The 144179-nt window shown below is 38.6% G+C and overlaps 3 protein-coding genes across 5 annotated transcripts; all 3 read right to left on the bottom strand.

The window, feature by feature from the left end:
* Positions 1 to 40550: 40550 nt before the first annotated feature.
* FBXO5 (F-box protein 5) lies at positions 40551 to 46830 on the bottom strand. Its single transcript, XM_005518412.3, has 5 exons — positions 46788 to 46830; positions 44235 to 44971; positions 43839 to 43929; positions 42551 to 42712; positions 40551 to 41312 (listed from the first exon to the last, which is right to left on the bottom strand). The coding sequence occupies exons 2-5, from the start codon at positions 44954 to 44956 to the stop codon at positions 41061 to 41063; spliced, it is 1227 nt and encodes a 408-aa protein (XP_005518469.1). The 5' UTR covers positions 44957 to 44971; positions 46788 to 46830; the 3' UTR covers positions 40551 to 41060.
* Positions 46831 to 48179: 1349 nt separating this feature from the next.
* MTRF1L (mitochondrial translation release factor 1 like) lies at positions 48180 to 59716 on the bottom strand. Its single transcript, XM_088053851.1, has 7 exons — positions 59419 to 59716; positions 57971 to 58050; positions 56593 to 56776; positions 52941 to 53104; positions 51937 to 52054; positions 50043 to 50179; positions 48180 to 49454 (listed from the first exon to the last, which is right to left on the bottom strand). The coding sequence occupies exons 1-7, from the start codon at positions 59699 to 59701 to the stop codon at positions 49239 to 49241; spliced, it is 1182 nt and encodes a 393-aa protein (XP_087909977.1). The 5' UTR covers positions 59702 to 59716; the 3' UTR covers positions 48180 to 49238.
* A 4244-nt stretch (positions 59717 to 63960) lies between these two features.
* On the bottom strand, positions 63961 to 135757 carry RGS17 (regulator of G protein signaling 17). Of its 3 annotated transcripts, none has more exons than XM_005518413.3 (5): positions 135625 to 135757; positions 94306 to 94449; positions 72567 to 72656; positions 70484 to 70718; positions 63961 to 66447 (listed from the first exon to the last, which is right to left on the bottom strand). In XM_005518413.3, exons 2-5 carry the CDS (start codon positions 94422 to 94424, stop codon positions 66259 to 66261), a joined length of 633 nt encoding a protein of 210 aa, XP_005518470.1. In that variant the 5' UTR covers positions 94425 to 94449; positions 135625 to 135757; the 3' UTR covers positions 63961 to 66258. The 3 variants fall into 3 exon arrangements, with proteins under 3 accessions (XP_005518470.1, XP_087909118.1, XP_087909117.1); XM_088052992.1 differs by having other exon boundaries at positions 72567 to 72644; XM_088052991.1 differs by having other exon boundaries at positions 135629 to 135733.
* Positions 135758 to 144179: the final 8422 nt, after the last annotated feature.

Raw genomic sequence — 144179 nt, 5'->3', positions numbered from 1 at the left:
GTCAGCAAAATTCACTGTGATGGGGGTTGACTGGTTGTCATGTATGAGTTACTGTTTGGCTTTAGGGCTTCTCTTTCTTTGCAGATAGGAAGTCAGACAGAAGTGATAAAATTGAGTTACAGCCATCTACTTTCACAAAACTCAAAGGAATTAAATAGCTATGAGTTATCTAGGCATTGTCAAGTATAGCTGAAAATGCCCAAAGAATATATTTAGAAGTTACAAGGGAAAGAGGGGGGCTGATCGCCAGTGAAACGATGTTTTCACATATATGTGGTTTCCTTAAGAAGGCAGGCTGAAAACACTGAGAGAATGAGTATCTGGCCATCAGAAGTTAGTATGTTCCACCACTGACTGATTTCAGAGATGTGGAAAGAGTGTTGGAGTGTTACTGCTCCCAGAGGTACAGATTTGCTGCATTTAGCAGGGCAATTAGAACAACTACCAGGAAGAATAAAACCTGCATGCTCAGACATGAAACAGAGATTTGCTGGAAATTGATTAATGTCATATCCTTGTAGTATTAAAGATAGATGACAAGCTTCTGGCTGCACTGCTTAAAATCTTTCCAAAGAAAATGCTTGCTCTCTACAGAGCCACTATGCTGTGTGCAGAATAAAACAAAGAAAAAGCCACTTCACATCCAACCCACAAGCTAACAGGAGAGAGGCCTGCGAAATCATTCATATCACCTGTTCATGGCTATTAGAAAATGCACGTTGTTTTTTCTCTGTCTTGGGGTACAGCAGAGTTGTGATGCAGAGCTTCTTTTGCTCTTCTCACTTGGAGGCGGGAGCACCATTCCCTCAGAGACCTCTGCCCAGCATCTCAGTGCGCACCAAGGCGCTGACTGACGCAATTCACAGCGGAAAGAGACAAGTGTACAAGGGCTGCTATGTGAATGAGGTAGGAAAAAAAATAGGACAAAAGGGAAAATGACAAGTTGAGAAAAATCTGAGTTTATTAGTTCCTGTAACAACATTTAATCCAATGCGAAGTGTTGATATATCTCAGACCTCTTCGTTTCCACTGTGAGCAAAGAAAGCCTGACATGGAAATGTGGCTATTTAATGTTTATAAGATGGATTTTTTTCAGCGAAATAGCTAGTCCATATCTAAATGGCTACATCTTTATATTGAAAAATGTGCCCATGTTACAACTGAACTCAGATAAAGACATTTCTTAAAAAGTGTCAAGAAGGAGTGAGCAGCTCAGGGATGGAGGGTGGCAGCTCCTCAGTCCCAGCTCACAAAGGTGGGCAAGTTTGTCAGTGCATACCAGAATACACCACACATTGCTATGTAAAGTCAATGTACTGAGAAATCAGAACTAGAAGTTCAAATAAGCACTTGGTATGCTGAACTATCGCTTATGATAGCAGCCGATTTTATGTAATATCAGTGTAAAATTATTGCCAGCCAGTTGCCAACAGCCACGAGTCTCAAGGAAGGGGACCGATTTTAGGAAAAAAATTATAGCATGTTTTCTATAAACTAGGCTATGCTAGGACATAGGAAATATATAACAAAATATTAGCTTTCATTATGTCCCTTACAAATGATGCAAATATACATTGATATTTCTTTTTTCCAGTGTGAGCACAATATGTGTTTTCCTATTAAGACTGAAAGTATAAAAAAATCTCTCAACCTCCATATTGGCAATGTGAACACTGTAAATACAGTATGGTCATGCAGTCTAACAATATTATATATTTAGGGTCATTCTGGAAGCTCTGGTGATAAAAAAAAATAGGCTATTTCTTAATGTAATAATTTAACAATTAGATAAACAAAGATAAGAGGTCCATATCTTATCTGCAGCTTTTGACTTGGGAGGCAGGCTGTGAAGGCTTTGTCATATTTTATGAAGGACTCATGGAAGAACCCTTTCAGGTCTATAAGAAGCAGGGCAGTTTTACTCCATCAATTAAACACCCTTCATTAAGCTTTGGAATAAATATTTGTTCCTTTTTCAAAGAGCAATATTTTAGGACCCTTGAAAAAACATATTTTGATGTTGAGGATAGTTTTCCAAAAGTCTGGAGAGTGTGTTCAAGCGTCAGACACTTAAAATTTTCTCATCTTATTACGTATCCAAATTTCAACAGAAATGAGAGTTTTTTTATATCCTAATCAGCAAGATGCTGGCTCCCACAGAGAAACAGACCTAATTTTAACTTAGCCTTTGGTTTGCAAGTTCATATTCTTATTTAAATAAGGTTCTTTCCACAGAAAAGCTTGTTTCACATATATGCCTCTGTTTCTTGATAGGAAATGCACTGTGTATTCGTCTAACAAAATGAAGTATTATGCAAATTAACATCAAGGAAGTCCTCAAGTGAATTAGAGGGTGGACTGCATAATGAGGATCTGAGATCAAGGGCCTGAGCTGTAATGGTTCTCTTCTGAGGGCATATTTATGCTGCATCTGTGCAAAACAGTAGAGAATATTATGCTAGAATAAGTGGCTGTGATGCAGGAGAGGATCCTCACTGAGGAATCAAAGTACATTTTACTTATAATACTGAGACCTAAGGTTGCATGAAATAATGCTCCACAGAGAGATGGGGGAATAAGGCTGGAGATGCATGAGTATCCTGGTTTAGGGCAAATCTGGGGGGAACCTCCGAATGGGGTCCCTCTAGAAAGAAAATTCAATCAGCCCCTCCCCCCACCAGTTTGGGAGACATAAACCTCCTTCAAGGGAAGTGAAAAAGACTGTTTATTTAACAAGCAAAGTACTCACAAACATGGAAAAATGAACAATATTAAACAATGGAACCTCTCAATTGGGGATACAATCATCATAAAGTCACCCTAGGACAATGAGAAAATAAGGGTTGCACACAGAAATTGGGCAGTTAGACTTCACAGGATGGATGTCATTAGATAACAGCCAGATACAAAGGAAGTTTTTAAATATGTTTTTCACTGCAAAGAACAGCTACAAAAGAGCTCTACAGACACTGTTCTTCATACACAAATACAAATGCAAATACTTCCAAAGAGGAAAGTACATAGCAAAGAAGACTTGCTGATTTTATATCCTTTCAGCCTGTCAGGATATAACCTGGACAGATTAAGAGCTTGCTTATGTCCCATTCAGAGATTCTCCATAAGCATAAAAATTTCCACGGTCTAGACAGCTTTGCTCAGATAGCAATGCAGTAAATTACCATTTTGAGGCAGGAACAGTGAAGATTTATTCACCTCTATGGGTATTTCACATGTTCTTTTACTAGTGTTGTGCTTTCTTTAGTTTTTGTGACCTAAAGTTTGATTACCAAGTTAGCTGCCCAGGTGTTCATGGCAATCCAGTGTTTGGCATTGAACTCGTTATGTAAAATACTTCCCCTTTTCCTTCTGGAAAGCAGTTCTGATTTTTATTTGGGCTTGTGGGCATAAAAAGTCAAACTTAGAATAGAACAGCTGGATGCTATCAAAATGAAAATTTTTCTTTGAGATGAAAAGACATCTGTCAAGATGTATTCTACTGGCAGTTTATATATATATTTTCAAAGGAGCTTTATAATTTACAAAGATCATTTGCCAAAACTCTTGCAGCAATCCTTACTGAGGTCAGCAAAATCCGTGCTTCCACCACTTTATCATGCTCTCAAGCTCTAACAAACTATTTCCAAGAAACTGTGAAAGAGTGAGGGTTAAAAGGTGAAAATCCACTCTAGGGAAGAAAACAAGTCCATCAAGAAAAGTCTGAGCAGAAGGGCAATATCATTACTTAGCCGTGGGCTGACAGGGCATAACAAGCATGAGAACTGCAACTGGAGAGCGAAGAAAAGACATACAAAGTGACAGGGACCAGGTCCCAAAAGATGTTAGGACATGAGGAAGAGGAAGGACAAAAAGAAACCAGTGGCACAGTGGCAGGCCAAGACCTGCTTTGGCTATGACAGGGCACAAGCCTTTGTGGTTATTGCTGGTCACAACACATCTCTGAGATGTATATTTATTCTTATCTATGTCTATTGACTTATGGACAACCTTGTGCTGTCCAGTTCATAACAAAAGTGTGACAGAGCACTTATGAAATAGTGACTCGCGTTGTTTACAGACCTTGAGCACAGAGCTCCTTGCATGCATAAACCTATTTTTTCCTATCCCCTTCCTCAATAAGAAACAGGCACTGAATCATTCTCATCCAAATGTCACTGAACTTCTCCTGGTTTAGGCTCCTGGCTGTTCAGCTCTCAGAGCCAGTGTCCAGGGACACACAACTCTAATAAATTCGATGGAAATAACACTGTCACTTGATTGACGCAGACAGTGACAGCAGGTATCAGCCTTGACTTATATGGTCCATATGACTGCTTAGATCAAGCTCAAATCCTCACAAGGTAAATACTAACAGATTAAAGAAAGAAATCCTGTGATGTTTGCTGCTTTTACTGTTCATTTTGGTTAAGTCTGCATTTTCTTTTTTAAAAAAATTTATTGCTGGGACTAAATAGCATGTGCAATCTCCTGCTGACAGATTCTATCTGTCTAACTCCTCTGATACTGTGGAAAGAAACATGGGAGATGTGGGCATTTCAGTTGTAGCTTTAACACATTCCCAATTTTATTCTGGACGAAAGAGTGGAGACTAAAACTTTTGTGAGAAACAAACTGTCGCTGGGACTTCTGGGTACTACACAATACTGTGAGTCCTAGGACTCTATATAAAGATCTCTCTAAGTTCCAAAAAAATTCCTTTGAAATTATGTTAAAAATAAAATCTACCTGTTTGGAGCCAGAAGTGGCTGTCACATTTTTCCTACAAAGCTCTTTCACAGAAAAAGACAAGCATTTCCAGTCAACTGAAATCAGCCTGGTTACGTGTAATGGGTAGCTAGAGACTCTTAGTACTTTATCAGCTATTCCCAGGTTTTCTACTTCTAGGTCTGTCAGTTTACAAATCCATGATCCATAAACCAATGAAAGTGACCCCAAAATCTTGACACTAACCAGGAAGATCATCCGTATCTCTCAGTAAATTGTTGAACACCTGGTTAGTATTTGTGAATAATATGTACAAAGTCTCTAGCACACAGCTATCACTAGCTCATTATGATAACTCATTAGGTCTTGGGGGAGGGTAATTGAAATAATTCTGTGAATCAGAACAAGAACTGAACACATTTTGAATAAAATCTGGGCAGCAGCTCTTAAAGCAGCTGGGCTCTCGCTGCTTATTGACAGTATTTGGATAGGCTTTTCAAGAAATTTTGTGAAAGCCAGTAGCCAGGATGGACACTTGTATGACTCCAGGGACCTGAGTAACCACAGTGATTTCTAGCAGCCAGCCATAAGATCTAGATGGAGAAGTATGAAGTGCTTTGGTGTATTGGGCCATACTTCAGATGTGTGGCACCAACTTTGCATTGTTTGATTTGTTGCGCTGACTCATAACGTTTTGAACATCTGCACTTCAAATACTTTTTTCCTGAATACTGATATTTTGGTAGTATGATTTTGGCAAGGAGTAGGCAGAGAGGAGCTGGATAATGAATTGTAGGAGCCAGTGGTGCCCTCTCATTGTGTCTGGTAAACCTACATATAGGACTTCCTGTTCTTTAACTAACTTTGAATCCTTTACAGTTGCTTCAGATAAAGAGGGCTTTCTTTCATTTGGTTTAAGAGAAAATTACCTGTCTCTAACACTTAATATATTTTTGTCTTTCTATGGCATGGGCATCTACATCTGACCTTCTGATCTGGGCTTCTTTGATAATTGTTGGAGACATATACATTTCTAGGGAATCTCAAGCAGATTTTTAGAACAAATAAGGTTCCATGAAAAGGTATTTCTTCCCAATTTCTAAAGGGATAATAAAAAAATTACATCAGACATGGATATCTGGAACATTTTGGATATCTAATGTTAAGGAAAAAAATCAACTCAATCTGCCTCAGATTCTAATCTGCAAAATTACTGTTTCATGCATTATGACTTACCTTGAAATTTTTTATCATTTCAACTTAGTGTTCTGCACTTCTTGTTACTGAATTGCATCCAATTTATTTAAATTATTTTCCTAATTTGTCAAGATCTTTTAAAGTCTGTCCTCATATATGTTTACAGACCCTCACAGCTTGATGTCATTGGAAATTTAATAAGCACACTACACTATTTAATCATTGACTACCTACTCAATGACTCAAGTCACTAATGAGAACATTGATAAGAACCGGGCACAAGACTGATCTCTGCAGAACACTGCTCAATACGTAATGCTAGAAAACAAAGAACCATTACTGACTGCTAAACAGGGTTTCCTAAACATGTATCTGCCTCATAGCAATTTCATGAAGATCTTCATTTTATGAAAATGTCACACAAAGCAAAAAACAGTGGTGAGGTCAAGACATATACCGTAAACTATTCTGCATATTCAGAGCTTCCTATCAACAGAGAAGGAAATCCAGAGGCTATGATATGTTCATGACAAATTTATATTAATTGGTACTCATTCTCACTCTATTTTTGAGATGTTTTCAAAAATGTTTCCTTTCATATTGCTATTATTGCATAAACTGAAATTAGATTACTGGTCCATAATTTCCAATCTCTTCCCTGCCTCTCAAAAAGATAAACTTTATATTTGCCCTCTTTCTCTCAGGAACTTGCGCTATATTAAGCAGCACTGTCTGTCTGAGTAGCATTTATACACCCTTTTTTTTGTGGTAAAAGACACTGAGGAGAAAATATAAAGGAAAATTTTTGTCTCCAGATCTTGCCTTGATTTGTAGGTATAATTTGATTAGTAGTTCCAACCCTGTTCTTTTCTTCTACTTTCCAAGTTCTTCACCCTTTATGAAAGGTTTGTTTTGTTTTTCACAAAACCGTATATAGGTTATGCAGAGAAAGGTTTTCCATTTTATAATGCCTAACAGGGCATCCTGGTATTGATCATTTTACAGAGATATGTTTATGTATGCATTGGGAGTGATTTAAATTAATCCTGGGAAGGCTCACACCAAAGTAATTTTATATTAAGATATATAAGGTTCATGATGACTCTCAGCTAAAATATGTTTAGCTCAGTCTATTCTTTTCAAAAACAAATTTTGTCTTTAAGGATTTTTGTAACACAGGTATCTCTTTACTATTCATGGAATAGTGGTATCCTAAGATTGCAATGAAAAAGGTTTCTGATCTCTGAAAAATCCTCTATAGCATATAGAATATTGTTCACATTTATTCTGAGTGTAATAAATGTTTCTCAAATAATCTGAGATAACTGTTAATATAATGTTTTCAAAATGTTTTGATGAGGTCTCGAACACCATGAAGCTTTGGGCATGATCAAGCCCTGGAACAGGTTGCCCAGTGGGGCTGTGGATTCTCTGTCCTTGGATAAGCTCAGAACTGGCTTGAAGATATTCAGACCAGACTCAGCTGAATGGAGCCCTAAGCACCTTGCTTTCACTGGACCTGTTCTGAGATTATCAAAGTCAAAGCAGAAATAAAGAACGTATTTTAAACAGCGAGGCTTACTAGCCAAAATTACATTTTTTTTCATCTTTCGGTGTTTAAATACTATTTCAAAGATACAATTTTGTCAACAAATGACTGATCTCAACAAAAAAAATGGAATAATATTCTAGGGATTGTGTTGTACTTAACACCAATATAAGCTCCTGTTTTTTTCACAGCAAATTATTTTTCATTATTCTCAAATGTTCTGTTGAAGCAGTCATAGCACTATTTGGAAGTACTTTTGATTTCACATTTTGTCTAATCAACTGGAAGTATTTTCCATTTACATTCATGTTTACTTTTACAAGTGAAATGCTATCTACAGGAATTAATATTGAACACCATAATTTCTAGAAGTGTAGTTACTTCCATTTGCAAGAAACATTGCAGAAATGTTGAATCATATTTCCTGAACATAATGAAAAAACGAGCTATCATTTAACTAATATTACATTTGAAGGAAAGAGGAAATAATACATGAATAACAGGAAATTCTGCACTGCTGTTTTTAAACCACCAAATAATTTCCCGCACCACTTGGAATCTACCTTTTAATAAATTAAGTTACTTTTTATTGTTCATCACTAAAAATTCTAGAGGGCTATGTCTTCTGGTTTTTGGCGTTTTCTTTCTTTTCCTGTGTTATCACTATTTGTACTCTTGGGAAAAAATATTTTGACATACTTTTTTTCAAAATCTTAATATGAAAGGATTTGACAGATTTCTTTAGGAAGATCAGAGAACCTTCATTATATGAAGAAAACAGAGACAAGACAAAAAAGTGGAATTACTGAGTGAAGGGAAAGAAAATACAGGTGCTAATTACTCTGCAATTTCTTACACTACGTGTCATTTTGTTACTGAAAAGTAAAGCTATGTATTGATCTACGTAATTTGTTAAGTCAACTGTTTTTTGAGGTCTGATTGCTCTAATGAGCATATAATTTCAATCATAGCTCCATCTACCTAATAAAGGGCAAGAGGATGATTAATTATCTCCTATCTAGAGGAGGAATCATGTTAAGTGACAAAATTTCTGTGATTTCTCCTTTCATGTAGGAGACACGTGTGAAGGTTGATTTGCCTGTTCAGGTCAGCTCATAGGATTCTCCTTAGCTAATTGCCGTTTCAATCTTGTTGGCTGGCTAATTTCTGCCTTTTTTATGTGCCTGTACGCATCAAATTTTGAAAGCAGCTATTGCTTTTACCTTGTAGAGACGGTATCTTGATCACAGAATATTGTTTCAAAAAGTTTGGGAAAATCACTTATCTCAAGTTAATCACAAAGCTGTATGGGAAGCTGCATAGGGTTCTTCTAAATTTATTTACATAGTGGAGTTTATATTGGTTTATGACATCCCGTTCAGCCTAGGGGATAAAGCGAAGACACTAACCTTAAGACAAGATATCTGGAAACCATGATAAATAAGTGGCGCAAAAGGTGCTGTAAATATTTAGTAGCAGGAAAACCTGGCTGAATTGAGCTCTTCAAAAAGGCCACTTCTGTTCCTGGTTTTGAGAGGCAGGCAGATCCTATACAGGACAGTTTCCAAGAGAACAGCCTAGAGGTACATGCATAGCAGATGTGACTCAACGTGTCTGTTGCCAGGGAGGTGCCATTTAGCTGTAATTATGAAATCAATTCCTTCTGTCAGCAGCCTTACCAGAAAGCTGGCTGCCCTCTCTTGCAGATAAATGCTCTCATCAGCTCAAGCAGTCCCTGTAAGCAGCATGAAAAGACCATGTACACGGGGGGTTCAAAGAAAACATGAGCAACATTGTACTGTCCAGTTTCAATATGAGCAGTGCCAAATAAAAGCAAGAAAAGAGACAGCCAGATGTAAAAGAGTACCTGCCTGTCTTGACAGCGTTGGCTCCCAAAAGCAGGCAAATATTTATGTAACTTTTACCAGCCTTTTACAAAGCACTTTTAATCAAGATGGATCTCAGTAATGAGGAAAATACGGCTGTTCAATTTCTCCTCTTTCTCCCTCTCTAAGTTTTTGTAACCTCTTTAGCTTAGTGAAAATTAGATAGAAAATTAGAAAGGACGAAGGACCTTTACCATCAGGCCTAAATTTCATCAAATCTCACTCTAAAGACTTTCTGCATGTTTATGAAATAAATTAATAAAAATAAAGAATTCATAATTAAAAAGAAAACAAAATTAAACAAAAAACCAAACACAGAGAAAAAATACGTAAGGCGAATGACTTAACCACATACAGTTAAGAGCAGAAATATGTAACTAAAATAGACCCGTGTTATTCATCACAGCATAATAAAATCAGTCAATCTCAAATGAAACATTACTCATATGGTACAGTATATGATAAATTTTAATATACATAATTCCTTTACCTCATTATAACTAAATGTTCACTTTTAGCAACTAAAGGAATCAACAGATAACTTACTTTGCAACTATATATGTGAGCAAAACATACCCTCTAGACAAGTTTATTTGAAACAGGAGACCAAGTTAGGCTACTGAACATTTTCTGGAGAAACATTTTCAAGCTTCCGATTTCAAAAATCAGGTAAATTTAGGTTTTAAGAAATAAACTATTATTTGAGGTGTTACTGGTTTTCTTTAATGGCTAATACTAAAACTCAAAGTCTCGTCCTTCAGCTGCAGGTTTTATAAAAAATAGCAGAGAGATTAAGAAGATGGAGCCCTACAAAGCAGGGAAGAGGAAAAGAGTCCCAGAAATGAGAGATGGGAAGAATTAAAATAGTAAAAAAGTCAGGGATATAATCCAAAATCCCAGATGATGGACAGAATCTTAGAGTGGGCTTCTTTTTCCTAATTTTAGCCACATAGAAGTTAAGTACTGAGGTAAGCCATTGAGACTACTTCTATTGTCTATGAAGAGACACATGCTTATTGAAAAAAAGATGTATCCTACTTGAATTTGAATCCATTATGGTATGAATTTAGTCCTTAAGCAATCTAACATTCTTTTTTTTTAAAAAGGGTTAGCTAGATATATAGCTTAAGCTTCAACTAGAGGAATTGCTCAAATTAGCTCTCTAATTTTTAAATAAAGTCAAATGAAAGATGCTCTGCTTACAGGAGAAACAGAAGAAGATAAAGTGAGATGGTTTTCCTAAATAAATAATAGAAAAATCAAAATAAGCAAATAATCAAAAAACCACTGTGTTGACGTCACTTGATAATTAATCGATAATCACTTATCAATCTCTTGATAATTAATTGATCATTAATGTCTGTCTAATTCTGAGTTAACAAGCAAATATTCCCTTTAAAGTATAAAAAACAAAAAAGGAATGTGAATATCTTTGTCTGGTCTTTGTAAATTTAATACTGTCTTTCAAAATTGGTCATTAACAGACGTATTAACTGAATAATCAAGCTTACTAACATGCTAAGGTTGCTTTTTCATATCCTTCTCTTTATAGTAAAAAGATTAAAAATATAATGAAATTATTACAACTAAATTAAATTTTCCATTTTTCTCAAAGAATGAGTGCTGCAAAAATAGAACAGACATTTAGTACTTAGTTACTTCAGATAGACAATGTTTATATACAGAGAAAATATTTCTATCATACTACAGTGGATTTCACTGCTTGCTGAATATTCATTCTCCACTTAAGACTGACCCAGAGCAGACATTTGATACAGATGGCTGACTTCTGTAGTCAAATTAAGTGTTGCGGATTCATGACAGGGCCACTTGGGATCTGTGCATGGAAATAAAAATCAATTCAACAAATCTGCACAAGGGTGCAACTCTGTTTTATTTCCTTTTGCAGTAGAAACTGTTATAGAGTCCTGTGGACTTGAGCAATGGATATTTGATGCAGATTTATAGTCTGGACTTGGAATCATATAGTCATAAGATACACTGAATTGGAAGGGACCCATCAGGGTCATTGAGTCCAACTCCTGGATCAGCACAGGACACCACATGGATCACACCAAACTTCTTGAACTCTGTCAGGCTTGGTGCTGTGACCACTTTCCTGGGGAGGTTTGTAAAGACACACTAATAGATTACGGACAATGGAAAACAGAGCGGGAATGACTGTTGAGAAGTTTCCTCCTTTATGTCCTGTTTCCTCAATTTCATAGACTAGTGCTGAACAGAAATCTTAAATTCTTTCATGCTTAGTGTCTATCTTCATATTTGATTTCTTTAACATTGAAAAGCCTGAAAGAGTTTTTAAAAATTACAGAGACAATGTTCAAACATAAACCAGAAGTAGATCATGAAAACTGGGGTTCACCACCAACCTTAACCAGAGGGAATTACACTGAACATTCAGGACATACCAGTTCCAAACAGAACTCTGTAACAGCTTCTGGGGTTTGAATCTTCTCTCAATCTCAGTACTGAATCTGTAAAAAGAGGGAAGGTATAAGCATCAAATCTTGTCAATTAACTTTAAAAACCTCCAACAAACCATAACAAGGCATACAGAAACATTTCTGAGAAACACCCAGCTGAAGAAATAAAAATGAAGATTTAGATTTGCTCAGGAGCATGGGAAGCAGCATGCTAATCAGTCAGCAATCAGTACACAAGAGAAGAGCTCAAGAGGGATAACAGAAGGAAAGCTACACAGGTCGTTACAAAGATGTTCCTAATAGTGAGAAGAAATTATTTCTACATCATAGGTGTTCCATGCAGAGTCATCCTTATTTTTGTGTGAATACAACAGCTTTCAAAACAAAATCATTTGTAAAACATTTCTATGAAATGGAAAAATTTGGTTTTTTTCAGAGTTTGAAACTTTTCCATAATGAATGTAAGCATTTTGAGTGGGGTCAGGAACAACTGTTTGTGCATTTCTTGGTTTTTCCAGATTTCAACAGAACAAAATATGAGGGGTTTTTATTACTACATATCCATTCACACAAATATAAGAAATTACAATTATGCAAAGGAAAATAGCTGTAAGAACTAGTCATGGCTCATTTATTATAACCATTGCTTTGATAGGAGGAGGTGTATTTATTTTAATGGTTAATGGAATAAGTATTCACTTGATAGAAAAATTAGAATATAGAGAAGTGACTAAAAGCCTAGTAAAAATTAGAAAACAAGTAATTTTAGAGCCCGGGGCTTCTAATCTCCTATTCTAATTCCCAGTCACTCTTCCATTGAGAGCCACTGTTCTCATTTCAGAGAGATTTAGGTAAGTGTCTCTGTCCCCAGAATTGGAAAAAAACCCATAAGCTTCAAGAATCTCATAAACACAATGGAAATAAATTTGAAGTGGAAAAAGAAGGTAGTACAATTACAGGGTTAAGTGAAGAACCAAAATAAAACCAAACCCAAACCCAAACCAAAAAGCATGATCTACCAGAGTAAAGTCTGCTGTCCTTGAAAACATTGTGGAAAGAACTTAGAGGGAATTCAGAAGAAGTGATTAATTGGTCACGTGCACACACAGGGTGAACCCGAGTGTTTTCCTTTCACACCCAAGCCATAACCGCTGTCTACTGCAACTCATTTTTCCTCAGGTTACTATTGATTTAAACAAAAATTTACCAACCAGACCCATATCTATGGCTATGAAAAACATTATCATGTTTAGTTTCTAACCAACAAAGTTTTGTTACTCCAAACCGCCCTGAAGAATGCATTCTCTGTTACTTCAATGGACAACTTGTGAACTGAAGCTTTCCCAGTCCCCACGAGGGTCCATCACTTTGCAATTACTGGGAAATTCCTAGCAAGCAATCTGTGAAGCCCAGACTGCAATTGGGTTTTTAACTCCCTGGCAGATGTGATCACAGAATTATCTTGTTATTACTTTAGGACATCATGGTACTTTGAATAGGTGTATTAGGAAAAGAGTACATGAAAATACACATATGAATCAGATCACATAATTATTCAGAAGCAGACAAAATTCAGTCTCTGATTTATTCCACTGTTAAATATATCCATTATGTTGTTTTTTTTTTACTTAGTAATTAAGCTTCCCAAAAGTCTGAAAGAATTGGTACTATGGAAAGAACAAAATAAACCAGAACATTGGTAATTTCTGATTCTTTTTGTATTAGAGAACTTGCCTTTAATCTGTTTACATTGTATTTCTTCACCATTTGACTAGCTACAATAGTTGAAAAAATATTTAGTTTTTCAAGTAAATGGAAATCAAGCACTTTATTTGTCTGTGTCTCTGATAGACCTCAGGCACATTTCCTTATTTGTTTAAACTTTTCTGGGAAATCCTGTCCTAGTGCCAAATACAAGTGTTGCTTTTTCACTCTTTGTCCACAAAGGTACTAGGAGCACCTACTAAATATGCTTGAACAAGGACTTGGCAGAGGCTGCTGTTGGGGTTTTCCACATCTCTTTACAATTTTCTGCTTTTCAATGACACCAAGTTCACTAGAGAGCTGCTGTGTGTCCCAGGAGCGTTCTTCCCATGCTAGGGAAATAAACAGAGGGATGCACTGAGTACAGACCTGCTCCTCTTTTCTGAGCCACATCCCAGTACAACTACTGTTTTACTAGAATTCCCCTAATTCACACACTGCATCCACAGTCTGCTCCAGGACCTCCCAAAGCAGAAGGGATAGGCCTCACTTTTAAAAAGAGTAAAGGCAAAATGAGACTACTTCCACCCTTCCATGTGATGTCCAGAGAGGTTGTGGAGACTGTCACTGACGATATTTGAACCCTGGCTGTACACATCCTTGGGCAATCTGGTGTAGATGACCCTGCTTGAGCAGAGGCTTGTGCTGGAAAATCAACACAGGTCCCTTCCCATGTCAGCCATTCAGTCACAGAATTCTGTGATTCTTTGTGAAAGATATTTGATAAGCAATGGGCTCATTGGCCAGAAAATTATTATGGAGGGGTTTCATTCAACTCCCATTGCCTTTCCAGCAACCACACGAGCATCTGGCTCAGACCCAGGGGCAGCATGCTATCAATGGCACATTCTGCAGAATCTTAGAAGCTGCAAGAAGCCTGGGTTTAATGAGTTCTAGTACCATAAAGAAAAAAAATAATGCAGAGGATGGATAACAAACAAAGCTATATGTGGACTATGCAGTGCAGTGTGGTAATAAATATTGTTTCTATAGACAATTGCAGCTTCTCAGCTCTTTGGAGCTGGAGCCCTAGAGCCAAGAAGAAACAGAGAGAAATGGGACAAATACTAAATGTCTTTTATTTGCTTTAACATTTATGGAAGATTATTATGGACTTGATGATCCAGAAGTTCTCTTCCAACCTAGTGATTCTGTGATTAAAAGAGAAGAAATATAAAAAATGATAACCCTCCCACTTATTATAACTAATTCTTTCCATAAAACAGGAGCTAAAGTATGTATTCATAGAGAGGCACGTCCATTAGTTTATATTTATAAAAATACTAATGAATATGACTTTTACACATTTTAAATGTTTATTTAATGAAAATGAAGCATGTGATGCATTAAGGGATGATTATTTAAAAATAGCAGCACCTTATAATGCAGTAAAAAGGCGGAATCTTAATAGCTGTTTTCATTTATATTTTATGTACAGAAATCCAGCATAAAAACATTATGAGAATCTGACTGTAACTAAATCAAAGTTATTCAAAGTAATGATGCTTTCTCATCTTTTAAAAATTTACTCCCTTACACTAAGAAAATTATATCTGCAGGTGATATATTAGACTGCAAATTTAAACATGGCTGCTCTGTCACTTTATCACAGATTCACTCTTTGGCAGAGAGATTTTATGGCAACTTCACCTGTGCTTCTGTTCACTAATAGCAGAACTCTTTGAGCTGATGGCCTATAAAAACACAAACTCCTAAACTGGTATTTGTCTAAATGCAGAGCTTCTGCTCCCACTGTGACTCACAGATGGACACAGTCCCAAGGTTTACAGTCCAGCCTTTCCCAGTGCCTGACAGGGACTTACACAGAGAAGTCAGGTGGGTCAAAGCATGGCCATGACTGCACCTTGCCTTAGCAAGGGACTTCTTAAAAAAAAACCAAAAACATGAAAGAAGCTAGGCTGTAAACTATCAAATCTGGTAGCATTACTGAAACTCTCTCCACTCTTAGTGCTCTATCTCAGAGAAGGCTGCTCAGCCTCATGAAAAAGTTTCCACTCTGACCTTGAATTAAATGGCAATTATAACAGAAGGTCAGTAAATGAGCCCTCTCCCCTAGTTTTGCCCATCTTTAATGCCATTAATTCTTCTATACATATTTTTTTATATAATACATATATTGGTAATTAAGTGTCCATGAAACAGATATACAAGGAAAGGCCACTATACTCTGCCTGCTCAATATGCATTTAAACTGCAATGTCCTGCTGATGCAGGGATTATGTTGTTTGTATGGCACACTGTAACTTACTGTGGATGCTTACAGGGCTTAGAACAGAATAATGAACTGCATTACTTTCATTATAAGGTGATGATGTTTTTCTAAATTAAGTAATACTCACAAAAATATTTTCTCCCTATTTTGTGTGAAGCATGTTTAAATAGAAGAGATATAGCATGCAAGCACGATTAGATACCCTGCAAATAGAAAAGTGACACGTGTCTCTCTCCCCATACCATATGTAACACAGGAACACACACAAGCTTTTCTATTTGTTGGTGCTTACGACAAAGAAGCAGAGCTGAGCCTATCTCCTGTGTGTTCACTGGACTACATCAACTATGTAGAATAATTTTGATTGTCATAATGGTGTGCGTGTCAAATTCAGTGACGTGCACCCAAGGATGTGGTTTGCAGGAAACATCAAAAACACCACTAGCTCATTGTTCAAAAATAGCTGATCTTGGACCTTTGATGCCTAAAAAACCTGATGTCACTGAGTGAAATAGAAACAAGGTAAGAAAGCAGCTACTTTTAGAACTAACATTTATGCTTGACTAGAGGCAGTGGGGACATAATCTAACTGGTTAGCTGATAGGAGACCCTACAGGGGTTTTCTACGAAAACAAGAAAACCGCATTAAACTGACATTTACTCAGCAAGCCACCAACCAGAAGTGCTTGGGGGACCCTCTACACTGAAGCAAAATGCCAGAGCTGTATAATGATTAGACTTTGATGGATCCCACTGACGTCCCAAAGGCTGTTCTGTTTCTATTTTTTATTTCTTTCATCTGATCTTCATCCATAATTTGACAAACTATTTTTAAGTGTCTATTTTCCTTGTGATTTATATATTCCAGGCTCACCAAATTAATTCAATACTTTATCCGATCACTAACTACACTTTAGCTGTTAAAGTGATGCTGTATTCCCAAACCCATCATGTTTAGTCGTGACGAAATCTGCACTTTAACAGCAGTGACAGACATATCCCTGCAGCCAAGATCCCCCCAGTTTGTCCTACAGTGATATTCTAATATTCTTGTCTTCTACTCTCTACATTAATCTCCAGGGACTGAAAAAGCAAGAAAGAATGAAGGAAAAAAAGTAACTTTTAAAGGTTTGTGTAGACTTCTTCAAAATGGTTTCCTTGGGTTTGGGCACAGAACAGCAGGCAGTTGGTTGGTTTGAACAGTGCATGTCCCCCAGCCAAGGAAGCTCCATTCCGTTCCATTCCTGAGTGTCGGATCCAGACTCTGTCCAGATGGAACTATGGTACATTACCGAGACTCACCCATGCCAAAGTTCTTGTGCCTGCCACCAGGTAAACTCAGAGAAGAACTTTCTGCAGGATGTGATAAAATGCATTAGCATTTGAATTTCAAGTTCCCTTGCTGCTATGCATTTTTGTAGGTGGCACACTGGAAGTTCTTTATTTAACTGGAAAGGTATTTTTATTAAATTCCTAATTTATTTTTTGTTCAACAGCTGTATAGGCAACTCAACAAGAGTATAGGCAAGGTAACTTTTATGTATGCTGAAGAGAGTTGGGTTAAACCTAGCAAATTTCTTATGAGCTACTTAGCATTTAGAAAGGTCTTGTGCTCCAGTCTGCTGCTCCCTCACTGCTCAGAGCACCTTCACAGCCAACAGTTTCAAACAAAAACCTTCCAGTCCTTGTTAAATCACAGGCAAGGCATAAACCTGAAAACACACTACTGTGTCATTATTACCTGAAGGAAAAGATGGTCTCTCAGACAAGCCAGGCCCAGATCACTATAAATTATTGCTGTGAAAAGTTTGAAGGTCTCAGAATTTAATCTCAGTGAATGTTCCTCAAAAACGAAGACAGAGAAAGAGGTGTTCCTCAAATGTAGATGGTCTCTATTCAGTGCTCACCATCACCATCATAAAACGTCTTTTTTTAGTTGGATAGGGTAGCAGGGAAGAAAATATTTCATGCAGTGTACACTTTGCTTCATTAAAAGGTATGACCAGATGAAGAAAATAAAACATCTGGAAGATGCCATGTATTATGAATTATTTCAAATATTTAGACTACAGTTCCAAAGAAGAAAAGAAAAAATGTTCTGGGTTTTTTTGGTTGTTTTTTTAAAATTTGCTCTGAATAGCATAAGTAATGTTCTAAATTGTGGCAGGAGAGATTAAGTTTTTTAATAGAATAGATATCCTATGGCATTTCTATCATTTAAATTTTTAGAGTAAATGTCCATCAGGAGGAGTTTAGGTGCAGGTGTGTCTGCTTAGGGGACATGGAAATAAACCAGGTGAATTTCTGTTGCTGTTAATTTTTAATTCTATATTGCATAAAGTCATTGTCAAAAATCCTCTGAATTCTCAGAAACAAAATTAGTTTATGGCAATCCTAAGTTAAGACAGAGGTATAATCAATGAGAATACACAGTTTTCTCTCCATTAGAGAACAGTTTGAGTTAATGAATAGGTTTTATTTGTCTGCACGTGCAGTTGAGGCAGGATCCAGCTGTTCACATACGGTAATTTAGTGCCTTTTCAGCTACTCTACAATACTTCACTTGCTTCCTAACTGCTGCTACAGAATGACACATATTTCCAATGGATCTACCAGCTCCATGCACACCTGGTACATCAATGATGTCTTAGAGAGAAGACCCTGCAGGGAATAGACTGAGAGCCAGCACAGCCACATGCAGTTACCCCCAGAGAGGCAGGTAGTACCACTGAGCATGGCCTTGTACACCTTCACATCCTTCCAACTGCGGCAAGAGGAGGACATGGGTCTCCTCAAGGCCCTGGGTGAGATATCCCAGAATCTCATAAGTGGAACTAACACTTGTGTCTGTGCAAATGAATTGAGCCCCTAGTGTTTAATGTAAGCCTGGAGCTATAAAATGCTGCCTGATTCCTCTTGCCATATGTATAACATATGTTGAAATCATGCTATTGCAACCTGCTCTGAAGCCATGCAACATGTTATACTTCAAACAGTGACCAGCTCTGTTTTATAACAATTTAGATATGATTTTCCCAACTGCTATGGCACTGCCAGCATAGGTTTTAGTTCTTTTAATTTCCTTTCTGACATATTTTTTGGCAAAGTAGATCATTAGGAAATACTTGGTTGTTAAACAAGTTTTAAAATTATAAAATCAATGCTAAATTTTTAAAGCTTAATAGGAATATGCTAAAGAAACCATACAATACAAGAAGAAAAAAAATTGCAGGAAGTTTTTGTAGGAAAACATTTACCTTATGACCTGCTACATCTATCAGTATTCAGAATCCTATTCTGTCTCCTAATTGAGGGAGAGATGAGGAAAGATGAGAGGGGCATTCTCCAGGACAAATAATGAAAAAAGTTCTTTACTTTTGTTATAATAACATTTGAACTTATAGGTCACTCCCTACTAAGGTTAGTACAGATTTAACCCACTAACATTAAATATTAATGCTTTATATTTCTCTTGCATTTTAAATCAAAATTTAAAAATCTGTTTGTTACCAGAAACTAGCCACAGAGACTAGAATTTTGTTTTTGTTTTTGTTTTTTATTTTCATAAAGCCATTTTTATTAACAAAAAAAATCTTGTTCATAGTAGCTTTTGGATTTCTGTAACTTCCAGAATAAGAGCAGCAGTAGTTCTCACTTAGCTCCTTAGCTTTTGGAACTGTTAATAATAATACTGCTGATTAACAACAGGATAAACTATGGCAAGGTGTTGGGTTTTTTCCATAATCACCCGATCCTGGATTAAAAAAAAACCCACATGAAACAAATGAGAAGTTAAATATTCCCCAAACAAATTTGAAGGTTTGTATCCCTACATACTCATGTTTTTTTATCAGTCAGAAGAAATAACTTCTAAATCTGAAGGGATAATTTGAAAACATTAAGTCAAAAAAGAAATTGCAGCTCCTAGGATAATTTTTTGTATTTCCCATTTCAAATGTTTTCCAATATTTTTTGGAAGTCTTGAGAGACTCTTGAGGACTTCAGGAATTAAAAATTTAACAATGAGTTGATCTAGAGATTTCATAATCAAAATTATTCCTGTAATATAACAAAGATTTATTATTTCTCTTGAAGTTGAAAACACAATGATATCTCCTACAACAAGGATGTGCAGGCTAGCCACAGAATCATTTAGGTTAGAAGGGAATGCAAATTCTCCAATTTCTTACTCAGAGGAGGCCAGTGAAAGCACGTTCAATCCAACATGTCTGTGTAAAAGGCAGCTATTTGAAAATGGTCAAGCCTTGTGGCCATTCTATAAAAATATACCTCTTTAAAATAAGATGTTTATGAATAGAAAAGCAAGAACATATTTTAACTAGAAAGTAAAAAGTCATTTATCTTCCTCAAGAGATTAATTTCATACAGGATGATCCAATGTACTCTGAAGAAGAAACATGAAGGCAACAAGCACAGGAAGTAATAATTGAAGATTAAAGCTTTTGTTGCCTTGGGCAGGTTAGAATTCATTTGTGTGGGTTCCAGTAATATAATTATAATTACACTGCACAAAGGTGTGAGAGCTGAAGTACCATTATATAGTGCTCATTGTTTGAGATGATGGGCAACAGGCAGTTAGTTTGTTTTACCATCCTCTTTGAAGATTAAAGCTTGGATAATAAGAAATAACTTGTTTTCTCCCTATCATATGCTAGTGAAACAAAATAAAGCTTTGGTAATCAAGCATGTTCAAACCATGGTGATAAGCATGACAAAAATAGATTAACAAACTAGACAATTCAATATATTTCAACTTCCAAATATCAGCAAAATTGTAGACATGAACGGACAAAGAGGAATTTTCTGGGAGAAGTTCACATTATCATAACATACCTGCTAATCTGAGAACAGTTTCAACCTGCTAATAAGGAAACCATGCATCCATCACAGAATTGAATTTACACCTCAAAAAAGCATTTTAGGCTTTTTTAGGCATTTTTTAGCATTTTAGGCATAACAATTGGGAGTCATAGAATAGTCATAGAATCATGGAATCATAGAATGGTTGTGTGTGAAGGGATCATAAAGATCACCTAACTCCAACAGCCCTGCCATGGGCTGGGACACCTTTCACTAGACCAGGGTGCTTAAAAGTCCATCAAGCCTGGCCTTGACACATCCAGAGTTGGGACATCCACAACTTCTCTGAGAAATCTGTTCCAGTGCCTTCCAGTGTCTTACTACCTTCACAGTAAAGAATTTCTTCCTAACATCTAATCTAAACCTGCAGCTTTTCAGTTTTAAGCCATTTCCCCTTGTCCTATCACTACAGTTCCTGACGAAGTGTCCTCCTCCAGCTTCCTTGTAGGCCCCTTTCAGATACTGGAAGGCCACTGTGGGGTCTTCAGGCAACATTCTCTTCTAGAGAGTCAATGGTGACTCCTACAACAGAAGGAAAGATGGTCCTGTGGGTTTGTCCTGGGTTTTTTTGCAAGATCTGATTTCTTGAATGTGATTGCAGACAGTCCCTTGATTTGGAGTGTGCATAATCCAATGTAGTAGTCTGTTACGCAGGAAGTATTAGCATAATGTTTTAAAATAAATCATAGAACAAAAAAATTATCTCATTTGAGAACTGTACTGTGCAGGTACCTTTCAACTCAGCATATTATATACTTCTATGTTTCTAAGATTAATTTTTTTTTTCTTTGAATATATTGACTGGCCCATAGATTTTGTTCTGAGAAAGACGATAACTGAAAGAGAAAAATTTGGTCTGCTAATTGAAAGATACATGCCCAGCTCACTGAAAACGTTCTTCTCTTTCTCTAAACACTGTAATAGGCTTTTGTTCCTTATTGAATATTTCTACCCAGACTCTCCAGTTAGGGTGAGCATTTCTTTCTGAGTCATGCAGGTGTGTTTTATAAACACCCTGGAATTTAGCACAAACTAAAGACTTACCGAGGCAACAGGACAAGTGCAGGGTCCTTCACCCGGGAAGGAAGAGCTCCTTGCAATTATGCCAGCAGGGCTTGACAGAGGAGACCAGCACTGCTGGCAAGATGTGTGTTGGCAGACAGAGTGAGCAGGGGCCAGCAGTGTGCCTTGGCAGCAAAGAGGAACAACAAGATTCCCTAGAAGGGATGGAGCAAAGTAATCATCTCCCTTTACACAACATTCCTTCTACATTCTGCTTCTACAGTACTGCATCCAATTTTGTGCTTCCCAATACAGGAAAGACATAATAAACTAGGGTGGATTTGGTGGAAGGCCACCAGGATGGTCAGGGACTGGACCACTCACCCTGTGAGGACAAATTGAGAAAGCAAGGCTGGTTCAGCCTGCAGCAGAGGTGGTTTTTGGGGTTCCTTTCTGTAGCCCCTCTGCACTTTTCCCTCTGGGAAAATAAGTGAGAAGATGAAGTAAGGCTTGGTATCAGGAGGGTGAGATATAATGGGCAGAGATAAAACTGAACCTGGTGAGCATACAGCTGACCCTGCCTTGAGCAGAAGGTTGGACTAAACACCTACATCTCAACATCCCTTTATGATGAATTTATCTTGTGATTCTTTAAGAAGTGTTCTCAGAAAAGAAGCTGAAGAGTAGAAAAGATAACAGCTAACATGAGTTACCGATGTTTTGTTGTTACCAAAGCAGCAAAATCATCCTGGGATCGATAAAATGGAGCAGACTTGCAAGACCCTAGCAAAAGGTAGGGAATAATCTGCCCTTTGCTTCAATCATGAAAAGGAATAACCTTAAATTGTAGCAATAGATTCCATTGCCTTATGTTCTTCCTTTCAAACAATATTTCTTAGCCATTCACTCCCCTGAAGTATATATGAAGCCTCATTTATAGGTTTCTGTCTCTATTTGTATTATCTTTTTAGTATTTTCTGTCCTGGTTGCTCCTCTATGTACTTGAAATAAATAAAAATCATAATAACCATAATAATCATAACAATAAAAAAGCATCTGCTTTTTATTTGACTCTAAAACATTGGGGATGTAGGGTAGGTAAAGAAAAAAAGGGAATCTGAAAGACAGAATTCAAGCTTTGGTTTAAATTGGCAAGAAAAATTGTGGTGCTATTTTACCTTGGTAGTTAGAGAATATGCTTTAAATAATTTCAAAATTACCTATAAAATTAGTTACATCAAGATAGATATTTTGGTTATATTTAACATAATAACAAAAAAATGAGGAGGAAGAAAATTAGCTGTGGATCATCAGAAGAACTGTTCTTTCTTGCAAAATCAAGCATTGCAACTCCTAGGTTCAGGATTACAGTCACTGAATAAAGTCATCCTCTTCAAGAGGTTTAATCTCAGAAATGTGGATTTTATCATTTATGTCTGATATGAAGTCAATCTATACTGGATTCTACCAGACCAGAGACATTTAAGAGGAGTTATTACTATTCTAGGCAACTTTTAAGATCATTCTCAGGCCAGATTTGTATTTCTAGAAAACAGAGGAACTAGACATAACGCTGGTAGGGAAAAACTTACTCTCACTAAATGAGCATTTTATGGAAATGAGGAAGATTTGTACATAATCTTACTTATCCTTTATTTCACATAAAGACTTGATGAAAACCACTTTTAGACATACATGTTCTGACAAAGTTCTGAAAGGATTTATCAACTACTTTGCAACATTTAGTTAAATTAGAAGGTGCACAAATCTCAAAATTATAATTGGCCAATTTTTTTTTCAGTCATCTGAAAGAAAAAAAGTAGAATGTTCTTCCAGCAAAATAATTTTCTTGAAGACATACCAGGAAGTATCTCCATGGAGATCTCCACAAACCAAGGAGCAGTATTTATTATAACCTCCCTCAGCATCAATGGGGAGCAGCATAAATAATCTGAATTTCTGATTTTTTTAAGGTCAGAAAGGTTCAGGTATAAATTCAGCAAAAATAGACACAGAACCTTAGGCATCTAACACAGTGTGCAGAACTAATGCAACCTGGATTATGTACAGCCTTGCAGAAATAAAGAAACCAAAACTTAACAACAAACCAAAAAAAATCAAACCCAGCCCAACACCCTTCTCCCCCCACAAACAAACAAGAAAACAAAACCAAAACAAACAAAAAAACCCTCTGGAAATATTTATACAGTTGCTTATGAAACCACTCTTTAGAGATTTTTCTTTCTCCATTCCCACCACACTGCCTGCACCAGGAGGGGGATGTGACTGTTCAGGATTGAAGAAAGCTGGTCCCAGTCCCTTCCTGACTCCTTCGAATCTCCTGAGATATACCAGTCAATGCCACATCCCATCACAACCATTTTCCTGGCAGCCAGACCACCCACTCTCCTAAAGAAAATGTGAGGGCACATCTGGTGGGCAGAAGCAAAGCATCTCTGAGGTCCCAGGCAGATGTACTGTGGTTAAGTCAGAAATAGGTTCTCTCCAGGCTGTCTGTGGTGGAACAGAGGTTTCTTTTTCTTTCTCCTGCAGAGAGGCAGATGTCATGTTGCAGTGGAAGTTCTCCCTCCTCATTGTTTTTCTGTACTTTATACTAAATACTTAAACAACAGGCAATCATAATTTGGCAAATGCTCACACAGGCAGTCTAAACAGTTAATTTCTGTGCATTTCTGTCTTTTAGAACTTGCAATCACTTTTGCATGTAAATTGCCATTGTTTGTATATTGGTTGCTGGCAGCCTGAAGAAAGCAAAGATCATGGCCAGCTTTATGCATACTACTGTAGATCAGTCTAAAACTATAATAAAAACTGGATTTTGTTCCTTAAAAAGTGCCTTTTGTTGAGTTTCTGTCTAATATTCTACCAGACACATCACCTTATAAACCACAAACTGTTATTTTTAAAATATAAGTTACGATGAAGACAAACAAAAAACCCATGACCATGCGTTATGATACAAGTCCTAAATTCCCATTCAGTTCTTCATAAGGAATGAGAGAAAAACAGGATTTCTGATTTTTTTCCTAATTGCTCTAAGTTGCGGTATATAAAAATTGCACAACTGCATCTGAATGTTTTCTTTAATTGTAATTTGTAATGAAACCCTTTATGCTTCCTACATTGTCCTCTGTCTCAACAACATTAAATTCCAATTTGTTGACATCTGGTCCACTCCAAATCGAATCAAAGACATTTGACATTGCAGAGCTGTATTCAGCAAGCTTTCAGACAAACAGCAGAGGTTGTACAGAATTTTTTACACACAGATCTCCTTCATCCTCAGTATACACTGAAAAACAGTGTGAGAATCAAGTACAAGAAAAGAAAGAATCAAGAATTAAAAAAGGATGTCTTGTTCTTTCTAATTTTAGGTAATCATAAACTAGAATAACTCTACTGAAGTCTGAAGAATTCTACAGTGAAAAAAATAGAGAAATTACATTTTCTTACCTTGAACAAAAGCTGTTTGATTTTAAATAATTGGATGAGTATTCTGTATTCACAAATGCAGCATTCCAGTTCCCTTGTAATAAAGATACAAACAAGCTTTCTCTAACCTTCATCTCCCTCCACAAAAACTATCTACTTGAAATTTTGGCTTATGTAATGAATAAAACTTTTCTTAGGAAAACTGAAGCAGAGGTCAGTAAAGCAAATCAAAGAAAAGTAGTAAGAAAGATAATTGTACATGCAAGGCCTAGAAAGTGAAGGATCTCGGTGGTATAAATGATTTCATTCCTTCCAGTGCAGAGCTCACCAGGTAAAATGTCTGTTGTGATTTCAGTAATGTAACTGTGTCCTCTTGACTCTACAGCCCCTCATGTCCACATCAACCAGAGCACCATCTGGAACCATGCTGATCCCTTCTGGTCCCTTGGGTTAGGCCTTGGAAGGGAATCAAGCACCATAAGCTCTCCCAAGACAATTAGAGGAGTTTAATATGGAGCATCCAAGGGTTGAAGTGAAAGAGGTTTTCTCAGAATATCGCTATACAGTTCACACGTAGTTTGAGTTCATTTGTCATCATACTCTAGCTAGTGACTGCAGCACTTCCCTCTGAAAGATCCTCTTTGGTATATGAGGTTACATAAGTACACAATAGAAAAAAAAGTTTGCTTTGGGATTGTTTGGGATTTCACTGAAGATTTCTAAGTGAAATAATTGGCTTAGTAAATGTAAAGACTTCCCTGAGATAAGATGATGATAATGAAAACTTCAGCCTAGTGCTAAATACTGTCAACAGAAAAACTTGTGTCCTTCCAAAGGCCACTTATTAACATGTAACAAAATATGAGCACAACACCCTCAATCAGATGTGACTTGGTGATTGACCCCAACCATCTCTCCTTTAAACAATGCATCAGTTTTACCATCAAAAACAACTCACAGGAGGGTGTTAATGTTCTCCCCCAGCTCCTGCAGCAGCAACAGCAGCAAAGCTGCTGGTCAGGTTGGGGAGGGAGGATGAAGACAGTAATGAGCTAGTGGGAACCTACAACAGCCACTTAGGTTTAATGTTGTTTAAAATTATTTCTACAAAAATTATATATGAAGGATAGAAAATTTCCAAATCAAATGACCAAACCCAAAAGGTTTGGGGAGAAGAGTGGGGAAAAGCACTGCTCTAGAGACTCTGCAATACAGAGGTGCCACGTGCCAAAGCTATGAAACAGCCCTGTGTACCCCAGGCCTATTAAAGTGCAGCTGCTCTTCACTGGCCTCAATTCATAAACCTGAAATAAGTAAAGAAACATAACACAGACATACCTAGCAAGAAGTGCTTCATGAGAGGCTCCTAATGGCAGCAAGTCATGCAGGATGGTTTCATGGTCTCTGAACATCCCCAGGCACCCACTGGCTGAGGGCCTGTCAGGACCAGAGCCTCTCCTCAGTCTATTTTTCAATACAAAAGAGTGCAGATATGATTCAGTGTCATGCACCTCCCCACTCCCTCTCTCTCCCTCTCTCTTGTTGAAGAAAGAAACTCATCCTGTACTCCTCCACCTTCCTCTCCACCTCCAGCTGTTTTGAAAGAACTGCCTGTCATATTTAAAGCAGACCCCACCTTACAGTGAATAGCAGCATCTAATTAAATTCTGGGGCAACAAATTTTCTGCTTTCCCTGAACCCCTGAGGCCACTTACAGCTCCTCAGCTTGCCTGTGGTAGAAGAGTGAGTGACCCAGCCAAGCCACCAGCTGCCAAGTCACAAGTAAAGGAAGGGCAGCCACTTCTTACAGGTGCTCCAGGTGAGACCCAGTGCTGACCTCCTGTAGAAACGTCCCAGCTGCCTTTGCTCCTCCAGTTACTGGAGGGAGTTACGCCATGAGAGTAAAAGGGGAAGTCACGACCAGGAGAAAGTGGTCGTGACAGCCTGCCAGCTTTTCCTCCCCAGCCTCCAGGCTTCTATCTTGGGCAGAATGGGCAAAGCCACTGCTTCTCCCCTAGCACAGTTCTCCACAGCAGTGGGGAAGAGGATGGCTGGAAGCGCAGCAGCTGCTGCAGCCTTCTGGAGTCAGCTCTGAGTCACCACACAATCACAGCACATCATTATCAGCACTTAGCATGCATGATGACCAACACTTTCCACAAATGGCTAATAAATGTCTATCACTTCTATTTTAGCCTTCCCCTCTTATTTTATTGAGTCCAATTTCTCATGCCAGCACTTCACAAGCATCTTGGAAAGCAGCATTCAACATGTCTTCTTCCAGACTTTCAGTCATACATATTAGAGATAATTACATTTTAGAAAATAGCCTGAAATCCATCAGCATCAGCACTGGGGCCGTATTCCAGACGAGGGATGTGTCTCTGGGCTGGCTTGCTCCAGAAGCAAATCTAAATGTACTGGAGGTACTGGACAATACCTGCTTCTCTTTCCATCTGCTCTCCCACAGTGACAGAGATGTGCCCTCTTGCCTTGCTGCGCTGGGAGATTTTTGGATATATCTCTAGAACTACCCACGTTACTTGAATAACTACCCCTCTGGGGAGAGGCTGAAGAGTCAGGCAGAAGCATCCTGGAGTCTAAATCAATTTTACATGGATTTAGCTATAAATATTCAGCTGGACTTTGCCACTCTAGAAGATTTTTCTCTTTGTACAAACAGAAACAGTAGCTGTTGGCAGTACAATGGTTGCAAAAGATAATCCACAGGGGAAAACCGGTTCTTAACACTGTTATTAAGGAAATATTTCATAAAATCTTTTACAAATCTGACAAGTCCTTGCTGAATTGTTCAAAACTATAACCTCTTGGCACATTTTCAAGAGTATTACATAGTTTTCTTGCTTTGCATTTTGCTTGGAAAAAGCTTGTTTCTTTCAATACTCTTGATGTTTTAGCAGCATGAATTGAACTGAATAATCAGTATTTTTTCTCTGGAAAAGTACTAAAAAGAAAGAATTGAGTAAATTTATTGTGATTTAGCTGCAAATTTATAGTGTATTTAACATGATGATGTGCTCAATTTAACATGATTATCAATGGACTTAAATATATGCCTGCTGGAGTTTAAACTTGACAATGACAGCAAGCAACACACGATGTGTCATTTATATATTTGCAACACACATTTTGGAGCTAATTCACTTCTCATTCAATGAAGAAACACTTTTACATTCACTGCAGTTATTCCAAAATTATGCTTGCAGAATTTGCAAGAAAAACATGTCCCATAATCCTTACAGTATAACAGAAATTATCTATACACAATTTGGACTAGAGCCTCATATGCTATGAATCATGTAGGTGTTTTGATTTACAACAGCTGAAAGATCTGTCTCACCAAACATAAATTACAGGCTTCATCTGAGAGGTAAATCCCTGGGAATCTTAGACTGACATAGAATCTATGTGCTGTTTTCACATGCAGAGTCTGTGTATTTGTGTATCAGCCAAAATCTTAACTTGCTGAATATTGCAGGTTATACTCAGGCAGTTAAGCCATGCTTTCAGCTCTTAACCACCCCTTCTTCCTAACCTGCAGCAGGAATTTCAGAAGGAAGGCTTTCTTTCCATTTCCTTGACATTGCTCAGGACTGGAAGTCTTTCTTCCCTGCCCTCCTATCATTATACACAACCCTCTTTACCTCCCCGTTTTCTCCTTCCAGGACAGGACAAAACCCTTCCTTCCCATGTGCCCAGGGTGAAACAGAATAGAATCCCTTCAATTCAGCTCAGTTATCTGAGGCTGTGTATCATTCTTGCACTTTTCTTCCATGGCACTGTTAGAGGTCTGCATCTTTCCTAAGAGGGGATCAGATCTATATACGCATGGTAATTTATTCACTATAATTGGTTTTTAAGTTCCTACAGTTCATCTATTTCTATCTATCTATCTATCTATCTATCTATCTATCTATCTATCTATCTATCTGTCTGTCTGTCTGTCTATCTATCTATCTATCAGGTGTACTATCCTTTGGGAAACAACAGAAACTGCACACATTTCTTACAACATCAGTGTGTTTTTACTAGTCTCTTAAACAGGATTCAGTCACTGGAAACAGGAATAAGATGAGGCAGTTTGACACTGACTGCCGGGAGATGTCTTAACACCCCAACCTGGTATTTTCTCCATTGACCTTCTTAGGTTCCAGAGATTTCCCTAAACTTTATCCCTTTGGTTAAAGATCTGAATGTGAACCAATTGTTACCCAACAAATTAACTCACTGCCATAACTGTAATTATGAATGTGGGCTGAATTCCTATCACTTTTAAAATTACATGGTTTTATTAATGATCATTCTCTATTCTAAAACCTCTACTGATCATGTTACAGCAGTTTAGCTGGTCCACTATAGCTGCCTTTATGCAAACAAATGATAAGTTACCCAAGGAGTTAACTTGGATTAGGAGTACTCTTTTTTCTAGTGCTAGAACCGTTCTATTAGCATGTAACAACTAACTTTTTTCCCAAGTAATTCCTGGGTATTGTTCAACAGTTAACACTGAATGCACATTGTCACAAAGAGGTCACATGTACATAGTCAATCTCTTTTGGAGTCACTGGGGATTCATTAGCACAGGCATGGGCTCTTCTGTACTAGTTAGCCTCAGATACTGTAAACATTTCTGGACACTTGTATTTTATCAGTTTATAGCTGTGAGTATGCTCTAAACCCACTCATATTGCAAAGCAGAAAAAAAATTATTCTGAACACCATTGGATAGCCTTTAAAGTGCATCTTGAAAACCAGGACTATGATTGAATCCTGGAACTGTTACCATGCTGAGCAGATACCCAATATTTTCTTAAACATCTGTAACATACTCATCATATATATTTGATGCCTAAAATACAGCTATGTTATGAATGCCTTGTAGCATAGTATATATTGCTCTTACAGTGACTAGCATTCCACGACAAATTAAGAACATATTCCAGTTAGAAAGCCTAAACTGGGATAATTAGATGCCGAGCATGGCTCTGTTACATAAAAATCGAAAAGTATCTCTTCTTGAAGTAAGGAATGAGTATGCACATGTAGTCTGTGTCTGCAATTAATAATATAGCAGTGCTGTCATGGACAACAGGATCAATAGATTAAACTACCCCCAACCTCATTAGAATTCAACAATGTAGGAGGAGAAGGTCATGGCCGTATTCAGGGGTTAAAATTAAGAGGAAGATTCATTAACTTTGAATCTACCTCATCATGCCTGCAAGTCTGTATACAGAGAGATGGCCTTACATTCTTAATAAGATAAGAAGCACTGGGAACTGAAAGAATTAGAAATAACTTCACTGAAGCAGAATTTAAAACTAAACAGCATTGACTATAAAACAAGGTAGTAGCTTGAGAAATATGTGTGTTCTAAACAACACTCATGAATGCATCAATAAACAGATAAATTCAATTATATTATCTTATGTTGAACTCTGATATTTTTCTGACATTACTTTTGGAAATGAGCGATTATCAACAACGTAGGAACATTGCTTTAATTCATGGTAAAATAGGACTCAAAAACGTTATGCATGACAAATACTTAATGAAAGGAAAGAATCTTCAGTACGCATTTCATTTTGTGACCTTTTTTTTGACTTCATCCTCTTTTGTAGGGGACTCTTACTTTAGAGGAAGGTGTGGGTATTGGTATGATTGTTGGCACCACAGGAAGATAAACATGATAGCAAACTCGAAGTCATAGCCAAGTTTAGTACCAAGGATGTCGGGTGGCACTGATGGCATGAGCTCTTATGCTTTTTATAGCCAGCCTTGCAGCAGGAAAGATAAGTATCACTGTGTTAATGTAATGATTTCTGAAAGTTTGTACCAGTTAGAGTTTCTCCAAGGAAATCAGAGAGTACAAACTTCCCCGGCCAAAGATCAAGAATTGTATGTGCATGTGGTTTCATTTCATCTGCTTGTTTTAAATCCATTCAGAAATCAGGTAAGAAGGTGGTTCTGTCTTCTCTGTTCTGATGTTAAAGCACTGACTGTTCTCATTTTGTTTTGGTTTTTTTTTTGTTCTTAGACATGTTATCCATACTAATTAAAGTATCTTTTCAAATTAAAAATTGTAGTCTCCAGCTGCTTCAGGAGAAGCGGTGGACACCATGGCTCCAATGGTGTGAAGGTTGGTGGTTCCCACACTGCTAGGCAGGAGGTGGCCAGAGTAGTAAGCACTGCTGTGGAAATGTTTACAGTGTTGGAAAAGAAGCACCAGTCCCTGCCAGCCTGTTCCCACCTGCCTCTGGCTGACTGGAAACGGGGGAGTGCAAAAGTACTTAAAATTTTCTTTAAAAACTCAGCCTTTGTTTGCTCTGAACATGATTCTCTCCAAGAGAACCAAGATTCTACAACCTCGTGTTTGGTTAAAATAACAGTAAATGATTTTCAGTGTTCCTGGTGTGAGCTTTGCATGGTAGAGTGCTGTAAGCTGAGAGCAGGAGAATTGTGTATACAGTACCTGTCATACCTGCAGGACATGTCCTACCAGTGTAAAGAGCAAAGCTGAGGGGCCATCCTGGACTCACCAGCCTGTATTCATGATGGTGCTAACTCAGTTGCATGCCTGGTTTCGGATAGAACCTGTCACGCTGCCTGCTTGTTCAGAGCATAGGCAGACAAATCACAAGTCTGGAAAAATAAAAGGAGAAAGGCTCTGCAGGCACACCCTCATTACAGACTCATGCTGAAGGCAAAAGAGATAATCTGAAGACTAGTTTTATATGCAAAAAGAATCTCTTGGACAAGCACTTACTAATTAAGGAGGGACCAGGCTTCAACTCAGGCCCCCTTCAAGCCACACTGAGTTTTACGTCACAAGTGTTCACGATAAGGACGTTACACCGGAGACTCCAAGTAACAAATACCAAACTTCCAGATGGCAACTTCTGTTCCATTTCACATTTCTGAATTCTCTGGGATGCAGGTTTCCTAAAACTTTTCTCTACTTTTGGAAATAAGTGTTTTTCTTTTGGAGTATTTCCCCAGTGGTTGTTGTGTAACATGGCCTTCTAAAAGATTGAGTGTGCTGACTCAGAAAGTCTTAGCTTGAAAGACACTAAAATATTCTGAAAAGTATTGAAATTTGTCATAAACATTGCAAGAATAAGGTGATGAAAATCAAGAAATATTAAGCACACAACTATTCTAAAATTGCACAGGCTTTAAATCAACAAATTTAAAATTACACAGCGCACATAAAGAAGACAATGAAGTCTCATTATACACATGTCCTGTACTCTCTGGACTAAATTCTATGATCTTCCAGATCTCCTAAATTATTTATATTGTAGGTGTTTTTAATGGTGTTTATATTTTACCATAAATAAGAAACCTAAATGCTACTACTACTCTAAATTTAAAACTGTCACTCTGAAGTTTAATACAAAAATTACCATAACGCTTTTTCATCCTCCTCAGAGTTAACACTTATTAGCTACAAAACACATCTCATGTCATAGAATGACATTGAAAATACATACAGTAAGGGGTTTTGTGGCAATTTTTCAGCACCTTCTAACACAATATAGCAGCATCTCTAAAACAAGCTCATACGGAGGATATACCGTGCCTATGAGTGTTCTGAGTTCACCAGCAGATGAACTCCGTTTTTCAGTAACACAAATACTGGCTTAATTTACAAAGGTTCATGGATCAATACTTGCCCATAGGCTGTGTATCACAATCCTGTATTGAGCTAATTTCATGCCCTTAAGGGCATGTTAATCTTTAACACTTTTCTTGCCATGTTAATTTTTAAAATTATGTGCTTTCTTGCTGGCTTTGAACAAGTCATAGAGATGGCAGCCAAAATATTTGCTGACTTCTTTTGATTTCTAATCCTTCAAAATTTTTCTACCAGGTGTACAGCTCACTACCAGCAAACTGTGATACTTGTGGTGGCCTGAAAGGGAACACTCTCACACAGGACTTTAAAATCTGATTTTTTTAAAGCAAATACTTCTTGTCATACTGGTTTAAACTTTTCCACAACTATTTTAAGCTGTGTAGTAAAAAATAATTATGTATTTCCCCTATAACCCTAGGAAGCTGGATTACAAACTGAAAGCCAAATCACATTATTTCTAATTTGTATGTTTTTCCTTAGAAACAAAGACATGGCATACATATTTGATTTTTCATACTTTCATGATTTGCTGCTCACAAGTTTATACAACTGATGTCTTTTCAGCATAGTTCCTACATAAATTTCTGTTAAATTCTAATAAAAGTGAAAGACAGATTGAACAAAGGGCTGGCATAATGTTTCTCTCTCCATTTCTCTGAAAGGATCTGAGGTAATGAAGAAGCAAAAAAAGAGGCTAAAATCCCATTTAAAAATGCAACTTTTCAGATAAAAATATCTGCAGTTATCCTTCATGTTCTTTATATATTTTAATAAGCTTATAAATTTTAAAAAAAAGCTTTAATAAAACACAGTTTACATCTTGAAAAGGGTCAAAAATATAAGTTTAAAATTCTGCAAATTAAAACTAAACTCTATACTTAATTTATTGTATAATGTCCCTACTTGCAACTAAGTCCTAGCACAATAGTTAACAGAGACTTTCTAATTTCTATGCGTAGTGCATTTTTGTTTTTAAATTGAATAAATTTTCCATGAACAATTACTGGAATTAAGTATACAGATAACTCTGGAATAGGAGAACCTTATTCCCTGAATAAAAATTTAGTTGGTTAGTAAGAAAGAATTTCTATTCATATGGCAATGAAAACATTCAGAAATATTTTTGAACATTACAATTTTATTTAATGATTTCTCTGAAAAAGAATCTACTAATTTAAGATCAAAGGAACAGAAATAAATAGTAATATAGCTGATGGCTTTTCCTTTTTAGCTTATAGTCCTTGTGAGCCCATATTAAATCATATACTTAATGTATTCAGGAAAGATAGCAAAGGAAAAGCAATATTTACCCTCTACCATCCTCTCCATAATTAACATCTGTTAAACTCTGGAAGCTTAATCCACTGGTCAAGTCACAGGTATTTTCACTTGGAATGACAACTATTTCAGCTCACTTAGCAGTGATAGACGTTTATCCTGGTTCTATACAGGAGAGTAAATTTCTGATTTTATGAGCTGCATATCAGGTGTATGTGGAGGGCTGTACAAGTGTACATCACTTATCTGCAGTAAGAAGTTGCTTCAAAAGGTGAATTTCATATCAGAAAAAAATATAAAGATATTTGTTACCTCTGATCTTCACTTGGCCTTAAAGGTGTGTGAGGCATGAGCTGAGCCTGGTTTTATCATTTCATACAATCTCCTTTGTTTATCTATAGCTGTATCTATCTATATATTATTTCATCAATAAAGTAACCCAATTTCAAACAGTAATAAATTAAACTAGTAATCTTTCTTTTGTAGACAACCCCTCACATTCCCAGAAGTTTTACTGATTGTTTGAGCACCAGGTAACACTAAATACAGATATTACTACGATGTGCACAATTGTTACCTTTGATTGTGGTCACCAGAATTCATGAAATTGATATGTGATAAAATAAGTACAAAAAAGGCATTTAATTTGCTTCAGTGTCAATGTGTGTGGATAGGAAATCTGAAGGAATTTTAATTATATTTGAGACTGGCATGTGAGCATAATGAAATATATTGAACTATCATCTGCATGAGAAACTTTGTGAAAACCTAGCTATAAGTGAGGATAATGGGTTCTGTATGAAGAGTGAAAACCTTGCTCTTGATTGTATGTCCAATGAAGGAATATGTCTTCCGTTCTGATATGTAAAACAGTAAAAGAATTGTCTTGATCTTTTAAAGTCAGCCCTCAGGATATAAGCTATTTACAAAAGTGTTGAGAAAAGTGAAGATTATCAGTACTGAGAAGAGTATAACTCTATGAGTATTAGCATGCTGAGAATATAAATAAAAATACGAAAAAGTGTACTTGCTATCTAATACGTGGTTAATTCATGGCAGACTAGTGGGGCTGTGGTAGTGGTGTAAGGCATTGAGACATCTTATTTTATATATTTTACATTCCTATATATCAAGTACAAATACTGAGAATATAACTGCTAATATAACTGCTATTTAGCAGAGGTGAGGACATCAGAAAGAATGTGAATTGCTTATTTTGCCAAAACCATTGCCAAAGTGTATACAATGAGATTGGAAGTCCTGTGGTATTCCTACTGGTTTACTTATCTTAAACATATGACAGCTTACAAGTTTTTTACCCTGCTTCAGATGGCTCTCACTACTACAGTTTAGCGTCACAATTTTTTACGCAACCATGTGCCACAAAGAAAGAAAGGGACATGAAGCACTTCAGACTTTCTGGATTTCCTACTAGCACACAGATCTTTTATTGTTGAGTATATAGGTAAACATGTTGCAGAAAGTGACTGTTATGCTGCCTGTTGCAAGTATTTTTAAGGCAACACAGAGCTTTTTAATTTAAAGACATCATATGCATTTTTACAAGCAGCTGGTGTTTAAAGTATGTTTGTAAGCAAATTGATGTTTTCTCTGCTAATTTGGTACCGAGGGACAATCTTGAAAATTAGATCTACATATGACTAACAAAAATCTGTTGTACAATGTAATTAACTGAGCCAAGGTAGACCCTCAGAAAATGACACTAAACACAAGAGGTAGGTGTCAGAGCTCTTGTGTCATGGTGTTTGCATTATGATTCATGCAGCAGCCAGCTCAGTGGAGCCTCTGGAAGCAGCCTTCCTCCCTGCTGAGCAGGGGCACTGCGCTCTCTGCTGGGCACAGAGCTGGCATGGGCAGAAAGCAGAGGGGAGTTTTGGGAGGAGATGGCCACCACAGCTGTGCCCATCCCAAGTGCCAAGTGTGAAGCTGTAGCTGCCATTATCCCTGGAAGAGCCGTACCTCCTCCTGAAACAGGAGTGTCTCCTGAGCCCAGGCCTTCTGCACAGCAGCTGGGGGCTGCCTGACTTTTATATGCCCACAGTAAATACTTTGAGATACCTCCCCAACCCTCTCTGTGTGAGTCTGACCTGAGAGCCTGATGAAGCCAGAGAGGCTTTTTAACCCCAAACCAGCATGAACCATTACCGCCTTGGTCTGGCTACAAGGACACATCAAATGCCCAGAGGCCTTTGTTTTTCAGCCCTGGCCTGGCACAGCTATGGCAGCCAAGGGCAACAGTACTGCTGGCACATCCCAAAAGCTAGCCAGCACTTATGAGGTGGGAAATAGGGCAGTGGAGGAGCAGTGCTCCCTCCCTCTTCCCAGACATGCACTTGCACAGCCAGAAAACCTCAGCGTCTTTGGCCATGGCCTGGCCGTGACATTGCAGCTGGCTGAGGACTGCATTAGGCTTGTTTGAATGCTGGGCTGAGGTACTGTGAGGGCAGCTCTGAATGCAAAAAGCAGAACAATATAAAACCTTAAGGGACAAAACCTCAGCTGCTGCTGAGCCATCTCAGTGGCCACTACAACAATGTCTGTTCCATCATTTGAGTCTTGCAGCTATTTCTGCCTGTGCCAGCATAGAGTCTAGCTGCTTTTATTTTGTGTTGAGAATATCAGCACTATGTTTGACCTTTATCCTTAGGTTCCCATGGACTACTTCAGAGGAGAAACATTCTGACAAGGTTATACTTAAATTGGGTGGACCTGACAATTTGTACATCCTTAGGTAAAGACTCACAGTCCAGAGTTGTCCATCTCTGTAACTCCTCATCCTCTACTCCATATTTCAACTACCTTTTCATCATGGCAAGTGTCTTCAAAAATCAAGCATCTATCACTGGCCTGGTCCATCCTTGCATTCAGGTAATGGCATTTCAGCTCAAGGTGCCACCCCCTCCTAAGCACAGTGCAGGCACTCTACAAGAAGTGACATACGCATGCTGCGCCTGTTAGATATTTTTCAAGTTGCCACCATTAGCTCCTGCCAGAAGGCAAGTCAAGGTGGAACCACCGCTCTAGTGCTGTTGAGGTGTTCACCAAAACTCCATCAGTCAGGAACACCATGTCCAATCCCAAGCAAAGCTCTGTTTGCTGCTTCCTCCAGATCTGCACTGATGGCTTCATAGGACAGCTTGCAGCCGCTGCTTAAGAGTGGTGACTTTGCTGTCCAGTTGTCACAATGAGGGCACAAGGTGGGCAAAGTAAACATCATGTTTCAAGCTAATCACTCCTTGAAGAAGGCATACACATTTTGCAGAACAACAAAGCTTTTATGAAAGGCACCTGTATATTTTTAAGTTTAGCAAATGGGTACCTATCCTACACAAATGTGTTTGAAATTAATGTAAAAATCAGTAATCAAATTCAAGGTTTGGGTTTTGTTCTTTTAGTTGCAGATTTAATCTGATTCCCTGTGGCTGTAGTAAGGAGATCTACAGCTACAGTTACTAGAAGCGGAGGGAATACACTCTGAACACAGCCAAAGGAACTCAATGAATCTGGGTTCATGCAGTGAGTGAGTCAAGAGCACCATCTTGTGGTTTTTCCTTTCCAGAACAGATTTAATTTTAAAAAAGTCTCTAGACTAAGCATTATTTCCTCAAAAGGGCTGTCTTGTCCTTGGCTTTGGGAGGTAGGAAAAAAATTCTTATTTAGAATCTTAATCTAGATTTCTTCTTTTTAAAGTCTCTAAGTCAGGGCAGACTTTAAGGGCTAATATACATAATTTTTTGGGAGTGGTCACTGACACAACTATGCCTTTTATACTTTTTTAAAAAAGTGTTAAAAAAACATTTAAATACTAAAATTTTGCTTCTTTGCAGTGAAACCTTTGGTGAGAGAGAACATATGTCATCAAAGCACAAAGGTTTCTGCTGGAGAATATATTAAACTGGTAAGTCCATCCAAATTGTCCCTGTCTATACAAGTGATTCTGTCATCACTACCAGGCACTTCAGCTTCTCTCTTTGCTGTGGTTCGAGCTGAAATTGCCTTTAATAACTTGCAGAAAGGTGCAAGCACCTCAAGCAGCTCCTTGAGATTAGGTAAGTGCAAGAAAGAAGATCTGAAAAAATGCACATAACTCAGTATAGATTTCAGAAAGTCCTAAATTCCTGCCTTTGTCTATCTCCCAACTAGAGTTAGGCAGAAGGAATAATCTGTCTTCACAGCTGTTCGAGATGGGGGCAACAGCTGCTAGACAGAGCAATTTACATAGCAGAGAAACGTCCCACCCTTCCTTACCATGCAGAGCCATTGCTAGAGATAAAGTAACTGGAAGAAATCTGTCCTTGCACCAGGCGGGCAGGAGACTCTGGCAGCCTGCAGGTATTTATCACCCTCTGTAGATCTGAAAGGCGTATGCAGTGTGGGTAAGCAGCTTATCACATTCCTGCAAAGTCACTGGGGCTGCCAACTGCTGGGTTTGAAAGTGGTTTTTGACAACAGCTGCAGTACCTGAGGAGTACTGATCTCCATATGGCAAGGGCTGTGCTCTTGCCCTAGGTATGACTCATACCGCCTGCATATCAAAGGCAGGGCCAAGATAGCTAGGCAGACATTAACAACAAAAGCATCTACGACTTTCACACCTCTGGCACATCACTCCTCAGAACTGGTTGGGGCACCTACTAGTAGTAACACCCATCATTCTCACTCTCTGAGGACCTGCTTTCTCCCTCAGCAGTAGCTGCTAGCATACCTGGGTGGGGACTGATTGCCCACCCCTTTTTTTTCTGCAGTTCACTGTTCACGGAAACCTCGACTTTCAGTAAGATGCATGGTTTTATTCAGGCTCCTTGCTCAGAGTGTTATCGAGCAAGGTTTCATATGCTGGGCAGGATATAATGATAAAGAAATAGCTGTGCCATCCTAACAGATCCTGTGCATAAGATGGTAAGTGTTGATAACAGATCAAGGTCCTAAGAAGCTGTCACCTACCTGTTGAAGACTGCAATCTTGAATGTAATTCTAATTAAAACTAAAGCTGGTAGGCAAGGTTATGAGAATCATATAAATAAAAAATGGTTGGGAAAATGAAAACAGCCACAATGGTTTGCAGCAAATTCATTACAGCTTGACCAAAGTTTCATTGAGTCAAATAATTTGACCTTTCCAACAAGTTTTTAGGTAGAAGGTAGTTGTTTCTTTTCACTCAGAAGTTAGTGAAAAATGTCCATTTCTTCTCTCTTATCTAGAAGTCACAAGGAATTTTTCTCAAAATTTTTCATGAACAGATAAATTTCTACAGCTAAAAATGAAAAAAAAACAGGAAGAAGAGCAGCTGTTCTTTACTCAATGTACAAATTTTTAGGCCTACTAGAAAGTGCCTTGTTCCTTGAGTAAGCTCAAAAATATGTAAAGATAAACTTGATATACCACACTCAGCTTGAAAACACACAATTTTAATTCAAGATGTATCCTTAACAGTGCAACACCAGTATAAGAGCGAAGACCTGTGCCATCTTTCTTGAAACTACTATAGGAAACAGCAGTTCTGTTCAGATCACATTATCTGAATCTGATATCATATTATCTTCAGGACACAGGAATTTCAGTAGAAACAGACGAAAATTTTGCAACAAATTTTGCATGTAAGATTTCTTATCTCTGTGTACTCTGACTAATACTTGCTGTGATTTTATATGCACCAAGATGGTGTCTAAATACTGGAATAAAGCATAATAGGATCACAGATTCATAGAATGGTGTGAGTTGGAAGGGACCTTAAAGATCATCTAGTTCCAACTCCTGCGCTCCAAACAGGCACACCTTTCATTAGACCAGGCTGTTCAGAGCTCCATAAACACTTCTGGAGTTGGGCATCCAGTTTCTCTAGAAAACATGTTTCAGTGTTTCACCACCCTCACAGTAAAATGTTTTCCTATTATCCAATCTAAACCTACTTTCTCCTAACTTTGAAGCCATTCCCACTCTCCTGTATACTATAATTCATGTAATATATAATTAATGTATATATATATATACTATATAATAAATGTAACTATAGTTCATGAAACAGGACCTACAGTGTGATCCTCCCAGTCTGTTGTTCACTCACCAAAGGGGGGAAAAAACCCACCCCAGTTAATTCCACAAAATTATTAAATCTATTTCTTGAAAGCTTGCCTTTCTTTACTGTGGGATCAGGAATATTCTGCTGATAGTGAGCTAATTTGGCAACAGCATGAATCCAGGCAAAAGAAAAATTTCCATTGAAATGAAAAGGAAGTGTTGGCACTTTTGACACTATAGGCAATTACTGATAAGAGCCCTTAGGTAAGACACATAAATACAGCATGACAATAGATTCAGTACTTACAAAAACCCAGGAAGACTTGACTTGCCCTTTGTTAAATCAACAATTTAAAGAAACACATACTAAAAAACCTGCAAAAAGAGCATGAGAAGCAATGTTTTAGGATGATAAATAGGAAGGCCAGATTTGCCAACCAAGTTGTTGCAAATAATCATTTATTTTTACATTTACAAGACAAATATGAACAATATTTACAAATATATACAAATATTAAAATTAGTTTGTGAGTTCAAAAAAAAGTCAAAGTATTTTTTAGCAGTATAGCAAACATACAGTACTTTTTTTTTAGATTTGGAAAAGGTTCAAGGAATGAAAGAAATGAAGGAAGAACAATTTAAGACTCACATAAGAGAAGCCATCAGAGAAAATGGTATTATGAATGTCCACATTTTAAAATCAAAGCCAAAGCTTCAAGAAACCATAAAATCTAGTCTCCCTCATATTTTCACATTAAAAGGGGCTTCACTCACCTCACTCAATGGCACTAGAAATGCTTTTAAAACCTTTCTGAGCAGGATAATTAAATAGTAAAGAGGAATAATAGAATTAACCATTTTTATGAATATGGAATAGCAGAAAGCATTCTCCTCGTAGACGACTAAAAAGATTTTAATGGGACATTTGCCAATTTGTATTGGGGGGGATGGATCACAATCTCCTTAGATTCTGTTTGCTTTTCTTAGTCCCAGGAAGTGGCCCTGGTGCATAGTAGTGTTTCACTGGTTTGCTGCTCATACAGTCACTGAAGCTGTGGTAGCTGCACATGCACTTAGTGCAGAAGTCAAAGCCACAACTTTCACGATTGCACGTTGCTCTTTGGAGGTAGGAGTCATACTTGGCAGGTGAGCCACAGCGATGGCAGGCTTTAAGGCTTTCAGTGTTTTTCAAGTTCCTGGCAGCCTGTTGGAAAAAGTGCACACAGAAATTCATGAGTAGAGGGTAAATGCACTCTCTAAACACTTCCCGATATTACCTTAGCGCCACAAAATGTAACTTCTCCTAATGTAGAGAGGCAAACTAGAAATTTAGCCTAATTCTTGTTGCATCGAATTCTGATGGACACTGAACAGGAATAATCAATCTATAAGCACAGGTATTTTGTACTGGGATAGAGGTAGCCAATTTAAAATTCTTAAAATTTAAAAGTTAAAGGACAGGCTAAATCAAGAGCAGTAAGAATAACAGGCTTCCTGAATCTTCCAAATCTCATTCAAGGAAGATGATGTACTTGTGTATAGATGCATATATCAGGAATTAAATTTTAAGAGTGTTACTGAACAGTTGTACTTTGACATTCCTATTGCTACAAAGTCCCATAGATTAGTATGACAGCATCTTGATTATACTTTCCAGCAACATTTCATCTTCTCTTATTGCATCAATTTGCAGAATAAGACTTGAACATAAAACCTTTTTCCAGTTAGGAAAATCTTTTGCTTCTAACAAGCAATAACTTTCAATAAGCATTTTTGAAAGTCTTATAAGATATAGGTGCAGGTCTGCATTGCAAGTATGTGGAAAAGAAAAAGACAGTTTAAGAAAAATAAGGTGAAAGGGAAACAGGCTCTTGGCAGTTATTGACAACTCCAAATGTGTGACATACTATAAATATATAGTTAAAAAAGTAATTTTAATGCCAGGTAATTGGTTGGTAAAAACCCCATAGAATGATTAAAATTATTACATATTGATAATTATTTTAAAAATTGAAACTAAAAACTATTAAGCCTCTGGTCTTCTTTTGTTTTTCCTAATTGTCCATCAGTTTTGAGGCAAAGTTGAGAGTTTTTGTGATATTGCTGATCTGGAAAATGTGTGATTCATTACAAAACCATGGAATATAACAGGAAATTACTAAATTTCTTCATATCTGACAAGACAATTTAAGCAAAATAAAAACTCACTAAGTGAAATTCTTAAGAAGGAAAAAAAAGGATGCAGGATATCCCAGCATATTGATATTTTCCACTTTGCTTCTGACATTGTCTTAAACTGGTGCACTACACAAAATCTAGCATATTAATAATAATTACAAAGACCTGAAATTGGAAATGCTACTGTCAAAAATATGCTTTACAAGGTGATTGTTTGCCAGACAACATGAGAGAAATTAAAGATTATTGGAAATCCCCACTTACCTCAGAAAACTCCATGAGCCTGCTGTGATTCCTAGATGCTTTGGATCTGGTGCTTTTTTTGTTCAAGTTTTTTGGGGGAGTTGCTTTCTGAATGGAAGCTAAGGACACTCTGTAGAGAACATACTCTCTTGTTGCAGCATGCTCTGGTGCCTTAGTGACATTCTAACAAAAAGAAAACAAAGACTTAAATTTGGGAAGAGAACTTATCTGACACAGATTTTTTTGTTTAATAGAAGTCAATAAGTAATTTCAGATCCTTCCTCCTGGTTTCCAATAATAAAGCATCACACCAAGGAGTGCTACTGATTTTATCACAACTTTCAGTCACTTCTGTTATTAATGCATAGAATGGCTCCTTAGTTCCTGATTCAAAAACCAACCATCTTCTATTATGTAATCCTGCTTTCATATTAAGTTATTTAGGCAGAGCATGTAACCTATTCATCATAATTTTTAAAGGAAAAATCAGTATTTTCAATTTTTCATGGTGAACAAGAATGCTTGAAGCTTTCTTTGTGAAAAATAAACTCCACCCACCAAGTTTCCAGTTCAAGTTAAAGAGAAAAGCATACAATAGCATGGAAGACATCAAATTTATGGATGAATATACCCCAATAGCACTGTAAAATATTATATAAAACCCAAACTAGTCAGCAACCTTATCCTGTGGCAGATCTTAAGCCTATTTGTTCTGTCTCTCTATCTCTCAAGAAGGAAAAACACTGGTAATGTTTTAAGAGTCCTGACTTGATAAAACACTAGTCTAGTGTGGATGGATCTAGTATTTTTATTTCATAGGACAGAGGCATTAGGAATAGCTCACAGTGCACAAAGCTTTTAAGCTTTCCGCAGAAGCCATGGTGGATTTCAGAGACTACTGCTATAAACAGAGACCCTGATTCACAGAGCCAGCTGAGCAGTTTATCTCAGCCTTACTCCCTTCTGCATCAGTGGGGATGCAGAAGCAAGCAGGCCTCTGCTGGGAGATTCTAGGGCTTGCCCAGTGAGCTGTGCTAGCAATGACTTTCCTTCCTGCCTTTTTCTGGAACACAGGACTTGTGGAAGCTCTTAAAAACATTTGCATCTCTCCTTGGGTCACCTCAGTCAACCTTCTTTGGGGTCCCTGAAGTCACTGATGTAACCAGCAGTGCTTGAGACAAAGCATCCTAACAGGACAAAGATGCTCCAGTGACAATTTTCAATCTAAGAAACTTTTCTGTGATCTCTAAAGTGTAGGAAGAGACCTGAAATAGCAGAAAAATACTGATGGCTCAGTGCAGAAACTTACAGAAAGGTTTTTCACAGCTCTGCTATACATTTGGAAAATCCATTTATCTTCTTGTAGAATCTTCTGCCATGTTGTGCTGACTTTGGCAAAGCTGCAACAACAATACAAACATTAGTTGCCTCCTAGGAAAGGGATTTATTAAATAGCAAGAATAACTGTAATAATTTTCTTTTACGTAAAGACAATGTTCACAGTTGTTGCCTTTAATTTGCCTTTTTAGAGAAAAGACACATTCTCCATATGTATCATGGCTTACCTTGTCAGCTCATGTTTTAATATGTTAACACATAATACTAAACATTCAGTAAACGTCACAAAGCCCATATCTAAAACATTAAGGCATCCGATTAGTTTTTTTCCTTTCCCAGTGAAATGCAATGACATCGATATACTTACTTTACTAAATCCATCTCGCTGAGATGCCTTAAAATATTTGCTAATATATGCTTCAGGTTCTTTTGGAAGAGTTCAGCAAGAATGTCTATTCTATCCAGCCCCATTTTCCTTCCAATTAAGTTACAAAGTTCAAATTTTCCCCTAGAAACAATTCTGTCTACAGCAGCCCAAGACTTGAGATTTCTTTTACCACTTTTTTTCAAAGTTGAACAAATCACTTCTTCATAATGGATTACTGGCAACAGTGTCTTCTTTGAAAACTGTTCTTGTATTTGGTTCTTCATGAGACAATGCTTTGGTGTACCACAGAGATTCCCAGCCAAAGGTAAGCTATCCTCATGTTCTATTGCATCAGCATAGTGAGTACTTAACATAGAGGAATAACCGCTGTCCTCATTAAGTTTACTACTTTCCATTGTCTCCATTTCACAGATACCTTCATCAAGTCTCTGAATTACTTGGTTGTTTTCTTTGTTATGTATGGGTCTTTCTCCATCTTCAAGATTGAGATTTCTGGTGGCTGCATGGTATGAGTCACTAAGGAGTGATTTCTGATGTTCTTCTGCACAGCTTTTACAAAAGCCTTCCTCATAATTCAAGGGGCAGGATTTTTCCAGTCTTGTTTTCTCCACAGCACATTTCAATGATGCAAACCCAGCACGAAGAGACGTGCATTCATAATCACGTTTCATTTTGCAAGAGCGGTTAAGGTTTGATTTCATTTTGTTGTTTGTATTCTGCAAGAAATAACAAGGACAGTATGAAAACACAGCATAAACTAGATCACAAATTCTTTTTTCTTATAAAGACCACCATGCTTTCCCCTTCTGCATTATTAATTTTACGCTTTATCTGACTCACCCTCTAGTGTCTAAAATACAATTAGTGGAACATAGGATTTGAATAGCCAGTGTTTAAATCTATGTAAGATCTTCCCAAAAGCTAGTTTTATGCTGTGTATACCTAGGGCAAGAAAACTGCCTGGGTGATTTACTTGGTCATCATTTCACCAGCATAGATGGGACACATCAGTGCTTCCACTTCCTACCATAAAGGTAGCAACCTTTATAGTCAAGACACGGGAGATCCCTGCGAGGGACGCCAGTGGCACGGGGTCCGTGAGTGACCGCAGGCCTGTGCGGGCCAGAGAAGCCTGAGTTTGTGTCCAAGACCAGAGGCAATGCTGCTGCTGCAGCCAGATGTCTGGCATTTCTGAGAAGGGAGGAGGCTGGGTGCCGCAGCAAAGGCTTGAGTGTTCACATGTGTGAGTAAAATACAAAGGAAAGCGGCCATCCTCAAACAATAGAGTGAAATAAAGGTTCAAGCAAGATTTAAAGAGGGTGGGAGGTCGATAGATATCATAGGAGAATTGAGCTTTTCTCGCTCTGTTCCATCCCCCTCCCCCGCGAAATGTGTTGCTATCTATATTAACAATTGCGGGGGGATGGGCGAGGGCTGAAGGGGAGAAGGAGGTCATGTCTCCCCAGTTAAATCTAAAGGGAAAATAAGTTTCTACATGCTTTGCAATCCATAGGAGGTAGAAGACCCCCGATTTGAGTAAGCATTTTAAAGGATTTTAGCAGTTACAGCAGTTTTGGAAAAAAGCACTAGAAAAATGTGTTCCATGAACGGCTTAGAGAAAAAGTTCCTGCTTTGTAACTATGTTTGGTGGGAGAAAGGAGCAAATAAGCTTATGGCTTTGTATGGTGCAATCGTGTGTTGGGGGACGAGATGCAAGCCCATCCTAAGCCTCCTTCTCCCCTTCCCTGCGAAATGGCAGAGAAGCTTTTGGGCTGAAATCCCGATGATTTGGAAAATGTCCCCAAATCGCGTTTCGGTGCACCAGGGCCTGCTACGACCCCCGGAGGAGCGGGCTCAGCCGCGGGGCCCCGCGGCGCTGTCAGGCTGCTCCCGCCCAGCGCTCAAGATGGCCCGGGTCGGTGCAGGTACACCGGGCTCCTCTCCCGTGCCCCAGGGCCCCGTGAACTTCACCCCGCGCCTTCGGGGGCCTCCCGTTTCCCCCGCAATGAAGGATTCCCCCTAAATCGGTGGTGGCGGGGCGGGCGGGAGCGCGCCGCGGGGATGCCCATCCGACGGCGTGGCCGGCGGGCGGGAGGCAGCGCTGCGCTGCGCTCCCCGCCCGCCGCTGCCCGCCGGCGGGATCCGAGCTGCGATCCGCACCCCGGCCCGGCTCCGGCCCCGCCAGGGCGGCCAGCAGCCGCCGCCACCCCACACGCGGCTCGTTGGCGGGATCGTGGCGCTGCAATAAGCCGCCGTCCCGTTCCATCCCATCCAGTCCCGTCCCATCCCGCCGGCGGGATAGCTGCGGGGCTAGGCTAGAGCCTAGCCGGGATCGGGGGGGCGCCTGGGATCGCCGTCCCCAGGCCGTCCGGTCCCGCCGCAGCGCCGCCAGCACCCGCACGCTCCCGCCACCCCAGCCAAACAGCCTTAACCGAGGAACCCCGCTGTCCCCGAGCCGGCCCGGGAGCGGAGCCCCGGCCGTGAAGCCCCGGAGCGGCTCCCGGCGGAGCTCGCTGCCCGCCCCGCGCTCACCTGCAGGGCCGCGCCGGCGCCGCCGCGAGCAGTGAGTGCGTCCCGCTCGCGCCGGGCGGTTTTTAAAAACTTTAAATTTGGTATCCAAAACCGCGGCAGCCAATGGCGAGGCGCCGCAGCGCCGGCCGCGGCCAATGGGCGGCGGGCAGGCGGCGGGGGCCAATCCCGAGCGCGGCGGGCGGGGCCGCGCCCGTCCCTCGCTTTCCCTCCTCGGCAGCCAGGGAGGGACGCGAGTGGCGCGGCCGCGGCTCCCGCGCTGGCCGCTCCCGCCCGCCCCTTCCTCCCGCCCTCGCCTCCCGCACCGCTCTCGGCCCCGAAGGAACCGGCGGCCGCCGCCTCCCGGCACTGACACGCCTAAACGCAGCCTGGCGCCCAGCTGCATCTATGTCTGCTTCTTTAAATGGACGCGCCTGGGACCTTCCCATCACCCTCGCACGCTCCGATTGTGCGAAGCTCCTTTACCGGGGAAGGATTCTCTCCCGCACCGGAGATATCCAAAAGCAGCCCGGATGCAATCCTGTGCCACGTGCTCGAGGGTGACCAGGCTTAAGCAGGGATGGTGGACTGGATGACCCACTGTAGTCCCTTCCAGCCTGACCCATTCTGTGATTCAAGTCTGGCGGTGAATCTGGGCTCCTCTCCACAAAAGAACTATATTTATTTTACATGACCAATGGTAGCATATGACAATGACAATGTTGCAGAGTGAGCAGGAGCACTCCTGGGAGCTAGGCTGACTGGACACCAGATCCCTACCACGGCTGGAAAGGCAATCTGCTCATAGCTCAAGGAGGTTGCGTTTGCAGAGACAACATCCTTTGCACTAAAATTAATATAGAGAGAGCAGAGGACTTCAAGTCTTGACACAGTAAAGCTTGCCATGACAGGCCAAGGAGGACAGTGAAGTCCCCCTATGTACAGCACTGTCAGATGTCAGGTTTGGAATACCTCTGTCAGCCTCCTGCCAGACCTACAGGATGTCTAGTTTTTCTCACACTGATCAGAGCCTGGTCACTTGCAAGGCAACACCTCATTTCATGTTTGTTCAAGAGCCGGATGAGAATAGGGAGGCAGGATCTGGTCAGACAGACTGGAAAATCAGGGAAGGTCTAGAGTGACAAGGAGCTAAGCAATTACCTAAGTTTCATGCAGTAGTCCACTGCATAGACCTGGTCAATGACCCTTATTTGTTTGGAAAAATATGAAGCTGAACAGCAAATTCCATCTACCACTTGGCATAAGAAGGTCTTGCTTTAAGTCACATCAGTAGGACTGTCACAAGTGCTCTCTAGTGTTCCTTTTACAATACTGATCTGGCAAGAATGAATACTTCAGTCCTAGTTTCTGCTCCAATAGGTATCTAATTATTTTACACCAAAAAATGAGACAATGTTTCTTTTTACTTTTTTATGTGCCAGTTTGGTGCTGTAAAACTGCTAGTAAATACAGACCCAGGTTTCATGCTCACCAACAGGAAATATGTATGCCCCATCTTATGTACAGAGATATTCCTCCATCTGAAGTTAATGAATGCATCTTAAATTCAAAGACTTGGAACTTAATCATAGTTACCATGCAGTATTTACTAGGGAAAAAAAACCAAAACCAAAAACCCAAAACAAATAAAGATATTGAGTGTTTTAAAGTGCTTTTAAATAAACAGACAAAACCAGCCAAGTGCCAGTCACAGCACATAACTTTTAGAAGATCAATAACTTGGACAGTCAACTAAAACCATAAAGGAGAAACTGAAGTCAAGTGGATACTAAAATATCAGCTGAACAATATTGTAACAATTATTTCCATTTTTGACTCAAGAACAGAAACATTTGTTTGTCCACATGATTCAGAATCACTTGGCTTCCATGGCATTTTTTTTCTTGAAGAAGGGGTATTCTTAAGCTTGTTTAGTGTTTATAAATAAGGGCCAGAAGGCCTTGAAAACATGACAGAGACACACTTTGGCTCCCTTTCCCATGACACATATAAGTGATAAATAAATATGTGGATAGACAGAGTGGGGTCATTTATTTATCACATTTTCCAATCACTCAAATAAAATAATATTTTTTTTGTTCTCTCAAGCAAACTATTTCACACTGTTGTGTGATGGTTAAATCATAGTTTAAATGAAAACTGGAACTAGAAATAACTCCTTTTTAATACATGCATACCTTTTGAGAGTGGTGTATCAGTTCTCAGTAGAACTGCTGTTACTTCTGCTGCAGTCAAATTAACTTTTCAAAAGGACTACTGCAGCAATAATGTCTTATATAAGATAATAAAGTCTTTTACTCAGCAAGTAAGAAAACGTTTTCATATTCACGAGGAAACAAGTTGTGATGTTTTTCATGACCTGAAAAGACGTTCCATTCTCTGGGGGGTGCTCTGAGAAACTTCTTTGTAGACCAAGGTCTATATCGGTTGTAGTGGCCTGAGAAATAACAATGTTCAGGAGGAATGCTTTTTTTCATTTTCTGAAATAATTTCCATTAGAGATTCATAATCAGCATATTCTCTCAGAGTTTGTATCATTTCATCAAGCATTTCTTCCCCTAGCATGAAAGACTCAACATGATGCACTGATCTGCTTATTCTGTGGTCTGTAATCCGGTCCTGTGGAAAGTTGTATGTTCTGATCTTCTCTGATCTTCCTTTAGTCCCAATCTATGGAACAAGAAGAATCAATTTATCATCATCATCTTACAAAAATGATGAAATATCAATCAGGCATATAAACCAAAATGTTTCTCTTCCTCACATGACCATACAAAATTTGTTATAGTTCCATAGTACTCAGATCACTTCAAAAGCTGCAGTAATTGATCTCAAAAATGTAAAAGAACAATTTTACTGCAACTTTTTCTAATACTACTCTGGTTCTTCATGCTGCAATCCAGTTTGCTTCACTGGATCTCTAGGATTTACATACTACTGAAATTTTAAGTCTGGCTAATATATGACCTTTATTGCTGAAGTAAAATGTAGTAGTGTTGTTGTTTAGAGAGCTTGGGGACTCCACAGATTTTGTTCCCTAGAGTGGCCTAGTGGAAGGCATCCCTTCCCATGGTAGGAGGGTTGGAGATAGATTATTTTTAAGGCCCCTCCCAGCCCAAACCATTCTCTGACTTTTTTTTTGCCTCATGTAAGTCCTTCCTGGGCTTCTGTTGCTCTGTATTTCCATTTACTGCTTGCTGTTTAACAAAGATGTTACCCTAAAAATATATGCTTGTACAGAACTGTATCACAACTTACTTGAATCTTCCGAGCACTGTTTCTCTTTTTGTTTTCTTCTTCTAGTTTGGCATTGTATAGTTTAGCACACAGCATTTGCATAGCTTTCTCTTTGTTTCTAATTTGGGATCTTTCTTGCTGACATTCAGACACAATCCCTGTCAAAAATATCGTGACATTTAGCACTTAAGATTAACACATACTAAAAGAGCTCTGCAATTTCTGGAAGGTTTTTCATATGTTACATTAGGCTATTACATTTGGACTGGGAATGTGGAAGTCCAGGTTTATTTATGAGTAATGATACATTTTGGGAGGGAAGTGTAAGCTGAGTTGTACAGGTGTTTTAAGCCATAAGACAAAAAATTTAATTCAGTGGAAATTTATTTCACCTGGACAATAGATGAATAATGAAATAAAAGATAGGTGATGTAATCTGACTTATAAAAAACACCTTCATTACACATAAATTTTGGCCACAGTTACAGGAAACATAGGGTTTAAGGAACAGTAGAATCCTTAAGACAGTGACTGCTTTGAATATGATCAGGATATAAAACAGTGGGCACTATTTTATTTAAAAAAATAAAAAGGGTGTGCTTTCTCATCCCACAACAGACAATTAAAGCTAAGAAATGAAAAGCCAAAAATAGAAGCAGGGAGAAGAAACACAGTACGAGCTAAGTTGTTATTTGGATTTGTTAAGTAGCTCTGGTAATATTAGAGGATGATTTTATAAGATTACATAGTATTACTTTCTGAAATACTTATTTATAAACAACATTTTGGATCATGGTGAAGGTTTATAAAAAGATTTATGATGAGAGAAATAGAAGAAGTAACAGGACAATTTTAAGGATGAGACAAATGAAGAAGGGAAAGGTGAAACAAGAAAAAGTCAGAAGCTAATGTGAGGTATGAACTCCCCCGTGAAATGTGTGTAACTGCAAAAAATCTGCAATGCACTTTAAGATTTCTATTAGACACCCTAATAACTGCCATCAGCAAAAACTAAGATCAATTGCTGGTTTTAGTTTGTTGCTTTTTTATTCAAACATACAGGCAAGCCATACAGTGAACAGAATTTTAACCTCTCTACTGCTTGCCTTCTGCTTTACTAGGGTGATGAAACGAGTGCAGAATGGATTGATGTTTTAAACAGATACAAGGAATGGCTGGCAAAAATCAGGATACATGAAGATAAAGAGTGCTTAGGATTACCCTGAAACCCTGTAAAGCCTGACTAATGTTTGTGGTAGAGAAGAGGAAAAGTTAAAATGCAATGAAAGTCAAGAAGGCTGCTGTGAATTGCTCAAAGGGAAGTAAAAGGCTTAGGAATGGCAATAAAAAACCCCATACAACAGCTAAAATCAGGTAGTGTTTGAGGGTGTATTTATCCCTGCTGTGTTTCCTAACCTGAGCCAGAGGGATGGGCTTCTTAATTATGTGTGTCATCTATGGGAGAGGAGCCAGCAGACGAATGGGAGCTGGCATCCTAAGTAGACTCTGCAATTAAAAGTAATGTTTTAATATGGAAATAGCACAATCTCTCTTTTGGAGACTAGTCAAGAAAATTCAAATCATTAGATTTCAACCTACTCCATTTTTTGGTGTCATTTTCATTATTTGAAAGCTTACATGTGATTTTTTGATAGAAACTGATCTGAATGCTTTTAGAGTGCCATGTCTAATAGCAAAATAAATAACTTATCTACTGAAGCCAGTAGTCTCCACTGTTAAAAACTGGAGTGGGCACAAGATGATGCATTTAGAGTAGTATGAATAGACATGAAAACTACATAAAACCTCTGCTCTACTGTAGCCCAGGTTTGAAAATGAAACCATTGTTTCAAAAGAAATTCTGACAGCAGTTTTGGAACATAGACCTTGTACTAAGGAAAGAATGAAGCAGCACCTGTTGGAATGTGAACTATCCGTACAGCACTGTCTGTGGTATTGACATGCTGGCCTCCAGCTCCACTAGCTCGCTTTGTTTCTATGCGTAGATCTTTCGGACTAATTTGCAGCCTCATCTGTCATGGGAGACAGAAGAAGAGAAAAAGAAATATTTTGTGTTGTTTCTTTCTAGACAGATATCAAATACGCACAGTTAGTTTATGTTAGAAGACACATTCATGCAAATCAAACTTCTGAATTTATGGGTACTAGTTCAAATCCTCTTATAAACATATTAAGAAATCTTGGTACTCAGATTGGAATCCATCATGATGGAACCCCAGAAATCAGCCAAACAGTAACTTAATGCATAACCATTGCTTAGCATTTTCCTCTCTTCTGAGAGCTCTGCATCCTCTTCCAGCAGAGTTAACCAATATTTGAGCTTGATTAGATGGTTTTTAAATGACATGTCAGACATTGGCTTTGAAGTGAAGCAATAGTCTCCGTGAGGAAGGAGCAAGACAATTTTAAGAAAGTTCAGGAAGGAGTAAAATCTTTGACAATCTGCTAGGTAAACATGAAACTAAGATCAAAACAAAGCTTTCTTCGCTCATTGCTTTTAAGCAAGCAAATATAGCAAAACTGAATTATCATACACTTTAGAACAGGCAAGTGGAGACACTACAGAAATGGGAAAGAGGAAGTGCTAAAAGGAGTAATCCGTGAGCCTGGTAATATGATTCAGTCTTTTGTTAATTTGGAGAAAATGTAGTTTTCCACAAAACATGTGAGAGAATCACAGTGAATTTTCAAGTCATAATCAAGTAAATTGTCAGTGACTTTATATGATAAAATACAGAAATTCTTTATTTCATCCCTGTGATAAAAACAAAATAACAAATATGGCCTAGTTTAAAATTAAGATTAAAAAATTATGTGAGAATATCAAGAGAGGCAGAAAACACTTGGTATCAAACATTGCTTCTGGTAATGTCTGTTAGACTAAAAGATAAATATTACCTCAGTAGGTTGGGGCAATATGGCAACAGTCATTGTGCTGGTGTGAATGCGTCCTTGTTTTTCTGTCTTTGGTACCCGCTGAACACGATGCACTCCTCCTTCATACTTCATGTATTTGTAAGCCTCAACACCTGCTATACTGGCTACTGCATGTCTTAGGCCACCTTAAATAAAGAAAAAGAGTTGTAAACCTTTAAGAATTGCTGGTACTATGCTGTTATTCTTCAAACAGTGTATTTACACACCACTGGCATTTGTTTCTTAAAATGACAAATTTACCACTTCAACACTTGGGCAAAATTATGCCAAAAATGCAAGAAAAATCTTAAAGCCATACATATTTACTCACACACTACCTCAAAAAGGCAAGGACTATCAAATTCTCTTTTCTAGAGTCCAATTTAATTTTTATATACATTTTTAATAAATTTTATATACACTTATATACATTTTTTCCTGGAGCAACCAGAACACAGGTTCCTGCACCTCTTACCAATACCTCCAGCAAAACACTTGACAGCAACATCCTACAAGCATTGAATAGCTCGGAACTTGGAAGTCAAGCCCATAGCAATCATGGCTTTGGGGCAGAGTTCCTTGCTCTACTAGTTTATGACATTCTTGATTTTCCTTGTTTGATGGTATGCAGTACAGGTGAAGGATTAGAGAAGTGTTTGCATTATAAATGAATATAACTTTTCACCCATTTTTGTTTTTAATACAGCTCAATTCCCAAATCCTATTCCCAGCACAGTGGGTGGTGTGCCAAGGGAATGACTGAAGAGAAAGGCAGCCTTGAAAGAATATTGTTCTTCAGGCCTTGCAACAAGAAATCACAGCTGAAGAAAAGAAGAGGCACATACCTCTCAGAAATACTGATTTAGGCTATCTCTCAGACTAAGGAACTCAACCACAGGGACAAGACAACAGCTTTTTAAAAAAGGAAAATGAAAACAACATGGAATCTGAAAATGCCCTGCACAGCAGGAAAAAATCATCCACCAGAACACAGGCCAGGTTGTTCACCTCAATGGACATGTTCATTCACTCATAACTTTATTAAAATATATATTGTTTTACAGTCATGTTTGTGAAAAATAGGAGGAGGCAGTTTGGCTTTCTCTTTCACATAATTTTTATTCCTTCTGGTTTTAAAATTTGTAGTGATATGTGTGCTTACAGTGCTTAGAATAAGATGACCAAGAAACTAGTTCATATGAGAGGTATTTAGATCATACTGCTTCAAACTGACTATTACCAAAACAGGTTTATTATGAACTGGAGACAAATCTAATGAAATTTTGACAGCCCTCTTACCCTGGCAGACATGTTGTAGGCTTGTCAAACATAGTTAACTCTTGATAACTATGTGTTTCCTCCTTTCATATGAAATATCCCAATCTATCCTGATATCTGATTTACTCAGAACAAGGGTATGAGTTTGCACTCGCTTTTTATGTGGCATCTTAGATCAGGGAAAAGTCCCACATCTGTGTCTCTGCCTGCCCCTAGAGAGTGAGAAGAAGTGGGTAAATAAGGACATACGAGTTTGTGGTTCAACATGCTATTTCTGCACAGTGGCAGCCCATGAGCTAAGTCAATAAAGTCATTTAAGAGTGGACTGTAATCTGTATTTTATTGCAGCTTATTTAGCATTCACATTGCTCACACATGCTCACCTTCAGATTTCAAATTCAGGAGTTCTCTGAAATAAGGGAGCTTGACATTTTAACACAGAACCTTGCTTTTGCTCATGATCATGATCAATAAAAATGGAATATGGGTAGGATGTAACAGCCTAGTGTCACCAGCATCCTTAGCCCCACTCTTACTCAGCATAGCACAGATACTTTGAACCTGAGGGTTCAAACATCTCTTTCATTGGCCGTGCCATGTATAGCGCCTCTATTTATTTCCATTTTCAGAATGTTTTGATAAATATGTGGTTATGCAAAATAAAAAAAAAAAACAAAACTACAAAAGACTGACAAAAACTAGGGCTACCTTTATTTTTCCCAAGACTTACATCCTAAATGTTAATTTCACTGCACAGACAAACCTTCAGCAAAACAGACTTTAAAATAAACATATAGCCATTAAAAAAGCCTAGCCCTTTCAAAGAGAAAATATGGATAGATAGATACTAGGTTAACATATTAACCTAGTTAGTTAGTTCAATTTCCCATTTAAGGCATTAATGAGAATATCTCTGAGGGTCTGGGCTCCTTGTCCAAGGACAGGGCTTTCACCAAAAGGGTAGCCAAGTCAACTCCCTTTTTCTTCTAATCATAGGACTGTAAACTGAGTCAGACCTGACTTACAACTATTCCATTACAGGACTTTCAACCAAATCAGTGGACTGATCCAATTACCACAGTGGCCTCAAAACTGCTAGAGCTGAGAAAGAAAAAACATACAGCTGCCTAGAAGGTGAGACAGGCCTCACTTAAGCTGACTGAAACTGTGCTCTGAAGGTGAAGTGTATGAGTGCTGGGCTTTACCCAATCCAAGTCATGCACCAATGGAAAGGGCAACTCTCCTCCCCCTAGCAGGTGAAAAAAAGAAGACCCAGACTCTTTCTCTTTTTTGTTTACATCCATCTAGCCTGTACAATGTTTATTCCATTTACTTTTTTAAAAAAAATAAAGTTAACAGATTTCTGTTGGCTTTGAAGGCTAAACTGGTTCAGCTCCTGGCAAAGCGTTTGCCCGGTCATGAATGGGGATGAACATGACTTTGCTCTTTCAGCAACAAAATGCACTGCAATATGAAATTTCTCATCCCTATCTCCACTTAAACTGTAAAAACAGTTTACTTGGCACATGAGCTCTTAACCATACAAGAAGTTTATTAATATTAACAAATATAAATAATAGAAAATAAGAAATTCAAGTGTCACAAAATTTTTTAAAAAGTATATTAATTGAATCATTAGCAGCCACTCTAGAAGGGAGCCTGAGTTCATGTTCATCAACTTGAAATAAATACTTCCTAAGAACTCTAAAGAAAGTTATTCCAACAGTTTACAAATATAGCACTTTTTAAAGTCAAATTCTAATAAAGCTGTTAACAGCTGTTACAAATGAGCTATATCTAAATATCCCATTTCCTTATATTATAGATAAGATACTATTACACATTAATTTAAGATGTTTTAGATAAAACTTCAATAATTGTTTTAATAAAACTGATTTCTCCATGCCAATAGCTCCATAATAAAAACTAGATTTTTCAATCTTCCACCAACCTAATCTATAAACAATAAAACATTAGACAAGTAAGTAAAATAGTGTAGCAAAATAAACTTTACATAAACTTTATTAAAAAAAAAAAGGTTAAACCAACATATCTGTATCACTTTCTAAATTTCCATCTGCTAAGCACTTGTCTTTCAATAGCTTTAAAATGTAGACATTAAATAACTAAAAGATAAATTTCCTTTGTAGCACTTCAGTATTTTAATAGTTTTTCTGAAATGGAGTTTCATGCCCAAATAGAGAAGCTGAGGAGAACTGTACTCAGACATTCAAATAATATTCCACTTCCAAAATTAAAATAGTCCAAATTAGCTTCCTTTACTTAGGAAATTAAAATGTTGTATGAATGAGTGTTTCAACTTGAATTGACAAGTTACAGTATTTTCATTACTGACCTATTTCACTGGGAAAGTATTCTAATACTTCAAATTTCCACTTTTTATAAGCAGCATATCGTTGATACATATCAAATATTTCCGAGGTGAACAGCATGGCTTCCTGCCCTCCAACTCCAGCAGTTACTTCCATGACAAGATCACTCTCATCTGCTTCTTCTGAAGGAATCAAAAGCAACACTATCTGTGAATACAAAAGCACCCAGCTAAGACTCCCCTCTTACACTGCTATACACTCCTGAGAGAGTGTAAAATGCCAGATAAGTCTGTAACTGATCTAGGCTGTGTTCTCCTGCCCTGAGGACAGGCTTCAGCCAGGGAAAGGTGTGTAAGGATGATGCTGCATTGCAGGAAGGCTTCCTGTGTCTGTTCACAGTCACAGGAGCTACACAGGACTCTCTTGAGAGCCACAAAATTTCACCAAAGTTTTTAATCCATCAGGAGCACTGTGAGGATACGTGAGGATATATGCCTGTTCTTGCAAGACAACTGAGTATCTCCCTTCTAATCAGATTCTCCTTTAATTCCATCTCAAGTGCAGAGCTAAGATGGTATGTTCAGGAGCAAAGTCCTCCAACAACAACACAAATGTATTATTTGCTTATTTATTTTAAAAAGAAGAGCCTGATGTGCAGAAGAAAGATATACCAAAACCAAAAAAATATCAAAATTTTGCATGCTGGATCAAAATTCTGGATGATTTGTAATTGCTTTTAAATCCTTGTCCTTTACTAGCATTAAGTGATGCTTCTTTCCACAGATGATGACTTTTTTTGGCAGAAACATAAATATTTATAAAAATATTTAAAAGTGACTGTTGTATTGTTGTTGGAGGAACAACGAATGTAACCATAGCAGCTTCTACAGTGTTATTAAGTTAAAACATTTTGTTCATGTGAAGATTATTTATTGTTAAATAACATAGATACTCTGTAAAATTTATATAAAGTAGCAGCCTAAAGTAGTTACATAGTATTAATTTTTTTTCAAAACCACTGATGATGGGTAACTTTAAGGTTTCCAAGGGCTACAGAGTTGGGACATATGTAAAGGTACACCCAGACAAGACAAACTATAGCATCTACTTTAAAAGATACTGTGATTGAAACATTTTCAGGTACAAACAGTCGCTTACTTACAGGATATCTTTATAGCACCTGATTTTTTCATTTTCCTTAGGTAACAGACACTTTTGGGACTATAACTAGCACAAAGGGGAGGAGAAGAACTTATCACACACATCTTGACAAGAATCATAGAATGATTTATGTTGGAAGGGGCTTTAAATATCACCTAGTTCCAACATCCCCAAGAAGACAGTTTGGCTTTATTAATTTAAGAATGCCAAGGAAACAGGGGCTTTATAAGGGGATCTAACCTGTTGTTTCAGTTCAGCTATCTCTTCCTCACAGGAAGCAATTTCTGTTTCTGCAAGCTTCCGGAAATCTTCATTCTCATCTGAAATATTTGAGTATGGTTAATCCTCAGACTTATATCAGTGCCATTCTGAGAAAACCTTCTCAGGTTTGGAAAAAATAACCACATGAAGAACTTGCTCTACCAATAAAAACCAAAAAAAACCCAGACAAAAACCAAATTACCACGCAACCCCTCCCTCCCACAAAATACTAAACCTGTCAGAAAATCAAATTACTAATATGGTCTGTAAAGAAGATTCTAAGTACAAATTGAGTGTTTTTTAATCCTCTGCAGGTATAGGACATGAGAAAAAACTAAAATAAAAGAATTTCCACTGAAACATCAAAAATCAAAATCCAAGCCAACTATAAAAGCCAACAATTACTGTGCCAGTGGTCAAACAGAAGCACAGGTTGCACAGATTGGTAGTGAATTTCCATCCTTGGAGATACTCAAAACCCAGCAGGGAGAAACCCTGTACAACTTGTGGGTCACCCTGCTTGAGCAGGAGGATGGACTATGTGATGTCCAAAGGTCCTTCCCGCACCAGCCATTCTGTGGCTCTAAAAAAAACTGTTTTCTGTATTTCAGTGTGGTAAGAACATAAAGGATTTAAAGAGCACAGCATCTTCAAAACTGGCACTCCTTGTTAAAAGGCCTAATACCCCTATCACTGTATGCAAAAATCTGAGTACTGTAGTACAGTTCTAGGGAATACTTAATCATCTAACACATGTTTACTAATCCTAAAGTACTCCTTTTCTAGATTTTAGTTTTCTAACTGCTATCAAAACGAAGTTTGGGTCTGGGTTAAAAAAAAAATAAAAATCCATTATTTGGCAGCACTGAAAGTGTGCAGCTACTGACACACAACTAAGTCAAATCACAGTGTGGAGACAGCAGATTCAGGTGCTGACTTCTATGAATGCCAAATACGGAGGCAGGCAGGCGGACTGGGCTGTCTTGGCAGCAAGGGAAAGATGGGTTAAAAAAAAAAACTCCACCAAAACTTCAAAATATCCTCGATCAGTTATCTTTGTTTTATATGAAACCGGTTCCTGTATCAGCAGCACTTCCCACGCCGGCGGAAGTACTTTCCCCACTCACTCGTACCCCCGACGTCTGCTCGGGCTGTTTCTTTGCCTCCGGCAGGCCCGAGAAGGCCGCCCCGGGCTCCCGCAGGTGACACGAGTGTCACCGGCACCGCCCGCCCGCTGACACGCGCGCGCCGCTCTCCCGCCCCAGCAGGTGCGCGCCGCCACGCGCCGGCCCCCGCCCCGCCCCCCCGGGGCCGCTCGCCCAATCGCGTCAGCGTACGCAAACGAACCGCCCTCCGCGCGCCCCCTCGGGCCGCTCCCCGGTGACGTGCGCGCGCAGCACAACCGCGGCCCGCGGCCCGGCCCGCACCTTGCGCCAGCTCCCGCGTGTCGCGCAGCTCCCGCTCCTTGTCGCGCAGCCGCCGCACGCGCGCCGCCAGCTGCGGCGCCGCCCCGCCCTCGCCCCGCGCGCGCGCCTCTAGCAGCCGGCGAAGGGAGGGCGCGGCGAACAGCTCCTCCAGGCCGGGCCGCGCGCTCAGCCCGCGCCGCGCCGGCAGCGGCCGTCCCACCGGCGCTGCTCGGAGGCTCCGAGGGGGCAGCGCGGCGGCCCGGTAGCCTTGCGCCGCGCGGAGGGCCCGCGACAGCAGCCGCATGTCTGGCTGGGGCCGGAGCACGGCCGCCCTCCTGTCGCCTGGGTGTCACTGCCGTGCCGGAGACGCCCGAACGCGCTTGGCAGCCTCCCTCCCCAGTTTCCGGAAGTTACCGAAGAGGCTCGGCGTTTTCTTTGGGCGCAGTCGGAAATCATCGGGGCTCCGGTGGCGGAAATTGCCGAAGGGGTTCGTCTTCCCTCGGCTCGCGCTGTCCCGCTGTGGAGCGGGCGGGCTCGGATTGGCCAGCACTGACGGGGCGGGGCTCCGCCTCATGGCCCCGGCCGAGCGCCCCCAGCGCCCTCTGCAGGCCCAGGAGGCGGGGTGTAGTCATTGTGAACCGAAAAAAAAAAAAAAAAAAAAAAACAAAAAAAACCCTCAAACACCACCAAATCCTCCGTACCCCGAAGCTTATAGCAGTAATTCTGAGCAAGAGCCTCGGGAGTACTGAGGTTTCTACCGGGGCGGTTTAAAGTCTGCATAGGTAAAAGTGAGGTTAGGGGGAAGTGTGAGCTGGAGCTTGGATATCCAGGTTACTCTTACAGACTTTCTGCCTCCAAAAGAAATCTTCAGGATTAAAGTACTCTGAGAAGGAACATGCAAATGTTGTGGAAGGATGGTCCCACACTGAAAGCAGGTGCAAAATTAAGTATTTAGAGGAAAATAAATGAATTGTCAGAGGAACAAAAAAGGGCAAGTCAAAGTTCCTTCGCATCAGAGATCAGTGGTGAGACTAGAAGACATCCCATTTACAAAATACAGATCTGAGTACAAAGTTTTACAGGCAAGTTTCAAGTGGGAAGGCAATGAGGATGTGATGCAGCTATTTAGGAACTGTGTGTTGTGGGATGATCTGGGCAAATCCCTCCTGAAATGCAGACGGAGTGCGTATTACCTTGTTTTAGATAACATCATTAATGAGATCCTTGGCTAAAGCCAGAACAGTTTCAAGAATATATTTTATTATACAAATGTGCAACTATCCATAAAACTTTATTAGGCAGTATTTTATATTACAATCATTGGAGGAGTCAGAGTTGTGTCCTTGCCTTCCTTCTGTCCTTGTTCTTGTCTTACCAGTACTAGGCAATCATATCTAACAACTAAATTACACTGTTGGAATTGCAGTTATGTCCTTATGAAACATTAGTAAATTGCTATTTTCACAAATCTAATATCAAAAGCAAGAGTAATTCTTGAAAACCTAAGTAGTTTTGGTAGTCAGAAAAGAAAGCTTGGAAGTTTTTGTTCCACAATGGAAATCCAACGGCCAGTGTGCGAATTTGCTATTCAAAATATCAAACATTAGTAGTAATGGTTAGATAAAAATGTTTTCCTATGATTTTAAGTGCGCAGCTTTGGATAAGATGTATTGGCAAAATACAGTGTAGCAATAATTTATAAGTAAAAGTCACACTTGAATATCTTTGTGGAGAATGTAGTCTGTGTGAGTTGTCTGGCACTGATAAAAACCCCAGGCCATCACTCATGAAATCTCACCCACCAAAAGCTTCCTTTGTACCCACTACTGCCTGCCCATGAAGCTCCTTGAAGTTTTCTTCCAGAAGCATAAAGGAAAAATGATCCAATTTATGCTTTAACAGACAAAATATTTTGATGTTCTGTAACAATGAATGAGAGTCTAACTGCTGTGTGAGCCCAGCTTGTGAAGAGACCTATGGAAAACTCAGGAAACTTAGAGTAAGGGTAAATTAAAGCTTTTGAGAAAAGGAAAAAAAAAAAGTAATCTGAGTTAATGACTGATGGTCAGCCTTTGAATCACCTGAATCATATCCCTGTTTTAAATGAGAAGGGTAGATTTCCACAGGGTTAGTTCATGGATAAAGGAAGGGGCAAAGTCAGGCTTTTGGTAAAAAGTTAAAATAATATGCAGACACTGTTTCTGTCAAGTCTTTGTCCAACTGATTTTGGCACTATTATTGCTTTGTTCTTTCATGCCACCAACATCACTTGTACTGCTGGTAGAAGTTTTCAGGGCATATTTGAACAGGTCTAATGCTTTGTCATTGCAAATGTACTCAGCAAGTTGGTGAACAGGGACTTTTGTCGCTGTGTCCAAGTCCCAGGATGTGCTATGCTGCTACTCTTGGGTCTCTTAAAAAATAACAGCATTATAGGCTGAAAAAAACCCTATTTAGATGTTGGTAGTTGGACATGATTCAGATCAATTTGGAGGAGACGTTGCAGCTGTCTGCCTATGTGCAACTTTAATTTTTTCTTTGTTGGATTTGATAAGGGCTCAGGCTCTGTTGGCTGGGTCAACAATGCCAGGAGCAGGCTCACAGACATTGTGGAAATACAGACTTCTCGTGGTGTAGAGAGTTGCTGAACTTAGAGACTTCTTGTATAATCTTTGATTGCTTTAGAATTGGTGTTGTGGAATACTTCTGCTACATGGCTTTTGCAGCCACTTCCTGCCTATGCCAGTTGTGGGCTCCTGAGCGGGCTCACAGCATTGTCAGTCCAGCAAGCTGCTCTTACTGAAAAAGCCCCCTGCCTGATTTTAGGTATTGGCTCCACAGACATATGCTCCTTGTAATTGAGAGCTTACTGCCTAGGGAATCAAGTGTGGCATGAGATGACATCTTAAAACCTGGCTGTTGAAGCTAGAATGTAGGTCTCCTTTATTTGCTCAGTTTAGATCACTGCCCAGCAGCACTTCATTGTGCTAATGAAGTAATTTAAAAAATTGCTATTGCTAGCTGAAGTCTGGTTTATGTCCTGTTTTGTCTCTGGTTCTGTTGTCCTACAAATGGACTATATACTCCACAGGTATTCAAGTGAATTACAGACTGGCTGTGGACCTGGACATGCTATGACCACATTTCCATAGTACTATGCCATAGCTGTTTAACCTCCAGCCCAGCCACCTGTGCCACTAACCTGTCTTTTCTCCATCAAACCTCTAGTCTCCTTCATACCATACGTGCCTTCAGGCTAATCTGAATGCTCATAATACTGTCTGGGTGTTTTTGCTTCATCCTGGATATCCCAAACTAAGCTCAGTTATGCAAAAGCTGTCCGTAAACAGCTAAGTTGAACACATGTGTAACACAATGTAGTTTCAGTTTCTTTGCAGCCTGAAGGACAGGAGGATACAGAAGTGCTCTGCTTATTTTTGGCTCTTTGGCATTAGGTTCTACTTGACAGGAATTTAAAACACTGGGTAAAAGTGACAAAAACATAACTCTCTGTAGTGCACTTGCTATATACATTCTCATGAAAAACTAAAATACAGGTTAAATACATACTTATTTTATTCCAAGCTATAGAATAAGTGTATTTAGGCAGTTTTTCAAAGTGTATTGTACACTGCATGCACAATAAATCAGGTTAATAGCTTGACTTTTTTACAATCTGTGTTCAAAGAACTGTATGATAGGCAATGAGATCATGTTACTTATTGTCCATTTGGACCACATCCGTTTTTGTCATAAAAAAATTTGGGAAACCCAAACCGATAAACGAAATGTATATTAAATGTCTTAATATGAGCATTTGCTCCAAGAAAGAAACTTTACACGCTATGTTCAATTTTTAAATCCCTCCTAATAGAGGATTTTAGACAATAAATTTAGAACGTGATTTCATTGCAGTATTACACTGAAGATTGGTGTAATAGTTTTAAAAATGATGTCACAGTTTCCAAATACAGATTTTGGAATCTTATGCTAGAAATCAAGGTAATAGTTTAGGGCCTGCACATCTAGCTTTAAAACTGTCTTGAAAGGATGACTTGTCAGTGTTGACAAGAACTTCTACCTGTGTGAAATATCTTATAAAGATAGCTTATGACTAGCAGGTCACCATCAAATAGTAACATTAAGAATATTCAAGTCTACATTTGTCAAGACTTATGCATGCAGTTTTGTCTCTTACACATTGCTTAGATGTGTGCACTAAATGTGTTGTGCCTCAAACACCAACAACTTGAAATTACACTATGTAAATATATACATATATGATGCTGTATATGTTTAGTACCAAGTAGATATAACTAGTCAAATGATACTAGACATATGTAGGACCATAGTTAAATTCCAATTAAGAAAAAAGCAAGAAAAATTTTTTTTTTCCTAACAGCATTTCACAGTAGAAGGAGGCAGTCCTTTCTCACTGAATTTTCCCCCTTCAGGATTTGTAAACATCATAGCTCGTATTCTATCAGTATAATAATTGAATATTTTATTCATAATGGTAAGTAGCTAACCAACATGAATAAAGTTGTCATAACACGGTAGCACTTTCAGACAAAACAGGTATTTATTAAAAGAAACATTTATAAATATTTTGTCTTGCATTTTAAACTACATTTTCATAAATAACAATATTTAAAAGTGCTGAATATGGTAGGATAGTCAGCAATGCCACTGTAAACAGATTTTTTTTTCCACTTTGCAGATTTTTGTTTTAGATCCCATTTTGTCAAACACTACAACAGTTAAAATATTTGCATAGGGAATAGAGAATAGCCCTTTTAATCATCTCCTGAATTCTATATAAATTACAAAACCAAATGAGTTTAAGAAACAGTTTGTTAAATTGTTCATATATATATATATCCAAAAAAAGCACACAGGTTTCAAGTAAAAAGAATGACTAAAAAATTCCCCAAACCTGCTATCTGAAGCATGTTCAATAAATTAAGAAAATGAGAGGTAGTAAAAGAAAGGGAAAAAAATAAGCCCCAGAAGATAAACTAAGACCTGCATCCTCCCAGTTACGGTGTCACAGCAGACCTGCCTCGGCAGCAGCAGCTCCCACCAAAGCCGGCACCGGAGGCTGCCCGCAGGAAGTAACTGAGGGGTTGGAGCCAACTGTGTTCAGGCCAGATTCCACTCAAGGACGCAACTGCCAGACCTTCCAGGCCAATCGAAAGCAATGGGCTTGTGCCATGTTTAGTCCTACGGAAGTGAGAAGAACCTTGCCTCCTAAGTCTTAGTATGGTTGTCAGTATTAAATATATATATATACACACACACTCACATATATATATATATTTAACAAGTATTTAGAGCAATTTCTTGGTATATCTTTAGCAGTTTATGAGGGATGCTAACACTCATTTTGCTTGTATATGATCGGTATGAAGATGGGTTTTTTTTAAGTTCCAAGTCACTGTCTCTTTAAACATCAAAATGTGTCCTGAAACTGGACATTCTTTGATAAAAAGGCCAAGCAAACACCTATTAAAAACACTATGGCAGCCTAGTGATGGGAGTACTGTGCTGCCTTAGCTCAGATTAAGGGCTCAGTACAGGAATCTTTACCCAGGAAAGATACCCATTGTGTTTCTGTAGGCATTTTGCTTGGGTAAGATCTGCAGGTTTAGAAGCCCTTGAAGTTTGGTTTAATATTACTCTCCAAACCCCTTGTTTTCAAGGAGTTGTTCAAAGTCAATGAGGCTAGAAGCTAAGTCTTCTTTAACCCACCACCTCGTAAAACATTACTTCATTTAAAAACATTTTTTACCAGATTTAGCTTTCAAAAAAAAATATCTTACAGAACAGATGCAGTTCATCAAAATGTTCTAAAATGCTCTAAAATGCTACATGTAGGCAATCTTTTATTAAATTTCTTTATTCAAAAAACTAAATTATCAAGCCTTTTGTGTTGTTTCTTATTTTTTTTTCTTTTTTTCTCTGAAGTACATAACATTATACAACAGTGTTAGAACTGGATAGCCAGTCTTTAATAAATCAATTACAGTATCTGACATCTGAAATGTACATTGAAAATCTTTGTTTTTTTTAACAATTAAACAATATCAGCGCATAGATTGTGTCACCCAGAAATGGATCCCTTTAAGTGATTTGTGCTTTTTTTTTCTTCTTTTATTTTTCTTTTTCTTTGACATTGCAAACTCTGTAATGAAAATGCCACAGTTTTGGCAGTGAACAACCAGAGGAACCCTCCGCTCGATTTATTTTAAATAAACAGTGATAAATAGCTCCTTTTCTCTGTACAGAAATATTGGCTTCAAAAAGTCACTGTATTGTACTCAGTAGAGCATGTAGAGTAATGCTACACCTTAAAAATTGGCTTTTTAGTTAGTGATGTTAAAAAATGCAAGCCTCTTTCTGGTTTGCTGCAATTGTTTCTATGTACCATAGGACTGTATTGCACAAAAGAAAGTTTTTAAATACAGATATAATTTATGTTACTGGATTAAATATTGCAACAACTAAGTGATAAGTGAAGCAGTTTTACCTTGCACATGCAGTGTGAGGATACACAAGGAGACTGTTCATAAAACTACAAATACATCATTGCAATCTTGACTGCAATAGGGTGAAAGGAGTGTGAAACAAATGTATTTTGGCAAATCCATTTATCTCCTCCCATGCCATCTTGAGCAAGGAGGACCTTGGTAAAAATGTAGACAGAGATCATAATATGTATTTTTTTCTTCACAGTAGCCTGAGTAGTGCTAAACTGTAGTTCTCCAGGAACCCAGCTCCAGATGTTATTAAACTACTTTTCTTCCATCCCACCCACCCAAAGAAAAAACAAAACAAAAAACAAGTTATTTTATGTGAAAATTAAGTTTCAGAAGTAGAGCCTGTAATACTTTCAACAAGAGACTTATAAATCTGAGAGTTCAAAAACCTTGGAAAAGAGTCTCTGTGCATCAAGGTGTATATCTGGAGCTGGGCATCTTCATACATGTGAGGGCTGGGGTCCAACAAGTTTCTGTTGATCACTTCTCTCACACGGGAATCAAGACTAACCTGAAGAAGATGAGCACAGAATAATAAAACAACAACATTGGAAAAGCTGTAATATGTATCTATTTCTCAGGGCTGCATTGAACATATTGCGTTTATCAGTTATGCAAGTAATGCTCTGTGCTTCTTTCAGAACCATTACATAATTACTGTGTAATGCACTGAGTCCATCAACTCTATTTCAGTTTTGACTTGGTTGTTGTACCCATCTTAAGATCTGTACAGTGAAATGCAGTCATATAGCAGATTAAATGCAGTGCAACTGCACTTTTCCAAAATATATTGTTTTACCTTAAAAAATAATTTGCATATATTTAAAATTATTTCTCTGAAATGAATGGTGAATTGCCCCTATTCAGACAACTGTAGGTTTTTTTCCTGAGCATTTGTGGTTAAACTTTTTGAAGATTTTTATTCATCATTCTTATCTGGCTGCCCTAGAGATTTTTTTTCCTGTTTTTTTGTTTTCACGTACTATACTTGTTCTTTACAAATTACCCAGGGACTTTTTATAATTTTTATTGTGTTAATCTCCCCATTAATATTAACTATTTCAGATTTGTTCTTCTTGTCATGACTCTTTATTATCTGGTAATTCAGGAGATCATATATCCATATTGAAGTTGTTAGCAAGTTTCAGTTTTAGCTTCTCATTTACTCACCATTTGTGATGAACTCCTGTGCCTAGGCAGAAAAGGACAGAATTACAGAATTCACAGAATCACTAAGTTGGAAGAGACCTTCAAGATCATCAAGTCCAATCCAGCCCTAACAACTAAACCATGGCAGCGAGTGCCACATCCAATCTTTTTATAACACATCCAGGGATGGTGACCCCTCCACCTCGCCAGGCAGACAATCCCAGTACTTTACCACTATTTCTATAAAATACTGTTTCCTAATATCCAACCTGTATTTCCCTTGTCACAGCTTGAGGCTGTGTCCTCTCGTTCTGTCAGATGCTGCCTGGAGAAAGAGACCGACCCCACCTGCCTACAGTCACCTTTCAGGGAGTTGTAGAGAGTGATGAGGTCACTCTGAGTCTCCTTTTCTCCAGGCTAAACAACCCCAGCTCCCTCAGCTGTTCCTCACAGGGTTTGTGTTCCAGGCCCCTCACCAGCCTCGTTGCCTCCTCTGGACGCGCTCAAGGGTCTCAACGTCCTTCCCAAACTGAGGGGCCAGAACTGGACACAGCACTCCAGGTGTGGCCTCACCAGTGCTGAGTGCAGGGGGAGAATGACCTCCCTGCTCCTGCTGGCCACACCATTCCTGACACAGGCCAGGGGCCATTGGCCTTCTTGGCCCCCAGGGCACACTGCTGGCTCATGCTCAGCTGCTGTCACCAGCACCCCCAGGTCCTTTTCTGCCTGGGCACTGTCCAGCCACACCATCCCCAGCCTGTAGTGCTGCAGGGGGTTATTGTGGCCAAAATGCAGGACTTGGCACTTGGACCTATTAAACTTCATCCTATCAGACTTTCCCCATCCAACCATTCTGGGTCTCTCTGCAGAGCCCTCCCACCTTCCAACAGATCAACACACACTCCCAACTTAGTGTTGTCCATAAATTTACAAATGAAAGACTCATTACCTTCACCCATGCCATCAGTAAAAATATTGAACAGGACTGGCCCCAGCACAGATTCCTGAGGGACACCAGTGGTGACTGGTCAGACATATTATACTTGGGATAAATGCCCAGATGCTTTTAGAATATCCTTTAGAAATTTGAGTGAATGTACAGTTTATCCACAAAATGCTCTAAAACCTAATAAATTAATACGTTCTGTATTAAATGAAATGGCAGTAGCAGTGAAGCCCACTGAGACCAGCAAGGGTTTACTCAGCTAAGAAGAAAAGGGCTAAAATCCTGAGAAGATAAATGCCAAGAAGAGATCAGTTTAGATTTACACCAAGTTGCAATCTGACCCTACTGCTCTGCAACCATACAAAGATATTAATACTTTCTGAAGGATTGACTTCAACCCTCAAAAGCTCCATGTATTAAGATACCTTGATACATGAAGGATGCTAACCAGGATGAAAACTCAGAATATGTTGGGATGTGTGAGCCTGTGCTTTCATACATGGTGAAGAGAAGTCTTTGAAATATGCTGGTGTGATATGGTATAGTATGGTACAGTACTGAGAAGTAAATAGATACTTTCATTCTATCTTCAGTACCAGCTGCAGAATTTGGCATTGTTGGTTTGTTGGAATATTGGAGTATGCTACTGACAGAGCAGACAAGCGCTTTCTCATCCAGTATTTGCTGTCACTTGGTTATCAGCCACAAGGCACAACAATGAGAGACCAGTGGTGCTGCTCAGCCAATGAGTGTGGGCAGGAGTACAGTGCTATGGTAGTTTTGAGTGGCTGTGTTGCAGTCATGTGTCTTCAGAATGTGTTTGAATAGATTTCAAGCTCAGACCTTTGCATTTCTACAGCTCAGAAAGGACACAGTAAGATTGAAACAATTCTCCCCCTGACATGCGGGCACAGACATTTATATCAACAAAAACAGTTTGTGCAGCTAATTGGTTCTTCAATATCAAACATAATAGCCAGGATAAAAAACCCCTCAAATTTGGCAGGATAGTGGAGTTTTGAGCCACTGAGCATAATAAAAGTTAATTGCACTTAGAGAATGCAAAAAACAAAATTAATTATGGAACTGTTAATTTGCATTGTATTTTTTAAGTGACTCACTAAAGCCAGATGGCAAAACTAGTTGGAATTACTAAAGGTATTTTCTTGCTAAACAGATGAATACAAAGTATCTGTTTAGAACACTAAGACCTTCTGTTTCAAAAATTTCTTTACTGAACAAGTCATGCTAAATATTTCAGTTCTTATGCCAAAAGGTAACATCTGGAAAAGGGATGCCTGGATGAACAAGAATTTTTCAGTTCCCATGCTGTTCCAATGCATTGCAAAGAGTTCTTGTTTGCCTCCTAAGATTTCCAGTATGGGCAGGAGCAAATGGATTGTTGAGATCTGTATACATCCAGTGCACCAGGTTTGTGAATAGCTTTGTTAAACTCTAAGTCAAACAATGCTTAGTTAGTGTTTCAATTTTAAATGCTGATTGGTCTTAGCTTATAAAGGCAATTGAGCATTCATCACATACCTATCTGGTAAAAATACTGTATTAGAAGAAAAACTTATTATTAGCTTGCTGTATTGGCAATTTTATTTCACTCCAAAGAAAAAGTAGATACTATGGCACAAGAGAAGATAATGGAGCTATAAATCACTTTTGGCTTCATTCATATGAATGAAGTTGCAAATTATTTCTGTGAAGAAGCGAAAAGTAGGAAGCAAGGTCCATAGTGAGCATAAATTAGCATAACTCCATTGAGTAGAAATTCAAATGCAATGCACTAAGACAGGGCAGAGAAGATAAGGTACATCATGTGGCCTAAGAAAAGCTCTTCTATAGTGCTTATATCTCTTTGTATTATAAAATACGGTTTGATAGAGATGCTTTTTCTTTACTACAGGTGAAGATAATTTCAAAATTTGTCTATTTCAGTTAAAAGGTTGAATAAAATCTTATAAAATTCCCTAGATATTATACATTTCATTAGATAAAGTATGTCACTTCATTCTGGGACTCTCACATAGGAATAACCAGCGGAAATTCAGATTTGCTCCGTAACAATTGTCGTAGCAGATAAATCTATAAAGATTCTGATTTAAATTCCTTAATTTTGGTGCTTTTTCTCCAGAAATCCATTTACATTACTTACTTCCTCTCTCTGTCAGACTTTTAGCACTACTAAGGAAGCAAACCTATTTCTCACCTTCTCTTACTGGAGTTTCTTGAGTCTTATAGAGATCTTGAATGTGTTGTGGCTGGTAATGCTAAACATCCCAGTGTCTGTGTTTTCTACTGTTCCTGTCCCTTCCTTTCCTGATTTAATGTTCATACTAAGACTTATATCTGACAGACTTTCAGACTCTCACCTGGCAGTTCAGTGTATAATATTTCTGCTCTGAGATAACAGAAAATCCAAGTGTAACATTTACAGCTTTACCTCTTTCGGTGATAGTATAGAAATGTAATCTTCGTATATAAGTCTTGCTTTTTCTTCAATAGCTTTCTTGTTCTGTTCCTTCTTTAGATCTTCACATGCAAGCCAGAAGAGCAGGTTCTCCTCACTATACTCCGTTCTAAGAAACTCTCTGAAAAGGTTCCTCCCAGCTGGTGTTTTCATCATCTTGTCAAAATTCTGAGCCCAAGACAAAATTTCATCTGCAGTAGGGTTTTGGCTGCAAAAGCAAATATCATTACAAATATGCTTCTATTTTTGTAACAGTGTTTTCATACATTCATCCAAAAATTCTCCTTTCAACTGCACTTTAGTCCAAAGTAAAAACTGGAAGCAACAAGGCTTCTGCAGTAACAGGGGAATTTAGTTTGCTCTTCACTTGTGCATTAATTTTCCCAATAGCCCACTAAATGTGTTTAATTTTATGAGACATACACTTGACTTTTTACGAGTTTTCTGCTGTGTGTTCTTAGCCATGTGGCTCAAAGACAAAAATCTCACAACAGTGCTGAATTCCTGCCTCTGCAGTTAAAGGAGATTGCAGGAAGCTGGAAATAGACTCTTGTGAGGAGTTTAGATGACACCTGATGTCCCTGCCTGCCTCTGATGGTGACAGTACACAATTTGGTTTAGGAAGAACAAGAAAAACAAAAAGCTCTTGGCAGCCAAAAGCATACTAATGAAGCCAAACAAAGTAGTAATTCAGAGAGATTTCAAATTAGCATATTTCTCTGTGCTTGTACCTAAGGGATGCTAAGCTTCCCTTTGTTTCATGCTATTGACCTGAATTATGATCTTTTGGCATGAGATGTGATGGATTTTGCTGGCAAAACTGGAAAGAGAAGAAATGGGGAAAAATCCTTCTTTCCATTTCCTGAAGGAAACTATTTGTGGCTTTTACCAGTGGATGCACTGGGTAAGTGATCAGAAGACTTACTGGCGTCACTAATCCATTAATGTACCAATGAATAGCCTAAGAAAGTAATTTTCCAGATTACTTAACAACAATTAAATATAGTTTCAAACTTAATTTTGAGCACTCACTCTCTCCTTCTTGATCCAACACAAGGCCCTTACTAGCTGTTGTCATTAGCATCATTACCATGATGCACAATAAGTGACATTTGTCTATATAATTTCTGTTCAAGTCAATTTATCAACTCCTACTCTGCGTGCAAGGAAGACTGGATGATAGAAAGCTATTTGTGATAAATCACAAATTGTTTAACTGCAAAGTAATTGTAGACTGAATGAAAAAGTTTAAACACAGATTTTAGGGTGAACAGTCCTCTCAGGACTTTGCACTCTCTGTTGAGGAGAGGGAAAAGAGCCTGTTGAGGTGGATGGGGCTGACAAATAACCTGGGCTCCCTTACAGTCTGTTGGGAAGCTCTCTTCACTATCATATTTTGTAGAAATTTATGATAGTGTTCTCTCATAAAAGACAATGATTAGCAGTAAAGGCAATGAATTTTTTGGGGTTGTTTTTACCATCATATATGTCCTTTAAAGTTTTAATTTCCTTTTTATGGGATTAGAGAATGCAGGGTCCCTGACAGATTACCATTTTTTCCCCGCACACTAAACAGGGGCCCAAGATTTAGATAGAAGGAAAAGCTCAGACTTTCAGTGTGTTTAACCCAGTTCTCAAGATATGTGTTCTTTTGGTTAATTCCAGTGAAACCATACTTCAAGCTGTTTTATGAAAGGTTGCCATGTTAAAAATCTTGTCATGAAGTACACTTGTGACTATTATTTTTTCTTGTCTGGATAGACAGGAAAAATGCTCTCATGGGTAGCAGAGGCTTCTTATAGAGACCCACATATCAAACCATCCATGCACCTTCTATTTCTCCCCGTGGTTCTTCTCCACAAATAAGAAACTGCAAATAAGCCTAACATGTGAATTTCTTTGCTGTCATTTCATTGTCAGAAGAGATTTTACTTCCTCCTGTATATAATTTTTTGGAGGAAAAGCAATTAAAAGGACAATCCCAAAGAATTAAATCCAAGACAGTTCTCAATATTAAAGACAAAACACTTATTAGATAACAGTTTGACCAACTTACCATTCTTCTATGACCTGGATACTCTCCAGTTTGGTTGTATGCGTTGGCCTTCCTGCATTGTCTCCTCTATCTTCATTCCTAACAGTGAGGCTGCAATGTAGTACAACACTTTATTTTGTCTAGAGAAAGTTAATTTAAAACTATGACTATAGTTATCCAAACTTTTAAAGGATATAGACCTATATAGGGTATTATTTTTCACTCTTGTGTCTAAAATTTGGAGAAAAAATTTTATAATGACTTTTCCCCTGAACTATGATGAATATTAATTTACAGTTGCTATTAGCACATGCAGTTTTTTAGAAGCTCACAGTTTATCCACTGAAAGATGGGCAAATACTTAGAAGTCACTTTTGGAGTGATTTTACTTAGTTAACTGAGAATACTAGCAACAGTATGAGTAGGAGGGATATGAGTATCTGAAATGGATATTGACGGGGCTTTGATGCCCCACTGGTTCTGGATAATTTTTCAGTCTTTATGAATGTTCCCTTTTCTCTCTGCAAGATACAGTGGCAGTAGATGGCTCAGATACAGAAATTAGCATGTGGCAGCTCCTTATGATTTCCTCTTCTGACCTAAATTTGTTCTCCATTCCAAAAGCTAAAACATACTGGCATCTGAGTAGAAAGGCATCCATTGCTCTTATATTACCACAAGCAAGGAAATGAAAGATTTCCTTTATGCAAAGATGTTTTTAATGGGTTTTTTTGCTTATTTTTTTAACCACTAGTGAGAATAACTTATTTTTCTGCAAATATCTTTTTAATCAGATTTGCTGTAGTGGTAAAGACTTCCTCTGTGTGTGTTTTGTGTGAATCTTGTGGAACATGGGATTGCCAACAAACACACAATTCCCGATAACTACTGAAATAAAAAGTGTTTCGAGTGGCATAGATATTCATATGGAAAACCTGGTTCTGATAATTAAGCTTAAGAAGTGGAATGTAGTAAGGAGATGGAAATTTCCTTTCATCAGGTGTTCCTGATGTGTCTGGTTGAGAGAAAACAAGCAACCAAGCAAAAAATCCCCCCTCCAATCTCAAGAGCTCATATTTTGAATATTAAGTATTCGCCATATTGTGATGCTCTCAGTCACTCTAAGTGTTGCTACAAAAATATGTTTGTAGATTAAAGCTTCTTCCTCCCCCACTAATCTAAATAACTTCTGCTCAGCTCTAAGAAGAAATCCCATCTCTGAGACATCTTTAGCACAACTAATCTTTCTTTATAGTTTCTCTGCATTTATGACTTTCTCCAACATTTTTTTCAAGCATTTGGCAGAGCTAATAGGTATTCTCAAATACTCTTCTGAAAACTGGAAGTTTAAGCTCCCAGGTAAAACAGAGCACATACTAAGACTTAAACATTACAAAGACGTACACTTGCAAACGAAGCTCTTTGATACTGGTTGCTCCTCCACTTACCTGCCAAGACCTTAGTTCAGGCCCTTGGTCCTGCTTCCCCTGTTACAGCGTAGGAATGCAGCTCCAGTGCTGCTAAGGTTGTTAGGGTGTCATCAACTGCTGCAGGAGAAACAACACATCCTGAACTCTGGGATTGGCAGGTAAAAAGCCTTTCCATCTCCTCTGACCTGTTGTTTGTTAATTTACAGAGGGAGCACCCAGGAAAGACAGAAAGGAGTTCCATATACAGGAGGAGAAAAAAAAGGGACCATCCACTTTCCTTCTGTCTTGTAGTCTTTAAGTCCACACATGTAACTGCTTAGGGTCACCTTGCATCTGGCCAGAGCACAAAGTTGGAGTGAGGGAGAAGCAGGGAAGACACAAAGCTCTCTCTCCCTCCCTCCTTCTTTCCCTCCTTTGTAGTCCATAGGTAGAGCAGCATTTGTCTTCTCTGCTGGGTGCAGAGAACAGTGTCCTTTGGTTCCACAGAAGAGTAACACCATGGAAAGAGGAAACAGCTTGTGTAGGTTGCAAGTGCAATAGGGTGTGCATTTGAGTTTGTCTAAAAGAGAACAAAGCTGCCTGTTTTCCTTCCTTCATCACATGAACAGCAACTAAGCTCTACTGAGGTCATGTACTTGTCAGGTACTAGACATTGAAGGTTTGGATGCAGAGTCTTACTGGAAGTAGAAAGTGACTCATCCGAGAGCAGTCAGTATACACTGCTAATTTAATCTGTTGTCTGGGATCAAATAGTGTTTGCTTTGCTCATGCAATATATCTGCTAGACTAGTATGCTAAAAGACCCTGCTAGACTAATATGATGGGTTGATGAAGGGGAAAGAATGGAATGGTGAATAAGAGAAATAGGAACAGAAGCAAGAAGGCCACTAACTTCATTGTAATGTTATTTTATCAAGGGAATAACTAATAGACAGTATGCACTTTTATTTTCTTTAAAAAACCCCAAAACAGCAAAACAAACAACAAAAAGTTCAGACTGTGGGCCTGAAAAATAGTATGCAGTTTTCTGGTATCTATACCATAGTGACAATGCAAGGTACACTCTTGGCCCTGATTCCTTCATCTCACCATTCATAACTGGAGTTTAATGGCTGAAATTAGTCAGAGGACACTCCAAAGACAGAGGTGTCACACTGGGTTGGAACACATTTGGGTATTACATTTAAAACTGTGATACTTTTGTAATGCATCTTGGCCTAAATTCTGCATTATGTTTCCTGTGACCAAATACCACTACATTTCAACTTTTATTTATCTACATCTATCAAGGCTAGAGTTCCATCAGATATGTTACTTTTCATATATTTTTCCTGTGAATGAAACCATCATTTTTATACTGAAGTACATTCAATTCAGGCATGTTCTGTTTTCACTCAAGGAACTGGTTCATGATCTCTTAGAAAAATAATTAAATAATCAAGCATTTTTGACTGCAAAGCTAGTTTTAAAGCAGCCTTTAAGTAACTGATCACAATAACATATTGCTACCTTTTAATTTGAAATAACAACACTGCACTGCTCTTTCCTATGTTGCTATATTCAGCTGAAAACACCCTGGCTGTTCATGTTTCTCTGGGGAATTCAAGCAGTGTGCAGCAGCAAAGGTGTTCTGCATACCTGGAGCTGATGTCCTTGATACATTAATCCATCATTGAAGCTACCTGATTGTGTCAGAAGGATTATGCTGTACAGTCCAATACTTAACAGACTAAAACTAACAGGCTAAAGAGTAATAAAATTATCTTAGTTAGGGCTTTAAGAAAAGGAAATTGCTGATACACCTTATCAAAAAGTAGTTAAATGAAAGGGAGGTGCACTAGAGACATCTGATGCGAACTAACATCTTTGGTGCTATTATTATTTATTAGTTGGAATATACCCAGCAGATTACCCATGATAAAAGCACAACAGAACTCCTAGTGCCTTAAAAACGGAGAGTTTGGGATGTCTAAAGGCAGAGTTTAAATGGAAAGCACCAGTATGAGTTTCTTCTCTGTTCATATGGAAAGTTTGTTCTGCCCACTTCTATGCTGATTTTATTGCTCTGGAGAGTACAGTAAAAAATACTTCAGTGGCTTGAACTCAATGTACCTTTCAAATATATCTTAGGTTCCTGACTGCTACAAAACCAATACGTTTCTTGAACTACTGCAACAGTATAATTATGAGTAATTTCTTCTTGGAGTGAAGGTATTTCTCTTTTGCAACTTCCCACGCTTTATAAGTAAAAAATGTAATGATCAGGGACTACTTGAAGAGATGTAAATATTGAACAAATGACCACAAATAAAGGTGAGTGTGTCCAGGTTTCTAGCTGATGTGTTTTTGGAGGTACTGCTGGGATTTAAAGAACTTATCTTTATTTATTTAGCTGCTATTATTTGGCTGTTAATATTCAAGTTAAGCAATTAAGTAATTGTTCTGTTAAGTAATTACGTAGCTAAATCAGTAGTGAAGTACCCTGTTGCATGAGAAGATAAAAAATCCAAGCTAATTGTACAGAATCATCAAGGGTTGAACTAATTTAAGAGCAAGTATCTCACTGATTCTTCCTTCACGTGTTTCCAGCTGATGGTTTTAGCCTTTTTGTAAATAGCATCCCTACTGCTGCACTTACCTTCTACTGCCATGAAGAAATGGAAGGTAATTTAGAGTGTGCACCTGATCTTTCATTCTCTGTATATCCAGTAAACAAATGGTATTTAATTGGTTCCCAAGAGTCATGTTCTCATGTACCAGTCACCTAAATCTGGTGAATCAGTGAAATTACTCTTTTCACTATGGCAAGAAAACCATGCTATTGTGAGAGGTGCCAAGATTAATATTCTGCCCATATATGGCTGACACCAGGTACTATTCATTCAGGCATTTTCTCTGTTATGTGCCTCATATGCAGTATATCATCACAGTATTTTGTGATGATGTCTGGCACTGAAGATAATGTGACTATTAAAACCTCTTGCCTTAATGGTGTTTTTTGAACTGCCATGGAGATGAGTAGAAATCAAAGTGGGACACTGTGAACTAGTTTCATAGGATATTTGATTGGCCATTTAGGAGATCTGTGCTCAGTTTCTACTTTTTGGCTGAAATTTGTAGTCTTCTGGGCAGTGACTGCATTTTAGGCTGGACCTGTTTATGTCACACAGTTGGGCCATGAGCCCTCAAGCCACAAATGTAACAAAAAAAAAAATCTTTATTCTAGGCCAAAGGTCACATTAAGTCAATTGTTCATACATAATCTGAAGGTAGAATTTTTTTTTTTTTTCACATGAAAATCAATATTCAGATTCTCTGGATAACAGATGTTCTGACAGTTTTCCTTCACTTTGATTGACCCTTTGAAAGAATATATCTCACTGGCACTGCACTTCACCCTATCCTACTCCCAGAAATTTTTATTGTCATCAGATCAAGACACATAATATTTTTTAGCTTTCTTAAAAACCTACCGCAACTCTCTCCCCACAAAAGACCTCAAGAGATCAAGATTTATTAATTTAAAATTACAGTGGTAGATGATGTAAAATGACTATTCCCCGAAAGTCTTGAAAAACACAATTTACCAAATTTACAAAACAGATTCAGATTCAGATCAGGAAGTATCTTTTCTCTTCTGACTGGAAGACGAAAAGTCTTTAAGCCACTTACTAGACATGAAATAATGAACATATGTTTAGTGCATTTTCCTGAAATGAGGGGAAAGTGATTTTGAAAACTTAGTGCTGGTGCCCATCTTCGTCTCAGTCTTTTGCCAGCTGGGTAAATACCTTCACTCTGCAATTCAAAATGGGTGTGCTCTTGCTCATCTCCATGTTCTCTGATTTCTTTACTTAAAAGACAATTGGCTTAAAACGTGTTATATGAAAAAATATATTTTTCAGGTTTTATTTCAGATGCAAAAAACCTGCATGCTAGTATCTTTTTCATTTTTGATTGTAGTTCAATCTGATCAAACTGTCTTCAATACTGCGGTTCAACAGTCAGTCACTGAAAAATCAATTGTTTGCACAATTCTATTCAGAAGGTCACTCCCAAATGCTGAGACATGCTCTGTTATCTCAAAGATGTGGTCCCAATATCCCATATGCTGTATGATAATGGAAAAGACAACTATGCTGGGATTGTTTAATTTCTTTTATGAAAGCTGATTTAACTTATGACTCAAAATCATTTTGTAACCTCATTTTTTTCTGACAGCTGGAATATTTAAGCTTGATGTCACTGAATACTAGTCAGGACCATGTTTGTCTATGCACAGAGGAGAATGATGATTTTGCTACACTGTGCAAAGCAATTATAATGAAAAATAACTGCAATATTATTGTGATCCATTCATAAAGAACACTACAGCTATATTAATTTCAAATCACTGTCTTCTGTCTCCCTTTTAATGTCACAAAATAGGTATCAATGAGAATGAAATGTTAAATGAACAATATTATCCAAGGACATCTCTTTTTTGTAACCTGAGTAAAGGGTAAAAAACTTGCTTCTATTAAAGTTAAGAAAAGAATTCACTTTTTTTTGTTATATTAAGTGAATGATATCCAGAATGACTATTCTGAGAAAAACTAGACCTAGAATCATTCTTTTTATGAAGAGGTGATGCCTTGTATTAGACATTTTCACAGGCTCAGATAAACTTGCAGTATATCCTTAAAGTTCCTGGCTGTATCAGGGAGAAAGGGGTTATGTCCTTGTAAGAATAGCAAGACAGACTAAAGCTCTACAACTCTTCCAATAACACCAGTCTTTTCAAAACATCAGCCAAGTCTGTGGCAATAAATGAATTCTACAGTGGAGGCTTGCATGGATGCCTGGAGATCTGCAAGGCGAACATAAGTGATGTGTAGTGAACTTGTAATTCCCATATGTCTGCCTTGGAAGTCTCTGAGAGATTTTGAAGGGAAATGGTGGTCAAAAGCCTATGGAATAATTTGCTTATACTGATCAGAATATGGTCTTAACTCAGTCAGCAGAACATAATATTTTTTTTTGTACAAATAAGAAACAGATCAAAAGAATGTGAATTTTTTTTGTCATTAGTGTCAATCCTAGTTCTTTAGCAAGATAATGATTTACAGCTCTTCACTGAATTCAATAAAAAAATGTAGGATGTAAAATTTTATATTGAAAACAAGTTGAAATTTACTGAAAAATAGCTACATCCTACTCTGTGTAAAAAAAAATTATTTTTCTTGTGCTTAAAACTAAATGATGAGATTGTATTTAGCAGACTGACATAGGTAAGCCAACAATTACCATAAGGCTATAATCAGCCCACTTGGCAGTGTCCACTGAAACTATAAACTCCTTTCAAAAAGTCCAGCTACCTGTGGTGCTGTGTTTTCTGAGTGCCAGAGTTACATTTGCCTTAGGTGATAAGATGGTGCAAGAGGAATGTATGATCCAAACTATTTTTAAAATAAAAAAACAAACAAGCATAGACTCGAACATGGATAAAGCTGTTTTAGGGTGGAAAAAAATGTGTTTGCAAATTGAATTTATAAACTTGACATCAGATTCTGTGAGTCTTTCTTCATTTAACTAAAAGCCCCAATCAAGTTTTTCTATTTTTTAAAAATGCAAGTGTTTGCAAGTTAACCATCCTAGAGATTTTATATTACAGCTAAAATTTCTCCAGTATTTCAAAGCATCAGGTGAGGGATAGAACGCGGAGTCACAAACCTCGCAGCTCTTTGTTCAGCTTACAGTGTGGTCTCATTGTTTTAGCATACAAGAACTGCAGTAGTAACTGGCCTGTTTTTTCTTTTTTCTCATAGATCACAAAAAGTTAGATAAAACAAAATAAGTGGTTTGTCTCTTCCAATGGCTAGAAAACCTACAATTTTTTGCTTTCCAATTTTTCTTTGATGCACTTTCCCTCTTGATTCAATTTATGCTGTAGTGTGCATAGTGTTGCAGTTCATATTTTCCCCCCTTTTTCATCTCTGTTTAAAGAGCACACAGCTGAGAAATAGTCTGTGACAGACAGCTGGGCACTTCTATGTGCCGTGATTGTGATTTCAATGAAAAAGCTTAGGATCCTCTGCTCAGGATCCAGTAATATTAAATGTAGGCAGACTTCTGGCTCCTATATGCACCTTTCTGCATACCATAAATCCTGTGGGCCAAGTGGGAGTGCAAGGTGTAAGTTTTTTGGTCTAATTTTTCCTAGTCAGGATGGATGCAGAAGCTGTTTCACAGGCCCTTCTACCAGTGTTTTATGGAGAATGCAGCTGAACTGAGTTTGTCTTTTGCATAGATTTGACAGTTAAAATTAATTTACTTCTGAATTGGGTTTCTAACAAAATAGTGTTTGTGGAAAAGTTTAATGACATTTCATAACTGCTTTTGATAGTTCTAAAAATAATTATAATTACAATTTGAAATTAAATAATCAGTTGTCTTGGTTTTATTCATTGTTAGTTACCATTATTCTTTATACTCTTTTGTGAGTAATTCTAGTTAATATAATAAAAGAATAGATTTAAATGAAATATTGTGCTTAACTTTAAGAAGCTCTTTAGAAAAATTACGTTCTGTCATAGCAGATGATGGATTTCTTTTCCAGTAGGCTTGCTGATTACAAGAGAAGAGATTTTCTACTAAGAAAACAGCTCATCAGGAAATCCAGCAGCTGTAACTCTTAACTTCATGACACATGGAGAATTTATTAAGGCCTCATCTCTCAGAGTCCTGCAAACAGCATCTCCATTTTTCACTCAAAATCATGTTTATACAAAGAGCTGTGGAGAGAAGTGCGAAGAACAATGCCTTACAGCATTAAAATCCCAAAGCACAGCAAAAACTCCATTTTTATTTTGTATTTGAAGTATCCTTGCTTCCCTCAAACAGTCTTGAGATTTCTAGAAGAGTAGCATTGACAGTATGGTTGTGGAGTGTGTGGACACAGGAATAGAGATGTAGTCAAAACCCCTTGTGCCTACAGATGGGTATCTTGGCCCATTTACTGTCATTTCTGACACCAATACTGTAGCAGCAATCCAGGGTGACTGAAAGAATCACTGCCCATTCTCCCGTGTTTGTTCTTTACTGCTGCTCTTGCCAGTGGTATTTTCAACTTTTCTATGTGAAGGAATTACTTTTAGCTCTTTAAGATATTCAAGAGTTCAGAAGGAAATGATCTTTAAAATACTTCAGATGAATAGGGTCCTACCTTTCTTCCTTGTGCAAACCTGGACTAAGTTCTGTGAGTTCTTTTGTACAAAGGTTTATGATAAGGTCAGATTATCTATGTTGAGAGCTGTGAACTTTTCCATGAAAAAACAAAACTTCTTGGTTCATTTGAGATTGTATCTTTCTGCCATACTTTTCATGTGGGGGAGAATGGGTTTAATTTTATACTGTTTTTCAATTGCTCTGCTTTCTTAATAGTGTGCAGCATTCAGCCTAATTGGACAAAAGTTAATATAGATTCAACTGTAAACCATAAAAGAAAAAGAAGATTGGTGGAAATCACAGTTTAAGATATCTGGAGCACTTCTGGCTATTAAGCTCTGGTCAGTTAAGATGTTTAGCTCTGTCCTGATAATATTATGTTGTGCTATTCCCCAGCTTGTGTAGAAGCAGAATTGAATCCAAATGATCTACTGCTTAAGAGTATAATCATCCCTTCGTTAATGGGAAATCTTGGCCAAGCTTTTGGAGTTTGTGTAAGATCATTATATAAGGTTATTAAATTACATCCCACATGGCACCATGCAGGTAGATCATCCTTACTGAAATACGAGTGCTAAACTAAAGTAAATCATAGAGGGATGTGCTCAGTAAAGCAAGTACCTAAAAGGTTTTAGCAAGTCTGCGGTGTTTCACTCTCTTCCCTTTCCTATATATTTAATATTTTAGAATGGAACAGATATAAAAACTGGCAACATCTTCTCTTCTAAAGGGACAGCCAGGTTAACAGTCTATTTATAAAGCCACGAGTTTTCCTTATGTATTTTCCATCAAAGTTGAAAATAGTGTACGTTTGGCAGACAAACTCTCAAATTTGTCCAAACTACATTTTTCTTTTGGACCCCATGTAAAATTTGAAAGCAAAACCTTGTAGAAATAAAAACCCACATGTCAATACATCTTCCATCATAGATTGATATTTGCAATGTGTTCTTTGATGTAATTTTTATATTGATTCTTTTGTCTTTAGAAAATGTTCAGAAGTGTATTGGTAATGGAAAAACTAACCTGCTGGAAAACTCTTGATAAAAGGGATGTTCTCCTAAAATACTCACAGAAATATTTTGTAAACATTTAAGATCTGAGTTTCAGTGTTAAAACTGAGTTCAGTGCACTGAATTTAGCGTTTCCTGATGTTGAGAGGGAACCTCCTGTGTTACAGCTTGTTTTCCTTGTCTCTGATGTCATGTCACTGGGCACCATGGAAAGGACCATGGCTCCATCTTCTTTGTTCACTCACTTCAGGTTACTTATACATATTGATAAGATCTTTCAGAGCCTTCTCTTCTCCAAGTGGAACCATGTCAGGTCTCTCAGCTTTTCCTCACAGGGGAGGAGTTCCAGTCCTTTATTCATTTTAGAGGCCCTTTGTTGGAATCTGCAGTATACCCAGGGCTATCACAATGAAGAGCTGGATATAGTGCTCCAAGTGTGGTCAGTAGTGCCACAAACAACATTTAAAAAGAAACTGCAATTGAGGAATATTTTGGGGGGCTAGTTAAAAAAATGCAATTATATTTACATTTCAGGATAACTTCAGAGTGAAGGAGAGAACTGTTCTCAAGGTCAATGCAGGTTAAATGTTACCTGAAAGAAATGTTATGTTATGTTATGTTATGTTATGTTATGTTATGTTATGTTATGTTATGTTATGTTATGGCCCTTTTAATGGACAGCCTTGCTGAAGGTGTTGTTTTCTTCCTCTGCTCTTGTGTGACTTATTTTATCTTCCTACCTGCAGATATTGCAGCTCAGCAGGAGCTCAAAGGCAGATGGAAACTACCAGTGTGCACTGTACTTGAACTTCTTAAATAAAGGACAATATCTCCCTCAAACTTAGACTAGCACAGGGCAAAATTTATAACTATGCAAGAGAGGAAAGAACTAGTGATTTAAATCAATCTGACTTTCCTAAATTCTTTGTTCTTCTGAAAATCTATAAGAAAATATACTTTCTTCTGGATTTTACCTTAAAGAGGTTATATTAATTTTACATAATGATAGCCACAACACAAGTAATTACAACTTTTGTAAACTGTTAGTCCTTTCTAGGATTTTTTTTGAGATTTTTGTTCTCATATGTGGAATGTAATTTCTGTAAAGGTAAGAAACTCAAGGCTTGGCAAAGTTTATTTACCAATGATTTCTAGTGCAGTTACTCTAGCTTTTTCCCATTAGTTTAGAGATGGTTTCTGCTTTAGGCAATATTCAGCTCAAGGATGTATTTCTTTTGTCAGGTCACCCAACAGATCACTATTCTGGCTGTCAGCTTCATTCTTTCCTTCAGAATAGTATTACCATTCATATTCCGTCTTGTATGATAGATACATTTAATTACTAGACAATCTGCAGTGTCCTTACTCCTGGCTACAACTATTTTCCAAGCAATTCCTTCATATATTTGAGACAATTAAAGGTGACAGTTCTGTACTGTTCAAAGAAATGGAAATTGTATCCCTTCAAAGGGTAGCTACATGAATAAAAACCCTCCAAATCACTAGCAAGCAAGCCTAATGGTCTCAACTAATTCTAATAAATGAGCCTAGTCTCAGTTTCTGTAGTGGCTTTTTCTTTATTATTCTTGGTTTTCAGATATTAAAGTAGGAGCAACAGTAAAGAATTGAGCTTGAATAGGATCACTACTTCGGTAATGTTGATAGATTCCATGGATTTAGATGTAGTTTTTAAATGGGAAGGGATGCCTGGAAACATTCATACTAAATTCACATTTTTATTTTCATAAGGTGTTGCAGAGCAATCCAGTTAAAGAGAGCTTTAGAAAATTTCAAAGGATAGTTCCTGATATGATGATTTTGAACACCATATTTTGTGAAATTAGCCCAGACTAAACTAGTTTATGCTTATCTGCATCACAGTCAAGTAAGATGGGGGATCTCCCACTTTGCATTCTTCCACATAACAAACAGGATTGAGACCCTCTGTGTATATTACAGACATCTGTTTTGTTAGTACTGGTTTCCAGATTTAGTTAGACCCTAAACTGGGAAGCACTTTCAGCATGGATGTCAACAAGAACTGAAATTACCCATTCCTTCATAATGGATGCTCAGCATCTGCCATTATCCAGGCCTCAACCAGATATTTCAGAAGAACCAGAGCTGCCATCTAGGCAAATATATGTGCTATGGAATTTTTAAGGGTGACTAGACAAGACTCATATCTCCTTTGCCTTTCTCACTAGCATAATGAATGTCTGACCCACTTTTCTAGTGAGAGGATCTCCATCTAATAAGTGCTTCCTACTAGAGGTCCAGACTAATTTCCATGAAATATTCTCATTTTTTCCTCTTCAAAGCACTAGACATTTATTCCTGTTTCAATTGGCATTTTGAACTGATTTGGAATTATGCACGGTTAAAAAATAAACATATGCAAGATGGAAATTCTGCTGCTGACAGATTTTAGTAGCCTAATTCTTTTCCCTTTTGGTTTGGAACTACAGGCTGCATTTATTCTTGCAGATAAAATGGTCTGGGAGAGTCTTGAGGTTGACTGGCACCACATAGCCCCAGTCCACTAAAGCCCACACCCAAAACAGGGTTTCTGCACCTGCCACAGGCCATTGGCTGAGACTTTGGCACTGGCCAGATCTCTGCTAGGGAGTTAAAACTTGCTAATAATTTACTGTACAGGCTGACCCTAGCCCATTAGACCCTGGCCCTAAGTTTTGCTTAGTGGTATAGACACTGTCAGTGTGTTTAATTTGGAAAAGGGTGTTTTGTTATTGTTTTTGTATGTTGAATATTAAAGTTTTTATTATTTCACAATGAATAAAGTTAAAAGGTTTGCAAGGGGACTTTGGCACCTTTAAAATGTTACCATCTACCAACACTCCTTACTTCAGGTGATGTTTTGATCTCAGACCCATTGTGACCTTTCACGTACTTCTCTGTTTATGTGGTTTTCCACGGAGTTAAAGCATCTTTGTGTAAATATCTAATTGCAAATTTGTCATAAGAAAACCTAAAGCAGCCCAAACCCTGTCAAGGGAGATTTCAAAGGCTCCAAACTCCTAATACCTGTGAATCACAGCATAAGCTGGACTCAGGCAATCTCAGCACTCTTTTTTTTCTTTCCTCCAACGCAACAGTCAAGCTGTGCTCTGGTGACAGAAAATCTGTCATGACATTACAAGTCTTCCTCCAGCCAGTGTTCCACAGACACTAAGCTGAACAGCATTTTGGTGCAGGCAGGTGGGAAATGGGTATGAGGGGTGAGGGAGAGCCAAGATGCTGATGCTCTTAAGCAATCCATCTCTTAAACAGCCTCAGAGGAGGCATCAAGCTGCTTTTCACCAGTGGAAGTGATTCTGCTACTTCTTTCTCTCTCTCCAGTCTCCTCAAGAGCAGCTGTCCCCGAATACACTCTTGAGTGCTGTGCCAGGACAGAATCAAGATAATTTTATAAAGTTAACTGGATTTAGCCTGCTCTCTCCTTCTATGGAACTAGTGTTGGTGTCTTTTGCACCACTGAATTAGAATGAGCCTTGTGTAATCCCAAATCCCCTCTGAGTATGTATTTATTCTTCAATTTAGAAGAACTGCAGTTCTGATTTTTTTTACTGTAATTTTCTTTACAGAAATGTTTGCTTGAAGTAGGACTATTTTCTGCAGTTAGACTGATCACGGGTTTGTATCTTATTAGTACTACACACAAAGGAATCTGCATTTCATTTGTGAATCTTCCGAAACATTTATTTAAAATTTGCTAATCTATTATGTTTACAATCTGCTCATTCTCTAACCTGCTTGTGTTATCACAGATGGGGAAAAATATCAGTAAACACATGAGCCTCCATCTGTTCCTCAAAATGAAATGAACTTTCAAAGTTTAAATTATAAGAATAAAATCCTGATACTGGAAAAGCTTGGCACGAAGAGCCCAGGGCTGGTTTTGATGTTAGTGGGGGTTCTACCACAGGCTTGTAATGAAAGTTAACAGACCAGCTACAGAAGAAGCTGTTCCACTCTTTGCATTAGCCTTCTATTTTTATTATGTGGAGTAAAAAGTTTTCCTTATACCTTTGAAAATAGGAACATTAATCAGTTTGCATGGACTTAGTTGAAAAGTGTTAAAAGTGTTAAAAGTTTTTTCAAACCAGTATTCTTGGTTGGAAATGAATTTAGAATTATTTGTATATGCTGAACATCTGTGTAGCGTCTTGTGCATCTTTGTGCTTCCACCATGATTTCATGGTAGACTGGCAGCATCTTAGTGATTACCTCTTTCCACCACGTGCCAAAATAAATGCAGTGTAAGCTACCTTACAGCTTTCTCACAGAGAAGGACATGATTGTAATTTACTTTATATGTCCCAGAAAGCAACAGCCTGAATCTACTTCTTGGCAAATTTCCTGTGGAAACTCCTTGATGCTGTGGGAACTGGTGGCTCACTGTCCTTGCCTCTATTCCAAGGCTGTGCAAGAGCTTGTGCTCCCACAGGAATTTGGAGGTAGGTGGCAAGAGGCTGAGAAGAAGAAAGGAAGAAGACAAAAGGTGGTGCATTAGCTTCGATTAAGGGATTACTTAGCTGCTTTTTGATGAGGGGAGATATATTTGATTAATTCAGAAGAGGACTCCATAGTGACGAAAAATGGTTCTCATGAGATTCAATAGGTTAACTTTAAGCTTCCTTTTGCTATTTTTACACTAATTTTTTATTTTCTGTAAATGATATTTCTAAAGCCCCTTTGGTTTGCCAGTAACACCTTGTTTTCCTGCATTCACATCTTACTCTCTAGAAGCAGATGAAGGAAAAATTATAACTAGTAGTTAGAAGCCATTAGGATATTTGTGAGCCCACCTATCTTACACCTTGTGGGAAAGAGATGTGCCGCCCTCTTTTGAAAAGGCAGCATTTCACAACTGCTTCACAGGGAGGTGCAAGAAGTGGTCAAAGCTGCCTTTACTTGCCAGCTCTGGAGCATTGGGATAAGCTGTATGTTGAATCACATATGAGGTAAATTTGTAGTCTGGCTCAAGGAGAGAGCAGACTTCCAGGAATTGTTAGGCTAACACTGACAATCTGGCCAAGTGTCACAGCCCAGAGGTTGTCAAGTCAGGCTGTGTTGCCCTAGGAGAGTTGTGTAAACAAGCATGCACAGAGCCACCTGTCTCCAGCCTGCCCTGAGGATCTAAACTTCCATAAATTTCCAGCAAAATCACTTCCCCTGTCTTAATTGTAAAGGAGAAAGAGCTTATTAAATTTCATACTTATTAAGAAGACATGCTTCCCTGCTCTGATTTTTTTTTCCATTTAGAGATCTTTTGCTTTAAAGGGAAAAGAATTGCTTTACTTGGGTAAACATTTAATAAGCACAGTTAACTTACAGAAGTATGAAAAAAAAACAACTTGACAAGCTATTTATTTTTAGTGAGTATTCTGATTATTTTTCCAAATGCTGAGAATTTAATTATTTTATTTTAACTATCTCAGGGAACTTTGAGAGGCCCATTTCTGAGGACTAGATATTTAAATCCTCAGTCCACACTCACCCCATTGTGAGTGTCCATCGACAAAAGGAATGTTTGCCAGCTTTCTCTTATGGGCTCAGCACTATGATATGTGGATTTAAAGAAAAGGCAATTTAAGACTGGTTTTCATGAATATCATGTTTAGCAGCAGTGTGACAAGCCAGATAATGGATTTTATCCAGCTCTAAATATGACCTATCAAAGAACTGGTTCTACTTTCCTTACCAGTGGTGCCCATTGCACTCTGATAATCAGATGATACTGTCCCATATTTGCACAAAACACAAGTTCCTAAGCCTTCTCTTCCTCAGAATAAATTATTCTCCAGGAAATAGATGGAATGTTCTCATCTTTGACCTCTGCAATAGCAAGTGGTAAAAATATAAGGGTGTTCTATGATATTTTAAAGTATAAAAAGGTTCAGATTGGAACATCTTTTTCCGATTAAATATTTTTAAAAATATCACCTTCTATTTTAGTAAAATAGCGTACAGTAGCCTGCACTTCTGTATTCTGCACTAGAGTAAAAAAATTCCTGATGCACTTTTCCATATTCACTTTTTCACAGATGTGTTATTTTGAAAAAGTAAAACACAGAGAATTGAGTACATCTGTTTCAGACATATTGTCCTATGTGTTCAGGGAGGAAAAGAAGAATTAAAAACAAAATTAAAAGCCAAAATATGTTTTTCAAAATCAGTGTTTTTGTTTCAAAGATAAAGATTTTCTCTTCTTGCCAGAAGCTTTAACAAAATCCTGAGAGCCTGGGTTTTTCTTGTATCAGTCCACCTCTAGTCTGGCCTAGTCTAAATTTCTGCTGCAAACAGGAATGGGAAGAAGGATATGAGTTTTGTTTTTGACACACTTATGAATATGTGGCTATAATTTATTGCATTAAATTGTTTTTTGTTTCTGTCCTTTCTTTACTTCTCTGTCCTTCAAACTTTCTACCACAGTTAAATAAAATAAAGCAGCCATAACTTTAGCCCCCAGAAAATATCTTTTATAGATTCAAGTGAAGTCTTGACACAATGTTTTGATAGCAAACTAAGATTGAATATGCCAGAAAAATATTATTCTTCTCAAAGTACTAGAGAGGTGGGAAGTGGAAAAAAAAAAAAAAAAGTGTGGGTTTTTTTGTTGGTTTTTTTCTTCATTTAGAGCACACAGTTTGTAAGGAGGATAACACTGAACCCCATAGAGAACAAATATTAATGCAATTTAAAATTGCTCTTAAAACTGTGTCTACCATTTCATATTTATGGCACAGGAGACAGAAATATTTTCTTGTAGGCCCAAGTCAACTGTGCAACTCTTGCAAGGAAAATGTTCCCTTTAATAAAGAAAAATATTTGTGTAGCAATGTCATCAGGAAGAAGTTTCAGAGTAACTCACAGTGGTCATAGACAAGTTATAAGAACTGAGGAGAGAGATTTCTTGCCAAGAGCAACTCTTGTTTACTGCCAAGATGGCAAATACCCTATCTTCCCTGGAATCTCTTGTGTGTGGGAAACTCTCTTCCACAAGTCTTCAGCAGTTTTAATGGTTACATTTTTGGGTAAAGGCCTTTCAGTTCACTCACTTCAATCAAGCTACAAGTGAAGCTAAGTGATCATCTTCACTTATCCCCTGGAAACCTTTTCATGTACCCCAGACTGACATACTGCTAAAGGTCTCTTGCAGGGTAGATGTCAGATCCCTTCTGAGCCTTCTGTGTACAGTAAGAGGAGACAGATTATCGGGCATCAGTGTCCCACAGTTTTCAAATTCACTGAGCACCTTATGAAAGGAAAAGGGGATTAAAAGATATGACTCCTGCTCTGGGTAGGAGACAAAGGAGGAAGCAAAATAAAATTGGCATAAAAGCCAAACTCCCTGTGCTAGTGCCTGAAGAGTTTTTTTGAAGAATGTAATTTAAAAGTGTTTTCAAGAGAAAAATAAGTTTCATGTCTGCTCAGGAAGCTGGAGTAATGGATTGCTAAACAAGGTTGGGGAAGTGAAATAGCAGGCTTACTCCTCTAACCTTGCCAAACTGAGCTCAAAACTATATAAAGTCACAGCTCTAAGTACTAAATGGGCAACTCTCTGGAGAAAGCATAATTGAGGAAATTATGGACTGTCATGCTAAAGACTTACTGCAAATTTTGCAAGTCTCAGGCTACCCAAGTCATTGAAATTACGTCTCGTAAAGAAGCATGTTCTTCTGTCCTCTATTGAAATGGAGCTTTGCAGAAGTTTGACACATGAGATGATTCAGTCAAGAACCACAGGTACACAGTACTTTAATTGGGCAGTCTTCGTAAAATGAGTGCCTAAGGTCTATTTCTGGTCAGTGAAGAGAGGAAGGTCTATAGAAGGTCTTCACAGGGATGTATCATCTGCTTTTGCTGTGTTTCCTGTTGGGAACAGGAAACAAGCCAACAAGTTTTTCCTGTTGGGAACTTCAGAAGTACTTTATTTTTTTCCACAGAGGAGAACTAGTGTTTCCTTCACTACTTGTACTCAGAAACAAGTTCAGAGCTTAAACTAGTTGGCAACGTCATGAGCATACCTATTAGAATAAAATAGCCATTTTAATAGTCTTGTTAATCTCCCTTCATTTTCAATCTGAGCAAACCTTTGTAGTAAGTCTTGCTTTATCCCTGTAAAATGAGCAATTTACTGTCCTAATGATTGTCAGTGCCAAAAGATGTACTGAGCCTGGCTGCTATGGAGTTAATTCTCTTCACAAGAATCCTTATGACACTAGGTTTTGGATTTTTGACCACAACAGTGTTGATAACACATTAATGTGTTATAGCTGCTGTTGAGCAGCCACTGCACAGCATCAAGGATTTCTGTTTCTCACATTGCCTTGTCAGTGGGCTGGCTGGGAGTGCATAAGAAGCTGTGAGGGGACACAGCTGGGACAGCTGGCCACAACTGACCAAAGGGATATTCCATACTGTATGATGATTGTGATCAGCAATAAAAGCTGCATAAGAAAAAGGAAGGATGGAGGTTGAGAGTTGTAGCATCTGTTTTCCCAAGTCACTCTAACATGTGATGGACCATGGCTTTCCAGGACATGGCTGAACTGATGGGAAGCCATGAATGGATTTTTTGTTTTGCTTTAGTTGTGCACACAGCTTTGCTTTATCAATTAAACTCTTTATGTCAAAGAAAGAGTTTTGTTGCTTTCACTTTTCTGATTATTTTCTCCATCCTGCTGGTGAGGAGTGAGTAAGCATCTGCTTGGGGCTGAGCTACCTATAGGGATTATTCCACAACAATAAAGAAGTCCTCCAAATAGTTATTATTTTTAAGAAAAAAATATTAGAGAAAAACAAATAAAAGAGGTTTTTAATAAGATGTACTGAATAATTTCTCCAATTTTTTGCTGTTAACAAGTCTCTATTAGGCAAGATACTATTTCCCCAAAGGTCTGAATATTTTCCTGTGCTGTTGTGCAAACAGAAGACTTAATGCCTATTCTGATTTTAACATGGGGGAGAACAGAAGAAAACAAGAACCACATGATGCACAAAAGATATTTTCAGAATTCTAATGATTTATTTGGATATAGGAACTATTGAACTAACTCTTTTAACTGTAAAAAGGGAATTTTTTTACTAAAATCTGCACATAGTCCTCCCATTTCTGTGAATGGTGAAGAAGTTGAGTCAATAAGCAGTTAATGATGTAAGAGCTATCATCAGTCACACACAGGTGGAAGAACTGAAGAAAATTCTGATCTTGATAGAACATTGCCTTCCCCATTAATGAATCCAGCAGCATTTCCAGACAGGTATCTCTTGGGAAATTCATGTTACTCAGTTACAAAGATCTGTGGAACTAGGGAAAGCATGTAATTACTCTAAGTCCAGAGAACCTGTTACAATTATTGATTAGGATTTTCTATGACGGAGAACTACCCTAGAGAATTAATTAGCTAGAATCCTCTATATATGAGAGACTAATAAAGTTAATTACTTTTTAAAAATTATTATTATTTTTGTAATTTTTTAGTGTAGACAACTGAGGCAAGAACAGTAACCTGTATTCTTCCCCGACAGTTTTGATTACAAAGCAAATTTGTCATCACAATCAGTTACTTCATTTAAACTGAGATTCTGAAACATTTCATACTGCATTTTTCAAAGTTTTTTTCCATCTTTCCTCTAATAGAGCTTCCACTACAGAATCATAGAAGTTAAAGCTGGAAAATACTTATTAGATCATTTTCATATCTTTTGATTTTAGCATGAGTGATGTAAGTATTCCTTTGATCACTTATTTGACTTAATTTTGAAAACTAGCTAACAGGATTTCGCCATACCCTGTCTAATCTACTATTAAAAAAAAATCCCAACCTCAAGTCCTGAAAAACCCTGAAAGAAAGTAAAAACAATTACTAGAAGAGCTGAAGGTACATCCTTCAGTGTTTTAAATAATTAATTACTCTAATTTAGATTTAATATGCATAAGCTGTTTACATATATAATGGTATTGCCTTCAATGTGACTTCTGTGACTGCAAGGGTCACAAGAGCTTCAAAATAGAGTACCATTTTCAAATTTAAGATTTCATGAGTTGCATCATGCTTAAAAAATTAAATCAGTTGTCATTAAGTTTTAGGAATTAGACTGATATTTTATTGAATACTATTGCTATTATATGAATATTAATGATATTATATGAATATTAATCATATTCTTGTATGCAAGGCAAAAACCAACCCTAGCTGTACATGCACAATGATGGGCTTTATTTTCATTCAGGAAAGAGATGTTGTATTCAGAGTGGATAATTCCATGAAAACTTCATCTCTGGGGTTGTTAAAAAATAAGCAGAGTGCTAGGAATTAGTAACAAAACTCAAGAGCAAACACAAAACATGGTGCACCCATGTCTCAACCACAAAAACAGATCTAGTGACACATCTCAGACAGGAAATAGAATAGGAGAGGGACATAGACACAAGGTAGGTGAGTAAATAGGACAGATAAGGATAAATCATGGTCTGGGTCACTCTGTATCACAGAGATTAAAATAGAGAAGGCTGAGGAAGAAAAAATAGCTGAAGGGAGAGAGCTCTGTAAAATCTTGACCATCCTGGAAATGATTATTCACTGTTCTTCACATAAGAATAAGGAAATTTAAATTTCAAATTAAATTAGTTTCTAGTAGGTTAACACAAATTAAAGGGAGCAATACTTCATGGAATGCACAGGCCTACTGTAGAATTTATTGCTAGAGGGAACCCTGGATGCCAAAAGTTTAGTTTAGTTCAGGAAGTCGCTTCAGAAAATGGTTTGACAAATTAAGGAAAGAAAATTCCAGCAAGGTCTATAAACCACACAGAAAGGAGCCCTGGGACAGGAAATAACTAAGTTGCAGATTGAAAATAGTTGTGAGGTGTTTTGAGTAGGTAGTTTGAGGAGGTGCATATCTACTTGTTTAATCCTTATCTTGTGGTATTTGATAAAGGTGAAATATCTTCCTGAAACAGGATACCAAGGTAAATGAATCTCTTGCCTGCAACAGTACAGCTGATATTGTGCCCTTGTCCCCAGAGCAGAAAGAAAAGTGACAAAACACCATCACTTTTCTTCCTATTTAATACACTTCCACCTATTTCTCAACATGGATTGAACATATTGCAAAGTAAGTTGGTAAAACATGAGCTCTGGCTCCTTCTTGCTCCAGCAATACTCTGCCTTCAGGTGAAACTGGAAGTAACAGCCAAGGCAGGTCCACCCTGCTACTGCCTCCAGGATGTGGCAGTATCTTGAAAAAAACCTGTCCCATTTGGTACCTGATGCATATATGCTGGTATGTATTTTTAAATATACTGAAGAAAATAGCCTCAGATTTTAGACTGGGGCCAGATGGCTGATTGAAGTGAAAATAACACAGGTATACAGAGAAATGGACACTCCAAAGAAGCTGAACTGTCTGGTTAATATGATGCACAGGCTCTGAACAGTACTGCATGTCATTTACCTTATATTTCAATACTGTGTTCATAAAAATAAGAAATAAAGATCTGATGCATCTCAAGACACTGAGAATTTAAAGCTATTTCGGAAACTGACTTTAAATCTTTGACTTTAGAAGTGAACTCTTTATTGAGGAAGGGACAAGCAGCCACTAAAATCATGCTACTCCATTTGAGAGATAAAGTGGAATTTAAAGCTCATATTTTCAGATTTACAGAATTTATATTAGTAATGTAACAGGACACCACATATTTACATTTATGACCATCTCCCTCTTTTTCACCTGAATGCAGAGAACTGCTGTATCAAAAGTACGAGCATAAAAAAATGTTTTGTATGCAAACTATAAAATATTCATTATTGAGTCTCTCACTCACAAATACAAGTTTTACAGCTGAAATTTCCTCATTTAGTTACGGCTTAGTAAGATAAATATAGCTTGAATTTACTATTCTTTCTTCTTCCCCATCACAAGATGTCCAACCAAATCAGGTTGATACGATTTAAATCAAATTTTTAAATGCAAAGTTAAATTGTGTCTCCTCTCCCAGAAGTTAACATGTTCCCAGTGCTTTCCATTCTCATAGTTTACCTGTGGTGTATATGGAAGCAAATATACTACAGGACATACCATGAACAGCTGCAGCAACAGCACCAACAAAAGCAACATGTGTTGTTGGGCCTTTGGTTTCCAGGTGCTTGAGACACAGCTGATGTTCCTTCATTTTGTGACTGCTGCCTCTTTCTCATTTCAGCTACTTCAGTGCCCAAGTGGCTATAAGAACACAGACATAAGAGATGTACACAATTACTACAGACAGTCATAAATTACAATCACATTTCTACAGCAATGTTCTCACAGCTCATGGCAACAAAAGCACATGACCATCAACGGAGCCAGCCAAGAAATAGTTCCATTGTGTTAAAAGCGGTTTCCAGAAGACCACATCTCAGAGACACGTTCACGCTCCTGTGCCGCTGAATCACACCCGATCTTTGGCTGGACTCAAAGAGCGGTTTATTATCAGTTATTATCAGTTGATTAAAAGCCATACAGCTTTTGTAACACTTGGAAGAGACTGCCTTGTTCCTTACCATAGGACTATCACAGCTGTTTCTGTTATACAAAATATGCAGCTAAAAATACAGCAGGATGGTTATTCACCTTAAACATTAATTGGATACTGACTTTTTTTACTTTTTGACTTTAGTCTATGCTGGACCAATGAAATTGATGCAAGTGATATTATATCAAGGGCAGCTCTCTGGTAAGGGCCAAGATTCTTATGTGTCCTAACTGAGAGGCTTGCTATTTAAGAGTTATTCTTGGTAAATATAATGGATAATTTGTTAGTATTTATAAAATACTTCCCCACCTTTGAGACTAATTTTTGGTCACAGATCTTTGCTCATTACCAATTTTTTCTAGGTTTTATTAGGCCAAGATTTTTTTCCTCCCAGTGACTTAAAATATGCAGCTGGAAGTAGTATACCATGCATTATGTAGTCTTCAAAAAAAGTTAAACATTTACTGCTAAGTTATATTATTTAGGATGAGTTAGATGTCAGGGTCCTTCTAATGGCTCACATCTTTGTACAACAACTATAAGTTTCCCAGATTAATGGCTAATACAAACATATAAATTTGAGTGAAATTTAGTACTTTTGCCTTTGAAAAAGTACTAAGAGATTACTGTAGGGAGGAGCTTGGTTTAAAACAGAAGTGGATAAAGATGGCCTTTTGTGAGCAGCATACACGGTGCTCCACATTTCCAGGGCATTCTGCTACAACCAGGAGTGCTGGGGAAAGGCAAAGTCTGATTGATTTGCCACCTGGGTACACCATGCACAGACAAACAAGAGACATGTCACTTCTACATGCACTCAAGCAGCAGCTGTGAGAGTTTTCATTTACATGGTCGCTAAAACTCCTGAGCTTTCTATTCTGTAATAGTGTCCTAGACAGCTTACACACAACCACACACAGCAAGGATACTGAGCTTCAGAACTCAAACTCATGCTCCAAAACTCAAGGTTGATGGTTATTCTGGCTTCTTGCATAGCTACCTTTTCCATGTATGCTATCACTGAGTAGAATCAAGTAATTTTTGAAGTGTTTGGTAAAATAAAACAATGAAGAACAGTCTATCACTGGTAGGTGCACCTGCTTATGCTATTGATATTACTTTTATAGCTGCTCCTGAAAATTAAAATGACATGCAAACAAAACATACACCTTTTTTTTTTTATGTCAAATGCAAACCTCAGATGTTAACAAAGTGTAACTGGATAATATTTTTTCAATAGATAGGGAGGAAGGAAAATTTTTGAAGCATAATATGTAGCTCAGAGAGTAAGTGACAGTATAAAGTCTCTTTCTCCAAATTACAATGCAGAACTTCTGCTGACTGTGCATGATGCAGTTAAATTATTTCATAGATATCTGTGTCATGCTGTGAATTGGTATTTTTTTTCAGCAAGCGCAATGACTATGGTTAAATGAATTAAAGACAGATATTTTGAAAAGGAACGTTTGTTTCTTTTAAGTAAGATAGTGACTCTAGAAATATTTGTACAATAAAAAAAAACCCAACAAAATTTAAAAGTTTCAGAAACCAGTAAGTTACCATATTTAGGCATTTGTTGGGTTGTAATCCCATTCATTACACCTGTATACCAGAATTCAAGCATTTTTTTCACCATTTTAGCTATATAAAAAAAAATGTACAATGACTAGAATATGTGGCACTATAAATAAAGGGGATAGGATGAAGGTTATCCATTCAGACATGATGATGACAGTTGGTGACTTTGCCATAGTTTCAGAAAACCTTTACCACACCACAAGATGCTGCTGCCACTAAAATAAATATCCCTCTCCCTTGTCTCCTGCTCACAGTCACTCATTCCTTCACCTGAGCTGGACCCCTTCTCTGTGTTGGCAGCAGCATTTGTACAGGTACCTGGTGAATTTGAGAAAAGAATAGGCACAGTGGAAATTTAATCTGGAGGGAAAAGAAAAAAAAATAGGTTCAACTTGCTTCAAGTGACTTTCTCATTTACCTCAAGAAGATGTGAGCACTTGGATAGAGCAGGGGAGAAAACTGAACATCAGGCAGGCAAGGAGAATGGGGGAACCACTTTCTTCCATTCCTGCTCCCACTGTCAGTAAGTGACGGTGAAATGGGTGGGAATTACGCAGCTGCAGAAAGGTAAAATCTGCAGCTGCAGTTCCCATCACACAGAATACGGCAGAGAGGGACAGTCAGAAGTGGGGTTTCACAGGAATGGTTCACACTTTTAATCCTGCCCAGAAACCTCAACTACTGAAAAGTCTCCAGCATTCATCTTTTTGGTATGAACTACCATGGCCAGCTGTTTCAGAGGTTTGCAAGTCTGGCAGGGCACAGAACTGTGAGGGAAATATGATTCTCCATTGTAGAGCATTTCAGGAGAAATGGCTTCTTCCAAGGTTGCTCAGAGACAGTTTAGGCAGTCTTTAGGGCAGAGCTGTCTGTTTTGCTATGTTCTAACAGCTCTGGAATATGGGGAAGCACATAACTCATCCCTTTTCTGGCCATGCATTATTTGGTGAAGGAAGAAGGCAGTCCTTGATTGCAGGTAAAGTTATATTTATCTATTTATTCTGTATTTGAAAAAAAAATAAAAAAAAAAACCCAGATAAAAGAAAGAAAAGAATCAGAGTCAGAATCATAGAATGGCCTGGGTTGGAAGGGACCTGAAAGATCATCTGGTTCCAGTCCCCCTGCCACGAGCAGGAGCACCTTCTGCTATACCCAGGTGCCCCATCCAACATGGCCTTGAACACTGCCAGGGATGGGGCACCCACAACTTCCTTGGCAACCTTTTCCAGCACCTCACCACTCTCACAGTAAAGAATTTTTTTCCTAAGGAAGGAAGAAAGGAAGACAGAGCTAGCAACATCCCCAAATCCTATATGTACATCCAAGTATGTACATTCTGGCCCTAGCCCAATAAAGCATTAATTGCAATTCCAGCAAAGTGCCACAATGGGATATATTTTGAAATGGGTTGTGAACATGGATATTATACAGTGGGACTATCCTTAGCTTCCAAATATCATGGGGAAAGATTTTACTGGCACAGTGGGAAAAAGTTGTATTTAATCCATTTCAGATTCTCTCCTTTCCACAGCTGACATTGGTGTTCACTCTGAACCTTGCTGTGTCTCATGGTACAAAGAAAATGATTTTGCTTGGCAGGACTGGTGCTCCACTCAATAAAAACATGAGGCTGAAACTCCAAGCAATGGACAGTGTTCTCAGTGAATACTTGACATGTTCAGTGGCATAACCAGTGGCTGAAGTTAAAGTCATCAGCCCTGTTCTTCTGTTTGTGTTACTTTCTCTCAGAGAGCTTTAAACCAAAGTCTGTAAGAAATATGAAAAACCCACCCTGTGACGCAAAACTATTACATTTACTGAGGATGTAGTTGGATGGGTGGAAACTTTAGTTTCATGCTTATTTTTGTTGGATTTCATGTTTCATGTTTTATTTGCAAATACCAGATGTCATCTACGCAAAACAGTAATTGATTCCATTAGATTATTTAGGATGCAGAAGCAGGAATATCTTAATTCTTGGCTATATTTAGAGACTGAGTAGACAGAGGGTTTATATTTGGTGCCTTGGTCCAAGGCATAAAAAAGAAATTTAGAATCTTTGATTCAGCAAGTCGCTCTGATGAGATGAAGAATTTATCTGAAGTGAAAGTTAGTACATAATTGTGAAGGATTAGAATATTGTGAACTGATTCTGAGGAGACCTTCTAGTCTAATAGTACAAATAGTACACACTGTCTCCAAAACCTCAGTTTGCCTTTTAGCTTTTTCACCATTTTCATTCTTCCTGAGACCCTCTAGCTTGGCAAAAGTACCTGGTGGTGAAGGTGGGCCTTTTGTCCAACAGAGCTGTTTTTCTCCTTGGTACACTACATATGATCTCTCAGACCATCGTGTCACAGGTATCAATTCCTTCTGATACTTTTGCATCCGGTTCTTTGCCTCCATTTGGGGGCATGGTTTACTGTGCTATGATTTCCATTTGTCCTGGTAGGAAATAGGAATAGTATTCAAGCTTGCTTGACTGACTCATTCTCTCGGGGGTGGGTTGGTATTAAGGCCTTTGAGAAATCCATAATCATGAAGGACTTCATTTTGCAGAACATCTGTTGGCCCTGCTCTGTAGCTGAGGAAAGGAACCCAAGGGTACAGCAACTGTTTATTATACCAGTTATGAGACAGGTGGCTCTTATAAACTGCAGAACAAGAAAGTCTGTGCAACCCTGTGTGTATCTTCAATCTTGCAGTGCTGGAAGATTATGAATATTAAAAAACCCTTAGAAATTTGGAGTAAGGTTTCCTATTAGTTCTGGAACCAATGACACAAGGATCTATTTCTGTGTTTAGATAGTGTAATTACCACTTATTCCACTGGGTTCCCAGGAGTAATTATTACAGAAAACCCCCTGTGCACAGAGCACTGTCTTGGGAAGACTGCTCAAAAGAAATAACTGATGGAAGAATTATTTGGTTTATTACATTTACTGGGAAGTCCTATTGAATACAGACTACAGTCTCTTCAGATTCCACAGAGTACCTCTAGAAAATGAAAAGAAGGCAATTTCTGCACTTCCCTAACTCTTCACCTCCTGTAGGATTTGTGCTAAGTTTTAGATAGGTTTTAAAGTGTTTTCCCCAGAGATTCCCAAGGTATTGGACATGACAAAATTCACAGGCTGCATAATTTCAATAATTTAATTTGATGTCTCTCTTCTGATGAAGAGATTTTTTTTTCCTTTTTCTTTTTTCCCTCCTGGCCTCAAAAGACTGTCATTACAGTACTGCAATTTTCTGAACTTTTGGCAGTGTTCTATTTGTCCCTCTTTGCTTGTTTCGGAGCCTCCCCTTGCACATGACCCCCCCTGTAATAATTTCTGTCCCCCTCAGCATTGTGAAGGCATTCCCTGGAGAAGCTCCTGTGCTATGAAATTGGAGGAAAATATTGAAACTCCACAGGGGATTGAGAAGAGTTTCTTTCCTATCTTCTGGGATCATTATCTAATGGCTGTTTTGAAAGAGAGACATCATATAAGGGTGAGGATAAACATGCATCACTTTATAAAGCAAGGAAGTGGCATTTTGTCTTTTGTTGCAGGTAGGACACATAATGGCTAAGATTTTGGGGCAGAATTGGTGCAGAATCAGCTAGGGAAACTGTCCTTTTTCAAACTCTGAAATAGGCAAGAAAGATCATCTTGTGAAAGAAAGGTGCAGTCAATGACTTAAGGATATTGAGGGTGATTTACTCTGCAGGCAAGAAACTTAGCCCTTAAAATATCTCTTTTTTTGTGATCTATCACATCAGTTCTCCTGCACTGCTTTACTTCTTTTGACTTTGAGAATAAAGGGCCAAAACCTCAACAGTGTAGATTCTATAAATTCATACCAGTTTATTTCAGACCCAGGTGTGACTCCACCAATCTCTTAACCACACTTATTTTCACTGTCTTTACTGGTAATCACTTGATTCCTAACAAGGATTGTTTTTAAGTTTAGGGATTTAGAAAGCCTTTTAAACCTAAGTATTAAGGCAGACAATACCCACTTAAGAACCCATCCAGACTTCAGTGTAAGAACCAAAATGTACACTGAAGAAACTCTGTATCCTGTGGATTCAAGGCTTCATACTACCATTTTAGAATATATTCCATATATTTGGAAAATCTCAACATTTATTAGAACAGAGTTGCATTAACACTTCCTTGATTTTTTTTAGTGAGTTATTTGGAGATTGGATGGCCTTTACAAGATTTTAATTCATTGCTTGGGTTTTAGTTTTCTAATATAGTCATCAGGAGAGTGAGAAAGATAACCCTGAAATAGTGCTGCTTTTTTTTTTTCCAAATAGTCACTATTTTCAGTAGTCAGCCAATTTTTAATGTGGCCACTTTTTATCTTGAAACACTAAGCAAAAACCCTCAGAGAATGCTACAGTGTGACACATCTAATGATCTGCAATGTTCTATTTATTTTAAGTCCAGTGTGATATGTTATCTGTTTTAAATCCATAGGGTTTTTTAAGAATAGACATTTTAGAGTAACAGAACCATGCAACAGTCTGGATACAGCTGCCAGTTAAATAATATCACTGATGCATGCGCTGCACTTGCAATGCAAAGACAGCCCTAACACAACATTGATTTTTTATTTGTGCTGTCTTCATTCATCTGGAGGAGTGTTTTAAAGGTACCACAAGCTAAATGATGACATACCACAAGATTTTACCAGATGTCTGTGAGCTACAAAGATTTCCATACACCCCTTGCAATGCTGAGTGAGCAGCCAAATCAGGACAGCAGGACCACAGGCACAGTGCAGCTGACCACTCAACAGCCGTCATACAGCAATGGCATTCATACCACTCACTCTGCACAAGAGAAACCTCCACGTGGGTACATTCCCCTTTTGATACCAAGTCCTGAAAGTCAGTCAGCACTTCACAAATAAATTCATACAAAGTCATGGAGAAGAAGAAATCTCCCAGAAGAAGTGCAGTGGAGTTATCTTGAACCTTTGACATCATAGGTTTTGAATAACTGTTGGCTCACAGAACAGCTTATTGCACCTACTGGCTTTTGCTTTTGGAGAACTGAGGACTTGAGTGTCTACAGCAAAATATCTTTCTCTTCTATTAGTCACTGAAACTCAGAAAAAAAAAAAAATTGAAGACACATGATCTACTACTGCCATACAGACATCTTTCTCCTGTCAGGTCTTTTGACCTGGAGATGTAGGACTCTTTCTAAAGTCTTTCACAGCAAGGCCTGAGAAGGTCATAAAGTGGACATTCTATCCATTATAGGATAGGATAAAAAGAAAATAAAATCTAATGGAAAACTGGCAGAAAGTGTTCAGACATTAAATGTTTTATTTAGGGTAGAACACTGCTATGCAAATATTCACTTAAATTGAAACTGTGCAATTTGGCAGAACACTATGAAATCCTTGTCTTTTGTACAGTAATATTCTTTTTATGACTTTACCAGACACCTTCTGTACTCATAAAGGATGTCTGAGATATCTTTTTATTATGTTATGGTGATCTCGGTATCCTGAGGAAGCCTTGCTTAAATCTTCACATCATCAAGTAGATATACATTTGTGCTTCCAAATCAGACATTACTGTTCAGTAACAAAACATTAAACCTGACGGTAATGCATTATTGAAAAGTTTGAGATGTCTGCATGTGGTTTTTAAGAAGCTGCGCTAAAATTATGATTAAGAGCACTTTACAGTCTTCAAGAACATTTTATAAGAAGCAAAATGTAAAACTCATCAGGAAACCTTTTATTTATTTTTAAGTGTATTGTTTTTATTCGCATGTGTTTGAAAAACATCTAAGAATCCTGTTTACATGACCTATTCATTATAGCAAGCATGGCTTCCACTGACTTACACATATGAGGCTGGTACACTTTAGAAAGCTGAGAAGATAATTTCCTTACAGTGGGGAAATACAGACCTTGACATGTTGCTGAAAAGAAGTGTTTTATTAAAGTCTCTGACATTCCTCATAAAGAGGACACCAAGAAGACACTTGAGAACCCAGAGAGCTTTATTTTATGCATTAGCATTGCAATTTCTAAATAAGTTTTCCTGTGCCTTTTCTCTGTATAAAAAGCCAGCTGTCATTTGGGGCTTATGTGAACTGCAAAGATTCTGTACAAATTTCAGCAGGAATTTAAGAAAAAAGTCATAGGCATAACACAAGAATTTGTGGCCAACATAGGCCAAACAGATTTGCAGGTGCAATCCAAGTATCAAACCATCTTTATTATTGGTAAACCACATTTTCTGCAGGTAATGCCATTCTGGAAATTTCTGCAGAAATGGCAGCTTTTAATAAAATACGTGCACGTAACTTTTGTTCATGATGCATGTGCTACTGAGGGCTGAAAGATAAAGGAAAGGATTAGGAAAATTGTTTTACTGTGAGAAGAGCTTTTCTGAAAACATACTGGACACGGTTCTAGTCTCTGAGATGACAAAATCCACATTTTCACTGTAAGATGTAGACTTGCATCCTCTACTTCAAAGGCCCTTTATTTTTTCAATTTCCTTTTCAAAGTGAAAGTCTCAAATTTGAACAGAAGGAGCTTCAAGAAGGCTTCCTGACTATAAGCTTTTTGAAATAACTCGGTATTTGGTAGTCATGCTGACTTTAGTCACACTAACTAACTTCTGAGATATCTTCTGACATGATCTCTGTGTGTTCCAGCCCTCCTTTCCTCAGCCACCCTCAGAAGTAAAAAAAAAAAAACCCAAAAAACCACAATAGTAAGTACAAAAAAAAATTAAGAGATCAGTATGGTGTAGAGAAGGTATTTGGTTAAACCTAAACCTCTACATATGGTATGACAGAGGGAGGGGAGCAGAAGATGGCATGAAGTAGAAACAGCCTTAAACTCTTTCTGATGGCTTGGAACAGCGGGAGAAGGTGAATTCAAGCACTACATACAGATAGGCTGCTTCCAGCACGAAAGGCAGGGGCAGGGCTTGTCTGGGTGCCACGTTCTGCTCATGTTACAGTTTGTATGAACTTCATGACCACAGAACTAAAAAAATATTTGCCCTTGGCAGAGGGTGGCCTGGCTGGTGCATACCTACCTGTAATGAATCCCCACTTCTCTCCCACAAGCTGTGTTACTTCTGTGAAACTCGTAGCAAGCTCCTGGGACTTTGTACTTTTATAGACAGTGCTGATGCTTGCTGGCCTGAGGAAGTGAGAGGAGACCAGTTCTACTCTGTGCAAGGGATGTGCTCTTTTTCACCATGCTGGCACATGCTGTTAGAACCAACTATTGTTACCATGCTTGGAGAAGGTTTTTTTGGTCTGAAATCCTGTATTTCTATTGTCTGAATCTTTCACTGTACTTGCTTGTTCTGTGTTTAATGCTGTTTTGTTTACTTGCATGTTGCATGTAGCAACACTCATTTTTCCATCTGCTGATAGTAAGCATCACGTCCTTCATGGTCTATCACATGTGAGAGTTTCCCACTTACAAAAAGGATGTGGCCCTTTTCTTTAGTAGCAGAAAGGTTCATGGATGTGTGGATGTGCTGGAGTGAGTGCTATGGATACATTTCCTCGAGGATTTGCTCCATATTCTAATTGGTGTTCTCCCTTCCCCAGGCTCTGTGTCCCCTGCAGCAGGTTTGGAGACATGGCTGGGGCTTCACCAGTGCAGCTGGGAGACTGACCACAGTCACCAGCACAGGATAGTCACTGGGAACAGCTATCAAGGGCTCTTTTATCTCTTTCTGCTGTTCTGCAAGTTACCAGGAAAGACTAACATGAAATGAAAAGGGAAGAAGTGGGAAAACAGGAAGACAAAAAAATAAGGATTATTTTTTTCAAAAAACATGATTTTACCTGAATAAATATTGGGTTAGAGCCATTTTGAAGCCAGAAATTAGAGTGGATGTCTGCAACAACACAAACTATACGGTTTGAAAAGCCAAACTTTCAATGGGAGGGTTTTTTAATATATAGAACAGGCACACAGCTTTTGTGTGTCTTGAACTATATTTCTATGTTAACAAAGTAAACATTTCAGCAACAACATTTATGTGATCAAATATATAAAAATTCTACCTAGATCTCATGGAAAAGACAAGCCATGCCCCAAGCCTAATACATCTCTGTGGTGGAAGTCACTGGTCTAGGCCCTGAAGCTGTTTGCATCTAAGGTTCTCTGACAGCAGAAACAAACCACAGAGTTTTTAAAAAATTATGACACTGTGCTCTTCAAGTTTTGATTTGTACTCACCTGCAGCAACCCCGGGCAGTGGTACAGGATGCACTCAGCCAGTAGCAGAGTGACAGGTTCTCATGGGACCATCTGCCTCCTCCTGATTTGTACCAGTGTCCTAGCTCAGTTCCTTTCCCATGGCCTCTTTCCCTCTGCTGAGGTCATGTTCTTTACCTGGCTAAGGTGTCTGCCAGCTCTGCTGTGAAACTGATAACCCGCAGAGCATTGTAGCGGGCAGATGTGTGTCTAATGCTGCTGCAGCAAGACTCACTGCAACTCACTAGGCAGCACAGAAAATAAAAACAGATTTGTGGAGAAAAAAAAACAAAACCAGACTTCCAGGTTAAATCCCCTTGAAGAGCATTCAAGAATTTACTGTTTTTTCAGTGAGAGAAAGCAAGTTTCCTTTCTCTTGTCCTCATTTTATCCCTTCTCTTGCTGGAAGGATTCCTGTGCAGAAAGGTGCAGCCTCCTTTGTGTACCTCACCACTTGAGCATCTGCCCCAGCTGCCTGAATCCTCACCATTGTCTTGTTTATTAGCTTGCCTGGAAGAATGGCTTTCTTCAGAGCTACTCACTAATGAACATTTGTAGCACAGTCTCCCTCCCCTAAACACAGAGATGTGATGCAAGTGTGAAGTAAAAAGACATAAAGTCTAAATTATACACACAATACATAACAGTCTAAGTGGTATCTCTCAGTTCACAGACATTTCCAAAGCACCACACTGAGGCAGAGAGCTTAAGATGTTCTGAAGCTACTGTGGAAAACCATTTAGCATGTTGTGTGTTGGAGGGGATGTATGGAGATTCAGAGAAAGAAAACAAAACCAATTATTTCTTCTCTTTTCTCTTCCCATGGTCATTTTTTAATGTGTCAGTTTGAAAACACAAAACACCAACCATCCCAGTAAACTAATTTTTTATAGCAAGCTGTGCATGTATTTTCATATTCACCAACAGTAAAGAAAAATTATATCTGCCTGCAGAATCTGACAGTTCTTGCTGTATGGAAAACTTAATATTAAAAAAACAATATAGGAGGTTTTATTCCCCTTTTTTACCCTACCAAGCATGTGAGTTATTTTTTCTATAATTTCTACGAATGCTAAATAAAAATTTTTGATAAAAAGAATCCATCATTTTTTTCTTCTATCACAGAGGATATTTTGCTTTGGAGGACAAGCAACAATAGTAAGAGATATTCCAGTATTTAATTTGTTCCCCCTTTTCTTTCTGTGATGTTTACTTGAAGCAACATGTGCCTAGGGAAGGCTACGGTGCTACTGTATTTTTTCAAAGATTAAGAAGAGAAAAGTAATAGTAAATTATTTAATGACCAGAAAAGAGCAAAATACAACCAAACACAGAAAACTTTTTGAATACTACTAAGAAGTGAATTACAAAAGTCTTACATAAAAGGTCTACTTTTAACACTTTGTTTTTATAAATTTTAAAGGATGGACCTTAAAACTACTCTCCCATAATATGTAGTTCATAATTTTTCATAATTTTTTTAATACACCAATGTAAAAAAAAAAAAAATCTGCTAAACTGCAAGGGACTGAAAACATGCTGTGAAAACTTAAAACTTTTGAAATCTCTGGAAGCATGTAAATTTTGTATGAAAGTTTCACTTCTGTATTCATATCCATACATTTGCAGGCTCCCTGCTCTTATGCTGAGCATTGGCACAGAGTGCAATCATTACCTGTACTATTGCATGGCAAGGCATTAGAGTAGCTCTCCCACCAGAGTACGCAATGGGATAAAGTGAATTGACTTTTAAAAAAAAATAGATTTTTTTGAAGATCAGCAGAAGAGACCTCTTGAAACACTGCTGTCACGTGACTGAGTGGAGCTCGATGTGAATGTCTGGTCTAGCACCCCTCCTCCCATAAAAGCTCTGCTCACTGGCAGTACAGCCTGATATCCTTGTTTACTGCTACACAGATCACAGATTACACAAGGGAAGTTCAGAGGCATCCTTTTATCCAGTATTTCATAATGCAAAGAACAACAGAAAAAGAAAAATACAGAGCTTTGCAGAAAGAGAAATAGATCATCAATACACTTAGGTGGGGGGATTTTGCTGAATTTTAGAAAAATTATGTCTACAATGATAAGAGGCTTCATTACATCACAATGTTTTAATTTAAAAGAACTGTGCAAGAGGAGCTCTGGGAAGCCTGCTGACTGTATGTTTAAGCACAACATTAAGTGGATTATAAAGAACTATGGGCATGGCAGATCTGGCCCGTCCAGCTATCTGCAACTCCACCTTCCTTACAATTTGCCCTCTCCCAGATACCCAGCTGTGATCCTCTCCACAAAAGCTTTAGTAGGATCTCTCTCCTTTACTTGATTGTTTGATTTTTTTTCCAGGCACTTGGCTTAATCTTCTGCCTTTGAGAGTGTCTTTGAAAGCGTGACCTGTCATTTGGTTAAAGTTGAATGATACACAAGAAATTAGCGGAGAAAGAAAGACACAGCAAGGATCATCTGTTGGGAAACCAACATGAATGATGAATGGTGAAGAGCTTTAAGCTCTGGATAGCCCACCACTGAATAATATATTTCTGTTTTTTCCAGCCAGAGCCATGTTTCAGGAGCTACCTTCAGTCACCGAGCAAAAGAAGGAAGGCTGTTGAAGGAAAAGGGTGTGGAAGAAGAATAGTGCTCACTTTCTAGCCCAGCTGCATTGAGTTTAGCAGAGCTAGACCCCTCTGTGGTTTTATCTCCCTATGTATTTAGTATTTAGAGTATTTAGGCTAGATTCAGCCCTGTCAATTGTGCAGTTTTGTCATGTGCTTTGGGGAGGAGAAACAAACTATGCAATAAAACTAGAAAATATGGTTGAAGCTACCAAGCTTTGCAGCAGGCTAAAGAGGAAGCTTAATATTAGAAACTAGCTAAGTCTCTTTTTAAAAAAGGCAAATATTAGAAAAAATGTTTCTTTATACTTTTTTTTTTTAATCTCATAAGACATAAATATTTAAAGTTTTCCATCTAACGGCCTTATCTAGCTCTCATTTCAGATCAAAATTCTTATGTACTGTTTTAATTTGCCTCAGCTGATTCTTTTGAGTCAAAAGGTAAAGTATGTTCTATATTTATATGCAGTATTGAATCAGTTGCTTTAAAATTTCTACCATAGAAATTTCTAGTATATTTTCCTCTGAACCCCTTTACAATAAAAGAATAATGAATCTTTTGTTGAATGAGCAAACTAGAAATTAGGGCACTGTAGCAAGCAGAGCTTGTTATGGACCAAGACATATCTTTCCTCTTATGAAAAATACGACATGTTCTTTATGATAGGACTTTTGAAAACATCCATATTGTTGTAGTACTTTCTGTCCTGAATCAGCTCTTAAAAAAATTCTCTAATTTGAAGCAAAGTGAAGATAAGGCTTTCACTCTGAAGAAGGTGACATCTCTGAAGATACTCTAAATACCTTAGGTATAAAAGATTTTTTAAAAAAACCTAAAAAATACATAAATCACACAAAACTGCATGAAATTTATTTTATTTACTACAAAACTATCTATGTTTTAAGTATTAGACATAAGGTTGCTTCATAGTAGTGGTTTCTAAGGTTTCATGATGTGGAGCAGAGATTCCTCTGACACTGTAGTTTTTCACGAAGCAAAAAATATTACATTTGCTACAGCTAAATAAATCCTTATCCTTTGAGACAAAAGATGAATATTTAACACAACTGTGCAGCCTTGGAGATCTACTTTATGTCTTTCCTTGTTGATATCTGAATGGTGTGCAACTAAGTGCAACGTCAAGTAAGAACAGATGCTTCAGAGAGGGACATTAAACACAGTATTTCTCAATAAAGAGACCACTGCGTTGTTTCAGGAGCTCTCAAACGAAACTGTTCTTCCCTGTTACGTTTTATATTTGACTCCTGCCTCTTGCAAAGTTTTAGTACATTCAGTGAATGCACAACTGAAACAGCAAGACTCAGCATTTCTCCCCAGCACACTTGACACAGGTCAGAATGCCTAATGCCACTCTGCCAGTCCTTGCTAGTTCTAACACACATCTCTTGGAGTGGCCATTCCACACCACAAACAAAGAGAACAGAAAAATCCCAGTGGAACAACTCAGTTATGCATGGAGACGGCTGATGGAGGGGAATTGCCCTGTGCTGTAGAGGGGAGCTCACAGGTGTGGAACAAATGAGGCTGATATGGCAGGCACATGCAACACCCACAGATCATGTGGGGGCAGAGGTCTCTGGATAACCATTCCACTGGCAACTACCTGAAGCCTCTTCTGAAGGGAGAACAGCTCACAGACAAAAAGAAATATATAACAGATAGAAGCCCTAACAGGAACACTACCCCAGCAGTACTGCAGGTTTTAGTTACCTCTTCTGCTTGTTATCTAGCTGTCCTCTCATGGGGAAAAGTCACCTGCAGAACTCTGTTTCTGGTTACTTGTTACTATTACTGCTTTTCTCTCTGAAATAGCCAGTACTAACCGTGCATCAGCATTTAACGCTGGATAACTGAGCACTCCATATATCTGCAGTTAATAATCCATTCATCTTTTATTTCAGGGTAGTCTTGGACTGTAATGAAGCATTCTTCTGATCCTCGCATTTCCTAAAATTTGCAGAGTCATCCTAAGGGCAAAATCCAACATGATTCCTTCAGTTTTTCCACACTGGCTAGGTGTACTTATGTTTGTTTGCGTGGTACTGCCCACAGTGGACTTGGACATTGTGGAAAATGAGGACATAAATAAAATGCATTTAGAAATAGACCGGGAGTAGAATGGCATTCAGAAGTCAAAGTCCTGTTTACCGTTCAAAACTTCAGACAGAGGCCCTTCCTTTGCCCATTAAACATATTGATAAGAGTCAATTATGGATCTTTCAGTAAGCTAAGGGATTTGTCTTAAATTGCAGTCCTAGTGGGGTTTTGTATCTAAATTCACCTTCCCCAAATTACCTTTGAAATCTAGACCAGTCCTTAACTCCATTTTTATTTGCATGTAATATCTTGTAAAATTTGTTTTTTCTGGGGCTCATTTTTGTGCATTGCTCCTAGATTGAGCATACCATAGGTCATTAGCCACCTCTATTTGAGCTGTTAAAAATAACAAAACCCAACAGATTCTTTGCTACCATCTACTTTTGGAAATATAATACTCCTGCCCACCTTCCTTTTCAAATAGCACTGACTTCTGTCAAAATAAAAGAATATCTAAAACTTCTCTATTAGCCTTTCCTATTTCCAGACTTCCAGCTCTCAGTGGAAGATGACCTGCTCCTTCCTTTCTTCCCCTAAGGCTGAGGTGACAGTTTCCATTACTGCTTTGTCATCTCTGGACTGGTGCCTGGCTGAGGTCAACATCCCTTGTGAGGTCCCTCCTCCAAACCCAACATGCAGCTCCATCCCTGCTTCCAGCCCACAGGAAGATGCTGCTCCATAGAGGGAACTGTAGGAATAAGGTCCCACAGAATGGGCTGAGACAACTCCACAAGCAATTCTTACTGCAGGAGGCAGGAACCTGACAACACCAGGGAGACTTTCTTCCTGTGTTTATGTAAATACATCTGCCACCTTCCCTCCCATGTCAAGACAGTGCTTTCAATCACAAGCAGAAAGTGGTTAAAGGCATGTTGCAGGCAGTTCTTTTCAACTTGATTAATCATTACAGATAATCTGAATCTAGTTCATGAAAATGGTGAGAACCTGGAAGCTGTATACACCATTAGTAATGTGTTCTGACAGGAAAGCTAATTCAGGTGAACAAAAAAAATGGCTTATGAAAAATTATTCAGATTACGTTTCTGGACACTCTTGCTCAGGTTCTTGTGAACTCACCAGGTATCTTGTTATCTATTTACCCATAAACAAAACTTTGAAATAACCTGCTCTATCCTGAAACACCTGTGAATTACTCAATAATAATCACAGCTATGACTGCACAATTTTTCCAGAAACAAAATACTCAAATTAAGTGTTGCTGCTCATAGCAGATATTAGGCAAACTTTTTGAGAGACATTTGAGTTATATAGTTCAAAAAATACAAAAGATTCTGCAGAAACCAATTGTTGTGTCTTGCTGCAAATTACTGAACATATAATGTTGTTCTACCAAGGACAAATCAAAGTTTCCTTGTGACTGCTGGAAAACAGGATTTTTGCAACACTAAAAGTTTCCAGCAGTGTGGTAGTGGTGGAAAGATTTTGCTAGTTATGGGAAATTCTCCCCTCTCCCTGCCTCCTCCCAGATTTGTTCAGTTCAGCATTAGTCTGCTTCTGCCACTGATGCCATGATTCATCAATTTCCCGAATTCTGGGAGCATTTGCTAGATTTATCTGCTCTGATTGTACTGCTTTTCCTTCACAGCCTAAACCCCACAATGTATCACTGAAGTCCCATTACTGGAAGTGCCTCATAGGAAACAGCAGGTAGAGAAGATCTTGGTGCAATGGAAAGGTGCTATTTTGCAAGTAATGCCTGAAATACTTTGACTGGAATTGTTATAATTAAAGGTCAGAAGTTTTGCAGTTATTTCAATCATTTGAAATGAACACAAATATTTAAGTAAGGCAGATTACCACTGAATTGAAATTCTAATTTTTGTGCAAGTTAATTTATGTTATAGAGCCAGAAAAAGATGCTCAAAAAGTCCATTGTCAGTTCTATCAGCTTTGTGTTCTTTTCAAATTCAAATTAATCCAAAAGAATAATTTTACTGGAGTGTGTCCTTTCCTATTTTCATCACTCATTATTTTAATTGCCTGTATTGAAACTATTATTTGTGTTAATGAATCTTACTGACAAAATTCATATATTTTTGTTTAGTGGTAAATGCAACGACTCTGTTGAGCCTACTGTAGGTGTTCTTCCTTTGCAGAGGTGTGGTGAGCCTGGGTGTTCCTGCACTAATTAGGAATGCCAGCCACTTTGGCACTTCTAATGATTCCATCTCTGTCTCCACCTGCTTCTCACCCAGCAGTTCAAGACTGCAGGCTTTGCTTCATTACCTATTGAGGCTGAGAGAATGATCTGTTATACTCTTGGTACGTCCAGCGCTTTAATGTCAGCAGGGCCCATGAAAATGAGACTACTTTTGCTGTTATGGTTGAAAGAGCAACCTCTGCCATTACACTAAAACCCTGAGTATCTTCTATCTTGTTTTATTGTGACCTAAAATTCACATTGTGAATGCAGTGAACAAGGTACCTCTGTCATTTTTTTCAGTTCTCCTCTGGAATTACACATGATGCACACCTTCTCATTTTCTTTTAGATGAAGAATTATTCACCAGAGATTCCCAGCATAATTTATTCAAACCCTTTCGAAATATATCGATTAGAATGTTCAAATTTAGAGATTTGTGGCAGTGAATAAATTCCCCCTGGGGAACAAAGATGTCTGCTGAAGATGAGACTTGGAGAATATCCCAAGGAATTCTCAAGTACACAAGAAAAAGATTAATTATATCTGCCCCCCAAATGTCTGTGGCTAGAAAGATGGAATTGCACAGGGAGACTGTAATCATTATTTTCCTGCTGTACTCAAGAAGAGAAAAGAAGAAAAAGAGGATTTGATTTGGAGGAATAAAAAGGTTTGAAATGTCTCTAGCATTTCATTTCCTCTTCCTAGGAATGCAGGAATTCCAACTCATCCTACATGTACCCAACCCTTTTGGTGCTGTTCTTACGATTGCACTTTTCCCACCTCCACAGGTACAGCTCCTGCTGCAAGTACCACTGCTGTCTGTGGCCGTGCATCTTACCCCCGCCTCTGCTCAGGCAGCAGTAATAAATCTGGTGGGAGGTGCAACAGCAGCAAAGAACAACCCCAGCTTTTTCCTTGAAAATTCGGCCTGAAAATGGGGGGATGCTTTATAAGCAGGGCTAATTTGTAATTGGTAAGGTAATTATTCTGTTAAGGTATTTCAAGAGGAACAGGAAGCTCTGAAACTCTGTTCATGTACAGTTTTCTGTACCCCTGCAATTAGCAGAACATGAAATTTTTGTTGGGCATCACTGTCACAAAGGCTATACATGGAGTAAAGGAAAATCCAGATTTTAATATTTTTTTCATCAAAAACAGACACTTATTACACCAGTCTCCTGTAAAATTTCAACTTTTAACTACTGGCACTTTTCATGTTGATATACTATGTCCTGCAGAGGTGTGCAGATGCTCCCCAGGGCAGGGAAATAGCCTGGGCATTAAGCAATCCCCGTTTGTCCATGCTACTTCCCCCTGCAGTCACAGCAAACAAAATCAGTAATGCCTTCTGCTCACTGTGAGATTTTTATGGGAAAGAAGTTGCCTGAGATAATCACCTTCATTTTTATGCCCTCAGTCTCCAGCTTTCTATTCTTCCTTGGGTTACACAAATATTGTATTTCTTTTGCACGATCCCAACTTCTAGCCAACTCACATTTTAATCTAGTACAGGTCAGGAATTTTTCAATTAAATATTTATCATAAAAAACTACAATTGTCAAAATTAAAACTGACTGTTGAAACAATTGTTTTTTACAGATGTTGTCTTAAAAAAAATCTTTTGTAGCAAGTTTGGAAGTTGCTAAAATATCTCACTGAAATGGTTTAGTTAGTTTTGTTTTATATCAAAATCAAAATTGTATAAAAATCTCAATGAAGAGCAGTTTTTAATTTAAATAAATATTTGGTTCAAAACAGATCAATTTATATTGTGAATTCAAAAAAAAGAATAACAAAACCTTGTTTTAATAAGTTCAACAAAATACCCACATTTTTCCATGTATGAAGGGTGTTTATGTTTAAGACATTTTTCACTATTCAGGGCAGAAGCAGTTTTGAAAATATTAATATGCTCATGGGACAGGCCCAATCTTTCTGGCTCTAGACTGGAGCCGTTCAGGGCTCTGTGTCAACACATTCCTGCAAATGCCAGCAACTGAAAAGCAGAATACAAAATGTTTATGATAATATCCATTTCCTACTTGCCTATAAACCACTAATTTTCTAGATTTAAAAGTTTCATTCTCCTCTGGAATCCAATTTATTGTGTTTTCAAGCAGTTGTGCTGAAAACACCCTGAGTGCTTCCACATGAATAGTGAAAACGGCTGCAGTGTGGCTAAAAATGGGTGAACAAGTCAGAGGAGAAAGCAGAGATCAAGCTACAGAATTCATAAATTCTTGGTTAAGAAAAGAAAGCCAAACCAATACTTAGTGAGTACATTGAGAATTCTTCTTGTACCCAAACCATATTTGCTTGCTTTTTATGATGTAAAAAAATACCTTAATTTTGTCTCTTATTAACTGATTGCTACTGATTCAGCTGGGTGTACCTGGTTATTTTACAGGAGAAAAGTGTTCCCCCGTTAAAAGCTCAGTATTTAGCTTAGAATGAATACTAATGAAAGGTTTTTAGGTTACCAAAGCTTTTCCACTTAATAAAACAATTATACATGAACAAAAGTAGTATGTACAAAGGCAAACAATGGCAGCTAGAAGTAAAATGTTTATTCTAAGTATCTCACAATAAGAAAAAAAAAAGACAATATTTAGAACTTTTTGACAGTGTAATCTCTTCTGTCACAGACATCTAGGCTGCCTCTGCTAATTAGCTCAATTCCTTTTGAGTGCACCAGCAGACAAGTAGATGATTGAACTGAAGGAATGGGACACTTTGGGCATAATGGGGAGGAAAATCTGGAGCTTCCCACACTCAGGTAGTGTCAGCTAGTCAAGAAGTATGCAGAGAAATATAATCTTATACAAGTATAATACCCGATGTAATTATAATATCTGATGTTTATGGTAAACCTGTGCAAAAAGAAAAAGGTGATAACAAAAATTACTCTATGCATAAAACAACAGAATGACTACAATCACATTTACTGCATGTTATGACAAGATATTTTGTCCTGATTGCACCTCAGCACTTGAACTGGGTGAAAGGTTTCTTCTCTGGACACCTGAATGGATCAGGGGTGCAAAACTGAGTGATACAAAATGACTGGTGTCTGAAAAGTTCTAGTCCAAAGATTATGAAATTACCCTGGTATTTCTTTCACAAAGCAGGTATCTCTTATTTCCTTAGCAGTGTTTTAGTGTTTCTGAATCACAAATACATCTAGAAATTATTAGGCAGCAATTACCATCCCTTTACCTATAAACTGGGAAAGCTATATAAATTGGTATTTTAAAATGAGAAAGTCAACAGTGAGCAAAAGCTTTACATGGGCTGTTGGAGAAGAAGCATAATTTAAACAGCAGCTGTAGTGTAGATCAAAGAATAATAATTTCAACCAGTGACCCAATAAAGCTGCCCAGATACATTTCTGGTTTAACTCCGTCTTAGCCATTGCAAAGACATATTTTGCTCAGAAAACAGCTTTATGCATTTGCATAGTATTTCCATTAGATTCCAAACACATGAGATACACATCAGGTTCCCAAATAACCCTAGAAGGAAGTGGAGTTTTTGTTTCCTGTAACTGTCCATCTAAAGATAAAAAAAAGTGCATAAGGTTTTGGTCGGATATTTTGCAGAGGTATACAGGAAATCAGCAAGTCAGTATTCAGAACAGAAGCTTTTCTTGAATGTCCCAAAGGTCCCCAGATAGAATTGAATATCTTTCATATTGGTTACAATTAAAATTTTGGTGTTTTTTCCCCTCTTTTCTTCTCTTTTTATGGTCAGGGGAATGAGAAACAAAGTTTTTAAAACATAATGGATTTTTTACTTGCATTTTTTACTCCCACAAAGACTGAGGGAATGGTATAGGACTCTAATTTTTATTTTCTTGACAGTCAAGAAGGTTGATAATGAGAAATCAAATTGCTACATAGAACAAGCAGAAGCAACTTGATTACTTCCACCAAAAGCCAAGTAATAGCTTGGATACACTGTGTCTGCTGAGTGAGTCAGGATTACTCCTGGGCAAGAGCAAAGGAGAGTTTACTCCCCACTCTTGCTCAAGAGAATGACATATGCCATGACACAGGGGTTTGCAGGTGCTCCCCTTGTCTTCCTTTAAAAAACAGCTCTGTCTCAGCTTTTTCAGGTCCCTTTCTCTGTTCTCTGTCACCCCTTGTTATCCAGTGAGTGCTTATGTTTCAATCACAGAAATATCTACTGCGAGGCTCTAGAGAGCAGCTCACAGCCATTTGGCAAAAAGAAAGATGGTTTGTGCTTTACCATGTCAGGAAACTGATTCGAGTCAGTGAGGTTCAGCAGCCATGTAGTTACAGCAGACTGAGCTCAGATTTCAGGAATAATCTCAGTTTGGTGTCCTGCTGGAGCTTTCTGGTAGTTTAGCTATCAAAGTCCAGTAGTTCAAGTGAGTTTATGAAGGATGAGCTGCAGAGAACAATACTCAATTCAAGAGAATAATACTTTGTTCTTTGGCACCATGTCATATTTGGTCCCCAAAATATGACATATGATATATGATATATGAATATGAATATGATATGAGATTCATAGTTTTCCATCCCATGCTAAATGGTCTACATCACTGCACACTTGAACATTTTCTTCAGTGACAGCTGACATTAGTTACCCTGTGGGCACCCTCACAGTTTACATGGGTTACCTCAGTGTGCTTCCTTTGGGAAAGGTTGAAGGATGATGTTTAAAATAAATCCTAACACCAAAACCCCAACCCCAAGTCCAGCAACATACTTCACATACCACGGTTTCTTGAAAAGATGAATTTCTTTAAACTGGAGTTGCTAAACCATAATCTCCCAACTATCTTACACTAACCTAGATACAAGCTGAACGCTGGTTTCCTTCAGATACAGAGGGTATTTCTTATCAAATGGGGGCAACAAATTACTTTTCAGATGTGATATTCAAGACATAAATGAAAGGAAATCAGAAACTGCAACAGATGGAGAAATTGAAGTAATATATAAACAGTTAATCATTCCTTAGACATGCTTGGCAGATTTTCCTGGTAAGAATGCTATCACTTTGGAAGATAATTTAATCGGTAGAGAAGACAGGAAAACCAGTTTGCTTCTAATGGCATTGCTATGGTGTAATGGGGCTGAGATGGCTATATCCAAGACAGATGCTATTATTTCTTCTAGTTTTACCATAAGTGACACTACAATAATTCCAAAATCAAGCCTGAAAGCCCATTAAAAACATTTTGCTGGCTTGACTCATAACAAAATGTAGGAACTGCTTTTTTGAGTCCTGATGAATGGAGAAGCTTTCAGAACACTCAGACTGATGATCCCAAGCTTTTACAACAAAGTGCAAGGCAAACTTAGTGGTCTAGTGATAAGCTTTTATCACTCTTTCTCTTTTAATGGTGTGTCCTTTTCCATCTAAGTTATTATAGCAATGGATAGAAATATTACTTCCCCATTTATTCATTTATTCCCATTTCTGTCGCTTGCATGAGAACCTTTAAAAATTGGTCAGTCTGTTTCTTAGACTCACACAAAGATGCTTGCATGCTTTTTAACTGAAGAAATAAGTTCTGAGCTCCTGGAGCAACTCTTATAAATAAAGTTTAATTTAGCATAAAAAAACCCTCTCACTTTTTGCACTTTGGTTTTAGCAGTGTTCTCTGCTGTTGTATTCCCCTAAGAGACCACACAGTTCTTTATTTGATTTGTCTGTCAGTGTTCGTCTTCACTGCTCTCTCATATCCTAAAATTTGTTAGTGTGTAAGCAAGACATTGCTTCAAGGAGAAAAAATATCCAACAGCATAGAGTTAATGTTTATATTAACTAAATAGAAAATCTGGTTATGGAGAGATGAACAGTTTCTCAGTTTTCTTCACATCTGTCGGTGTCTCAGTAGATAAGCCAGAAGTATTTTAAGGGCGAGTGTTCATATTCCACTCAAAAACAGAAGCATCAAACTTTCAAGAACAGCTGGCCATTCACAACTTAAATAGTTAATAAAGCAAATTCCACTTTGTGCCCATGGCACATTGATCAGAGATGGTCAACAAACTAGAGAGGAAAGATGATCAAATAGCTGAGGACTATCCTAGAATTTAAGAAATCTGGCTAAATTGTTGCTTATTGTCTTTTAGGAAGCTACTTCTTTAAATAGGAGTTGAACACTGGAGGTTGTGAAATTATGTATTTCAGGTATTCTCATAAAACTTAATTTTTCCATTTCATGAAACATATATATGACTGAAAACTGATCTTTCCAGGTTTAAAGTGAGTGGCTCCAGACTTCTCCCTTGTGTGTAGGTTGCATCAAAGGGGATGTTAGCAGATACAAAGCTAACAGGGGATGCAAGAGATGCAAGTGTAAGTAGCTCTTTTGCTCATCATGCACCTTGATTTCTAAAACCAGGTGGAAAAATCAGTAACTGATGGAGGAGAAGGGAGATTTTCTTTTTGATTAGATAGTCAAAAAGTTGAGCTTGGACTGGAGTGGATCTTCAAGATTCTGAGGCACTTGGACAAAATAATAATGACAGACACAAAAGAAATGTAAATGGCAAGAGAAAAACTTTAACTTGTAAAAATTTACTGCTAGCATTTCTCTAAGCTGCTGTGTGGGAGGTACCTGTCCGTATTAAGGAAGCCCTGTCTGGCGTTACCAAAACTGATGTACATTATTTTTTTTTCAGTCCTACAGTCACTTTTAAACAACAGCTTTTATCTCCCACATATGACACCTGTCATACTGATAATTTCATGGACTAGGGGAACATTCTCTTTTCTCTTCCACAGGTCTCTAGAACCAGGGACTGAGAGATAATTCAGAAATCTTAAGTGGAATTTTCTAAATCCATCCATAGTCTGCTTCCAACAGCATGGGTCCTGACCCCAGCAAGTGATTTCCTTACAGTTTTGTTTGATGTTCTCATGGCACTTGAAAGATTAAAAAAAAAAGGTTGTTTTTTTTTTTTTTTACCGAGAGACAATTTCAAAATTGTCTGACACAACTCCCAGAAGAGTTCATCTTTTCCCTGACCAAAAGCTGTGTCAGGTGAAATGCTTAGAAAAGGTCTGCCTTCAGTTCACCTATCATCCAGGTTTGGTGAGTATCTTCCCTCCAGGTGAAGTTTAAGAAGACTCAATTATAGTATAACTAGTAAAGAGAAAAGAGAAAGAAGTGATGGAATAACAGGTTTAGGATAACCACAGAGCTGCCAAACCCCTATGCAAGGATAAACACCTTTTAGGATGTCCAGCTCTTTGAAGAAAACTTGCCAGTCTGTCTGTTCTAAGCAACATTTACTGTAGGTTTAGTCCTTGCCCCATGTAGGCACCTAGAGTGTGCTGGTTTTAATGTGCACCCTAATTACATTTTTCTATTTATTTGAACAACATTTGGTAAGTTGAGCACTTTTTTTAGCTTTTGATTCAGTTATTTATTAAAAGTTAGTCCTATTGCATATGATCATATTTTTTGCAAGATAAAAAATATTAAACACAAGCATAACCATGAAAGTTGTCACGGGAGCCAAATAAATAGAACACCAGAAGAAAAAAAAAATCAGTTTACATGTGCACTTTTACCAATATGAGGAAAGAAAGTCAGTGTGATCCTCCTTCTGCTTGTAGTGTGCACTGTGCAGAGTTTTGGGTTCCCCAAAGCTGTTCCCACACAGACCAGGGAGCTCTGGGTGCAGAGAGGCTATGAGACATTTGCTTTTAGAGTGGTTTTTGTGGGGTTTGGAGGTGTGTGTGCATGTGTGTGTATATTTTTGTAGGTTTTTTGTTGGACTTGTATTTTTTTCCCTCTCTTGGAAGAGAACAGCCTCGTGTAAAGTACCTCGGCATCCCTGACAACATGAGGCACCTCAGAACGTATTCTGAAATGCAGCATCCCAAGCATGAGGCTCCTTGGCAACTTTGGTCAAATTAAGTTCAAGCCATCAGTCCTCCAACTCCTGCTTTCTGGTTGATGTGTTTCTACCATGTGGTGACAAATCAAGCAGGTTTTGTGGCAGAAAACTAATTCTGTAGCAGCAATGATTAGCTGTCAGGAGGATTAACTCTCCAAACTGATTCACTGAAGTCACTTATATGTGGCAGGGAGAGAGGGGCAGCTCTTCTGGCTTAGATTGGCATAAAATGCTGCAAAACTAGGAATGAAGGAGTCACTTGGTGACCAAGAGAGAGAGTGCTTTGCCCTTGTCCCTTCCCAGGATGGAGAAACCCAGCCTAGACTGCAGAATGACTGAGGTTTGTAGCCATGTCCCTCACCCAGATTTAGGACCCTGAGTCATTCCTTTAAAAAAATCCATTATGGACTAGAACATGCTTTGTAAAATGAGATGGTGGATATGCTTTCTTGCTTTTAATCAATATTGCAAATATTAAATAATGTGGCTCCCACACTCTTTAGTGCTCAGAAAAAGGCAGAAAACAAGGTGTTCCTGCTCCTCAGTGAAGGTTGTAATGGTGGATGCTCAGCTGTCTCCCTGGCTAATTTCTCTTTAATTGTTTGATCAGATTTTGGGTAGGTTTTTTTTTTTTTTTTAAATAGCATAGTGTCAATGGTAACAGTGGAGACTGTTTCTGCCTTTGAATATCTTCAAAACTGATGATTAGGGCAGACTTTTTGTGGTGGGAAGGGGAAGGTCTGAATTCCCTCAGCTACACATTGGATGAACCCAGGTGTATCACATCCTGATCTTCCTCCTCTATTTTATGAAAGAAAAATTGAGAAAATGGCAAGAGTTTTGGTGAGGGCAGGGGGGATGAAATAACCCCAAACCTTACGTCTGACCTCTCTGGCGGTGTTTTGGAACAACAGTTCATTTGTGTCTCGTGTTTTGTGATGAGTTCAGCTCTTTTAGAAAATGAGAAACACACTCTCAGTGTGTCTTCTGGACCAAGCTCCTCTGAGATCTCTGGCAGACAACACATCCTGCTGAGAGCTGGTTGTGACCTAGTTAGCAGGATGTCATTTCAAGCACAAGTAATAGGCACTCAGTGCACTTGACTGGGGAAATCTGGGTTCCTAAGGGTGAGAGGGGAATGGCATGCTGTGTGTTCTTAAAAACCCAGAGTCCTCTTAGGGGACTGAAAGCCAACTAAGTCCTAGTTTGGATGCCTGGTATATGTAGAAGTTACAGCAGCTACTGTCACCCCAGTAAAGAAGTTAAATTCCTCTTTGTCCATCTCTATGCTAGGCCAGTTCCACCTGTGCACAAATACCTCACCCTGGAAGGCTACATGGAAGAAGCAGCTACAGAAAATGTTTAAATTAAGAGAAATATTTTAATTGCATTTTTTAATTTTCATCTAAGCCCAGTGCTTTCCTCAAGAAGATGGCTATTAGAAGTGCTTGCATCCTCTGGAGTGCTTTGATGTGATCCTTGAATGTATATTTATGGCATTACTGAAATGGCCATTTTCTGTCTACCAGAGGACACCAGTGGTGCCAGTAAGTATGCTACTCTAATATTTATACATCTTCCATAATCATAATTGCTCAAAATAATTTTAGGGAAATTTTGGATAATAGAAAATTGCCTCTTTTTAAAAAAAAGTAAAAAAAAAAAAAATATTGAACAAAATTCAGTTTTAAATGCCATCAGGATACAATTCAATTTCAAATTATCTGTAACAGCACTAAAATCTTCTGGAGACTTGCAGTTGACTCAACAGTACCTTGTCATTAGGACCACAATCATGCATCAGAAAGTGCACTGCAGGTAAGAAAGGCTTCCAGTAAATTTGCCACATGCAGCCAAGAGTGTCACCTTTTGTGACCTTTCACTGCCATCAAAAGTTGTCTGTCTTCTTTCCTCTTCACGTGCAGATCTCCAGATACAATCAATGCACAGCACTGGGACAGCTCGTCTCCTTTCTTTTCAAGAAAATGTGCTCTTGCTTAGCCAGAGGTGTTTGACTTATTTTGATCATGGTGTAGGATCAGAAAGGAGGAGCAGGAATAGAAGCATCATCTAATTGTTGGCTCTTATCTCCTGTTGTCTCTAGATCAAGGAAATTTATTTAAACAGCAGATAGTTCGGAGTGTTTCAGGAGCAAATTCTACTTGCAGACAGGAAAAGAAAACAATCTGGGTTTAGTGTGGGTTTTTTGTTGTTGTTGCCCATATGCCATTATTTATTGCACATAAAGGAATTATTTTAATTTTTAACATTTTTTTAAGGCAGGACTTCTGTAATATCTTTCTTAATAATCAGGCTGAACGAACTTCTCCTTATAAGACTGAATTCCTCAAATGTTACAAACATCTAATAATCAAAAGCTATTAGAAATCAGCATATATTTTAAAAAGTGACTCTAATACATTTATTTTTCAGCATCCATCTCTGCTATTCCATACTTCCAGACTTTATCACTGTAGCCTTTAATTCACCTGTTCTTTACTAATTTCCTAGCATCCAGATCCATGTACTCAGTACCCTTCGCTGCTATCTACAGAGATTTCAGTCTCACTGTCTATTATACCTGTTTTCTGGCCCTTCAGACTTTAAAGGTCCTTTTCAACTTCTCTGTGTTCTCTCAGTCTGTGCTGGTTATTACTTCTGCTCTTGAGATTTGTCCCTTCACCTAGAACATCTGGATAGCCAATTCTGAGGTGTACACACTCTAAAATTGTCTGTCCCTGTCAACAATTCAGACTTCCTGCTCACCAAGTTCAGCAGTTCTTGCCTCAGGATGTAAGCAACGAAACAGCTGGAGAGCCAGGGGCAAAAATCTCACAATGAATACAAATGTGGCATAAAAAGTTCTTTAGATCTTATGGAAAAGCTGCATGGAAAGCAATGAAACACCACTTAGCATCTCAATAGAAGATTCATCCCAGTTAGTGAATAGGATAAACTTCTGTTCTCTGTGGAGCTGACTCAAGCACTTCTTCCTTCCAAATTCCAGGGAATTTTTCTAGCTTTGTGGAAAGAACTAGTGAGAATTAAATTGAACCACCTGCATGTCTGGTCACAAAGTAAGATTTTGCAGATTATTCTGCTAGGGTGAATGCCTGTGTTCATGTTTATTGTTTCATTGTGGGGAAATGCAGGAAGGAGTATTGCCTTACAATTACTGGTTTGGACTAACGTGTGTCCTCACTGGGGCAGAGCTGGGGGCAAGTATTGTGATATTTTCATGGAGAATATTTTTAAATGCTTCTCAACGACAATCTGAATGTCTCAAAACCCCTGGAAGTTTTTTTGGCTTCACTTTAACTTACAGCTTTATTGTTACAATTGTGCTATGACCCATGACTTCTGGAGAAAGACTTGCCAGCATTATTCTGTATAAATACACACCTGAAATTTTCTTTTGGGGAAGATGCAGATTAGAGTCCTAGCAAGAATAAGCATGTGCTGAGGAACCCTTCGCTCTCTGGGGAACAAGATGACAAGACTGCTTGTGCCTGTGTGAAGATTAGTTGTGCCTGTGTGTGTGGCATCACAACAGCAGCAGGGCCAGGGAGGCTCAGGCACTCGTGGGATGTGCAGTTCCAGATGGATCCACTGGACACTGAAAAGATAAGTGCTAATCTTGGGCAGCCAGGCCATCTCAGTGCTGTCCCTACATGCTCGTTGGGAGTCTCTGAGCTCCATACTGCCTTTAATAAAAGTTTGTGCATTCCTACAACCTCGGAGTGGCTGCTCCTACTGACCAGGGAACAGCTTTCTGACACACCTAGATAACACACGTGGTACATGTTGCCTGCTGGTATTTCATCCATGCAACATCTTAGGAAGGAGATGTGGATGGAAATGTTTTCAATGTGCTAATAGCACTGACCTTTCTATTTCCATTATACATCACTCAGAAGCAGTGACCAGGCATTCAAAATCTGAGTCTGAAAGCCAAATTTAGACATTTTCTGAATGGTTTTATTTTTGTTTGAACTATACAGTTATTTTTAAATAGAAAAAGTAAACTGAATGTTGTAATTGCAGGAGAGCGTGGGAGGCAAAGCTGCCTGCTGATCACATTAAATGTTTGATCCTTATTCAGCCACCAAAGGCTTGGGTGCAGCCAAATTTGTTTTTCTAGTGAAGTGCCTGTCCTGAGATAGTGCTGTTTTTCACAGTGCACAGTACCAGCTAGAACGTTAACAAGTGGAATAAAGTATACAGTGTGGTTATTGTCAGTTCAAACCTCTCCTTGGCTCTAAAATCAAATTTTTAGATGTGACTCTGAAACCCTCATAAAGAAGAATGATCAGTTTCCATTCAAGTCTGTAAGTGGGTCAACATGACAGAACCGAAGTCTGAGAACAATCATTAACAATCACCAATTCATCTTAGTGGCCTGGATTCTTCATTTCCTTGACAAATGTTTAATTTTCTCTTGTGATCTGACTTTTCTTTAGAAGGTGAGTCATGCACAACAAATCAAAATCATGACATTTTTGTTTGTCCTGTGCAATCTCATGTAGGTGAAACAATGCATTTGCAACACAGTTGCTATTGCTGGAACCCTCATTTTCTAGACTAGTACATGTCTACACTAAAATTTTACATCTTTATCCAGTTCCACAGGATACTAGCACTGAGAAACACTTTTAAGTAACATACAGAAGAGTTTCCTGAAAGAGCTGTTTTGTCTGAAAAGAGAAATTATACTAATACTGGAATACTGGAGCTATTTTGTATCCAAATCAACATGGAAATTAATTTTGATGATGGACCAAAAAAAAAAAAAAAAGACCCTTTAGGTTGTCCCAAAGTTTATGTAGGTATGTAGGTGAATCTTTTCTTATACACATGACCTTATGTGCTTTGCTGCCATTATTCACAGTGAGGACTGTACTGGGTCACACAACAGTGAAATTCAAGCAGCACACTTCTAAGATTTCTTCAGGTGTAAGCTGCACTTTGAATATTCATCATCAAGGGATCCCCTCTACATAAACAGGAGAGAATGCTCATGGAGCAGTCACACAGGATTATTGTCTTCCTACTCTGGGGAGCTTCACAGATGAGTTATAAAGGGAAAAGGCTGGAGGAGAGGTTTTGTGATTGGGAAGAGAGCTGTTGCTGGGATATTTGAGCCCCCTTGTTTCACAAGATATGGATTCTGTGTTCTGAGTGTTCTCTTAATTTTTTCATGTCCTAATGATCTAAAGAAAGTTTCTGGGACAAATGTTTAAAGGGGAGGGATATGAATGTGTCAGGTGAACAAATGGAAGGGAGGAAGAACAATTTAAATATGGATCATTGCACAAGAGCAAATGGAGAATAAGCAGTCTTTGAGTGAATGTGGCTGGAAATGAGAAAAAGATTTTCAACAGGAGATCTGGAACAGCCTCTGGGTAAGAACAGATGTAAAAACAAACAAAACAAAAACAAAAACAAAAACAAACAAACAAAAAAAACCCCACCAAACCAAATAAAGTAAGAAAACCTAAACAACTTCCTCCCCTCTCTTCCCCCACAAAAAAACCCCCAAACCCAAACCAACTACAAAACAAAACAAAAAAGACTTCCTGCTCTTAATATCAACTTGATCAAGAGAAGGAAAGAAAAAGTAAGGACTGGTTGATGGAAGCAGATAGAGTTTAGGATTAAATTAGCCAGGGTTTTTCCCTCATCATATGCTCTTATTTTCCAATGTTCCTAAAGTTGCTACTGTGGTACCTGCTGGAATCAGCCTAAACCCAGAGTGCTGCTGGACACACACTGCCTGCCTGGTTCAAAAGCAGCTGATTTCCTTGGCACCCTGCTGGATACACTCTCAACATCAGAGGACAGGACTGTAGCATTTAAATTTAAAACAGTATCTCACCTAAATAGCTCAGGGTTTCATGTAGAAACAAACCAACTAAAAACGTCAGTCTGCTGTGTGAATAGTGCGCAGTTTTAAAACATAAAACACTCTCTTTGGATAGTTCCAGACAGTACCTCACCAAATATTAGGCAGTCAAAATCAAGGTGTCTCTGGCATTCAGTCCCCTTGTTGTGTATGATCTCACTGTCCATCAGAGCAATTTCTGCTTAACAGAGCCTAAACAGGGCCTTACAGTCCTCTGTTTGAAAAGTGAATGATGACCAGCATTGCGTGTAAGAATAGTTTCTGCCATAGAACTCCATTCAATTTAATGAAAAAATGCCTTGAACATTAATAGCAATTCAATTATTTGGAGTCTTAAAAGCCCTATGAACTGTCTCCCATCTGTAGCTGGATCTGCAATAAATTATGCCTTCCAATAAATTTAGTCTTCTTACATTAAACCTCTTATATAAAGACCATATTTTCTTAAATTCAAGGAGACCTCTCCCCCATCTTTCAAGGGTCATACAGTAACTTACTTATTTTCTTCACAAAACAAACTAAATTGTATTTACTTGGGCCATCAGCATACTTCATGGGAAATTTACTGGAGAAGCTGATTGGTGGTAACTCATGCCACATCCCATGGGTGTGTCCCCTCACAGCAATAACCAGGAGACAATTAATTCAAAGTATCTGAGGCTAACTTACAAAGAAATAGATATATAAACATATATAAAATATATGCTGACATGGACATAGTGAAGCATCTCCCCTAGTTCTGATTGCATCCAAGACTGAAGTGTTGTTAAAATCCAGAGTAATTTGGAGTTAGAAACTGTATGCTACCTTCATTATTAGAATTAGGTATGCATTGACTAGTTAGTCCACTCCCTTTTGTTACCTGTAAAAATATTTTATTGTATTATAACTGTGACATTACAGCGACTTATGTCACGAAAACAATCAAGCTAAAATTAATGTGCATAGATTTTTTTTTAATGTGTGATTTGGTAAAGCTAGGGCAGGTGTTATTCTGTTATGAACAGGACTGAGTTGACTACACTGAAGGCATTTTATGAGGAGGACAGATCTAGAGTAGAGTAGAGTAGAGTAGTAGCAGTTTAATGGATCCCCAAAATCCCATATCTTTCTAAAGAACTGATGATCAGAAAGTTATGGGATACATATATGCAGAAGGTACCCCATGCTATTTGCAATATTCTTCCATTTTCTCTTTTTCATTTTTTAAATGCAGGTCTACATTGCTCAACCAACCAAAGACTTCATGTTTTAGCAGGTTTTGCTTACTGAGCTTTTTTTTTTTAACATGCCCCTAATTAATATTTTTCATATTGATATTCAGATTACACATTCAAAGGAGCATATTGGAGAGGTTTTACCCTGGTCATCTTCAAATGAGTAGGAATACTTGATCAGAAAGACTAATTTCTCATTCAGCTGCAAATTCACAATTTTGTCCTGGAAATTGTGTGGATTTAGAAATTTTCTGGATCTTAAGGTCTCTCTGATGCTTATATATAAGCATTACTTTGGTAATAGGGAAGCTGGAGTGGAAGACAAGATTCTTCATGTTAGATTTTAACCCTTGAAATCAGCAAGAATTTTGCCCTGTATGTTTAATTTCTGCATCTGCCACTATTCTACTGTGTGATTCTCTAATTGCTTAATCTGCATTTCTGTTCTGTGAAAAGCAGTACTGTTGTCTTAGCATGCAAAGGTCGCTTGAAAAGTGAGCTTGTAGAAAAGAAAGCATGATGGAATGATTAAGAAGCGCTTATTAGGTCTAAACCCCAAAAATCTGGAAGGACCAGAATAGTTTTTTCATAATGTGTTCTTTGTTTATTCTTAGTTCTTGCTAAATTGCTTGATTCTCAGAATGATAATAATATGATGAGTAGTCACCTCCTCTTTCACTATTTTCATCTTTCTGGATTCTCTATTTTCTTAAAAGTTCCTGAAATATCACATTGTATGAAACCAGGACACTGTATTTGCCACAGCTTTATATGCCTGACCAAGAAAAATGCTCAGCAGAAGTAAGGTCATACAAGACATATAATTTTCCTATTACCTCATGCAAGTACAGATATGAGCCACTCACCTTTACTAAACTTTACACTTTCTTTAAAAACATGTCCAAATAATTCTCTCTCCTGCTATGTATGAAAAAAAAATAATACTGAATATAAACCATAGACTGTGTGTCCCACACGCTTGATAGACTATTAATAGCAATAAACACATGAAGGACTTGAGTGAACTCAGTATAGTTAAAGCCATTCTATTAATATTTTATATCAGATTGCCAAATTGCTGGTATTGTCAATATAAATATGTTGACTTCTGTTAGTGAACACAACATTGTGATTCTAGAATAAACATGGTAAAAGTCAACATGCTAAACATTAAATGTATTAAAAGCTGATAAATCTTGGTCTGAAATTAAACATGGGGAATAACTATTAAGCAGGTGTGTTACTAACTGGATCCTTCAAGCAAATGTTCATTTATACAACCTGACAACCTATCCCTCTGTTGTTAACAAAATAGAAAGAACCATAAAAACCTGCAGTGCTCTTGTTTGTGGTAGGTGAATATCAAGGGAACAACATAAGCTAACAAAAAACAAGTCACTGACTTGAGATGATCTGGATCCACCATTAAGTAAATCTCAGCAAACACAGTTTCCTTTGGTTAATATCATTAACCATAATATTTCTGAGAAGAAAGAATGCAGGCCAAAAGCAGAGGCCCTCCTGAAGAGATGTGATGTGTCTGTACTGGAAAGAAACAGTTCCTGGGCTTGTTCTCTAACTCTAAGGCTTAATGGCCAATTTAGTTTCACTCATACGATTAGTGACCTGCTCTGCAAACCAGGAGAATCTCATATTAGCATTTATTGGGAATGATCCCTGGAATGTGGTAACCTCCCAGTCAGGTCTGGGACCATTCTAAGAACTCATTACATAGACAATCAAGTTCTGGTGCAAAAGCTCAGGTTTATGTCAGTTTGCAGAGAAAAGACCCAGTACTCTTAACAAAAACCGAAAGTCTTGGCAACTAAAAGAAGCACTCAGTGCAATCCTGCACCCACAGGAGTTGTACTACCTTGGCTACATAAAGCCAAAATCTTGGACAGCCACATGAATGCCAGGTTACTTCTGTATTTCAGCACTGAGTGCTACTGAAACAACAGCTGTGATTTCTTTAGATGGTTACTGATCAATTGAAGCAGGTTAAGAAGAGCCAAGACAATGGCTGAAGAAGTACGGAACATATTTGGTAGTAACTGTCTTCAGGAGCCATTTAGGTTAAAACCAGAAAAATTTCAGGAGTGTATTTCTCAGGATACAAGACAACACGCACAGAGTAGAGGTAAAATAAGGTAACTTTCTTGCTAGTGCTGCTTTAACTAGATTTTTCAAATGTCTGAACTTTGTCAGCTACTTCCATCCTAGACTGCAATTAGCAGTGTAGGCATAGGCTTTGAGACAGATGCTGGATATGGGATGGTCCTTCTGCAGAGAAAGCTGAAGACAAATCCAATAAACAGTCAGATTCCTGTATTCTGAATCACTGACCAATGTCCAGTCCTACATGAGCTATCGACTCAAAGCTGCTGCCTTCATAACTTTATAGTTTATGAAGTAGCTGCATTCACTCTGTCCTTTCAAGATTCTCACCACATGAGTACTTATTTCTTTTGTGGTTGCTCTGTGACTTAATTTTACATATCAAATAATTAAAAATTTGAAAACAGCCTTGTCTATTCTGGTCAGCACAACGCTTACCATAAAGCTGAGATTCCGTTTATTATCATCTGGGGTTTTTACATTGTGAGGCTCAGCAAATGTTTATAAAAATACCTGGAAAATATAATACATGTAATAGGGGAAAAAATTCTACACATTAGATTCCAGTTACCAGGTTATCAGATATATCAAACTGTATCGGTTAGATTATCAGACCATTATAAGACAACTGCATTACAACACAGTAGATATATTTTTAAACCATTCTACATGAATTAAAAAACAACTTTACATCTCACTCTTCCCAAACCCATCTTGAAAGCTATCTGATTAATATTTTAGGACTTTGTAATTTCTGAAGATAATAAGACTTGGAAATAAAAGTACCTTTTGGACACTGAGTAATTAGGATGACACTTCCCACCTACATTCATTAAATCAAGGCTACTTGTGAAGCTCTTGTACAGGAAGTTATTATTCACTGTTCTCAATTTTCATATGATGCAAATCATTGAGAGAGCAGAATCTACACTACCCAAAGGTCTGGTGCAGTGTGAATATCACAGAGCATGTGCTGTCTGCAGTACTGTCAAAATAAGGCAGATTGGAAAAGAAATTCCTTACTTCAGAAGGTTGTTCCCATTAAGCAAGCCATAAACAGTAACAATGGTATTAAAAATTTACCATACATTTCTTCACTATGTGGCTAGTGAGGCACTGGAACAGGTTGCCCCGAGAAGATGGGGATGCCCCATCCTTGGAAGTGTTCAAGGTCAGGTTGGATGGGCCTTTTGAGCAACTCAGTCTAGTGGAAGTTGACCCAGACCACGGCAAGAGGAATTGCAACTAAAACATATGTAAGGGTCCTTCCAGCCCAGACACTCTACGACTTCCCTCTAATTTAAGCTTCTAGGAGACCAGCATATATGTGGTGATACTAATCAGACAGTGGTACTGTGAGAAATGCCAGGACTTCCTGCAGCTCCTTGTCACAGCTGTGACGTGCCTAGGACACGCTGCCTCTAAGGGTGCTCATTGTTCTGAGGTCACTCTCTTGAAAGCTGCCTGAGCTACAGTATCAGACAAACACAGAATCACGGAGTGGTTTGGGTTGGAACAGACCTTAAATATCATCTAGTTCCATCCCCCCTGCCAGGTTGCTCAAAGCCATGTCCAACCTGGTCTTGGAAGTAGGTATAAAAGTGCTGTGCTAAGGACAGCCTTCATCCATGCTTCCTGGGGCTTAATTGCTTTCTCTCACAGGATTATTTTACTTTAACTGACATGAGTTGCTGACAAATAAAGACATTGTTACAGCATACCACAGCACAGTAAAACATAGTACAGCAAAACTGCCCAAACTATAGTCAGCCTTCCTAAAAAAAAAATAAGACCTTAAGTCTTGCTTGGACTTGAACTTAGCGAGGTGGCATAATGAATTATATCAGGGATCTGAGACAGAGTGGCTGTGTCCTTTAAAGGCAGCACTACAGTGACATTCTCTCTGTTAGTCTGTATGTACAGAGATAGACTATATACAGTGGTTCAGCTTGTGATCTCTCATATTTCAGCAAGCACAGAGCTGGCATCACTGGAGAGAGCAGCCAAACTGCTTTAAATGAAGCTGCTTTGGTAGCAGAGGCTGCATAGCTGTGTTAATGCATCACTGTCTAATTTACCCCTTCCTTCCTGAAGAAACTAGGCTAGATATATACTGGTTTTGTATGGAGAAAGATTATGCAGCACAGATGCAGTGTTTAAGATGTGTGCATGTTTTTAATGCTTGGCTGTTGGATTTAAGATTTTATTAAATTTTCTTTCTGTTCTGTCTCCCTACCTGTAATTTTCCACATACATTCTATTTAGGTATTTACTGATTTCTAAGAACTTGCTGCCATTTGCTTACAAAGTAAATAATGTATGAAAATTTCTATGGAAGTTCAGATGCATTTCATTTGTATTTTATAAGCAAAGAACCTAAAGACAAAGCTATGATTCAAAATTTCTATGATGATATGATAGAATGAACCTTAAATTGAATAGAATACTTTTATTTAAGTCCAGATTCATTAATATACCAGAACAACATATTTAAATTGAGTTTAAATCTATCTTGCATCACTGGAGCAGTGCAAATCGGAGAAAGCACACTAGGGAATCAAGGCCTTATGTCAGTTTGGTCGAGGCACAGGTTACATGGTGGCTGGGCAGGAGGAGCAGAGCAGACCCCGAGTTCATCTGCTTGTGTGCTTTAAGTATTCCCCAAGGTCCCTGCCACAGTCACACCGCTTGGCTGCTTCCTCTGTGCGCGCTAGGGACAGCAGCGATGCCAAGGAAAACCTTTTGAGAGCAAATACCTGACTTCAAGCAGAGACACAAAATCTCCGTAGAAAACCTCTCTGAAATGGTTAACTTTCCAGAGAATCAGAGTGAGGCACGCAGGCAGCTCACTTCCTCAGACCCTCTGTAGCCAAGACCTGCAGAGGTGCCAAACTGAAGGGCTGAGCTGCTTTGGAGGGTTCAGCGGACCACCAGGAGCCAGAGCAAAGCTACTCACACAACTCTACTCACAGCCTGTATAGCCACAGCCATTAGCTATGACCACCAATAGATAAACTTAATTACAACTTAATCTATTCATTTGTTTTTATGCCCTATGCACAAGCTTTTAATTAATTAATGGTATGGAAAGTTTGATTGCATTATTACATTATAAAAACTACGTAGAACAAAGGGTATGTCTACAGGAATGCTAAATTTTGTGAAGGATTTAGTCTGTAATGAATTCTAGCTCAAGCCAATTAACACATGAATTTTATGTTCTTAGAAAACTCATCCTGTATTCACAGAATACGCACTACTAGTATGATAGGGATTTATTTTTCACTAAAAATGCTGAAATCTCGGTACGAGTTCAAAATAAATCCCTGACATGATGAAGATATGATCAGGAGGGCGCTAATGGAACTGTAATGAACATCTCTGTAAGAGCTAATGCTGTTTCACTTAGTACACTTCTGGTGTATTCATAAGGACCTCCATATGTTCATACTTAAAGGCATGCTTGTGAAGCATACAAGTAAGAAAGTGCTATTTAAAAGTACTAGGACTGTAAAATTTATTTAAGATAATGTGTTTTTAGTGAACAGAAATGTATATACCTGATAGATATAACTACATATTTATACGTTTTGCTACATGTACAGGCACAGACACATATATGCTGCTTGTAAGTGGAAAATCTGACTGGTTAAGTCTGCGACTGCCTGAAATTCCACCTATCCTGTCTCCATAACAATACCATTCAGCCTCTCTTTTTTTAGTCTTTTGGGAGGTTTCATCCCAGGTTTCCAGCATTTCATTTTATGTGAAGAATTTCACAACTCAGATGTTTCTACCCTTCTCTACTTCATCACATTCTGCTGTGGATTTTGTTGCTCCAAGTTGTGTCTGCTGCCAAATTAAAACTGTGAGAACTTCTGTGTCTTTGGGTCCAGGTTGTGCTTTTGTAGCTCTCTGATCTCTTACTCCTTTAATATTCTTATGACAAAATCAAAAGAGGGTCTACCACTGAGATCAGGGAAGTATTCTGCAATGTTGGTCTGATCAATACCTCCTCAAGCAGGACTAAACTCAGGAGTATCCTTCTGAAGAAGAATTTGTGTTATAGCTCCTTAAAAATCAGCTACATTTTATGGGACATTTAAACTTTCCCTTTGAAACTGTGCATGTTGTTCAACATGCACATCCTTATAATGAACATTACACAGAACAATTAGAAAATGATGCTACTTCAAATGGAAAGAGTATATATATATATATATATACACATATATATATGTATGTATATGTCTCCTGACATATAGCTTGCATTTTGTATTTAATATAGTTGTTAAAAAATAAGAATTGCAGTTAAGAATAAAATATTTCATCTTCTTTTCAGGGTAGGTAGAAAACTGCATTGGGATAGGGAATTTTTCACCAAGATGTCAGTCAGATTTCAGTTGAAATCAATAATGCAGGGAGTATTTTTCAACAGACAGCTTCTCAGTAGCCTTCTTGAAGGGAGTTCATGGGTTCAGAGCAATTCTTTGTGCATAAATGTCCATGTTGCATAACAAGAAGTAGAATAACTATTCTTATCTGTAGATTTCAAGATAAAGACCGAGGGCTGAGTACAGCTTTACACTCCTAGGCAGGCCTCTCGGCTGTAGGTAAAATGAAATGAAGGGACCTGACCTGCCAGCACTGTATCTGCTCTGGTTTGACAGGACAGTCCTGGCACCTTACATAGACACAGTATGTGCCTCGTGTCACATACAAAAGCTAAAGGAGCACTGAGTGAAATTACCAGGCAGCAGGTTCATAGAAAAAAAAAAAGGAAGTACTTTTTCACACAAATCGTAATTAAATTGTGGTGCTCATTGCCACAGAACGGGGTTGAGACCAAAGCATAAACAGATTTTTAAAAAGGGAGTAGGGAAACTCAAAGTTTATTAAAAATGATGGTCTGAGAGCAAACTCCAGTTCAAGAAATACATGTTCTATGTGTTGCTGAAACTTGAAAGGATACGCCAGGAAAAGATCCCTGTATGCCAGTCCTGTTTCTTACGTTTTTCTCCCTTCAGCGTCTGCTAATGACTGTAGTCAGAGCCAGGATATTGGACTAGATGTGCAACTCACTATAGCAATTTATTTGATCGTATTCTTTTAATTAAATTATGTTCTTATTTTGGCTACTTAAAAGGAACTAAGGCCTTGATGGAGAAAGGCATTTAAATGCCTTAATGCTCACGTTATTTCAGGGAGGCAAGTGCTTGTGTGCATCATAGCATTTGCGTCTTGGGCCATAAACTTACTGGGGTGGGGCTCACTCACCTTTTATTAGGACTTTTCTTTTTCTGGGTATGAGCTAGTATAAAAATATGTATTTGACAACAGTGATAACAGTGTGCAACACTGTTTCTCTATAAAGGTTAAATAGTTTGTTTGCCTAAATGGATTGTGCTACAGGTAAATTTCCCAGTTATTTATGTAAGGATGATGACACTAGCATCCACTGATGTGGAAAAGAATCAACTTCCTTTTTAGAACTCCCCACATTTGCAATGCATGAATATTACATTTGTAGGAAGCTGTTATATTTTTTTACCTGTTATCCATAATAGTATTACCAGCCAATACGTATACGTAACTTACTTATACTAACCTAGAAGGGTATTTCAGATTTCATCCATTTTGCAAAAGCATCTGGCCGCAAACCTATGACACACGTTGGTGAAAATCCAGATACAGAGATGAAGAAACCGAATACCGAAAACCATAAATTTCACCCCTGCTGTTTCTGAGCCTGACAGCACCAGTAAGGTTTCCTTCTAAATCAACAAGAAGGGATAGACATGAACGTTAGGCTGGCAGCCGAGCAAGCGAGGCAACCTCGCCATTCTCAATTGCGGGCGGTTTCATCCCGAGCAGAGGCGCAGCCCCGCAGGAGCAGCACACGGCGGCTCTCTGGGCAGCGGCACGCATCCCCGCCGCAGCGAGCGCGGCTGTTTCCCCGGCGGCGCAGGGAACCCCGCTCCGCTCGGGGCCGCGCCGCTGTCCCGCGCTGCTCGGAGCCGGGCACGGCGCACCGGGAGCATCCCTGCCCCGCCCTGCCACCTGCTCCTCCCGCGGCCCCCGCCCGCCTCCCGCCGGCATCGCCAGGGGAGGGGCGGGAAGGAGGCCGGGGCACGGGGATGGCGGTGCCGCAGGGTACGGCGGGGGGGGGAGGCTGGGTGCCGCCCGGGGCTCCCCGGCCGCGGTCCGGCCCGGCCCGGTGGGGCAGCCGAGAAAGGGGGCAGAGGGAGGGAAGGATGGGAAAGCAACTCCTCATCTTAGAGCAACGACTCGCTGTTTCACCCTCACCTTCCGCCGGCTCCTCAGATTGAAATAACAACAACAATAACAATAATATTAACAAAAATTACACCGCCTCCCCTCGCGCGAAGCAGACCCACGTTACAGGCAGGGGAAGGTCAAGAGGCAAGACAGGAGGACCGCTGCTTCCCTCCGATCTGGCGGCTGTCACACCGCCAGCCCGTGCCCCCGGCTTCCCCGGGGCCGGCCCAATCCCTCCCCTGTCCGGGCTGGGCAGCATCGCCCGGCGCGGAGGATGCCCCGCGGCATCCCCAACACAACCGGGGGGCGGCGGAGGTGGGGGGCGCGGGTAGATCCCGGCTACACCTCTCCCCACCCCTTTGTGCATCGTGGGCGCGCACACACACACACACACACACACACACACACGCATACACACTCTCCACCTTGCAACCTCGGCGCCGAAGCCGCCCGTTGTTACACACGCACACAGGCACCCTTACACACAGCCTGTCCCCCCGGTGAATACATTTTCTGTTGCACTCTACTGCCTGCCTGCCTGCCATCCATCCATCCGTCCGTCCGTCCGTCCATCCATCCATCCATCTATCCATCCTCTGGTCTCCCTCCTTCCTTTTCCTTTTCCCCCCCCACATCCCTCCTTTTGGTCGGTGTGGTTTTCCCCCCCCACACACACACCCTTCGCATCACTATCAAGCAGACATTTTGGTGCCGTTTATCACGGTGCAGGCTGAAATAAGCGCGGAGCTCCTTACCCACCCCCGCCCGGCTGCGTGCAGTTGGCGCTGAGCGATCCCGGCAAGGGCTGCTACGGCTCGTCCCCTAGCGCAGCTGCTTCGCTGCCATCCGCCCAACTTCAGCACCCAGCCGGCGGGGAGAGGGAGGGAAGGAGGGAGGCGGCGGCAGGCAGGGAGGGAGGCAGGGAGGGAGGGGGGCAGAGAGAGAGAGAGGGAGAGGGAGAGAGGGAGAGGGAGAGAGGGAGGGAGGGAGAGAGAGAGAGAGAGAGAGAGAGAGAGAGAGAGAGAGAGAGAGAGAGAGAGAGAGAGAGGGAGGGAGGGAGGGAGGGAGAGAGGGCGGCGGAGAGGAAGGAAGGAAGAGCGGGAGAGTGCGAGGAGCGGCGCGGAGCGGGGAGCCCCCGCACATGCGCTCTGCCAGCGGCGGCAGCGGGAGTTCCCCCGGCCCGGCCCGGCCCGGCCCCGGCGGGTGAGGCCCGGCCCGGCCCGGCAGCGCCGCTCGCTCGCCCCGGAATGCTCGGCCGGGCGGCAGTGCAGGTGGCAGGGACGCTCCCCCGGCTGGCAGGGGCGGGGGGCTCCGGTATCCCCGCTCCGGGGCTGGCAGCGTGTGGCGGCGGCAGCGACACGCCGCCGTGCTGAGGAGTGAAGCGCTGCAGGTGCTGGGCTGAGGGTTCGCTTTTGCTTTGGTCCCCACATCGGTATGTCCGAATAGATTTTAAAAAAATAAAAAGGCGCATAAACTACTGTCTTCGTTCTCCTCTGAAGCCAACGGAGAGGCGGGGATTCAGTGGCCAAGTAACTTTTTGATGTTGGGCGCCTGAAGCACAATTTCTGAATAAAGAACCAGAGTGGATCTGCACGGATCTGTTGGTGTCAACCATAAGAATCAATACCGGGATGCTCTGAAAATCTGACTGTGAATCCTGAATCTTGCCAGGTCTTGCCGGTTAGTTTGACCCATCTTTCCAAACTCCAGTTTCCAAATTTTGGCTCAATAAAGAATGTTGTTTAACTTTCCTTCTGCACCTTAGAAATCTGGAGTCTGATAAGCCTCCAGGTAATACTACTGGAAAAAATACATATTTGGCATCCGGATCCTGTCAAATCATGCCATGAATCCAGAAATACTAGTATCTCAGGAGAGGATGCACTACATTTACCACTTCACTAAAACAGTCTGGCAAGATGGTACAAAAAGGCACAAGGCTGCACTAAGGCGCTTCTGTGGCTTGGCATTTGTATATATCAATTCTCTTTGCAAAAGTGGTCAGCGCTCCTTTGTATCCCATCTAGAGCCCAAAGTGTAGTGCTAAAAAACTGAAGCCAAAATTACAGGTGTGTTAGTAGGGCTGAAATGAAAAGGATGGAAAGCAGTCCAGAAGGGCTAGCTTGCATGAGAGCTGTAAAAGCATAGGCACGTCAAAACCAGCTAAGCTCTTGGAATCTGTATTCAAAACACAACTAATTTAAAACGTGACAGTAGCAGCCATGGTTTTGTTGCTTACTTTTTGTCTTCTGAAATAGAAGCTTCAAATTCTGAATCTCACAGTGACTAAAGTCAGTGTAAATCTCCCTGAAAGTCTCTTCCCATAAAACCATGACTTCTCTTTTCTTCTGATCTTGATCCTTGTGGAGAAAAAGTCCTTGAATTGGGAGCCGTAGCTCTGCCTGATTACCAAAGGTTAGTGGCATGGCAATTTGGTAGTCTTTATGGAAATCTAAGTTATATTCCCTAACTCTAGGAACAGTGCTCAAAAGAGTATTTTAAAGGATAAAACATATCTCCGAAGCATTAACAGTGCAATTAAGTGCAATGCTTAAAATATTTCTTGAGTATCTTTCCACAGCTTTAAAGAGAACCAGTGCTGTTCTAAGGCCTCAATTAGGAAAAAACTCCATATTTAGGAAATAATCTAGAGACTTTTTTAACTTTAAACTCATATGTTGAAGCTTAATGACTTCACAGTAAAGACTGTGAGCCTTCATATCTGCTTAATATTAGCAAGACAGCTCCACTCTGACAAAAACTATGAAACCAATCAAAGCAAGCATCTTCTCTTACAGATTTAGTAGCTACATAGAGATGTTCAACTTAAAAGGGATACAGTAATGGGAGACTGAGTAATGGGTAGGATTGAAGGAAAATTATTTTATCCAAATATCAGAAAAATACCAAATCCTACAAGTTTGAAAATGCTGTGCTTAAAATTTGAAATGAATAAATGACTTCTGCATTTTATTACTGTCTTAATGTTTCCCACAGCTCTGAACAAGCCCAGCCATTCCTATTTACCATAGTTTCCTGCACTGAAGCCATTCCTTGTTGTTGCTTGAACTCCTGTTTATAAACCCACTTCCTTTCAATAGCTGTTCAGCTGCTCTGTTCTGGCCACTGCCTAATCCTTGTGCCTATTTTAGAGCCCTGCAATTGCTCTCAATGACTTTTTCTTCCAAGCCTTTCTATCTTCTCTCCCTGTTTTATGGGTTTTGTTCTATGCTTCTTTGCATTTCTTAATCCAAATGGTTTCCTTATTACCATTTTTTTTTTTTTGACAACCTGTTTGCATTGTTTTTCCAAAGAATTGTCACTGTCTTTTTAAAAAAAGAGGGAAATTGATAGAGAAATGTATTATAAAATAATGTGTGAAAATCTATAACATGTACTTGAGAAGGTCTTCTGGAACAAGGAGTCCAAATAAATCTAATAAAATCATTTTACTTCAACATTGTAAGGTTAAATGACTGTAGAATTCCTATTGAATTTAGTGGCCCTGAAGCTAGATTCTTTATTTTCCAGTACTAAGTCTACACTACTGTTAGGTGACTATATAATTTCAGTCAACTTCATATTATACCTATAGAAATCCAGGCATTTAAAACTTGTCGTGGTCATGAACACTTCAAGATTACAGTCTTGTAATACAGAGTCTTGAAAATACAAAATAGTATTCCCTGCATATCTTCAACATAAAAGAAATCAAAGGCTAACATTAAAACAACTCAATAGTTGAAGACCTAATACTGATCATAAAGTCGTGATCTTTTGTGGCCCCTGCATGACTTAAATGTGATACAAAATGAAATATGTAAAATGTGTTTGAAACACAGATCATATACATATTTTTTCTCTGTAAGCAGCAGGACTGTAACAGCTTAAAGACACTTAGATTTGTAGTATCAGATGTGAAATGGGTCAGAAAAATGTCCTGCAGTTACAGAGAAGTATTTATGTGTATTTATGGTCTACTTCATGCAGAAAAAAAAAATGAATCTTGAATCCTTCTTAGCCATTTCTGTGAAATACTATGGTTCTTTTTCAGACATGGGTTTTTTCTATAACTATCAGGCTGTCTAAAGCTGCTTAACACTATTAAGATGAATTTAAAGAATTAAATAGACCTTTCTGTGCTGCTATGTATAAAACCAGGAGAATGAAAAAAAAAAAGAAAAAGAACAACCACCAACCCCCACAACTAACTCTTCTTTGTCCCAAAGCAAAGGAGTTGAAGAAATAATCATCTTCAGTTGGCTCTTTGGATGGAAAGCTCACTTGTAAATCTGATTAGAGCTACAGCATCTCAGTGGTAGGGAGATTTTTTTTTTCCAGTACCAGCAAATTGAGCAAACACAGAGTCTGCCTCTGAGAATCCACTTTCATATTTCCCCAAGCGACATTTATAATTTGGCTTGTTTGTATGCAGAAACAAAGGCTTTAGAAGTCCCCTTATTAAAGAACTGCTCTTTACAGATGGCAGTGCCCTTGTAGCTTACTCAGAGCAAGACACAGATATAATGGCATCTTGTATTGCAGCTGTTTCTGTTAACTTTGGCTGTGCAATCAGTGTTTCAAAGGCTGGTATTATGTGCCAAAAGCTACCAAAACCCAAAAGCCTGTTAAGTCAGAAGAAAAATGTCACTGCTACTAAACCAAACTGAACTATAGCTTTAATGCTTGAGATGGGTTCATATGGGCTTGAGCTGGTGATTTCTTGATTACAGCTAAGTGGTAAAGTGGTATCATTTTACCATTTCACCAAATATATTCTTCCATTGCAAGTGAGGCAAGGATTCATAGCACCATTCCTAGAGCTAAATGTATTTCAGTCCTCTCCTTTAGCAGCTAGAGTGAATAGATTTTAAAATGTTTCATTGTACAGAAGCAGGAGATGGAGATTTGCTTCAGTAACCAGGTGATCTCTGCAGCAAAACGTTTCTGGTCTTTAAGCAGCACTGAACAAAAAGGACCAATAGTAAGATTTTAAGGCTAGGAATCATAAACCCCACTTTTATCTCTCAACAAATGACATTTCACATGAAGTATTTGGAACATGTCTATAGTGATTGATAATCCCAAGGTTATGAATCTCGACAAATTCACAATAAATTATCAAGATAAAGGTTAAAAAATGACATGCTAGTTTTTACTTAGCTTGCTGACCCACAATCTCTTTAATGTTTCTTTTTAATGTTGAGATCCACGGTATCATCCCTACCCTTAATAGTCATGGGATTATCATAATGTTATGTCCCCAGAACTTTGTCTTTCATCAGTAAATAATTACTTTTAAAAACTGATCCTAAATGAAGAAAGCCTTTAAGCACATGCTTGTTCTCAGTAAATGAAACATATAGAGATTTAGTGGTAATTCCATACTTAAGAATTTTTGTAAAAATAACACATTGATTGCTTTCTCAAGTAAAAGTTTATAATTTTTATTGTGTTTTACTTAGTTTATAATGCCATCTATTTTTTATGAAGATGAAATTGCAAACACTTGTTCTTTATATATTGTTTTTACTTAATTGGTCTACTTCATATTTCCATAAAAATCTTAGTCAAGCTGAAGCTAAGGGTCAGAGTGTAAATAACAGTAGTTAAAAAGTCCTAAATCCCATCCACCTCATAGCACAAGAGTTCCTATGGGAGCTTATACTCCTGAAATTCAATATGGTATGGTTTGACTTAAAACCTCTGAGCATCTGAAACCACAGAATATGGGTGAATACAAACCTACCTCTTAAAAGAAGCAAATGTTTCAGGTGAAGAATTGTAACTAAATATAGAACAAGGTAGATGTGTTGCAATAAAATTGGTTTTCTTATTTATGAGTTTGGATGGTATCTGTTCTCTATTATGAGTACAGGCAATGTGTTCAGTATAATGTGAATAAATGAATTTTTTGTCTAGTAATTAAGTGAGCCCATTTATTTTAATTTTTAATTTTGAAATTAATTTAATTCCTCTTCCAAAGTTGGTAGCAGAAGCAAGACTTAGGATTGGGAGCACATATAGGTGACCACCTGGGGGTCTCTGAGAGAATTAAGAACTTTTTTTCAAGGAGAAAAGCCATGATATATCATAGCAATGATTTATGTTATGGAAATAAAGGGTCATGGTATATCTTTAAAAGTTGTTTAACATGAAACTTTTGAAATTCATGTGGTTTTAATCCTGTATATTTCTGCCTGTGCAGCTGGTAGCAAGGCAGTGAGAGTCTGATCTGTGGCTGGGACTTTCCTCAGCACCCTGTAAGACAGGTTTTACAGTTCTCAGCCTCAGAAGTTTTATTATACACTCGAAGGAGCAGGGTGAGCAGCTTCCTGTGTTATGGATGGTGTATCACCTTGCCAGTCATCCCCACTAGATTTGACAGGAGTTTTTAAACTCAGCCTAGAGCCAACCAGCATCTGAAAGAGAGGCACCTGGCTCAGGTGCCAGTCACAGGCTGGTGCCAGGGTTTTGTGTGTTCCCACCATCTCCAGACACATGGCATAGCCTTGGTTCCAGGCATCTGGGAAGTCTCCTGTGCTTATCATATGCAGCTGCACCCCTTAGTGCCGCAACCAGCATTCAGCTTTGGTCCTTCTGCTGCCGACCTTATTGGCTTCTGCAGTTAATGCCATATCCCATTGCAGAGGCATTTCTCTGTTCTTGATTCCCTCTTTGTCACTGCATATTGAAGAATCCTGCCAAATTCATATGGGTTTTAGTGGCTGGGAATCAGAATCTGATAGTAACTTGAAAAGATTCCTTACTGCAGTCTCGATACCTTCTTCCCCTCTTGGAGTAGCACCACAACCTCTGACTGCAGTTACAGTGGGTCCCACAGCAGTGGTGGGAATACCCTAGGGGACAAGCTTACATGAATGGATCCCTATTTGTGCTTCCCTGTGTGTCACAGCACAGCTGTCCTCTCCCTTCAAGCATCTGTTCATCTGGCTTTGGGGTCAATGAAGAATTCAGATGAGAAAGTCTCCCCTGGCTGCCCTTCCTCTCGATCACCAAGAGATGGAGGCAGAGCTCTCCCTCTCCATGGCCTGGCCACCCTGCTCTACCTGTGCACTTAGAGCCCTTCATGTGGGGCAAATAATTTAATTATATGATTCAACACAGTAGATTGCTTCCAATACTTCTCCTTAGAGGATGTCAGATCTTTCTAATGGTGTTTTTATTTGCATGTAAACAACCATGTGGACACCGTTCTCTGGTTAGTGCTTGCTCTTTCCTCTTTGTATAAGGTGAAATGATTTTGAAGTAACATGGTATGCAAACACAGAGAGTCCACAGAGGGTGACTTAGGTGAGTAATCTTAGCAGATGTAGCCAAGAGAATAGGCAAATATGATTAAATTATCCTTGTGGAGGATGCCTCATGCATTCTGTAGCATATCCTTTTGGGGTATCCCCTCTTCAATCCAATAATAAATGGAAATAAGAACTTAATCCTCTGTCTTGTAAACACTAATAGAAATACTTTCAGATAATGTAGGGTGTTTTAAGAACTTGTCTATAAAGACTGACAAAAGTGATTGGAGCATTTTTATGAAACCAGAACAAATGGCCTCAAAAGGTACTGCAAGGGCTTATTTAGTCTGACCACTACAAGAAAATTTGAAGCTCTTCTTGTGTAATTTTCTTAACTAATTGCTTCTGGCTATCTCTGATCACTGAATATTTGAAAAACAGTGGGGTGTCAAAATTTGTATATGATGCAAGAACAATGAACTGGCTACTGCCCTAGCCAGACAACTTTGAATTTGCATAACAAAAACCCAATTCTTTCTATTTGAAAATAACCTTCTAATAAATGTTATGAAAGCAAACTCCATTAGTCCTTAAAAACAAATTAATTTACCTTAAGATACAACCCATAGGTTAGCTAGCCAATTGCAGACTTTGTAGATGGGCATGGATTTGACCTGGTGAGAGGTCACAGGTAGAACATAAATATGTTTTTCCACCTACTTGAGCTAGAGTAGTTTCAATAAGTTCAATCCCCCTCACAGATGGGAAATGCCATGTGTAAGCACTGTGGCTTTCATTACATTTATCAGCCAAAAAATTTGGACCTGTATTTTTTTGGGTTTTGTTCCTCCTCACTTTTTTCTTCTTTTTCCTTTGACTGAGAATAGCTAGTAGTAAAGCCAATACAAAGCAGCTTTTGTCAAATCTCCACTAAAATAATGATTGTTTTTCTTCCAGTTTAAGTCTTCTGCAGGATACTGGAAACTTAGTGGCAATTTCCTGACTTCTGAAATGCTCTGCTGAAAATCAAGAGACAGTGTCCCTGATGGATTTTCTTGCATGATACATTTACTGTTTAGTCTGCAAAGAAATGGCTTTATCCAAAGGCTGAGAGATCAGGACAATTTTTACCTCAACACTCAGTGTTCTTCTCACAGAACAATAGAATAGTGTTGACCTGCAAGTGACATATGCAGCTGATCAGAGAATGGTACTTCTCAAACTTTCCTATTAAAGACCATTTAAAATTTTCTGAAAGATCCCAGTGCCTATGCAGTTTTGCTGCACTATGCCCAAAATTAGCATAAATTCTGAATGCTTTTATACAGCTTGCTTTTCCCAATTTAGTTTCTTCTCTCAATTGCAGGTCTTAGCATATATAGGATGCGTTCCATTTCTCCTTTTCCCAGAGTCACTTTGTATGGCAATCCCAAGCTGATAAATAGTGACTTATACCAAGCTTTCCTTGCCCAGCATCACTGTTGCAAACTGCATCAGGTTTGTACTGATAGCATCCCTAATGCTTTTGGAAATTTGTTGAAAAATAGGGAATGGGTGTAAATCCAGTGATTTGTAAAGAATTAATTTGAAAATATGCTGGTTTGTGCAAAATGGCATTTTTATGGCTCCATTTGGGCTTGTTTAGCTTTTTGGCTTTGTTATTACTCTTCCAATCTTATGGAACTCTGGCTTTATGACTGGAAGAGTGGAAACTGCACTCTCACTAACAAGAAAAGGAAGTGGTCCTTTATTTCAGCTATGTATAATTTTTAATGATACAAAGTCCTGAAGACTTAATTCTTAATTTTTAAAATAATATTTTATATCCTAAACTTATGGTTCATTTAGAGGGTAAAGGAGAAAGGTGTTTACTTGCAGAACCGAAAGCATTTATATTTGAGTATATCATAATTACAACATCAATCCAAATTAGAAGAAGACTCATAAATTTGTCACCCAAATTTGTTACTGTGTTTCAATGAGCTGAGCCAACAGGCTTCATGAGGTTACTCTCATCCATGCTTATTTCTCATATATGGTTATTATCTGTC

The sequence above is a fragment of the Pseudopodoces humilis genome, chromosome 3 (genome assembly GCF_049639895.1).
Source record: "Pseudopodoces humilis isolate 2021_Gansu_Grassland_sample_001 chromosome 3, ASM4963989v1, whole genome shotgun sequence".
Lineage (NCBI taxonomy): Eukaryota > Metazoa > Chordata > Aves > Passeriformes > Paridae > Pseudopodoces > Pseudopodoces humilis.
Note: the sequence above shows the minus strand (reverse complement) of the source record. Positions and strands in the feature narration are given on the sequence as shown.

What these genes read in the sequence shown, in the direction of transcription:
- FBXO5 (XM_005518412.3), bottom strand. Translation starts at nt 44,956, where the DNA reads ATGAAATCAAACCTTAACCGCTCTTGCAAAATGAAACGTGATTATGAA. An exon ending in AGCGAGATGGATTTAGTAAA is followed by an intron (nt 43,930 to 44,234) that starts GTAAGTATATCG and finishes TTGTTGTTGCAG; the next exon opens with CTTTGCCAAAGTCAGCACAA. An exon ending in GGCTCATGGAGTTTTCTGAG is followed by an intron (nt 41,313 to 42,550) that starts GTAAGTGGGGAT and finishes TTTTTCCAACAG; the next exon opens with GCTGCCAGGAACTTGAAAAA.
- MTRF1L (XM_088053851.1), bottom strand. Translation starts at nt 59,701, where the DNA reads ATGCGGCTGCTGTCGCGGGCCCTCCGCGCGGCGCAAGGCTACCGGGCC. An exon ending in CACGCGGGAGCTGGCGCAAG is followed by an intron (nt 58,051 to 59,418) that starts GTGCGGGCCGGG and finishes CAAATATTTCAG; the next exon opens with ATGAGAATGAAGATTTCCGG. An exon ending in ACAGTGCTCGGAAGATTCAA is followed by an intron (nt 49,455 to 50,042) that starts GTAAGTTGTGAT and finishes CTTGTTCCATAG; the next exon opens with ATTGGGACTAAAGGAAGATC.
- RGS17 (XM_005518413.3), bottom strand. Translation starts at nt 94,424, where the DNA reads ATGAGAAAGAGGCAGCAGTCACAAAATGAAGGAACATCAGCTGTGTCT. An exon ending in ATCCAGGTCATAGAAGAATG is followed by an intron (nt 70,719 to 72,566) that starts GTAAGTTGGTCA and finishes TTGCTTTTGCAG; the next exon opens with CCAAAACCCTACTGCAGATG. An exon ending in CTATACTATCACCGAAAGAG is followed by an intron (nt 66,448 to 70,483) that starts GTAAAGCTGTAA and finishes CATCTTCTTCAG; the next exon opens with GTTAGTCTTGATTCCCGTGT.